This window comes from Sus scrofa, chromosome 15 (genome assembly GCF_054392235.1).
Source record: "Sus scrofa isolate SSC_HxYL_T2T_F1_AM1 chromosome 15, Sscrofa_HxYL_maternal_Yorkshire_Landrace_v2.0, whole genome shotgun sequence".
In the NCBI taxonomy this organism is placed as follows: Eukaryota; Metazoa; Chordata; class Mammalia; order Artiodactyla; family Suidae; genus Sus; species Sus scrofa.
This window is the reverse complement of record NC_139397.1, coordinates 145,823,556-145,967,734: the sequence shown is the minus strand read 5'-3', so window position 1 is coordinate 145,967,734 and position 144,179 is coordinate 145,823,556. Positions and strand designations below refer to the sequence as shown.

The following is a 144,179-nucleotide window of genomic DNA, read 5'->3' as shown; positions in this document are numbered from 1 at the left end:
ACCTCAACAGAACGTTTCATATAACTTGAGGAGTTCCCACTGCAGCACAGTGGGTTAAAGAACTGACTTCAGTGGCTCGGGTTGCTGCTGTGGTGTGGGTTTGATCCCCCGCCTGAGAATTTCCATATGCAATGGATGCAGCCCAAAAAATGAAAAAAAAAAAAAAAGTTCATATGAAAGCAAAGGGCCAAAAATAGTCAGGATACTGCTGGAGAAAATTAAGGTAGGAGACTTGCACTAACATATGTGCAAGACTCATTTTAAGTGTGGTTATGGCTAATAGAATAGACCCAATAGAACAGAATAGTGAGCCCAGAAGGAGGCCTGATACATATGGAAACTCAATCACTGCAGGCACACACTATAGCTCAGGGGGGAAAAAATTAAAAAAACCTCACACCATACTAGGGAATAAATTCCAGAGGATTTTTAAATAGAATATACAAAACTTTAGAGGAAATAGAAGAAAATATATAATCTCTCTTCATTCTTGGAACAACAAGGGTTTCTGAAACAAGGTGCAAAAAACCCTATAACCATAAAGAAAAAGATGGATACATCTGATTACATTAAATCAATAATTTCTGGAGTTCCCGTACTGGCGCAGCAGAAACGAATCCGACTAGGAACCATGAGGGTGCAGGTTCGATCCTGGCCTTGCTCAGTGTGTTAAGGATCCGGTGTTGCCGTGAGCTGTGGTGTAGGTTGCAGACACGGCTTGGATCTGGTGTTGCTGTGGCCGTGGTGTAGGCCAGTGGCAACAGCTCCGATTGGATCCCTAGCTTGGGAACCTCCATGTGCCGAGGGTGCGGCCCTGAAAAGACCCCAAAAAAAAAAAAAAAAAAAAGTTCTGGGTTGCTTGGTTAGGAATTAGCAAGGGAAGAGGTACAGGCAAAGAATTCAGTGGTACTGACAATTTTCTGTTTCATAAGTTGGTTGTTGGGTTTCCAGATATACATTCATCATTATGCTTCATTATTTGCAGGCTCATGATTTATATGCAGTGTTCTGTACATAGTATATGCTTCACAATATAAACTATGAAAAACTCCTAAATGATGCAAATTGTATCTCTCTAGTTTTGATTTATATTTTCTAAGTAGCTGTGATTAAACATCTTTTCGTGTTTAAGCACTGATCCACTTATATTTTTCTGTGAACTGCCTGCTAATATTCTTTGCTACTTTATCTATTGGGTTTTTGTTTGTTTGTTTGTTTTTTCCTGTGGGTTTTTTTTGTTGTTGTTGTCTTTTTAGGGCTGCCCCTGCAGCATATGGATGTTCCCAAACGAGGGATCGAATCAGAGCTGTAGCTGCTGGCCTACACCAAGGCCACATCAACACCAGATCTGAGCCGCATCTGTGGTTTACACCACAGCTCACAGCAATGTCAGATCCTTAACCCACTGAGCAGGGCCAGGGATTGAAACCTGAGTCCTCATGGATACTAGTTGGATTTGTTACCACTGAGCCATGACAGAAACTCCTGGGTTGGGTTATTTTTTTTCATATCCATTTACAAGAACTTTGCACATTGGGGGAGTTCCCACTGTGGCAGAGCAGAAACGAACCTGACTAGGAACCATGAGGTTGTGGGTTTGATCCCTGGCCTTGCTCATTGGGCTAAGGATTCGGCATTTCGGTGAGCTGTGGTGTAGGTCACAGGCACAGCTTGGATCAGGCGTTGCTGTGGCCATGCCATAGGGCAGCAGCTGTAGCTCCAATTAGACCCCTAGCCTGGGAACCTCCATATGCCTTGGGTGCTGCCCTAAAAAGCAAACAACAACAAAAACAACTTTGCATATGAAGGAAAATAGCCCTTTTAAGTCCTATGTTTCTAAAATAGCTCCCCTAGTTTAACACTTATAAAACTTTTGACTTTGTGGTATGTTCTGCCGAATATAAAATCTATTTTTTCATAGGCCAAGTTATTATTGGTGGGTATCATACTTAAAAACATTATCCTCCTCCAAGATAATCTTTTAAATCCTCTCTTCTCAAGTGCTTTCATGGCTTCATTTCATACTTCAAACCTCTAATCCATGCAGAATTAATTTCTCTACTGGGAAGTTGGACCCCCATTAATTTCTAGTCAGAAGGGCCAGCCAGTTGTTCTATTTTTAAGAACCCACACGTCCCCCACGAACCGGAATATCCTTGTATTTAAGCCATCTCCCTTCCTTCCCTGGATCTTGACCTTTGCTGCACAAGCTCTTTACCTATAGCGTTTTATGTTTACTATATGGAGGCCGTTCAGGATTCACCTGGCTATTCTCCAAGTTTTAGTTTCCCCAAAGAACTGAACATGGCAGTAAAAAATCAATCCTATCAACATTTTAATTGTGATTGCCTTGCATTTAGATTGGCAAATGTAACAAAAGCCAACATCTCTGCAAGATTGCCTTTGGATCTGGGAACAAGCTGTGTCTGCACTAATTTGAATCTTTTCTGTCCCCCCGCAGGATCACTGAGCCTGTGAGCCAAGGATGTAGACACCCATCCTTGTCCCCAGGTCCACCTCTGAGGGCCACTCAGCCAAGGCTCTGGGCAGCTCCCACCTGCTCCTTCTCTGCTGAATGTGACCCTGTGACTCATACCAAACCTCAGCTCGGATCCACCACGATGGTTACAAATGGCCCAGAAATTGTGGAGAACACGGCCCCGTCCTTGTGCTTAAGGACACAGCCATGATGTCATCTTCCGGGTAGGGGCGAACTGAATGGGTGGTTTATAGGCATTTAAAAGCAGCCTGACCTTGGGCGCCCTGCATAAGCTGTGGGCCCTTTCCTCCTCCTTCACTTGTAAAAAGTGAATCTACCTGGTTCGAGAAGTGGCATGAGCACTGAGACACCTATGTGCCTTGGCTGAACTGTGGCCACAGCCACCTCTTTAGGGGCCGAACTCCAAGGCATGTGAGCTCTCTTGCCTGCCACTCCCAGCGCACCCACCTGTCCCTCTGCCCCGAGGGATACCTGCCCAGCCTAGGGGGTGGCAGGGCACCCCCGACTCCCCCCCCCCCAGCCAGCGCACCAGCCCACCATTCCCAAGTCAGAGTCAGAAGTCAAAGATTTTTATTGTTCTACAGACACTCCTGAAAAGAGATCTAATTGAGAAAATATACAAAGCATTTAATTAAGAGTTTCATCTCCAGAGAGCACCTAAGTCTGACTGGAGGCGTCGAAGCCCTCTCTTCAGGGCTCAGAACGGTTAGCATATCGAATGGTCAGTAAAAACATGCAAAAGTGAGAAGGAAAAGGAAAGAAACGCTGCGTTCCCCCAAAGCACAGGGGGATGGAATTTGAAACAAAGAGGAGGCAGGGGGTATACGTACCAGGTGGCCCTCCCTTCCCTTCCCCCAGGTGCCTTCCAAAACAGCCCTAAGCCGGAGAAGGCAGCAGCGAGCCCCACCCACTCAGCAGGACCCGCAGCGCATCCCAGCTCCGTCCAGCAGGGCTGCCCGGCGGGCGGGGTGAAAAGCGACCCCGCCCCCTGCCCGGGTCTGTGGCTGTGGCCGCGGGGACCCTGCTTGTGCTCCTGGGGGGCCAGGAATGGGGTCCCTGGCTCCTCCTTTCTTTGGTTCCACCCGGAGAACAATTGTGCTTGACGGACTCATCCCACTCCCCAAGCTCCAGGCTTCCGCTGGTGGGCTGAAGGCACTGACAGGAGTCCTGGGGAGACCCCCCCTCCACGCCAGGACAGTCACCTTCCCATGTGCTCTGGGTGGGTCTGTCCCTCGGCACGGCCCCTCCATCCTCAGCTCAGGTCCGGGAACTGGGACGGGGGAGGAAGCGTGCTGTGCAAGGCAAAGCCTTTTGGGGGGGCTTTCCCAGCTGTGCAGACATTCCGGAACCCCCTCCCCCGCCCCCGCTCCACACCCAGCTCCCCACCTGATCCCTTGCCGGAACCCCAACCTGCCTGGCCCTTCCGACCAGTCCTTGCCTTTGGGCTGCTGGTGCAGCGGTGGGCCAGGCCCCCATGGACCTGACCTCAAGATGGTGGTGACAGAAACCACCTTGGGGCGCCCCCTCCATCCCCCAGATCGGGAAGGTCAGCAGGGGCGGAGGCCCTGAGAGGTCACAGCTCTGGTACAGGGAAACGGGCAGGGCTGGGGAGACACGGGGAGACACATCACATCTACAGAAAGGCGTCCAAAGTACAAGCTAAGCGCGGGGAAGGAGGGCCAGCCCGTGGCCGGAAGAGCGAAAGAAAGAGGGCGGGGGCGGGGCCTGGGGCGAGGGGCGGGGCTTCACACCACCCCGCAGATGAGCGTCTCCACCACGAAGGTGTTCTCGAAGTGGCGGATGGCGTTGCAGTTCTTGGCCCCTCGTTTGTTGATCCCTGCGAGAGAACAGAGAAATCCCAGTGAGGCCCGTGCCCGGGCCCAGAATGGGTTGGGGCCACAAAGGCCACCAGCCTGAGGGCCTTGGCAGGGCTTCAGGACCCAGGCAGGAGGCGCCCAGGAAAGGACCCCCAGATCCTTTCTGCTGCGCAGAAAAGGGGCGAGACCTCAAGAGCTGGAGTCAGTCCTCCCAGCCCTGCCACCTTCCTGCTGTGTGACCTCAGGGGTGCTTCTTAACCTCTCTATGCCTGTGTGGTCGTCTTTACAAGGAGCAGCAAGAATAATGGTGACCTTGACTGACGATGACTTAAGCTCTCTTAGGAGGAAAGGACAGAGGGCAAAGCAGGGCCTGGCACGCGGTCAGTGCTCAACTAACATTAGCTGTTATGGGAGTTCCCACTGTAGCTCAGCGAGTTCCGAATCTGATTAGCATCCATGAGGATGTGGGTTCGATCCCTGGCCTTGCTCAGGGAGTTAAGGATCTGGTGTTGCCAGGAGCTGAGGTGCAGGTCAGCTGAGAGAGAGAGATGGCGAAACCAAATTCTCTAGGTGTTCAGAAATGCCCAGTCCATGGGGGGCAGGGCAGGCCTGGACAGTGGCGACTGGGGGGGCCTCACAACGCGGGGCTGGAGGGAGAGGGCTCTCTTGGCTTCTGGCAGCTGGGCTCCAGCAGCTACGGAGCCGGGCCCGGCCAGATGGCCAGGGTGTGGAGCTCGGGGCAGGGGCCGAAGTGGGTGGAGCTGGCCACTCACGTCTCCGGGTGGCCCTGCGCCGCAGCCGGTAGGTGTCCTTCCCGTTGCACAGGTGGTAGATGAAGGAGCCCAGGGCCTCCTTGTCGCTGACGTGCTCCGTGACCACCATCTCCTCCTGGATGATGTAGGTCTGCGGGAGGTAGGTCCCCCTCTGCAAAGCACGCGGCCACAGCGCCCGGTCAGCTCCAGGGGCTCCTCCCGAGGTCCCCACGTGCCCACTGCCTGCTCTCCTCAGAATCATCCTCAAACACCCATCCAATAACCAGCCCCCAAATCCAGAGGCTGCAGAGCTGGCCCTTCTGACATCCTTAGGCACCTCCGGCACCTGCCCTGCTGGGAGTCACCAGTGTGTGCAAGTCTGGTCCCCACCCTAGAGGGCGGGGGGGCCCCCATCTCCTCCCTGCCCTGCTGACACGGGGGCAACACAGGGCATGGCCATAAATGCTCAGGAAGCTGGTGTTGGGGTTCTTCCCAAGTGAAGGAGGCAGAAGCTGGGGGTTAAGAGAGAAGGTGTTGCCTCTGAATGAGGCAGAAGGGAGATGGAAAGGGGGACCAACCTGGATTGCTGGGCCAGGTGCAGCCGTGCCCATGACCCCCCCCCCATCCCCACCCTTCTCCTTGCCCTGGGCTGGCCGCATGCCGGAGGGGCGCAGGGCAGGGACAAGGTGCTGCTGGGACCCCGCTCACCTTCACGTTCATAAGGAGCTCCCAGAAGTTGCGAGGGGGCAGCACGATGGTGGTGTTAAGCTCGATGACATAGCACTTGTCCAAGGAGATGTCATGATAGGCGGTGAGACCCTGAGCAGGAAGAGGGGGCGGCGTCAGCCTCTGCAGGCGATTTCTGAACTCCTGGGCGGGGGCTTCCCTTCCCCGCCTCCTCTCCTAAGTTTCTAGAAGGTTCCACTAGCTAGATGAAACTACTAGCGGTTAAATGCTTCGGTCGTCACAAGGACTCTTCCGCGAGGATCACACAGCCCAGGTTGGAGGATGACACAGCCCACGCTGCAGAAACATGATAACGTCCCAACTGCGCATCTCGTTAGAGCTTCGAGGTCCAGCCACCCCTGTGGACAGACCCTCAGCCCCCGTGTGCTGCATCCCTGTAAGATGTCAACACGGAAATAGCTTGGTAAAAAGGAACACTGGCCTCGCCCATGACAGCCAGCGTCTGCAGGAGAAAATCAGCCGTGGCTCGTTCACATTCAGTGATAAGCGCTTTGCCTACAGGATGACACCGGTGTCTCCACATCCCTGGTGGACCTAAACCGACCTCCGCCACCTGGTTTACGGTCCACGGTGTGTGTTCCGAGTCTGGACAAGGGACGCGGGCATCCTGCTTTCACCCCGGTTCCTCCCCGGGACGCCCCCTCGCCGCCCCCGCCTCACCCGCTGGAAGTCGTGGATGATGTCGGCAGGGTCGCCGCCGCCGAACTGGGGCACGGGCACGTTGATGCGCTCGTAGTTCTCCTCCAGGTAGATCTTCACGTCCTCCTCCAGCTCCATGCGCGTGCGGGCCTGGGAGGACAGGGAGTCCTCGTAGAGGACGCCGCAGTGGAAGAAGTTGTCGCGGGCCAGCTGAGCCAGGGGTGGGGGAGAGAGAGAGAGAGACAGCCTGGTCACGCAGGGCCCACCGGCCGAGGGCACCAGACGCCCAAGGCCCGGGGAAGCAGCGAGGGTGGGGCTGTGAGACCCATTTCACAGATGAAGAAACAGACACATGCAGCGTCAGGGAGAGTGAGCCTGTTTCTGGGAGGAGGACCTCTCTGGGCCTCAGTTTCCCCATCCGTTAAGCGAGGTGGCCCCCTCAGGCCCCTCGGACTTCCGAATCCATGAGTTTATGACTGTGCAAGGGGGTGGACCAACAGGGGTACAGACCCGTGAGAAAGAGTCTGAGGTGAGCAGGGGTGTCCTCAGGAGCCAACGCAGGGACTCTGGAGGGGACTGGCTGGGCCCAGTGGGGTGCCACCCTCCGCTGCCACCAGGGGGTGCTCGCCCGCCGTCCCTGCCCCCTGCGGTAGCGGCACCAAGGGAGGGGCTGGGAGGGGGCAAGAGCTGAAAGGCAGCCCTGTTATCAGATTCGTGTGGCACCACCAGGCAAGCTGTATGTCCAGCCTCTTACAAGGCCCGCCACCTTCCCTGGACCCGGGCCTCGTGAGAAACCCTGACAAACGCAATGTCCCGTATCTGAGCGGCCAGTCTAATCACTCCATCACACAGGAAAGGGAGGGAGCCTGGCCTGACCGAGGCCACGTGACAAACGGAGAGGAGGTGACCGCTCCTCCCCATCCGGGCCAGCCCAGCCCGTGATGATTCATCACATGAATCACTCCGTCCTGGGGGCAGACCCCTGAGGCTGCGCAGAGGTGCCCCTGGGAAGCTGAGTGGGGTGAGGAACCCCAGGGGAGCATGAGTGGGGGCTGGGATGGGAGGGGAGGTCCAGGGCAAGGCCCCAGAGAGGGAAAGTGAGAACCAGGGACAAGGGAGGGGGGAGAGCCACCTGGGGGAGGGGGAGGGAGGATGCTGAACAAAAGGGGAAGTGAGTGGGTGTGTGGGAGCTGAGGTTTCAAGGGTAAAGTCACATGGCCTACAAATGCTTCAGTAATTTGCACTGCAGAAATCCTGGGCGACAACAAAGTTTTTTGTTGTTGTTTGTTTGTTTGTTTTGCTTTTTAGGACCGCACCCAGGACATATGGAAGTTCCCAGGCTAGAGGTTGAATTAGAGCTGTAGCCGCCAGCCTACACCACAGCCACAACAATGTCAGATCTGTGCCGTGCCTGCCACCTACACCACAGCTCACAGCAACGCCAGGTCCTTAACCCACTGAGCGAGGCCAGGGATCGAACCTGCGTCCTCATGGATGCTAGTGAGGTTCGTTTCTGCGGAGTCAGGACGGGAACTCCTGACCACAAAGTTAAAGCCCAACGGTTGAGGGTGGGAAGAAGTCCGCTGGGTCATAGACAACTGGCAATTCCCAGCCTTTTTGTCACTGAGATGTCCCCATTTGCTGTGTTTATGGTTATTCTCTCGAGTGACCTTTACGTTAACTACCTTCAGTTCCTTCAGCTCTGCCTCCCTGCCCAGTTCTGGGCTGATCACAAGGTTGCTGTGCCCACAATCAGTTCTCCACCGCCCAGCTCCGTGTCCTGATTGGCTGTGTGAGCAGATAACTAGGGTGTGATGGCAGGCTGAGGTCACCCTTAACAGGAGGCGGAGGTGACTCGGTCTATACTCCACCCTCCACATTCAGGGTTTGGAGCCCCAGTGTCGCCGAAGCACAGAATGGAATTCCTTAAAGCCCGCCCCAGTGGGCACAGGGGCCGGGCCCTGAAAGGATCACCCGAGGTTCCGGTGCTAATGCGGGGGCAGGGGTGGGGTGACACTGCCGTAAGGGGCTGCGAGCCTCACAGCCCAGATTCCAGCGCCGACTCCCCCATCGCTGACTGTGCTCCTGGGAGAGCTCCCTGTCGGGCTCCGTTGTGTCCCAAGAACTAGGTTCGAACACTCCTGCAGTGACCGTGGGAGCCAGAGGACAGGGCCCCAGGCCTGTCCCCTGGACCAATGCCAGCGGGGAGGAGGATGCGGGTCCTTTGGGCATGCCCGGGCGCTCCTCCCACCTGGGGGGCACGTCCAGGGCTTCTGGCTGCCCTGTCCTCACCACCCCAAGCACCTCGCTCTCAACCGCTCTCACCAGCGCCCACCCCCACCGCGCAGGCGCACACGTCTCCCTCGGGCCCCGGCTCACCTGAGCGAGGAAGAAGTATCTGTAGATGTAGACGGAGGCGAACACGAGGCCCATAAGCAGCACGACCATGCCCATCGACAGGTAGCACACGCCGCCCACAGAGCTCCCCTTCTTGTAGCGGTGGTGGGGGGGCCGCTCCTCCTGTGGACAGCAGCGCAGGGTCAGCCAGGGGGTGGTCCCGCCGCCCTGGGACCCCCCAGCCCCCCACCCCTTTCCTGAGACATCAGTTTGCTGGCTGGGAGGGAGCCCTGGGGCAAAGCGAGAGGAAGACGCTGCTCAGGACTCACAGGGCATCATCTGGAAGGAACAGAAAGCATTGCCAGCGTGTCTCCCCCGCCCCCCACCTCTTTCCATCGAAAGAGAAACTGAGCCGCACTTTGGAGCCTCCTAAAATGACCAAGGGGGACTAAGCAGGGGAATTTTGAATTACCCATGCCATTAGTCCCCTTCTTCATGCCAGTTGTGACACAGCAGATTCTTGCAAAACAGCAAAGGGGGAAGCCCAGACATGGCCTTGGTGACTGCACCAGACCTAGGAACCTATAGGAACTGGGGTGCCCTGGGCAGGCTGGGAGCCACTGCTCTAGGCAATGGGGGACCAAGGATGGCTTTTGAGATAGGAAGTGACAAGATCCACCACAAGGCTCGAGGGCCCGGGAGGGCTGGGATGGGGACAGCAGGAGCGGCTGCTGACTGATGGGGACAGTGCTTCGGGAGGCCCTCGGGGCCTGGCATGGGTGCTCGTCCCCTCTGGCCACGCGGGGCAGAGGCCATCACAGAGACACTGGTGCCAAGCAGGCCATCTGGAGCAGAACCTGGGGGATGACATCTGGAAGCTTCCAGAAGCCAGGGCGCCTCTGCCAGGAAGGAACTGTGGCTGTGGCTGCCGGCAGGGAGGCCAGGGCAGGAGGTTCCTGGAAAAAACTTGCTGAGGAGCCAGGCTCAGGTTTGGGACAGTAGCCGCCAGGCAGCCAAGAAGAAGCGAGCCGACCTGATTCCACTCCAGCCCACACGCGCTTTGGCCAGTGGATGGAGGTGTGTGTGTAAAACTCAGTCACCCTGCTGGCCCCAGAGCACTGGACCAAGAGCGCCGTGACCCTGGCCATCTCTTGTCTTTATGCCCAAGCTCCCTGCCACCCAGGTCTCATTCACCCTGGAGATGTCACAAAGGTCCCAGGCCTGGCCCTGCCTCCAGAGTCCACCATTCAGTATCTCCTCCATGGTGTATGGATGCAGCCGGGGGAGGTTAGAGGCCAGTCCCAGCCCACCCCCCCCGCCCCCCCATGCCTCCATCCCACCCCCAACCTCAAGGAGCTGAGATGGTGGGGGGGGGGCTCGAGCCCTGAGCCTGGACCTTCTCCCTCTAGCTCCGCCATCAACTGTCTGCTTAGCCCTCTTTGTGCCTGTATCCACTCTCCCTTTCACCCTGGAGCTGGCGACACAGTTCAGGTCCAAGTTACCCAGGACAGGCCCTTATTCTCAGTGCAGCACAGGGTACTCAGCCTACTAGGGGAGGGGTGCAGAGCCTGCTGTGCTCCTCAGGGCCCCCCGGGCTTAGGGTACATGGGGTGGGGGGCCTGGGTCTCAGGGAGCAGAGGGATATCCCATCAGAGAGGATGATGCCTCCCCACTTGGGGCTCTCACCACCCCTTTCCTCCAGGAAAAGGGCAGAAGATGCCCAAGGGACACTTCCCCCTCACACCTGCCACCAGGCCCATAGCCTCCAGCATCATGGGGTGGAAACACAGGATGGAGAGGTACCCCAGCACATCCTGGGCCCCCACCCCCTCGGGCTGGGCCATCTGCCTGCCCCAGGCCTCTGCTGGCCCCAGGCCTCTTCCGATCCTGGCCCTGCTGCAAGGTCCCATGAGCCAAACCTGAGAAGCAAGCTGGTGAGACCACCCACCTTGCAGGCATCTCCTCAGCACCTTGGGGCTCCCTGGGGGCACGAACCAAGATGACTAGCACAGGTGGCCTCTGCCCACAAGGCCCCCAGGGACAGCTGCCAGCAGGAGTGGGTAGGGGCGGGGTGCAAGGGCTCTGACTTTCCAATGGGCTCCCAGGAGCAGCCCAGGGTGGGGTGACCTGATGGCTGAGCTCTGCCAGCATCTCACAGGAACAAGCCACCCAGTGCTCCAGCCATGGTGAGTGGGTCCTAAGGAAAGATGGGTGGGTGACCCAGAAGAAAGGCCAGGTGCCGCACCTGCTGTGAACCCTGCCCTGAGAGCATGACTCTTCTCTTCAATGAGACAGTAGTGCTGCAGAGACCCAGAGGCCCCCCCGAAGGGGCTGCATCTGTGCCTGCAGAGCAGCCCAGCCCCCCGACCCACCGCTCATTCTCCAGGAAAATGGGAACAGACTCTTCCTGACCGGGTTTTGCAGGATTAAAGGAGACAGAGATCCTGAAAGCCCTTTGCAAAGGATAAAGAGTTAGATAAAAATAGCAAATCTTTATCAGCTAAGGCTTTCATTTTTAGGGCCATCGCAGGTGGCCAGCTGTTGAGGCTGCACTGTGGCTTTGCTTTGCTCCTGCATGTGCTCAGTAAAAGTCAGAGAAGCAAAAGCAAGCTTGTAAAAATTGCCTTAAAAAAAAAAAAAAAAAAAAAAAAAAAAAAAAACCAGAAAGCAAAAAAGTCAATGCGCTATAAAACGAGAGCCCAACGCCTGCCCAGTTGAAGTTCACGGACAAGGTGAGGCCTAAGGGTTTTAAAGCAGCCTTTGGGCTAAGAGCTGGGCCAGGGGTTTCCTAAGGCTTGGGGGAGGGGCCAGCAGGACCTCCTCTCTCCTAAGGTGGGGGAGAGAGGAGGTCCTGAGGGCAGGGGAGGGAGGCCCAGCCCCAGCTGGAAGTGAGGTGAGGCCGATGTAGCAGATGGACCATCTACAGCCAGGACCCCTGGATGCCAGCAGATGTCCTCACGCATCTCTGTGAACAACCCTTTGGAGGCTGGGGACCGCCTACTTTTCCTAGACAGCAGCACATGGCTTCCTCACCAGCCCTGAACCGCACCCCCAGGGCTCATGCCCTGGTCTCCACCCTATCTGACACCCCTCTGGCAGGGCAGGTGGCAACCAAACCCCCAGAAGCATCACGGCCGAGCAGCAAGGGTGGAAGGGAAAGCAGGCCCCAAGGCAACTGGAAACCACGGCGTCCTGAGACCAAAGCCCTGAGTCATAAAGTCCCATCTGGGAGGGAAGCCCCTGAACACGGGCCCGCACCTTCAGGGCTCTGGCTTTCAGGCCCTTGCTGCAGCTCTGGGGAGGAAGCTGAAGCTTCTGGGGAGCAGGCAGGAAGCCTGGGCAGGAACCTGGGGCCTCATCCTTGGGATCCCTGGCTGCGCAGCTCACCCAGGATGACAGCCGAGGGGGTGCTGGAGCCCCAGGAGAATGCCGCCCCCCATGTGGAACAGCTACCCACAGCCAGGCATCTGGGGCGGGGGGCGCTTCCATTTGGAAGGTAGGAAACTACTGTTTCCAGGGCAACTGGGCTTCCAGAGCAAGAGACCTCGCTGTGCTCTCTCGTGGGGCACGTGGGCCACTGTCGGGGAAGCCTAGAGGGGCCCGGGCCTCGGCCTGCCTGTTTCACGGAGCCCCCGCAACGGTGCTCACTCCGTGTTTTGGCAAAGTCAGGGCCAAAAGAGTCAAGGGGAACCCAGCCACCTGAAGCCTTAACTCAGAAGACCCCTCGGCTCCTGGAGAGAGTGCCCCAGTTACCTGCCTTCAGTACCAGTGTCCAAATGAACTGCCAGCAGATTAAACTACAGATGCTGGCTGCTTGGAGGATGCTGGCCGGGGAGCCAGAAAGGCACTCGCAGCAGGCCCAGGCTGACGGCTGCGGGGGCGCTCCCCTCAGCTCCCAGCACCATTCCCCCTCCTCGGCATCTCTCCCAGGCTGTGGACCACAGAGGCAAGGACACCAGTGAGGGAGAAAGAGAGAAAGAGAGAGAGAGAGAGAGAGAGAGAGAGAGAGAGAGAGTGTGTGTGTGTGTGTGTGTGTGTGTGTGTGTAGCAGAAGCCTAGCAAGGGTGGGGAGACTGGGCCAACACCCTCTGTATGCCCCCCATGCAGAGCTGTGCTCAGATGTCCATGAATTGGGCCTCAGGGACACCTGTTCGCCTGTGACCCACGGGTGCCCGCAGTGCAGGTGGGGCGAGGAAGAAGGGCATGGGCCTGAGAACACCAGGCAGGTCCTCTGCTGGGCAGGCCAGGCAGAGTCCCTCTTCTGTTCTTCCTGACAGTCCAGACGGGACCCCAGACAGCTGCTTACAGTGGCCCAAGCCCAAAGCCCCCCAAGCAGGCAGACCCAGGGTGGGACCGCCCCTCACGCAGATCCTCGTGGCCCTGCCCGCAGGGCTGCCGGCGGGTAGTGGGCACTGGGACCGGAGCCTGGCCACATCCACGCTCCCGGCTGGCAGGGGATCCTCCCCCAACCACTCCAGGAGACCCAGCTCCCTCCAGCCAAGGGCCCGAGGCCAGGACTCTCCGAAAGTGAAATCTGATCCCCAGGTATGTGGGCTGGGGGAGGGGGTGACACAGGGGCCACTCATCAAAGGCAAAAGCCACGGAGAAAATTACAGCGCAGAGAAGATAACTCGCATTGACTGTGTTCCTCTCCTCTTGCAGGCCCCCAGCCGGATGGGGTGAGTCTGTACATGTCCACAGCTGGCTGTGTATGAGAGTGCATGTGTGTGTGCACGCGCGCGTGAGTGTGTGTGAGCAAAGACACAGGCAGAGGTGGGGAGAGGGGAACGGGGCTGCGGGGCGCAGGCCGGGCCAGTGGGTGCGAAGAGGGGGTGCTTCCCGTCCAGCCCACTTTCCAGGCTGGCTCCTTGCCAGCTGCCCATCAGCGCAGGCTTCTTATCATCTCAGAGGCGGGCACCACCGCGTGTGGAGGGTGGGCAGCTGGAGGCCCAGCTGGGCCCCCACCCCCATCCCCTCCCAGCCCACCGCGGCACTTCCTTCCAGCAGCAGGTCTGGGGACAAAATGGTCCTTGTTTCAGTTTTCACTCAGAAGCAGGGGGAGGCCCGCTGTGAGGGTGCTGCCACCGCCTTGCCTTGCCCTGCCCCCCTGCCCCGGGCCTGCACACAGGTCGACATTTTATTAGGATGCTAGCGGGTGGCTCACTGCTGAAGGGCATTTGCAAGCTCACCTGTTCATCTAGTGGTCCTTCCAGGGCTTTAAATCTTATTTCTAAATCCAGTTCGGATTCTAGGATCACCCCCAGCCAGAGGAGCCTTTTTTTTTTTTTCGGCTGCCTTGCGGCAGGCATATGGCATTCCTGGGGGGGCCATGGGTCAGATGTGAGCTGCAGTTGCAACCTAAGCCACAACCGTGGCAAGGATGGATCCTTAATACTCTGTTCTGGGCCGGGGATCCAACCTGCGTCCCGGTGCTCCCAAGACACCGCTGATCCCCTTGCACCACAGCGGGAACTCCAGAAGAGACCTAATAAGCTTTCCTCTCACGTGCCCATCAGCTCGGGACAAACCCAGATGCCTCCTCTGGATGAAGCAGCTCCCAGGGCCTCCCATCCTAGTCTGCATCCCCCCACCCCTACCCGCCCCTTGCTGTCTGGACTACTGTGAATGCTGGGCCCCTGCAGGAGGCAAGCGGCTGGTGTAGACGGCTTGCTCCACCAGCACACGCGGGAAATGTGCCCACCGGCCAGGTGAGGCCACCAGAGGCTCACAGATGTGAACTCCCTTCCCAAGGCTCCCTTTCTAGCAGGCGATTGGCAGAGCCTACAGGATACACCCCAAAGCCTCCTCTGATCACCTGGGGGCCAGGTTCCTGTGAAAGTTGACAACTAAGCACATCTGTGCTAAAGGTGCTGGGATTTCAATTCTCCCCTTGGGCCCCCATCACTCCCCCTTGTCAGTTAAGGGAGTGAGGGGATTCCTCCCAGCGAACCGGGTTTGGGGGAGGAGGCGTGCTCAGCAGGCTCCAGGCCACTGCCAACAGCACCAGGAAGATGTTGATATTTCCATTTCATGCTGGGTGAGGGGGAAAGAGAGGACGCTCAGTTTTGGAGCCAGAAGCTGGATGTCAGTTACTGCCAAGGCGATGCTGGCATCTGCCATCCCACCCGACACCATCAGCAGGCTGCTGCTGGAGAATGTGCCACTCCTGCGAAATTCGGCAGACCTTCTGATGGAGTTTGAATTGCTTTCTTCCAATGTCTGGCTGGTCCTCCCTCCTGCCCAAATCCTAGAGCTCTCCAGACGCAGGGTCCAGTTTTCCAGGCCTTAGCTGGGTACCTGGCCCCGGGAGAAGAAAGGGGTAAGAGTGCCGCCCTGGGCCCCCAGCCCTGTGCCCTCCAGGGCCCTTCGTGGAGGGAGGAAGGAGGCTTAAAGAGCCCCTGGCAAACTTTTAAAGCTGCAGGCCAGGCCTTCAAATATGGAGTATCCCCTCCCCATGTGGGCTTCAGAAGAAGATGGAGCTGCTCTGGTGGAGGTTGCATGGCAACCCCCCCAACCCAGGCCAGGTGGTCCCTGATGCAGCAGTGACCGCACCAGGGCAGGGGAACTTGCCCAGGCTCTTCCTGGCATTCTGCACTCAGGGATCTTTGCTCTGGCTGGGACACCCACGTCCGAGGACCCTCTCCTGTGTCCCCTGTTCCAGGGCCGGACGTCCTGCAGCCGCCGCGCCCCGCCCCCTCCCCGCAAGCTTTAGTCTGAGCCATCAACTTCGGGAGGGGCCTTGACGCTGAGGAAGACTCCTCAAAAGCCAGCCCGGGAGTGCAGGGGACGGGAGCTGGGCCCCAAGACCTCCAGGGGCGACGTACACACCTTTGCCCGGGCACTCTAAAGGCTGGCTGGACCAGCTCGCCCTCCCCTCCTTGCCGCCACGCGTCCAGCCCCCTTCGGGCCCTCCCCCGGTCAGACTCCACGCAGCTCAGACAGTTTTCCACGGCGGAAATGCCTCCTCTCCCCCAGGCCGGAGGGAAAGGGGAGGAGGGGGAGGACGATGGAGGGGGCGGGGTGCACCGAGGCCCGCCCCCACAAAGCGCGGCCGGGATGCGGGGAAGGCACCGGGGCTGCCTGCAGAGGAGCCTCCCAACCGGGTGGAAGGGGTAGCCCCGAGCTAGAGACAGCCGAGGGAGGAAAGAAGAAGAGAGCAAGAAGGCCGGCAGGGGCTGGGATGGGATCGGAGCGCCCAGTCTCCTAAGAATCTCGAATCTCGAATCCCAGACGAGCGGCCAGGCCGGTTCTGGTTTATTTCCATTTCATGTTTCATCACTTTCTGATCCACCAAATTCAGGTGAGGCTGGCAGCACATCCTTCTCCCCCACCAGTCCCCCCGGAGGGACGAAATCAAGAGTCCCTCCTCCTTCGTCGGCAGCAGACGCGCCCCCCCCCCCCAATTCCCCACCAATCACAACCCACCGCCCTACTTTGGGGAAACAATGTCCAACCCTCCTCCCATCCCCCACCTGGGGACTCGACTCTCGGCCCCTCCTTGATTGGAACCAGATTCCTACACCCCCACCAACATTTCTCCAACTTCTTGGGACCAGCCCCCTCCCCCTATTTGAGGCCAGGCACCTGGGGCCCCCTCCACTTTTGGCAAAAACCCCGAGCACTTCCCCACCTGGGACCAGCGACTCGGAACCCCCCCACCCCCACTCTTCGGAATGACGCTTTCGGCTGCCACTTAAGAACAGGACCCAAGCCCCCTCCCCACTTTAGGATGGATGACCCATTCCGGACTCCCACCCCCGCGCCGGGGTCCCGACGCGCCTCAGGCAGTCGCCAGAATCGGCAAGACGCGCTTGGGTCCCCTGCCCCCCGCCTGAGACCCCGGGGCCCCTCTCACCCGAGCCGGCGTCAGCAGGATCTCAGCGGCCGGGGCGGGCGCCGGGGCGGAGGCCGAGGCCGAAGCCTTGTCGGCCTTGTCGCCCTTGATGCCGGCCACCGCCGGCTGGAAGCTGATCTTCACCATGGCTGCGCCCGGCCGTGCGTCCGCCCTGCAGCCTCTGCCCGTGCAGCCACCACCGGCGCAGCCTGGATCTGTAGCACCGCCGCTCCCGGCTCCGCAGGCACCGGAAGTTTGGATCCCGTTCGCGTCCTTTTCTCTAACCCCACCCCCAGCCCTCCCCGCCCCCGCCCCCAAGGGAGGGCCTTGGCACCCGCCGCGCCTGCGCCCCCTTCCCGTCCGCGGGCCTCGCAGTGACCCCTGCCCGGCGCGGGGCTCCGCCCTGGGGAAGTCTGAGGTTCCGTCTACTGCTCGCTCGCTGCCTCGCTCGCTGCCTCGCTCGCTCGCTCACTCACTCACTCACTCACTCCGTCCATCCATCCAGACGTCCATCCATCCATCCATCCATCCAACCATCCAATCAGGAATGGACTGTGCCCCCTTCGCAGCCTTATCCCTTTCAGCTGCCTCTCCAAGACCAGCATCCCCAGAACACAGTTGTGTTTGCCAGGCAAACGCATCTTCTAGACAAGTTCCCCATCGCTCCACCCACCTCATACCCTCCTCTTTGGAAATGGTGACGCCCCCACTGTACCTGCTCCCACGGCTCCCTGCTCCCGCTTTCTCTTCTCATCTGTGATCTGTCTTGGGCCCTGGGAGGACACTTCAGGGCCAGGTACCTAACGGTTTGCCTTGGTTCCGCGTCTTGCATCCATCCACACCTCCTTCATTCTTTATCATCCTTTACCCTTCATCCTTCATTCCTGCAGACCCTCCGTGAGGGCCCCTGGGGGTCCTTGCGAGAACACTGGGAGTAGAGAAATGAAGGCAGCCCCAGCTCTTTGGCTGTCTTTGTGTTAGCTAAGGCTCAGTTACTGAGTGAAGGGTCCTGTTGCCCATTTCTCATCCATCCAGAGGATTGTGGCCAAGTGTGCTGGGAAAATCCTCAGGGTAGGGTGTCTGGAGGCCCAGTCCTTATCTTACCAGGGATGCCTTTGGGCTGCTTGGCCACACCCTCTCCCGTGACTCCTCCCACTCCCCCTCAACCCAGTTGAGATGCCAGGATTGGCCCCAGTGAGAAGATCGCCTATAATCAATCCCTGGGACAGTTCATTTTCAAACTAAAGCCCCAGGAGTTCCCCGTCGTGGCGCAGTGGAAATGAATCCGACTAGGAAACATGAGGTTTCAGGTTCCATCCCTGGGCTCGCTCAGTGGGTTAAGGATCCTGCATTGCCGTGAGCTGTGGTGTAGGTCGCAGATGCGGCTAGGATCTGGCCTTTGCTGTGGCTCTGGTGTAAGCCGGTAGCAACAGCTCCGATTAAACCCCTAGCCTGGGAACCTCCATATGCCCCGTGTGACCCTAAAAGGACAAAAGACAAATAAAAATAAAACTAAAGCTTCAGGGAGTTCCCATCATGGCTCAGCGGAACAAATCTGACTAAGCATCCATGAGGACGTGGGTTCCATCCCTGGCCTCACTCAGTGGGTTAAGGATCCGTCAGTGTTGCCTTGAGCTGTGGTGTAGGTCACAGACACAGCTGGGCTCTGTCCTTGCTGTGGCTCTGGCGTAGACTGGCAGCTACAGCTCCTACTAGACCCCTAGCCTGGGAACTTCCATATGCAGCGGGTGCAGCCCTAAAAAGACAAAATAAATAAATAAAACTAAAGCCCCAAATGGGAACTTCTGCCTGTGTTTACCTCTTTTTCCAAACTGAGTAGTAGAGTGCTCCTCTTGAAAGAGATTGGCTCATTACAATTTAAATCACTGGTTATTTCAGGAGTTTTTTGGTGGCACAGCAGGTTAAGAATCCAGCGTTGTCTCCTCAGTGGCCCAGGTGGCTGCTGTGGCATGGATTCAATGCCTGGCCTGAGAACTTCCACAAGCCTGGGGGCACGGCCAAAGATACATAAAAAATAAAGCACTGGTTATTTACGACTTTATGATTATACAAAGTTCCCACTGTGGCTCAGTGGGTTAGGATTCCGAATAGTATCCATGAGGATGCAGCTTCCATCCCTGGCCTTGCTCAGTGGGTTAAAGGATCCAGCATTGCTGTGAGCTGTGCTGTAGGTCGCAGATGCAGCTTGGATCCAGCGTTGCCATGGCTGTGGTGTAGGCCAGTGGCTACAGCTTTGACTGGACCCCTAGCCTGGGAACCTCCATTTGCTGTGGGTTTGGTCCTAAAAAGACCAAAAAGAAAACAAAGAAAGACAGAAAGAAAGAAAAAAGGTAGAAAATCATAATGCCCTACCAAGGAAACTACTTGGAAGAAGTTCTCAAACCATTATCCCAAAAAATGGTTCTGAGCATCCAGACCACTTAACTGGATAATTTTTTCAAACTAAAGTAACGCTTACTTCTACTGCTGCTCTGATTAGTTTTAGGTATAGATTATAGATTTGGATACAAAAATCTGACAAATGAAAGAGAAACACATTAATGTAGTTATGAATATAGATACAAAGCTTCAACAGGACATCACAAGAACAGTGAAGTGCCATCAAATAGAACTTCTCCTAAGAAAAAAGACACAGATTTTGTGTTTGGAAATCTATTTGGTGAGAAATTGCTTTGTGAAATAATGCTTAAATGTAATAGTTACTCAAGCTGGAACAATATAGAAAAGCACAAAGAAAAAAAAACTGTTATGACAAAACCCACGATAACCACTGTTCATGGTCTGCTATTTTTTTCTCCAATTTTTTTACCCTCTCTGTGTCTGAGTATGTTTGAGTATACTGTTTTCTTACAAAACTGGAACCACATTTTGTGTATATGTGTGTGGGTTCTCAGCTGAAGGCAATTCGAACCCTCGGGGAACTCTTAGTAATGTTTGGTGACATTTTCTTTTGTCACAACGGGGGAGGGTGGTGGGAGGGCAGCATAGGTGCTACCAGCTTCTGCTGAGAAGAGGCCAGAGATGCAGCTGGACATCCTATAATGCACAAGACAAAGAAATATCCAGCCTAGGAGTTCTCGGGGGAAATGAATCTGACTAATATCCATAAGGATGCAGGTTTGATCCCTGGTCTTGTTCAGTGGGTTAAGGATCCAGCACTGCTGTGAGCTATGGTGTAGGTCACAGACACGGCTCGGATCTGGCATTGCTGTGGCTGTGGTGTAGGCTGGCAGCTACATCTCAAATTCAACCCCTAGCCTGGGAACCTCCATATGTCATGGGTGGGGTCTCCCAAAAAAAGGAGAAAAAAAAAAGAGAAAAAAAAATCCAGCCTAAAATGTCAATAGTACCAAGGTTGAGAAACCCCAATTAATATCCTGCTTTTTTTCTCCTTAACATAATTTCAGGAGTTCCCACTGTGGTGCAGTGGGTTAAGGATTCAAAGTTGCCCCAGCTGTGGGTTGGGTTTGGCCCCGGACCCGGAACCTCCATATGCCTTGGGTGTGGTTAAAAAAAAAAAAAAGATAATTTCAGCCTTTTCTCCTGCAGTCGGCAGATACCACCACCATCACCCCTGCTTCTTCCTCCCCACATCCTCATTTCTAGATCCTGTGAACCTGTTACCTTGCATGGCGAAAGGAACTTTGCTGACGTAATTAAGGTTATGAACTTTAAGATGGGGAGATTGTCATCGATTTTCTGTGCGAGCCCCATCTAATCACACAGGCCCTTACATGCAGAGGAATTTCTCTGGCTGGACTCAGAGACACGTGACAGAAGGAGACTCAAGAGAGAATTGAACTCTGAGAAGGACTGGATGTGGCTGGTCTGAAGATGGTGGCGGGAGGGTGTGGGGGGGGAAGTGTTGTCAAGAAAGCAGGAGCTCGGAGTTCCCGTCGTGGCACAGTGGTTGAGGAATCCAACTAGGAACCATGAGGTTGCAGGTTCAATCCCTGACCTTGCTCAGTGGGTTACGGATCCAGCGTTGCCAGGAGCTGTGGTGTAGGTTGCAGACGTGGCTCAGATCCAGCGTTGCTGTGGCTGTGGTGTAGGCCGGCAGCTACAGCTCTGAATAGACCCCTAGCCTGGGAACCTCCATATGCTGAGGGAGCAGCCCTAGAAAAGGCAAAAAGACAAAAAAAAAAAAAAAAAAAAAAAGACAGAAAGAAAGCAGAAGCCCTTAAAGCGAGGAGAGAGGCTCCCAGCCACAAGCAAGAAAACAGACACCTCAGTCCGACAACCATGCAGAACAGAATTCTGCCAACCACCAAAGGGAGCCTGGAGGACTTTCCCCTCCTAAGCCTCCAGATGAGGAGCCCAGGCTGGCTGGCACCTTGCTTTTGACCTTGTGAGACCAGGCGCAGGGGAAGCAGCAGAAGCCACTTATACTGCTGACCCATAGAACCCTGAGATAAGGAGTCTGTGATGCACTAAATTTATGAGAGTATGTTGCAGCAGCAATGTAAAACAAACATCTGGCATGATTAAAAACTGTTTCATATTCATGAACTCTTTGTGTGTAAATCTTTCTCTCACAGGCTTTTCTCCAGGCATGTTCCTCTCCAGGCATTTTTTTCAATTTATCATCAGCCATATTTGCGAGCAGTGGCCGTACTACCTTCTTCAAACTGTGTCCTTTAATTTGATAAGTAAAAACACATATCTCCATCTTATCATTTTTATTGACTTTAAAAAACACCATTATTTTTTATTTTGGCCATGTGGACGTTCCCAGGCCAGGGATCGAACCCATGTCGCAGCAGCAACCCAAGCAGCTGCAGTGACAGATCCTTAACCTGCCACGCCACAAGAGAAATCCTCAATATTATAATTTTTAAAAATTAGGGTATAGTTGATTTACAATATCGTGTTAGTTTCAGTGATTCAAACTTTTTCTGATTGTCTTCCATTAAAGGTGATGACCAGACATTGAATATGACTCCCTGTGGTATACAGTACATTCTTGTTGCTTATTTGTTTTATGTATAGTAGTTTGTAGCTGTTAAAGCCATACTTCTAATTTGTCTCTCCCCCACCCCCACTTGGGTCACTATAAGTTTGTTTTCTACACACAGTTGTGAGTCTGTTTCTGTTTTGTGTATAAATTCCTATCATTTTTTTCAGATTCCACATATGTGATATCATATAGTATTTTACCTTTCTCCGACTTACTTCACTAAGTGTAATATTCTCTAGGTCCATCCATGTTGCTGCAAAAGGCAATCTTTCATTCTTTTTTATGGCTGAGTAATATTCCATTGTACATATACACCACATCTTAAACCAGTTGTCTACTGATAGGCACGTGGGTTGTTTCCATGTCTTGACTACTTTAAATAGTGCTGCTATGAACATTAAGGTGCATGTGTATTTTCAAATTAGAATTTTCATTTTTTTTCTGCCTGCTATATGATCCAGGAGTGGGATTGCTGGATCATATAGCAGCTCTATTCAATATTATAACATTTTGTCAATTTTTTTACTCAAAAAATTTAAAGTGCCAGATAGTTTCTAATTACGTATTTTTTCAAATAACTGCCTCTTTGATTTATCAATTCTGTTTTTCGTCTTGTTTTCTAGTTACTTTATTTCTGCCTTTTTGTTTTTGTTTTTGTTTTTGGCTGTGCCCACAACATACAGATGTTCCCAAGCTAAAGATCAAACCGGTGCCACAACAGTGACCTGAGCTACCGTAAGGACAATGCCAGATCCTTAACCCACTGAGCCACCAGGGAACTCCTATTTCTGCCTTTTAAAAAAAGCAAATATCCTTCTCTTCAGATTTGTTCTGTACTTCTCTTCCTACCTTTTTTTGTGTGGGTGTCTTTTTTGGGCCTATGGAAGTTCCCAGGCTAGGGGTGGAATCAGAGCTGCAGCTGCCAGCCTACACCACAACCATGGCAACACCAGATCAGAGCCGAATCTGTGACCTACACCACAGCTCACAGCAACGCCAGATCCTTCACCCACTTAGCGGGGCCAGGGATTGAACCCACATCCTCATGGATACCAGTCGGGTTTGTTACCGCTGAGCCACAACAAGAACTCCCTAATCTGCTTTTTTCCCCCTTCAGTTAACAGAATGATCTGAGCACCTTTCTATGTCATTAAATACACATTCTCTTTCAGTGAGTGTATAGAATTCTATTCTTTGACACACCTTTTTTTTTTTTTTTCTTTTTGCCATTTTCTTGGGCCGCGCCCTTGGCATATGGAGGTTCCCAGGCTAAGGGTCAAATCGGAGCTGTAGTCGCCAGCCTATGCCAGAGCCACAGCAACTCGGGATCCAAGCTGCGTCTGCAACCTACACCACAGCTCACAGCAACGCCGGATCCTTAACCCACTGAGCAAGGCCAGGGATCAAACCTGCAACCTCATGGTTCCTAGTCGGATTCGTTAACCACTGAGCCACGACAGAAACTCCCCACACCGTAGTTTATCGATCGGAGAATAATCCAAATTTTTGCTCTTTCAAGCAAAGCAGCCATGAAGATACTTGTATGCTGTGTGCTGTATGCTTTCTTGCTTCCTAGCTAGCTATTTTCCTAAGATAAATTGCTACAAGTGGGTCTGCTGCTCTAAATGGCCTATGGCTTGCAAAATATTTGCACACATATTTACAACCCGCGCTTCTGAAAAGCTGTGATTCTTTACACTCCTTCCATCAAAGCACTTTCTCTTCCACACCGGCTTCTCCCGAGCCTTCCACGCCTGAGTGAGGACAGCTCCGGCGAAGCAGCTGAAGTCAAATCTTCCTCACCCTGTTGCCCCTTTTGGCCTCACACCCCCGCAATGAATCTCCCAGTAAGTCCCCTGGGCCCTGCTTCCAAATTCTATCCGTATCGACCGCTTCTTCCACCTTGACCGACGCCACCATCTCACCTGGTCTCTCAGCCTGGAGACCCCAGGGTGGCCTCCCTTACCCGGCCCCCATAAAGTCTGTTCTTCCTACAGCCACCAGAGGGCGCACTTTAAAAAGTAAAAGGGACCCTGTCTTGCCTCTGCCCCAAACCTTGCTCTGACTTCCCAGTTCAGTCAGGATAAAACCCACAGTCCGGGTCAGGGGGCTCCCGACCCCTACCCTACCCGGCTCCCTCCCCAGCTTTTCTATTCATGTGTTCGTCTTCACAAAAAAAAAAAAAAAAAAAAAATAGAGAAGCCCTCTTTGTATATTAAGAATATTAGCTCTGTGCATCAGAAGTCTCCGGTATTTTTCCACTTCGACCCCTGCCTTTTTCTTGCACTCACGGACTGTTTTGGTATAGAAATTTTTCACATTTTCCGTAATGATTTCTTCCTTGCCTGTACACTTAGAAAGACTCTCTCCTCTTTACGCTTTTATATTCACTGTCTTCTAGCATTTTAATGTAGAGAATATCGAAATCGTTTGTCATTCCGTTCTCTTTTTTCTCAAGTTCCTGACGATTGTAATGCGTTGGACTTTCAAGACCCATTTTAGAATGATTTTTCCACCTGCCTGCAAAAACCTATTGGGATTTTTATTGAATTTGCTTTGATTGGAGGGAGAGCCTACATTCCTCTCCAGGAATATGGTTTGTCTCTCCACTTAAGCTTTATGATCCCCAGGAAAGTTTTGTGCCTTTCTTTACATAGGTCATAAAATTGATTCCTAGGAATTCTGTTTTTGTAGTTGTTATTGCAAGAAAATGTATTTGCAGCCAGCTTTCTTCTTGGGGATACCATCACAGGCCTGGCTCCTTTTCCTGCCGTCGGGGTACCTGGAGAGGAGGAGAGGCACGTTTCGGGACAGAGAACTTGGAGCCGGGGGCCGGCACTAGGCCCCTGCAGCCTCTCCGAGACGCACGTTGACCACGCCCGGGGTCCGTCCGCCCTGCGGAAGTCGGCGCCTCCCCAGCCTGTTCGGGGCGATTCCGTGGCGCCCCCTGGTGGCCACCTCCAGCGCGGCGCTTCTGCTAATTTTCCATTTCCTCTTCACATCACCTTCTGGCTACACCTTTGAAACACCTCTGATCAAGAAGGCAAACGATTTTCAACATTTTCTTTTTCTTTCTTTTTTTCTTTTTTTGTCTTTTGTCTTTTCTAGGGCCGCACCTACGGCATATGGAGGTTCCCAGGCTAGGGGGCGAATCGGAGCTACAGCTGCTGGCCTACACCACAGCCACAGCAATGCCAGATCCGAGCAGCGTCTACGACCTACACTGCAGCTCACGGCAAGCTGGATCCTTAACCCACTGAGCGAGGCCAGGGATTGAACCCACAACCTCATGGTTCCTAGTCAGATTCGTTTCCGCTGCAGCATGATGGGAACTCCAATTTTCAACATTTTCGATTTAGCAAAATACAATTTGGAAGATAAACGTGAAAAAGTCACTCTAAAGCCAAATCGACTCTTAAAAATGTAGCAGCAATTTATTCTTTCACTCAACACCTGCTGATGGAGGCTGTCTTATGGGCTGGGCTCTAGGGATTGAGACATGGACCAAGACGGAGGACCCTACCGTTTGCTTGCATCCTATGTTCTAGCGAAAAGAGACCAAAGACAATCAGGTGAACAAATGTCATTATTCCCAAAGGTTACATGCCTTGAAGAAAATAAAACAGTGATGTGCCAAGAAAGGAGGGGGGGCCAGGGCAGCCTTCTCTGAGGAGGTGTCATTGGCAGGGGGAGCTGGGTGGGGAGGTGTCAGCGTGGGAGGTCTGCTCAACTCGAAATCACCCCCTCTTGTCCAATCCCAGTGCCTACATTTTTAATAGAAGTGGAAATTCAATTAGGAAGAAAGAAGAATATATGCATCCTTGTTGCCTTGTCTGTTCGTTCTCATTCATATTTTATGAGGCAACTGTGTCTCACTTACAAGGTAAGAGTGAAGTTCCTGTTTGTCTGCAGGCCCAGCAATTTGTACTTGTTCGGGGAAGGGGGATGTTGGCAGCTTTGGCCTCTGCTGGGACGCATCTCGCTTTAGACCTTGAGCTGTCTTTGAGGTTGTGCTTAAGGATTTTTTTTTTTTCTGTAATTGTTGCTGTCAATACAAAAAAGAAAATCTAGGAATTAACACGACAACATATTTTGTGAGCGCAATTGTCTCCTGCCCCCAGTTCCTGTGTTGAAGCTCTCCCCCCGCCCCACCGCCCCAGTACCTCAGTAGTTGGATACTGGGCCTTTAAAGAGGTGATTAAGTTACAATGAGGCCATTAGGCTGGGCCCTCATCACGGGTTACCCATGTCTTTAAAAAAGAGGCGATCCGGACACAGACCTGTGCAGAAGGAAGACGGCATGAAGACACGGGGAGAAGACAGCCGTCTACAACCTACCAAGAGAGGCCTCAGAAGAAACCAGCCCTGCTGACTTGATCTTGGACTTAAACCTCCAGCCTTGTAAGAAAGCAAATTTCTGGAGTTCCTGTCGTGGCGCAGTGGTTAACGAACCTGACTAGGAACCATGAGGTTGCAGGTTCGATCCCTGGCCTTGCTCAATGGGTTAAGGATCCGGCCATGAGCTGTGGTGTAGGTTGCAGACGCAGCTTGGATCCCGAGTTGCTGTGGCTGTGGCGTCAGCCGGCAGCTACAGCTCCGATTAGACCCCTAGCCTGGGAACCTCCATATGCCATGGGAGCGGCCCTTTAAAAGGCAAAAAGACAAAAAAAAAAAAAAAAAAAAAAAAGAAAAAAAAGGAAACAAGTTTCTGTTGTTTCAGCAAGCCAGTTTCTTGTTACTTGTTATGGCAGCCCTAGCAAACTAGTACACTTCGATGGATGCTGTCTTTTGTATGAAATTTAAAAGACTCAAAGGATAATGGTTGAAATAAACAATCTACTGCTAAGAAATATTTGTAAATATGAGCTTAGAAGGTTGAGAAGCATCCTAGTAGGGTTGACACCATGAGATTGTAATGTGTTGAAATCCAAGAGGGTTGAGATCCAATTAACCATGCGGTGCCCGGGAGGACAGGAAGGTGGCAGAACAGGGAGGTCACGGGCAGGGCCCAGGCAGCTTTCAGAAACTCAATCATTCAGCCAACTTAAGTGTCACCTACTTGCTAAAGAGGTTGGAAGTGAATTAAGTTCAAGGGAAGATGGCAGGAAGTTAGGAGCAAACTAGACCACAGGGAGAAGCTCCCAGGGTTTCCCATGCTCTGCTGAAAAGAGGCCCCCAAGCCATGGCCCTACTCCCCTCCTCCCTCCTGCTGGGCATTCACTAAGGGAACTTCTGGTTTCTAAATTAGCGTTCCAAGGCCCTGATCCTGGAAAGAGGGGTCCACCCGCCACCTCCAATTTTGTTTATCAGCCATCTCGTTTGTGCCAGGCCCCGAGACACACAGTGAAGAGGCTCAATATTCTGGGATATGGAGAGAGGTGGGTGGACGTGAGTCTGCTTGGAAGGAGCGGAAGAAGTTGGAGGAGTTCCCACTGTGGCTCAGCGGGTTAAGAACCCAGTGCAGTCTCCATGACGATATGGGTTCGATCCCTGGCCTCGCTCAGTGGGTTAAGTATCCAGCTTTGCCGGAAGCTTCAGCGTAGGTCACAGACGTGGCTCAGATCCCGCGTTGCTGTGGCTGTGGCATAGACTGGCGGCTGCAGCTCTGATTCCATCCCTAGCCTGGGAACTTCCATATGCTGTAGGTACGGCTATAAAAAGAAAAAAAATTAAAATGAACTTGGAAAGGGATAGGTGGGGAGGTGGGAAGAAGAGAGATGACTCTTAGGTTCGGGGCAGGAACAGGATGGACGGTGGTGAAATTTCTCATTTCCCGGAGGAGAAGCCAGGGCCCTCCTAGCCACATTGGGTTTGAGATGCCCCTCAAGCGTCTAGGAGACATCAAATAATTCGATATGTGAGTTCTGGGCGGAGGCTGGGCCGGAGATAGAGACTTGGGATTCAGCAGCTTACAGGTGGAATCTGAAGCCATGGGAAGAGGTCACTCGGGAATAAACTGTAAATGGAGAAAGCGAAGGCCAGGGTAGATTTTGACGTGTTCGGCTTTAATTTTCGCTGAGATCAAAATATGTTATTTCCCTTGTCATTTCTTTGACACGTAGAAGATGGCGAAGAACGGTTCTTTCATTTCCAAATGTTTGGAGACGTGAGCAAGATCTTTATGCAGCTGATTCCTCATTTCTTTCTGTTGTGTTCAAAGAACATACGTCTCACATACTCTATAAAATTTCAATCCTTTTCCTTTCAGATCTGTTGAGACTCACTTTCTGGCCCAGCGTATACAGCAGATTTTGACAGCCATTCCCTGTGCCCTTGAAAAAAAGAATGTGTCATTTGCAGTTTGGGATTTAAAGTTCTCTAAATGTCAGTTACAGCAAATTGGTTGATCATGCTGTTCCAAGCTCCTATATCCTGACTTTGTTTTTTTAAATTAACTTTATTTTTTAGAACGGTTTTACTGCAAAGTTGCAGATGTAGTACAGAGAGTTCCCAATGCCTGGCACCTCATTTCTTTTATTGTATTTTTGTAGCATTTCTCTTTGGTATGGTACTTTTATTACAATTAATGAATCAATATCAATACATTCTTTTTTATGTTCTTTTTTTCTCTGTAAATGATTTTTTATTGAGGTACAGCTGATTTATAATGTTGTGCTAATTTTAGGTGCACAGCAAAGTGGCTCAATTATACATACACTCTTTTTCAGATTCTTTTCCATTATAGGTTATTTTATGAGGTTGAATATAGTTCAGTAGGTCCTTGTTGTTTATCTTTTGATACATTATTACTATTAACTAAACTCTATACTCTATCCAGATTTCCTTAGTGGGTTTTGTTTGTTTGTTTGTTTGCTTGCTTTTTTAGAGCTGCACTTGCGGTATATGGACGTTCCCAGGCTAGGGGTCGAAATGGAGCTGCAGTTGCCAGCCTACACCACAGCCCCAGCAATGCAGGATCTGAGCCAAATCTGTGACCTACACCACAGCTCATGGCAATACCAGATCCCTGACTCACTGAGTGAGGCCAGGGCTCAAACCCGCCTCTTCATGGATACTAGATACGAGTCAGGTTGGTTACTGCTGCGCCACAAAGGGAACTCCCCAGATTTCCTGAGTTTCAGCGTGTTTTTTCCTCTTCCAGGCGCTCACCCTAAATCCAACAGGACATTTAGGCACCACCTCTCCTTAGGCTCCTCTTGGCGGAGGCAGTTTCTCAGATTCTCCTTGTTTTGGATGACACTTGACACTTGGAGACATTTTATAGACTGTTCCTCTATGGGGATTTGTCTGATGCTTTTCTCGTGTTAGACAGGGATCTGGGCTTGGGGGAGGAAGCTCACAGAGGCAAATCGCCATTTTCATCACATGACATCAAAGATACACATTATCAGCATTGCCTAGTGCTGAGATGTTGAGCTGGATCTCCTGGCTGAGGGCATATTTGTCAGGGTAACCGGGCGTCCTGTGCTTTATCCGGCAGCCTCTTCCAGCCGTCTTCTCGGACTCCGCCAAAAGTCCGTTTGGAACATCAGGGACATAGGATGTTCTTCAAAAGATTTAAATGCTTCCTCAATCCTTTTTGTCTGATGTATGGCGTTCTTTTCTTATGTAATCAAGGTTTCTTTCAGGCAAGAGAGCTCTCAGCCCCATTAGCACAAGCTTTTCCTCTCGTGGGTAATAAGCTGGCTGCAGCCGTAGCCCATGAGTCTTTTGAATTTTTCTGATGGAGTTTTGGCTCGTCCTCTGTAGGGATCCAGCACGGCTGATCTTGCCATCTGCTTTGGAAAGATCCTCCTATAACGTTAAAGGGCAAATTCTCTCTAGATTGGATATTTGGCGAACATTCATTTATTTTTCTTGCTGTTATTCAGGAAGGACTTGAAATTGCGGCTGGTGCTGTTGCCTCTCCCTTTTTGTGCTTTTCTAGCTTTGGTGAAGCTTTCTCCTTCTGAAGGCTTTAAATATGAGGGCATGGGCTAGTTCACCTTCTTCAGCGAATGAGTGCACATTGTATTTCTTTTAAGGGGTTTTAAATTAGGAGTTCCCATCATGGTTCCGCAGCAACCAATCTGATTAGCCTTGCTCAGTGGGTTAAGGACCAGGCATTGCCATGAGCTGTGGTATAGATCTCGGATGTGGCTTGGATCGAGTGTGGCCGTGGCTGTGGCTGTGGTGTAGGCCGGCAGCTACAGCTCCGTTTCGACCCCTAGCCTGGGAACCTCCATATGCCTCGGGTGCAGCCCTAAAAAGCCAACAAAAAAAAAGTGTTGTAAAATCGCCCTTTAGTGGATGGCATCAATTAGTTTCTTCAAAAGTCCTTTTGATTCATCTTCTAGGGCATCTTCGTTATCTGGTGCGTTCATTTTGCCCAATGCAGGCATCCCACCATTGACTGTGTCATCTCCCGAGGCCAGCCAATCAATGACCCCTCTGTAGCGGAGGGGCGTTTTGAGGCTTGATCTGATTTTTTTCAGAATGTTCCAGCATTCGTTTTGTGGAACACGTTTGTTCGTGCTCCCTGTTCCTTCTTGGGCTCCTGGTGGACACGGCGTCATGCAGCCTGGGATCATTTTCCTCCAGAGCATCTTTCAACATTGCCTAACGCCGTTCTCTTTTCCTCTGATGTATTTTGAAGGCTGCTTTAGCAGCAGGTGCTTGATACTGGATGCGTTTTGATGACCCTCCGAGCGATGGGCTGTCACCTGTAATGCTACCCATCACCCAACTTGTTCTGAATGTTTCGATTTCTCTTGATATGTCCTTTTCTAAAAGCCTCTATTTTAAGCCCAAGCAAAGAGCTGGCTGTTTCCAGTTCTCCATTCTCGTCCTCCACTTTCTTTTCTTGGTCTTTTTAGGGCCGCACCTGCGACCTATGTAAGCTCCCGGGCTGAGGGTTGAATGGGAGCTTCGGCTGTTGGCCGTCACCACAGCCATAGCCCCAAGCCAGCTCCAAGCTGCATCTGTGACCCAGGCTACAGCTTGCAGCAAGGCGGACTCTTTCACCCACGGAGGGAGGCCAGGGATCGAATCCGAATCCTCAGGGATACTAAGCTGGGTTCTTCACCGGCTGAGCCACAACAGGAACTCCCAGTTTCTTTTTGAAGAGTTAGTTTTCTAGAGCAGACTGGATTCACGGCAAAATTGAGCAAAAGATGCAGAGATGTCCGACATGGCCCCTTGACCCCATACGAGCAGAGCCGCCCCGTTATCAACGCCCCTCTGCAGAATAATACATTTGTTTATTGTTACTCTTGCCCAAAGCCCATAGTTTACAGTAGGGTTCATTTTTGGTGTTGTCCAGTCTATGGGTTTGGACAAATGTATAATAACCCGTATCTATCACTACAGTATCACATAGAGTATTTTTTTTTTTTTTTTTTGTCTTTTGTCTTTTGAGGGCCGTACCTATGGCATATAGAGGTTCCCAGGCTAGGGGTCCAATCGAAGCTGTTGCTGCCTGCCTACACCACAGCCACAGCAACGCCAGATCTGAGCTGCCTCTGCGACCTACACCACAGCTCATGACAACGCCAGATCCTTAACCCACTGAGGGAGTCCAGGTCTTGAACCCGCAACCTCATGGTTCCTAGCCGGATTTGTTTCCACTGCGCCACAACAGGAACTCCACCATATACAGTATTTCCACTGCCCTAAAAATCCTGGCCATCCTCATGAGTGGGTGATGTACCACACTGTCTTAATTTGCATTTCTCTGAGGGCGTGTGACATGGAGCATCTTTTCATATGCTTATTTTCTATCTGCATATCTTCTTTGATGAGGTGTCTTTTCAGGTCTTTGGCCCATTTTTTAAATCATGTTGTTTGCTTTTTTATTGTTGAGTTTTAAGAGTTCTTTGCATGTTTTGGATAGAAATACTTTTGTCAGACGTGTCTTTTGCAATTATTTTCTCCCAGCCTCTGGGCTTGTCGTCTCATTCTCTTGATCCTGTCTTTCACAGAGCAGATGTTTTTAATTTTAATGAAATCCAGTTTATCAATCATTATTTTTTTCATGGGTTATGTCTTCGATGGTGTATCTAGAAGGTCATTACTACACCCAAATTCATCTGGGTTTTTCCCTGTGTTATCTTCTACGAGCTTTATAATTTTGCATCTTACATTTCAGCCTATGATCCATTTTCAGTTAATTTTTGCGGAGGGTGAAAGGTCTGTGTTTAGATTTCTCTCTCTCTCCCTCCTTCCTTCTCTTCCTTCCTTTCTTTCACATGTGGATGTCCAGTCCTTTGGGCACCATTTGTTGAAAAACTACCTTTGCTCCAGTGTAGTGCAAGGGGGCCCCAGGCCTTGTCCAGCTTGATAAGCAGCTTGACATGGTTGATAATGAGCCTGCAGGTCGGCTGGGGGCTGACTAACTTGGGCTGAACAGTTCTGCCGACCTCGGCTGGGTTCACTCCTGCATCCCAGGGTCAGCTGGAGGTTGGCTGATTCTGAGATGGGCTGGCCGGCCCTGCTGATCTTGGCTCAGTGTGCGGGTGTGTCCCGGGGTTGGCTGGGTGTCTGCTGAGGTGGGCAGGGCTGAGCTGGGTGCGTGGCTCTTCAGGGCTGCCATGGCCCAGGGACCAGCCTCCACATTGAAGGGAACTCAGGTGGCCCAAACCTCCTGGCACCGAGCGCCACCCAGCACCGAATTACAGCCCCTTGGGGCTTCTTCCACCTCAAACTTCTCACTCCTGCCGGAAAAGCTGAACATCATGGCTTCTTTGCTCGGGTGGGTCTGCTCATTCTCAAGAACCACGGGTCTTTCATGCACCTCTGAGATGTCAGCTACTGTTTTAATGGCTTTCTCTTGGCTCCTCCTGAAGGCATCAGCCTCAGGAAGATGATGGTAGGTTTCCGAAACCAGGGTGTAGAGCAGGGGCAGAGGAAGTTACCCCATTTCTTCTTCTCCTTCCTTTCTTCCTGCCCCCCCTCCTTCAGAGCTTTATTGCAGCATATTTGATAACAAAAAGCTATGCACACTTACTGTATGCACTTGGATGAGTCTGGACCCATTTCCTCTCCGGTTTCTATGGCTCACTTCACCTCACCAGCCACTGAATAACAGGAAACACTCCTTTAAAAAAGCCCCAGCCAAGGGGACCTGCAGTAAGTTTGGGCCCTTCCTCCTTGGCAGGACGGAAGCCCTTATTTTCTGAGAGCTTGTTTCTTTTTTTGGCCACGTCTACAGCATAAGGAAGTTCCTGGGCCAGGGATCGAATCCGAACCGCAGCTGCTGCCTATGCCACAGCTGCAGCAATGAGGGATGCTTAGCCTGCTGTGCTGTGGCAGGAACTCCCTGATAGAGCTTTTTTGGGACCATCACGGATTCTTCACGAAGGAGTGAGTCAGCCTCCTATGGCCACATTCCTCCTACACCTTGTCCGAAGTGTCCATGGCTTTCGTTCTTGCCCTAGAAGAGCAGCTGCACCAAGAGCCCCAGAATCTCAGCCACCTGGACACCTGGGGCTCCAGCTGCTCTTGTTTCCACCTTTCAGAGTCACCGATCCTTCCTGGGGACGTCCCCCTCCCGCTCCGTGGGCAGCAAAGCACAGGGCACCTACAGAGGATGCTGTTTTCATGCGGCAAAGGTGCGGCGGTCTTCACTGGCTTTTGTCTGTGGGTGCCACCTGTTACTGAGAATGGTTCGATTGCTGCCTAACAAACCACCCCAAAACTCCATGGCTTAAAACAACCCAGCATCCATCATGATTCTGTGTGTCCCCTGGGCAGTTCTTGTTGCGGTGTCAGCTGCTGTCCCCTGTTCAGCTGCAGCCACCCAGAAGTTCAGCCAGGGCTGGCCTCCTGTGTCTGGAGCCTCGGGACTGGTTGTTGGCTGGACGCAACAGCTCTCCCCCATGTGGTCTCCCCGTCCGTGTGGTCTCTCTGTCCCATGGCCCTGGAGGGCGGGGCCGGGAACCGGCGCACGGTCACATCTGCTCAATTCTGTTGATGGCAGCAAGTCACCAGGGCAGTCCAGATGTGAGGAGGGGGAAAAGGGCTCCATCACATGTTGGAAGGCGGGGCAGGTGGTTGGAGGATGGGAGCATTGCTGGGGCCGGTTTTGGAGGCAATCTTACCAGAAGGAAGCTGCCTGTACAACTATGATTCTGGATTTATCTGTTTCTGATTTAGCTCTGTCCATTTTCACTTCACGTGTTTTGAAACTCTGTTATGAGGCACAGACACATTTGGGATTTGTATGTCCTCTTGGTGAATGGACCTGTTTTTTTTATTATTATTATTGTCTTTTTCTCCTTTTTTTTTTTTTTTTTTTTTGTCTTTTTGCCTTTTCTAGGGCCGCTCCTGTGGCACATGGAGGTTCCCAGGCTAGGGGTCAAGTCAGAGCTACAGCTGCGAGCCTACACCAGAGCCACAGCAATGCCAGATCTGAGCCGTGTCTGTGACCTACACCACAGCTCATAGCAACACCAGATCCTTAACCCACTGAGCGAGTCCAGGGATGGAACCTGAAACCTCTGGTTCCTAGTCAGATTCATTTCCGCTGCACCACAACGGGAAACTCCAAGACTTATTTATTATTAAGAAATATCCTTTTTTACGTCTGGTAATACTTCTTGCCCCAGTCCACTGTATCAATAGGAATATGGTTACATCGGCTTTCTCATAATTAGTGTTTGCATCGTACTTTTTCCATCCTTTGGCTTCTAACGTATCTATTATAAACAGCATGTAGCTGGTCTTGCTTTTTTATGCAGTCTGACAATTCATTATTAATTTATGCAGTAGGTGATGAATCCATTTAATGTAAGTATTGATATGGTGGAGTTTCAGTCCATTATCTTGCTGCTTGTTTTCTTTCTTCTTCTTCTTTTTTTTTGCTATTTCTTGGGCCGCTCCCGCAGCATATGGAGGTTCCCAGGCTAGGGGTCGAATTGGAGCTGTAGCCACCGGCCTACGCCAGAGCCACAGCAACGCGGGATCCGAGCCGCTTCTGCAACCTACAGCACAGCTCACGGCAACGCTGGATCGTTAACCCACTGAGCAAGTCCAGGGATCGAACCCGCAACCTCATGGTTCCTAGTCGGATTCGTTAACCACTGAGCCACGACGGGAACTCCCCCCCTTTTTTTTTTGCTTTTTAGGGCCACTCCTGCAGCATATGTAAGTTCCAGAGCTAGGGGTGAATTGGAGCTGCAGCTGTCACCCTCTGTTACAGCCACAGCAATCCTGGATCTGAGCAGCATCTGCAACCTACACCACAGCTCGTGGCAACACCAGATCCTTAGCTCACTGAGCGAGGCCAGGGATCGAACCCACATCCTCATATCCTCATGGATATGAGTCCAGGTCGTACCTGGATGAGCCACATCGGGAACTCCTTGCTGTTTGTTTTCTATAAGATCTTTTTTTCCTGGTTTCTCTTGTTCTGTTGTCCTTCTTCTGAATTCCTCAGGTATGTTGTAGTATTCTATCTCTTCTCTTGGTGTTGCAGCTTTAGTTTCTTCATTTGCTTATATTTGAATTGTTATTTTGCTTTAGGGGTCGCTTCAGAGATTAAATAAAGCATGTATTCCTAACAACACAGGGTTTGTTTAATATCAAGCCACTTGTGTATTAACACAAGAAACTGACAGCTATACAATTACTCCTCTCTTGTCTTTCACGTGGGGCGTATGTCATGCTTCTGTACATGTAATAAACCCCAGAATGTATTATTATTTTTGCTTTACAAAGTTAACTGCAAAAGAAATTAGGAAAGAGAGAAAGTCGTCTTCTGTGTTTACCCGTCTATTTGCATTTCTGGCACTCTTCACTCCTTCCTATTAGATCTGAGTTTCCATCTGGTATCATTTCTCTTCCGCCTAATGAGTTCCCTTTAGCATCTCTTGCAGAGCAAGTCTGTAGGTTCTGAGTCCTCTCAGCTGTAATTTATCTGGAAATGTCTTTATTTCACCTTAATTGCCTTTTTTTGATTGAATAGAAATTAATCTTCTTTGTTTACAGATTACAATGATATTTTACCAGGACTTTGTCCTAGAAATAGTGCATGATCAATTATTAGTTCATTCCTCCATGGATTATATTTAGGCAAGAGAAGAAAAATACAAACAATTTTTATTTTTATTTTAAAGTGTTTCCAAATGTTAAGGCAGATGGATAGAAGCAAAATATTCTGTCAAATATCTTTTTTTGGCTGTTAAATGTACACCTTTTTCAATTCAGTGATTTTTTTTTTTTGGCAAATCTGTAGGACGGAACAACCATCTTCACAGTCCAGGGTTCGAATATTTTAGTCACCTTAAAATGTTCCTTCATGCCACTTGCAATTCATCCTTGCTTCCATCTGTACCTCTCAGCAATCACTGATCTGCTTTCTGCCTCATGCATTTTAAATTTGGGACATTTCATATCAACGATATACAATGTGTAGTCCTCTGTCTGGATTCTTTCAACTAGCCTGTTTTCCAGGTTCATCCATGTAGCAGCTTATATCAGCATTTTTCTTTTGAACTACTGAGCAATATCTCAATGTATGAGTCTGCCAAGTTTTGCTTATATGTTCACTGGTTGTTGGACATTTGGATTCTTTCAAGATTTTCATTGTTATGAATAATGAACACTCAGGCCCATGGTTTGGGGCATATGGTTTCATTTTTATTGGGTGGAAACATCTTTTCATGTTTATGGGGAAGATTCTTTGGGGTGCAGTTGCTAGGTGACATGGTAGGTTTATAATTGCATGGTTTATCTTTCTCCATCTTTTTACTTCCAACCTATTTGTGTCTTTAAGTCTAAGGTGAGTCTCCCGTAGAATCTGGCTGGATCTGGCTTCTTCACCCAGATAATATCTGCCTTTTGATTGAGGTGTTTAGACCATTCACATTTAATGTAATCATTAACATGTTTGGATTTATATTTGCAATTTTGTTATTTGTTTTCTGTATGTCTTTTTGTTCCTGTTTCTCAAATTACTCCTTCCTTTTGTGTTAAAGAAATATTTTTAGTATACCTTTTTAATTTTAATTTTTTTCTTTTTAGGGCTGCTCCTGCGGCATATGGAAGTTCCCAGGCTAGGGATCGAATCAGAGCTGTGGTCCAGCCTACACCACAGCCACAGCAATGCCAGATCCGAGCAACACCTGTGGCCTACACCGTGGCTCATAGCAACGTTAGATCCTTAACCCATTGATCGAGGCCAGGGATCAAATCTGTGTCCTCATGGATACCATGAGTTGGGTTCGTTACCACTGAGCCACAATGGAAACTCCAGTTTCAGATATTTTTGGTACATCTTTGGCTTCAGCTCTGGCAGAGCCTCAGAATCCAATCATGACAAGAATGTTTGGGATTATGCTGTTTTCTTTGACTTACCATCCTCTACCCTATTGCTGTTTTCTTGGCAAAACCCACAGGAGGAAACTTCTGGGCCAAGTGATATGTCCTTGTGTTTGGGGCTCTTCCAAGTGCATCACAGCCCACTCTGTTTCCCAAGATCTGGCTGATTTCCCCTTATCTTTGCAAGGAGCAAATCTTTGCAGGATTGCTCTCACTCAGACCAGGCTTCACCTCAAGGTTATGGAAGCTGCCTCAGTTTCCCTTTCGCTTATGAAAGCCTCAGTCCTCTTGGAAAGTCCATCAAGACGTCCTTGTGTCTATCATCTTTTTTGCTAGCTTCATGGAAACCTATTTTCATGATTTTGTTTTCCTTCTTCTTACCACAGGAATAAAGTCTTTTGTGACCTTCCAAACCGTGGCTGGAAGCAGAGGTCAAATCTGGACTTTCCACCGGGTGTGTTGAACTGTAGAATAAATAGGGTCGACCACTCTGTTTTACTGCTCTTTCAGTCCTGACCTCGTAGGGCTGTTGTGAGGATTAAATGAGCTGATGCACAGAGGCCCTCAGCCCCATGCCTGGCAGGCAGGCAGTGTTCAACAACCAGTAGTTAGAGTGGCGATGACAAAGCATGGTGGCCTTTGGAGGGGCAGGTGCTGGGATGTTCCTAGCACAGCAAATGTCAAGGAAGTGAATTTGCTTTTATCCATCAAACACTGGTGATGCCTCAAGACAAGGCAGAATTATTCTGAAGGACATTGTTAAAAATGTGACAGCTAATGGTTTTTCTGAGCAAATATTTATTGAGGGCCTACTATGTGCTGGGCATGCTCCTAGGTCCTCATCCACATTGGCATGTTTCATCCTCATAGAAAGTCTAAGGAGGGGGGGAGGGGGTCTTACGTCCCCCCCCCCAACATAGATAAGGAGATGAAGGAGAGAGGAAATGCATGTTCCTGCATTTTCACTTAAACTCCCATATGAACTTGACTTTGTGTTTTACACATTTTCAACATAGAGTAATATTTAAATTGACAGATCTTTTCACTGAGCGTTATTAAACCTCTGACCTTCACAAGTGCAGGTCTGGTGTTATGGATTATACCTGTGTGTCGCCCCCAAATTCATATGTTGAAGTCCTAGCCCCCAGTGTGACGGTGTTAGGAGGTGGGGGGGGTCCTTGGGGGGTGACTAGGTCATGAGGTGGAGTGTTCCCCAGTGGGATCAGTGCCCTTATAAAGGAGACCCAGAGAGCTCCTTCCCTGGCTTTCTGCGCGTCCGGATCCAGGGAGGGAGGGGACTTTCAGTAGTAAGAGGGCGCTCACCAGAACTCACCTGCTGGCATCCTGAGCTCAGACTTCCAGCCTCCAGAACTGTGAGAAATGCTATCTGTGAGCCACCCCGTCTCTAGAATTTTGTTATAACAGCCTGAACGGACCAAGACATCTGGGTCAAAGTCCAACATCCTACATGAGGGAAAAAGGATTTTCAGCCATACTGGCCCCAGTGGGCTTCCCCTCCACGTCAGGAAGCAGTCACTTTGGGGGGGTGTCCCTTGAACAGCCCACTCCCCTGTCCCACTGCCTGCTCCTGCTGTGCCTTGAACGCCTCCTGCAGCGGCTGGCAGGCTTCCTTTCCTAGAGTGGCGTTTGGACACATGGGACAGGAACCCCGGGGTGTGGCTGGATCGAACAAGGGTGAGTTCTTCTCACATCCGGGGTGGGATGTCCCGGCCTGGTCCGTGTCAGGAAGACACCAAGGATTCCGGATCTTTATCTCCTGCTCACCAATCTTCGAGCTGGGTGCTGTGCTCATGGGCCGAGGGGCTGACACGCGGGGAGCGGACGGATCCCATTCCCAGCTGCTTCCGGCTGCGTCTTGTGAGCGGCCCAGTGAACCTGGGACAGCAGGAGCAGCGGCCGGCGCTCGCGTGCTTCCCCGGGCCCAGCCCTGGTCCCCTCTGTGGTGCACCCACGCGGGCTGGTGCGGGAACCGTGCTCCCTCTCAGGCCTGTCTGCCTGCATCTCAGCAGGAAGGAGATTGCTGCCCCCGTGGCAGCGCGGAAGCTGCTACCAGTCAGACTCAAAACCACCAGCCGTGCCAGCTGGGGAATGTCCTCCAAGTGGTGGGGGCACGTGGCCCTCGCGGACGGCAGGGAGGGCTGTCCCCATCGCCAGAGCCTGGGTCATCTTTAAGGCCGGTTCGTAGTTGCTCCAGCACAAGCTGTCAGCTTCGAGACCCAGGAGACCTCAAGTTCCCAGGGTGGGTGGGCAGCTGTCTCCCTCTTCAGCACGTCTGGGCACCCAGGCCCCACCGGCGGGGGCGGCAGCGGGGTTCTGTTTATTCCTCGGGTCAGAGAGAGGCGGCCGCAGGGTGTTTGCGGGGCGTCCAACAAAAGCGCTCCTTCCCCGGGGCGCTTGGCTGCCATCTGCTGGAGAACCGTTGCCATAACTCGATTAACCTGGCGAGCATCCGGATGGGAACGGCGCCCCCTAGAAATGTGCGGGTCCTGCCGCCCGGGGCGGGGGATGTAGCTCTCGCTGAGCCTCGAGGGAGGGCTGAGGACATAAAGGTGAGTGACAGCCTCCACTCGATTCCTGATCCGGAGAAGCTTCTGATTGGAGGGGATGCAGATGAGCTGTCACGGCGAGGGGCTGGCAACACACTGTGGCGCCCAGGATGGCTCTTCCGCTGAGCCCGGACCCGCGCCCTCTCTGGCTGGCCGTGCTGATGCCCCTCTGGGAGCTGGGTCCAGGCCTAACTCAGTCCTCTGGCCCCTGAGGCTGGTCCATTCCGCCGCCCAAGGCCCCAGGCCTCTCTAGTGGCCACAGCCTCCAGGGGTGGCCTCAATGAGCTTTCAGAGACCCCAGCCCCAGCCCCAGCCAGGCCCGGGCCCCTGCCTTCCCTTATCCTCAAACCCGAACACCTGCTGGTGCTTCTCTTCTTTACTCACTTGCCCGGCTAGGCCTCCCTGCAGCCCTTTCTGCCGCCAGCCCCAGGAGCTGGGTAACCTACACTTGGTTCTCAGCACCTGCAGCTGTCACCTGCCCTCTCTTGCTCCTCCAGGTGTGGTCCTGGGGCCCCAAGACCCTGGGAGCTTCTTAAAAGCAGAATCTCAGGCGCCACTCCAGACACTCTGGATCAGAATGAGCTTTTTATCTAGAACTGCACCTCCCCACCCCCAACCCCCTTCCCCACAAGCCAGGGTGGCACATTCATGGCAGGTTGGCAAGCTTCTCTGAGCCCTGCCTCAGAGTTCCTGTGACCTGTGAGGAAGGCGGCAGACAAACTGCCTCTTCTGCTGGGGGTTTAGTATAAACCGTAGGTTGGTCAAAGTGGGTGAGAGTCTGAGACCCCTTTTGCCATTGCTGCCTTCTCCCATCTGCTGCGGACAATTTTGGAGGAAGGCAGGCACGTAGAAGAGGATGCAGAGTAAGACTGAAGAAAAGAGATGCTGCCTGCCGGGTACACTTTTGGCTCTGCTTCTGACTGCTCTGTGGCCTTGGCTGAGTGGCTTAACCTCTCTGTGCCTCCATGGCCTCATCTATAAAATCAGGATACCAGAGGGCCTATATCCATGTGAGTGTTGTAAGGATTAAGTCAGCCCTTGTAAAACCCTTGATAATCACTCAGTCAATATTAATGAGGATTTTTGACAGTTAACAAAGAACCTTGAATGAATCTCTTGACACGGGTGCTTTACGAAGACTTAGATGGAGACAAGAAATATTTATCTGCCAGTTACCACAAAAATAAATTAAATCGATACTTACTCTGTGCTGCATCAGCATACACTTGAATTTCTATTTCCTAAGAAGGGCAACAAGCTTTCTCATAATTTTACAAGGCTTGTTATAATCATTCCAAGGATTTTGGACGCGAAACCTTGAGACTAAAGCATTGAAGCAGAACCAACAGGCTTCACTGTCGGCTGGATGGGTGGAGGAGGTGAGAGACAAGGTAAAGAATCAGGGTAGTTCCCATCGTGGCGCAACTGAAATGAATCCCACTAGGAATCATAAGGTTGCGGGTTCGATCCCTGGCCTCGCTCAGAGGGTTAAGGATCCGGCGTTGCTGTGAGCTGTGGTGTAGGTCACAGACATGGCTCGGATCCTGTGTGGCTGTGGTGTAGGCCAGCAGCTAAAGCTCCGATTTGACCCCAGCCTTGGAACTTCCATATGCTGTGGGTGCAGCTCTGAAAAGCAAAATAAGTAAAATAAAAAAAAAATAAAATAAAAAATCATTGCAATTCTCACTTAAAAAAAGAAAAAAAAAAAAAAAAAAAGGTAAGGAATCAGGGATGACTGGGGCTATTTTTTGGCTGTGTCCATGGCATGTGGAAGTTCCTGGGCCAGGGATCGAATGTGAGCCACAGCAGTGACCCAAGCCTTGGCAGCAACAACATCAGATCCTTAAACCACTGCACCACAAGAGAACTCCTGATTAGGACGATTGTTGAGCAACCAGAGCCCAGAGTCAGGGGGTTAGGGGTGGGGAGTGGGCCTGCGTGAGTTTAGGTTTGGACTTGGGGCATCTGGGGTTGCTGTTGGACAACCTCGTGCAGCAGCAAAGATGCTATGTGTCTCCTCGAATCCTGAGAACTTGAGTGGCCCCTGCAGTCAGCCACACCTCCCGGTGTATCCCCCACCCCCACCCCAGCCTTTTTTTTTTTTTTTTTTTTTTTGCTTTTTTTTTAGGGCCACACCCTCAGCATATGGAAGTTTCCAGGCTAGGGGTTGAATCAGAGCTATAGCTGCCAGCCTACACCACAGCCACAGCAATCCAGGATTCCAGACCTGATGATGGAGGCCAGGGATTGAACCTACATCCTCATGGATACTAGTCGGGTTCCTTACCGCTGCGCCACAAAGGGAACTCCCCCTACCATTTTTTAAAGTCAGTTATTTTGCTTCCACCATTTTATTATGAAATGTTGTGAGCACACAGGAAATTGAAAGGATTTGCCAGGGGAAAATGGGAGAGGAGAGACAAAGCTCCCATGCAGAAAAATTCCAAGTTATACATGTAGATACTTGCTCTTTTTTTTTTTCTTTTTTTTTTTTTTTGGTCTTTTTGCCATTTTCTTGGGCCGCACCCTCGGCATATGGGAGGTTCCCAGGCTAGCGGTCTAATCGGAGCTGTAGCCGCTGGCCTACGCCACAGCCACAGCAACGCCGGATCCTTAACCCACTGAGCGAGGCCAGGGATCGAACCCGCAACCTCATGGTTCCCGGTCGGATTCGTTAACCACTGAGCCACAACGGGAACTCCAGATTCCTGCTCTTAAGGAGACGAAGCCTAAGCCCCATGAGTGGTTTGCGCTACTCACAGGGACTCCTTCCTAAGAGGACAGAACCGAAAGAGGGAAGATGAAAGAGCGGCTTTACAGTGGGGAAACCTGACAACACTACCTCAGCCAGGTGATCAAGGTCAAGGTTGACAGGGCTGTGTCCTGTGGTGGCGTATGTCCCTGATGTGGTGTGAGGATGGTGGCTGGCAATCGTGTGGTCTTCCTCCTCTAAGCCCATCCTCTCGTTAGAATCACGAGGAAAACATGAGACAAATCTCACTATGGGAGATTCTACAAAATGCCTGACCAGTACTCCTCAAAACTGTCATCAAAAACAAAGAAAGGGAGTTCCCGTCGTGGCGCAGTGGTTAACGAATCCGACTAGGAACCATGAGGTCGCGGGTTCGGTCCCTGCCCTTGCTCAGTGGGTTAAGGATCCGGCGTTGCCGTGAGCTGTGGTGTAGGTTGCAGACGCGGCTCGGATCCCGTGTTGCTGTGGCTCTGGTGTAGGCCGGTGGCTACAGCTCCGATTCGACCCCTAGCCTGGGAACCTCCATATGCCGTGGAAGCGGCCCAAGAGATAGCAACAACAACAACAAAAAGACAAAAAGATAAAAAAAAAACAAAAAACAAAAAAAAAAACAAAAAAAAAAAACCAAAGAAAGTCTGAGGAGTTCCTGTCGTGGTGCAGTGGTTAATGAGTCCCACTAGGAACCATGAGTTTGCGGGTTCGATCCCTGGCCTCGCTCAGTGGGTTAAGGATCCGGCGTTGCTGTGGATGTGGTGTAGGCCGGTGGCTACGGCTCCGATTAGACCCCTAGCCTGGGAATCTCCATATGCCGCGGAAGCGGCCCTAGAAAAGGCAAAAAGACCAAAAAAACCCAAAAAACCAAAAAACCAAAAAAAAAAAAAAAAAAAAACGAGGGAAGTCTGAGAGCTCGCACAGCCCAGAGGAGCCTGTGGAGACATGAGGCCTAAGTGCCATGTGGGATCCTGGGTGGGATCCTGGCAATAGAAAGAGGACATCTACATAAACTATGGACTTGAGTTAATAATAACACATATTTGGGAGTTCCTGTTGTGGCTCAGTGGAAATGACTCTGACTAGTATCTGTGAGGATGTACTTCGATCCCTGGCCTCACTCAGTGGGTGGGGGATCTGGTGTTGCTGAGAGCTGTGGTGTAGGTCCCAGACAAGGCTCGGATCTGGCATGGCTGTGGCTGTGGCTGTGGTGTAGGCCAGAAGCTGTAGCTCCAATTCGACCCCTAGCCTGGGAACCTCCATGTGCAGCGGGTGCGGCCCTACAAAGACAAAACAACAACAAAAACACCCCCAAACATATTAATAGTCATTGGGACAGATATCCCTACACCCCATACTAACTTAAGATGGCAGAGAAGCCTGGTGTGGATATAGAGAAACTCTTTGTACTATCGTTACAATTTTTTTCCTGTAAAACTAAAACGTAAAGTTTCTTTAAAAATGAAACCGGTATACCCACCATGTAAATTCTACCCTTAACACGTCACTGTATTTATCACATACCTGTCCCTCCCTCTTTTTTTTTTTTAACAGCCTCTCTTGACTACCTCTTCCATTTTGCTCAAAACGGCGCTCAGGAAGCCTGGGGCAGCCGGGCACACAACAGCGCTAGGGCTCTGGGTCCCTTCCCATGGGGTCAGCCTGGATTTACTGTGGATGCCCCCATGACTCAGGCTCGGGAGCTGCTAAAAAGAGAGAACTCTACTGCCACCCAGTGGCTTTTTAAGTGAGAGCATTGAGTGCCGGAAAAGCTGAAGGAGGACTTGCAAGCAGAGGGCCCCTCATGACTCCGCCCTACCTCGCCCCTACCCCACGGATCCCTATCCCAGTTCTAATTAGTCCTCGACAATTCTTAACTCTGCTCCCGATTCCCAATCGTGCAATCCATTTGTAGGGTTAGACTATACTTTTGCAAAAAAAGGACCCTTTTGGAAGAGGGCAGAGCAGGAGGGAAATGGGAGGTTTCCAGCTATGCTGGCAGTTTGCACCACCATGATGAGCAATCCTGGGGTAGGGGGGTGTGCCTCGCCCAGCTGCTTTTGAAAGATGAGAGTGTGGAGGCCTCAGCTCTCTGGACCTCAGGGCCTGGTCTGGGGTCTCAGGACAGCCTCCAGAGGCAGCAGCGGCTGTGGTCATGAGCCGCCTTGCTGTGCCAGGCCAGTCTGTCCTAAATCTCAAGGCCAGCGGGACAGAAAGAGTGGTTCCCGAGGGCGGGCCTCCTCCAGCACCTCCTCCTCCGAGGGAGGCCCCTCGCCTGGCTGCACACGCCTGGCAGCTCAGGCCTCTGGGTTAGCAGGAGCAAAGCAAGCACGTCTTGACTGGCGTTTCGCTGGAAGCAAAGGCTGGGACCAGGGTTCAGGTGCTAGTCATTTACTTGGGACTCAATCCCAGGAAACCCCTGTACAGAGTGGGACAGGAGCCCGGGGAGGGAAATCCAGTGGAAGGAGTGTCAGCAAACCTTCGATGCGGTGGCTCCCAGCCGAGAGTCTTGCTAGGGAGCACCTACCCGGGCCGAGTGGCCAGGATGCTGGGTGAGGGCAGCCTCTGGGGACGTTAACTGCCGTACTTCGGTGCCCCAGGCTGCAAGCAGCTTCCGGAAAGCAAAAGGAGGTGCCAAGGGGCTGGGGTGAGGCCCTGCCAGGTCCCCATAGTGCGTCCGTGTGATGGGGGCCGGCACCACCCCACCTACTCAGTGGCCCTGGGAGGAAGAGGCCCCGGGCGGCCTCAGCCCAGCAGAACTGGCGCCGTCGGGTTAGGAGTGTCCGCCTACTCCTCACGGGAGAGACTCCGTAAGGTGGGGAGCTGTGCGGGTGGCCGGGCAGGGAGGAAGCAGAGGGGGCCGGCTGGTGTGCAGCCTCTTCTGGAAGCTTCCCCCTGGGCCCTGCCCGCCGCCTCTGCTCGTGCTTCAATCTCCAACCAGTGGAGGATTCAGCTACTGAAAGGCAGGGCAGAATCATGTTGTTCGAACGGACACCACGTATGCGAGTGACACAAATGTATCACCAGGAACAGGAGCGCTCATGAGCTAAAGCCTATCTAGTGGAGGATGGTGAAAAAGAGGAATCTTTCCTCAAATTTCTGGTGTCTGAGTCCTGAAGGGTTAACAAAAAGCCTCAAATTTCAGAGCACACGACTTCCTGTGCGCACTAGGCTGGGAACTGAGGGAGGGTCCCCGGGCTGGCGTGCAGACACTCGATCTCTGCACGCGCGCTCCACCTCGCCCACCCGCCGTGGTGGGGACAGGAGCCAAGGTCCCCACCACGCAGGTGTCAGCACCCGCGAGGATCACTGTGGGACCTCATGCAAGCGTGAGGTCCTGCGGCCAGTGCAGTGATGGCCCGCGCCCCAGTCGGTGTGAAGCCCCTGCAAACAGCTGGAGGCTCGGGCCTATCCGTCTCTGGCTGCGCGATCAGCCGCGGCTTTTGCAGAACCGGAAGTGCGCCCTGGCGCCGGAAGTGACGTCGCGTGTGGCAGGAGGCGGTGTGCTGCGCATGCGGGCAGTTCGCCCCTGTCTTCGTGAGGGTTGGTTTCAGAAACAGCCCAGTGGGCTTTGAGACTGTCACCGGGGGAGTCTCGCTTGGTCCTTCGTGCCTCCTGGAAGCCGTGGTCGGACAGCGGGTCGTGAGGTGGGGGACACAGGAGTGGCCGGCGGGTCAGAGCCTTTGGGCGCGCTGTGCGAAGGCACACGTGGATGGCTCCTTGCCGCCGGCAGGGCGACTTCCAGACGGAGCACGTGTGAGCCTCACAAATGGGAAGAGGCTGGGTCAGAGCTGCCCGGCGGGATTCCACTGCGGGCTGTGGGGCGGGGAGGGCACTGTGGGGGGAGAACTCCGGGCGTGGGCCCTCCTGTGTGACGCACGGCTCCCGAGCTCACCCTCGGGAGCAGGGGCAGTATTATCAGGTCCCACTGTCACCTTTCGAGAAGTACGAGAAACACGTGGTTTGAGCTACGTTAGAACAAGTGAAACGTTGGTATTCAGATTTCAGAGAAGCGCTTTTGGCCGGATGAGGACGGAGATCCTTTGCCGACAGAGGTTACGGTGGTGTGCCACCTGTCAGCAGGGGGCCGGGAGGAGAGACCTCCTTTCAGGAGCCATTTAACACTGTGCTTCCGTAGTTCTCTCACCTCCATAGTCATTTCACTCCAGTAATTTAGAACCAGCCCTGTCAAGTGTTTAGCTTTACCAGAGTGTTAATAATAAAGGGTCACAGAACCAGAGAAAGGATCTACTCGCCAAGTGCTATGGCCCAAAAGGTGATGCTAGTAAAAGGCTCTTAATAATACTTAACCATGAAAGGAAGGGCCAGGGAGCGCAGAACCTTGTAACATAAGTGAAAACTGCGTTTGTGACATCAAAAATAAAACCTTGAATGGGGAAAAGGAGAGGAGGAATGTGTAATAACTCTTTCTGGCTACAGGTGATGACCGTTTGTGCTAGTGTGTTTCCTGATGGGGCTGTTCAGAGTGATATCAATGCAGTTATCTGTAAGACATCATAAAAGCAAAAAACTGACAGTGCCGTTTCTCCAAAATTTTATTTTAATTTAAATTACAGGGCCAGCCAGATATTCTGATAAGAAATTTACTTTTCCTCAGGAGAAAGGAAATGCTTCCATGGCATTGTTAACAACTGTATACATCTTCACTTTTTTAAAGGGTTAAAAAATCACCTCGAGTAACTCTGACTTATGTAAAATTAAACCTTTATAACATAAAAGGAAACCACTTCCAGTATAACAGTTTTGGTAATATGAATATATTAAATGATCCTAACTTCAAATGCAACTTTTTAACTTTGAATGTTTTCACATTTTTGTTTAAAAACAGCAAAAAACCCCAAAGTTAACTATCCCTAGATTCCAATTCCATAGTAACACATCAGGGTTTTCTTGGACACGCTGCACCCCTCCCTGTCTTCCATACCAAGGCTCTAGTGCGACAACGGCACTGCCAGAGTGGAAGCTGTTTTGCTGTTTCGAGTTCTAAGATCCAGCTTGGCAAGGAAAGCGTTCTTCCACTTGGTGCAGTGTTTTCTAAAACCAGATAACCCGGCACTGGACCACAAGAACCAGAACGATGCCTCACGGCCAAGTCTGCCTTCCTAAACATCTTGCATGGTTGCATTTCAAGGAACTTGGACTGCTTTCTCTACTTCCAGCAGAAAAACATGAATTATTTTACACAGATTTTGGTAAAGACAGCCTTATGAAAACCAATTTTAATGTAGGCTGCCATTTCAATTAAATAGAATAAAATACATCTGTATTCTCTGGAGCTATTTTCCTAACTGGTGCTTCTAGAAAGAGATCTTAAAACCTGCTGAAACATCCTTTGGGAGTTTCACTTTACTGGCTGATAACTAATTCAATTAGTAAGAGAGGCTAGCAAAGAGTAATTATATAAATTTCTTAATCAGCTACAGCCATGCTGAATTCAAACTGGCAAACTCTTGATTTGTAAGTTGTTAGTTGTGACCTTCATTATCGCTAAGATGGACAGATACCATTCTAATAACTTTACACAGATAGATTCTAGCAGACACTGTTCTGTTGTGGTCACAGTAACAAAAAAGTGGTGCAAAATCAGTTACTTTGTAAATACTGATAATTTGCAGCATTAAGGAACAGGACATTAAAAAAAAAAAATAAATTTCCCCATAGGACACCTAGGACTAGGAACTCTTCTTTTCCTAAGAGAAGCCAAAGTTTTAATGATTCAGTTTCACAAATATTGTACTGGATTACTTACTCTAAGAAAGAAAAGGTGCTCTACAGAGGTCCCCCCCCACACAAAGAATCAGCGTTAATTTAGCATAATCGGTATCATTCATAGATCTGGCAAACTCATGACTCATTTTAAATGAATAAGGCCAATATTATGCAGGAAAGTGTTGCTGACTGAGTTCCTGGTCTGTACCAAAGCCTATTGATGGCACCCCATTAGATAACTGAATACAAAGGATTGGTTTACTTCTTTTAATGCTGTGATACTTAAATGTTAAATCAGCATTTTCATGTGATCTGAAGTATTTCAATTACTTATGAGCATTCATTTTTTTTTGCAAAAACTCAATATTAGGTAATAGTTACATACTAATACAATAACATTCCTCTGCTGTACAAATTAAATCATTTAAAAGAAATGAGCATTCTAAGAATTATATACAAAAGAAACCTGTAAGCATCGTTGAAATGAAATGCGAGGTGTCGTTGCTAGCTCTACTGTTTTAAAATACCTTCAAAAAGTAAGATGAACAAATACCCTTCAACATATTCCAGGTTTACGAGTCTCAAGAAAAATCAAATGTCAAAAAATTCTAGAAAGCTGTGAAAAGCATATATACATTTTCCTTATGACCTTGTGAAGCTTCACACTTTTAAGAAGTTGCTAAGTTTCAGTATCAATTTATTCATGTGTCAACTTTATCCGCCCAAGAGGCTCACATCTTGGATACAGTTCCCCTATGATTTCAAATAAAGCTCTGCACGGTCTTCCATTAGTGAAGGCATACAATCTTATCAAGAATCCATGCTCAGACCTTTAACAAAGATAAATGCAAACAGGCAGGTTTACTCTGATAATATCAATGCCTTCCTTCCCTAAAACACACTATCATCCATGCATTTGCCTTCACGAACCTAGCCATGTTCAGAACTTCTACAGCAAACGGAGTCTTTGAAATCTGAAATGACACAAAGATCAAGAAAAAGTCCACGTGTGCTCTAGTGTGCAAGAAAGCAGCAGCTACGTTCTCCAACTTGGACTGAAAAAAAAAAACAAAAAAAGGGAAAATGAAAACCGTTCACTTAACAGCAGATTAGCAGTAATGTTCCTCATGAATCGATAACAGTGCCTGATGCTGAATAGCTAACAGCGAATGCTGAATTTGGGTTTAATATTTTAGATGTTTATTGGAAATTAGGCTTCTTGCTGCGCTGGTCTCTTCAAATCCCTGATCTGTTTGACTAAATAGGTCTTCTCATCATTAAACTGTTCGTCCTCGGTCCTGTCATTCTGGAACTTGCTGAGGAACTCTATAAGTTTGGTCTGGTTCTTGAGGAGGATGTCTAGGATGGGCTGCGTCTTGTTAGGATTGGCTACAAACACCTGCACAGAGAGAAAGCAGTGTCAGCCACAGGGAATCGAACAAGGAACGGGGACATCTTTGCCACGGTTGGCAGAGCACCGGCAGGACACATCCCGTGCTTCCCGGGGCACGTGCGGAGGTCATGATTACTGGTTCAGGGGTGTTTGCTTTGGAAGACCTCACTTTACAATTAAAAAGCAGAATTACATGTTTTGGCACAAGAAGGACTGACATGCTCATTCACACTCAAAACTCTGGGTAGCTGATATTAAATACAGACTTTGATTTTAGAAGAAAATGAGCAGAAATCATTGCTGGGCCCAGGCGGTCAGAAAGGATTTTAAGACCCAAACCTCCTGGGAAAGCATTAAGAAATGGATTACCCTTTATGACTGATACTCTTCCATGCCAAAGATAAATGACATTCCTCTACAAATAAACTTTTCTTATTCCCCAATCCAAATGGTATTATACCGATCTGGGTCTATTTTGTTTAAATGCTGTACCACATAAATGTGAAGACGAACTGAACTGCATTGTATCACTTAAGATTGTCAAAATGAAGCTAATAAAATTTCAGTAATTTATGAACAATACGAGATCTACAACTCCAGAGGAAAAACGGTGTTTAGTACTCTACCTTAAAAACGTGAAAGGCCTCAAACTGGATGTTACGGCTTTTGTCTCGTAGAAGGTTCATCATTAATTTGAGGTTCTCAGGTTTACTGATGTATTTTGTCATAATTGTGAAGTTGTGTCTGTCTAATAGTAGTTCACCGAGAAGCTGGGAAGACATTTAAACAATTACTCTTCCATTATCAAGATCTGAAGTGAAACCAACGTTTTAAAAACAGTTCACTTAATAAACATCGTTACCAAGCACAGACTATGAGTAGGCACTCATCAGACTGATGAACCCAACCATGGCCTAACAGCTACTGAGTGCCTATGATATGCTACTTGAACACCCACCTTTTCTTTTGGGGTTTAAACCCAGGTGAGTCTGACACTGCTCTATGAAGAGGACACATAAGGCACATTTGGCCCTGTCAGAACGTATTCTTTAAATAGGCATTTGTGTTATCTCATTACAAAGAAAATATCAAGAAAATGGTCAGAAGATAAGTTCCTCAGTAACTATAAACCGTAGCTTAATTTAGAAATTTTACTATTTTTGGAGTTTCTGTCGTGGCACAGTGGTTAACGAATCCGACTAGGAACCATGAGATTGTGGGTTCGATCCCTGGTCTTGCTCAGTGGGTTAAGGATCTGGCGTTGCCATGAGCTGTGGTGTAGGTAACGGACGCGGCTTGGATCCCGCATTGCTATGGCTCTGGTGTAGGCCGGTGGCTACAGCTCCGATTCGACCCCTAGCCTGGGAACCTCCATATGCCGCGGGAGCGGCCCAAGAAATGGCAAAAAGACAAAAAAAAAAAAAAAAAAAAAAAAAAAGAATTTTACTATTTTTAATTTTACTTATCTGAGCTCCAAAGGACAAAAGGCTTCATGTCCAAAGTCTTTCATATATTACTCCTAACCACACCAAACTTAACATTTTATCTGATTCAGAAAGGTTTATAAAAACAAATACTTTGCTGTTCCTTCTAAAAGCAAGGTACCCTGAAGATACTCTAAGCTTTTCTTGGTGACTCTTCAACATTGCTAATGACATTCAATTCAACTAAAAAAGTCTGTGCCTTTAGCTAAGTCTGTGCTTACTGAGTTCTATGGAGTTGATTAATACCGTAATCAGTCCTTAATTTTAAAACTGTCTCTGCTTGTTCTAGATCTCTCTTTTTCTGGAAGCAGCAGTTACCTCTCCATGTTGTCAGCGTGCCAGCTTCTAGTCAAGGTCTAGTGTGCAGATGGTATAACTTGCATGGAGACAGGGCCAGGCTGCAGCCTTGTGGACACAGGCAGAGGCAGAGTGGTAGAGAGCCTGGCCCCTGGCACCAGCCTGCCTGGGTCAAATCCCAGCTCCCTACACCTTGGGAGCTCTGTAACCCTGGCATGTTATTTCACTTCTCTGTGCCTCAGTTTCATCATCCGTACGATGGGAATGGATAGTGTACCTGTATCTCATGAGCGTGTAGTGAAAAATAAAAATGTGAACATGTGCAGGACACACCGAACCTGAGTCTAAGAAGAGACACGGAGTGAGGTCTAAGGGACAGACAGAGTGACTGTGCCATGGTTGACGTGCTTTAGTTAACTCCTTTCTGGGTTCATGGATGTGTTCTAGATACTTAAAATTTCCAGAAACTGATCTCTAGATAAACAAATAACATGTCATTATAGTAAATATAAAACAACCTGTCTACTTAGGATCTATAAAGAATTTATAGGAAGAATTTAAAAGCTCATACAGGCGTCACATTGGTTCGAATCACATCCACAACTTTCAAAGTAAGAAGCCCAGTATTTATTCTTAAGGAGGCTCAAAAGTTAATATTAGGTAGGCAAAGGTTTATAGATTTATTGGTGTTTATTTTCAATCACAGAAACCAAAGAAATACTGAAAATGGCTCATTTCAGTTTGATTTTCTAGAGGAAGATGACTGGTAATTTTAAATATTTTTTTTGGACACAAAAATAAAAAATCTGAAGTTTGGTACAGGGGATACAAATTTGCTAGTAAAAGCTCTTTTTTTTTTTTTTTTTTTTTTCTGCTTGTTAGGGCTGCACTCATGGCATATGGAGGTTCCCAGGCCTACGGGTCAAATTGGAGCTGTAGCCGCTGGCCTACACCACAGCCACAGCAACGCAGGACTGGAGCCGAGTCTGCGACCCCACACCACAGCTCATGGCAATGCCAGGTCCTTAACCCACTCAGCAAGGCCAGGGGTCAGACCCACAACCTCATGGTTCCTAGTTGGATTGTTTTCCGCTGCTCGACGGGAACTCTGGTACAAACCCTTCTATCTAAGCAGCGCAAGAACTGAGAATTTAGTCAAAGTCTATTGATTTGACAACTGACCCCCCCAACCCCCACCACTGTGAAGGGGTATTAGCTCTGGAACCTAGTATCCCTGGCCGTTAGCTCTAGCCCCCTTAGCCTCTGAAAACACTGCCTCCATCCAGCAGGGAAAGCAGGACATCTTGACCTTCAGATATAAACTGGTTCCTGGAATAGGTCACTTCCCTTTGAAGATCACAGGAGGACCCGTCCTACATACGCTGATACACAGGGAGGAACAATTTCTTATTAAACAGCTGCCGGATGTACCGCATCCACCAGGAAATGAAAGGACGGTTCCTATCAGCTCTGAGAATTACTGGCCGTCACCCAGCCAGTATTCCTGGAGATGGAGCACAGGTTATGGACCCCTAACACTGGGCCAAAGGATGTGCAGGAGGCCAGGCCCCAGCCTGACTGGATGCTTCAGTGGTGACACATGTCCAGGCTGTGGCCATTACTGGTCCCTGATTACAGGAGTTACAGCCTTATGGAAAATGGAGGAAAGGAATCTTGAGGACATGTGGCTGGTAGAGTGTTTTTATCCAAGGACACAATGTACAATGGATGCTGCTCATGTCTTTTAGTCAATTTCCCCAGAAAGATAAAGTTTTCAAGAGTAAAATCCCCATGGCAGGAGAAGCTGGAAGGGAGTATTTGACGAAAATGAATTCTGACATCTCTGAGGGGAAGATCACCTGGCAGAATAGAATTTAAAGTGGATCTGGCAAGTAATATAAATGGAATTACAATTTTCCCCCCAAATCCTTTGTGAGTCCATCCATAGCTTCCATCAGGACTACTTACAGAATGAGGGGTATGCATTTATTAACTGCACTAAGAATTTTCTAGAGCAACAAACTTTCTGTAAAGAGCCAGGCAGTAAGTAATTTAGATTTTGCAAGCCACATGGTCTCTGAGGCAACCATTCAAATCTGCTCTTGTAGCTGAAAGAGCCACAGATAACATGTAAAGAAATGAATGCAACTGTGTTCCAATAAAACATTATTTACAAAGACTTGGCAGAGGCTGGATGTGGCCCATGGGCTGCCATTTGCCTACCCCTGCTCTCAAGTTTTAAATCTTACATTTAGGTTCCAATGGAATTGTCCGTATCCTAGTTTGGCACAAAGCAGCCAAACTTACCTATGGTTCACAGTAACTTGGCCCTCCACAGGGCCACCCTGTGCCACCTGGCAGCGTCGGGGAGCATAACACCTACAGGCCTTCGAGTCACTGAGATGATTTTACTTTTTAAAAGTGGCTTCAACATCTGAAGTACTTCACTGCCAAGAGATGAAGTCCTCTTCATGATTCTGTATATTCTATTTTGGTGTCTCTGACACACAAGGAGGGGGGCAGGGGCAGGTACCCTGCGTGGACCACTACTGAACCCCGCTCCCTTGCACAGAAATCTTGTTCATGGACAAATGGATCTTCCCTGCAAAGAAAGGTCCGGGACCCATACCAGCGTAACCCCCTTTCCCCACACCAACACTTCAAACGTGCGGCGGACAGAAATAAACTACTTAAGATAAACAACCTGTCATACCTTGAGTGACTGCCTTTTTGTCACATAATTTTCTGAATGAAGTAACTTCTCATACTCACTGAAGAACTAAAAGACAAGAAAACACATAACAGAGTTTTTTTGTTTGTTCGTTTTTTGAGGACCAGTAGATCACATTAAAAAGCGTGAGTACAGACGTCTAAGACCACAATTTCTGCCCAAGCTCCCAGCTTCCTGTTCCAGTCCATCCTCGGGGTGATAGCGCGGCTGAATCCTCTACGAAGAGGGGCTCCTGGGACTGACCCGCTCCCGGCTCTAGTGAGGCACCCACGTACTTTAAACCCAGTCCTCTCTGTCACCCAAACTCCCCATGCACACAACATAACTCCCCTTCCCCCACTGTCTTCTCACTGTCGCGGCAGCTCTCATTTCTTGGTGTTAAGATTAGAAAATAGTATTTTTTTTACAACTCAGCTAGTCTAAAGCACAATGACAAAGAGGTCCACAAAGAACCACTGTTCTTTCAAGGCAAGAAGAGGAAATAATTAAAATAGAAGAGAAAAGAAGTGCGGCACTGTTTTGTGTGGGTTTTTTTTAGGGCTGCACCTGTGGCATATGGAAGTTCCTAAGCTAGGGGTCGAATCAGAGTTATAGCTGCTGGCCTACGCCACAGCCACAGCCACACTGGATCTGAGCCACATCAGTGACCTACACCACGGCTTGTAGCATTGCCAGATCCTTAACCCAGTGAGCGAGGCCAGGGATCAAACCCGCATCCTCATGGACTATGGACACCACGTCCAGTTCTTCACCCACTGAGCCACACTGGGAACAACCAGCACTGTTCAACAGGTAGGTGTCCCACAGAAGACAGGACTTGAAGAACGGGAGAGATTTCATTCAGAAATGGTGAGAAGAGATACTCTTAGGGGAGAAAGGGGAAGGACACAGCATGAGTGAAGGAAGACAGGAAAATGCAGAATGACACAGGTTTGAGAACTGACAAGTGTCACTAGATGTATAAAATGGTGCTTGCTAACAAGAGCTGTGCCCTGGGAGCGGTAAGAAGCAGGAGCAGAGGAGGCAGGAAGGCAGGAGACAGAAGTGAGGGACACGCAGGGGCCAGGGCCCCGCTCTCTGCAAGTTCGGACAGAAGGCCAGTTGGCTTTAAGGTATGTATGTGTATTTTGTTTGTTTTAACTATGGACAGGTTTTCAAAGCTCCAAAACCCTGCAGTTCTGACTCTGTTGGGTGTTGGTGCTTTACGGAGCCCTTTCTTCAGTTGTGGCGCGTGCTAAGACGCCTGCTCTGTGGTTCGGTCCAAGCTGAAACGAGCTGTGCCTTTACTTTAGGATGGGCCCTCGCAGGCCTTCATCCGTGGTCTAGGGCAGGGGTTGGCAAACTAGAGCTCAGGGGCTGAATCCAGCCCACTGTCTGGTTTTATAAACATTTTCCTGGAACACGGCCATGCCCATTCATGCATTGTAAATAAATTCAGTCTACGTACTGCTTCTGGCTGCACTAGTGGTAGAACAGACAGAGGAGCTGACAGAGACTGCAAGGCCACAACGCCTCAAATACTTGCTATCTGGCTGGCCCTTTACAGGAAGGGTTTTTTCCAACCCTTGGTTTAGGGCTAAGCCAGGCCTGCGGGTGCATGCACGCTTTTGCTTTTCTCCAGGCCGAGGGAGGATGGCCATCTCTTGAGCATGTTCGCAGGGAAGCCTACCTCCTCCTCAAATGATTACCACGCTGATGATCAAAACAATTTGATCTGCCTTTAATCAGTAACAGAATAGGTACACCTTAAGTTCTGACAGAAAATACAAGTTAAGATTCTCTGCCGCATACGCTTTAGGGTACGCTCGGTGGTAAGAACTTATTCTTGAAAACTGCCAGGGTAGATCGGACCCCTGGTCAGGAATAAAGGACTAGGAATGGACAGAGGACAGGCTCCGTTTGGGCTCCTCCAGGATTTGCTCTCCGGGAGCGGCACTTCAGGCCGGCAGTTCACACTTTATTTGCTGCACGCCACCCTCGGGACTGCGTCCACTACCCGCCTCGCTGCTTCACCCCCATCGAAGAATGAGGACGGGAGGAACGGTTTCAGGTCCCGGGGCTAGAAAAGCCTGTTTCTTTCGAACAGGCATATGCACTGCTTTACAGATACTGATTTCTTTTCATCAGTTTTGTTTCCCTCTGTGTTTTGTTTATTAGAAAGCTCAGAGCCAAAGTGTAGAGATTTCTAGTTTTTGCATAATAGCTCCACTTGAGGTGAATTTAAATTGCCCGTATTTCCCCACTTTCCTTCCCTCCCCTCAGATGGGACTGTATTGTATATTCATTTCTGTCAGCTACTGCCCATAAATTTTCTAAAATCCTGTCGACCGCTGTTAACTGTAATAACATACAGGAAAACACGTTATTGTGAAATTAAACCGATGTCATTGCCTACAGTAAATTTCTTGGAAATTAGTTTTTATCTTTGATAGGCTTTAAATTAAGATTCATATGTTTAAATAAAAAAACCTTTGAGGCCATGTGGTCATAAAGATAACACAGCCCATGATTATTAAATGCTTATTTACTCTGTTCCAGGCACTGTGCCCTGCAGCTGACACACACGTCCTTATCTCATTCTCACAACCACCCAGTAGTAGGAAGGTGCTAATGTGAGCCTCTTTTAGACAGAGGACCCTAAAGGCACAGAGGATGAATGAAGGTGCCGGCCCGAGGGCTGGTGGCACACGGTGGAGCTGGGGCTCGAAGCCAAACTCCACGCAGTCTGGTGCCAAAGCCCACGCTTCTAACTCCTGTAAAAGGCACCAACAAAGTGACTGTGCTGCCGATTTAAACCAACAAACGCAGAGAAAGAAACACGCCCACATCTCAATGCACGGGGCAGAAAGAAAACTAAATGACCAGCAATGTTTACACCATTTGAGGCTGTTTATGAGGGAATTACTATGTACTGAGCACTGTGCTGTATTACTGGGAGTGGGAGGGAAAGACAGCGGGAAAGGAACACAGGAGACTCAGAAAGCACACGTTTTGCCTCCAAGAACCTTCTAATTTAGTTGAACAGCACAGTGAAGTACTAACAACACCCAGGATTTTAAAAATAAAAACAACTAGTGGAAGAATGCAACTCTAAGCCAAATTTCGGGGAAGAGGTAGACATTTTAAGTGGACTGTTCTCACTGTAACTTCGCCAGGAGCGGCTATGAGGTCTTGGACGTGGACGTTAAAGCAGAAGTGCTCGCGGGTACCGTGGAAAGCACAGTGCGTGGGCACAGGACAGAAGGCGCATCCAGAACTGCCACCCCACCCCGGGCTGCTACCACTGGGAAGTCTGACAGCAACTTAAGCTGCAGGGGCCTTACGGCTGGGCTAATCCAAAGTCCTCATGCTACGAATAAGGATGGCCTTCTGAGTGCCTCAGTGGTAATGGCTGTGGTCTTGGCCCCAAGCAGTGGGCAGCAGAGCAGGGGCAGAACCGGCTGCTGCCTCCTCTAGGCTAGTGCTCTTCTCGCCTGTCAGCCGCTGCCTCCCTTCCTCTCCATTTGTAAGCAGCAGGAATGGGAGTGACTAATGGAAAGGAAGAGTAAGTTAAGAAGAATAACAATTTTTCTGCAGCAAAGTGCTTTATTTTCCTCTTCCAAAGTAAGAAAAGATGCAAAGGGCAAGTGTGTCATCAAACAGATAAAATCAGCTTCTGACCAGGGAATGCTCTATACCTCGTTTTAGTAGAGAAATGATTACGGCACCAATTAAAAACACCGCATTCCCAAAATTAATATTCTGGTACAAGGTCTAACGAAAATCTTTCATTTCTGGTAACAAAACTTACGATTCGCTGTTTTAAAATTAGTATGTCATATACTTACTCTATCATAATGTTGTTCCAAAAATTCTGCACTGAGCAATTTATGTCTTGTAAGTAAATCCTAGAAAAAGAAAATACACTTTTTACAGTTGTTTGGCATTCAAGTTCTTTTAGAAAAGAGAATCCTAAACATTCCACGCCATTTTACCTGATAAAAACTGCTGTTAAAAATTACTATACTTAGAAATATTTAAGCATGAATTACACTGAAAATGTTGATTCTACGTAAGAGCAAATAAACTCATTAATAATTTAAAATTGTGACTGTAATGATTATGATTGCCACAGGTCTATAGCTCTTAGAAGGAAAAATTAAGAAAACAAACATAAGATAAAAACTCAAAGAAAGGGAATCAAGAATTGAAGTGAAATAAAGTGAATGGTTGTGATAAAATGTCAAATAGCATACTGCTCCTGGTGGAGAAAGAAGAAATTTCTTTTATTAGAAAAAGTACTGGAGGTTCCATTTTCTTCCTCCTAAATTCAGTTACATTCAGTTTCATATTGAATGCAATCTTCTTTCAGAGGTAGAATGTTTTTTAAAAGTCTCATCATATTATAAACATTAGCTCCTAAGTAAGCAGACTAATGCTGCAAACATGTAGAACCAAGTTTATATGACCCTGAGTCCAATTCTGCATCCCTATGAAACAGCTTCTGCCTCACCCCATGGCTCTCCCTGGAAACAACTCAAGGATCATTCACTCAGAAACCATCCACCACATGCCAGGTAATGCTCTAGGTGCTGGGGCTACAAAGACAAAAAGATGTGGTCTCCCTGCCTTCAAGGACCTGGAAGTCGGCCTTGGTCTCACCAGGTGGAAGTGAGAATGGGGACAGGTGATAGCAGGTACAGCCAGTCAACATTTGGTGAATTAATGGAAAAAAATTCCTTTAGCGCTGCCTGCTGGAGAGTGCAGTGCCAAAAAGCCCTCTTTTCCTAACCACCTTCCCAACTTGTTTTCTTTGCTGTTTATGCTCAAGTTACCCAGGCTACAGTGAACTCGTGTCTCCTGCAGTACGTCCCCGTGTCGCTGGTCCTGAGAAACGCTCTGAGGGACGATCCACAGTCGAAGCGTGTGGAAAGCGCTGCAGCTCCGGTTCCCTCGATGGGGATCCGTCAGGTCTCAGGATTCTGCAGGGAGCTCTTTCACTGCCTACTTTGTGAACGTCCTTCCCTGAAGGGCCTTCTTTGCAAAGGCTTTCCCCTCAGCCTGGCTCCTACCTTCGGACCTTGACTCCAGCGTCCCTTCCACAGGGAACCCTTCCTGACTGGTCACGGGCACCAAAGCACGGTCAACAGTTAGGACTTGACATCTGTGGATTATATTAATGTCTCTCTCGTGCTAGACTGTTCACTCTATAAATACGAGGGTCATGTCTATTTTTACTACTCTCTGAATCCCCAGCACCTATGCAGAACCCAGCACATAGTAGGAGCTTAATATTTAATAAATGAATGAACCAACAGAACTGGGGAACATGTGGGAAGACACCACATTAAACAATCTTCCAAGTATGCTTCTGAGAAGGCTTCTCACTCTACCCCAAAGATTTACAGGTGTTCAAACTGCTGGATAGGGTATGTCCTATGCGCATGGAAGATCTACCCAATTTTTCCCCAACCCCTTCTGGGGATCAAACAGGCAAAATGAGAAAGGCTGGAGTTTGAATAACTTCGAGAATCCGGGAAGAAATGCTACGAGGCTTCCCCACATGGGGAAGGAGGAGGTGGTGGTGGGGGGCAGAGGACTGAGGGCATCTTGGCACACTGGTCCACGGGGTGAGACGTGAGTGAAGGAGAGAGGAACACAAGGACTTTAAGGGGACATACCGGCCATGCTTGCTAAGGACGGTCCCTCCTCTGGAGAGCTCCTGTCTACGACAGGCTCCCTGTGCACAAGTCTCAAGGTCAGGGCTCTGTCTGGACGACTCGCTGCTGAGCCCCAGCACCTAAACAACAGCACCCAACAGGGCAGCAACTCAAGAGACTTGTGAACGAACTGAATGAGCAGTGAACAAGAGAATTTAAGGACTGCTGTGTCTGGACCCGCGCGCCCCTGAGCACCGTGTCTACGTCTCTGTGGCGAAACCTCTCTGGAGGAAGTAACTGCAGGAAGCGCAGCGACAGGAACCAGGCGCTCACTGCTCTGTCCCCATCTGCCCAAAGAGAAGGCCAAAGGAGGGGGTCTCAGAGACAACAGCTCTCGGCTGGGGTTGGGTTCTTAGGAACGGGAAGGTAGAAACTACTCCTCCAAAAAGCAAAGATCCAAAATCTGCTGGGTAAGAGCTTTTTCTCTAGGTCTGAGTAAGGTGACTATTTACACCCTAAAGGCTATACCGCCAGCAGGAGCAAGAGGCTGACGGGTGGGTTACACATGGTAAGCGGGCACCTCAACCATCTCGCCATGGAGACTGTACTTGCTATCATGTGGTTTAAAGAGACCAGGAAGCTCTCAGGAAACCACATGGCCTTGGGGTAGGAGCGAGTGGAAAGGGGCCAGAGGCTGCTGAAGCAGCCGCTGGACCCCAATGCACAGCAGGAGGAAAGCCCGTCTTCATTAAGAAGGACCCTGGAGGGGACAGTAAAACATGAGCAGGGAAGGGACAACTGCTGGGAGCCAGCCCAGAAAAAAGGCTAGTCCTAAGCTGGGAAAAGAGGAGGTGGGGCCTTGGTCAGGGCCATTCTCTCCTGAGAGACGGGAGGGAACCCTGCCCTCAGGACTAGGGCCGAGAGCTCCGGCGAGTTCCAACCAGGCTGGGGGGCACAGAAGCCAAGAGACGAGAAGACGAGGGAAAGTGGTCACACAGGGTCAGTATCTGGTAAGTGACCTGCAAAGCTGACAGGGTGCACGCGGTCGCAGACTGCAGAGCTGCTGGATCAGCCAGCAGGGGCAGACAGAACAGGCTTTCCAACTTCCCAACCTATCTAATTCCAGAAGAGCCAAGGCCCCAGTATTACCCGGAGAAAGGTCAGGGACCATCTCCCAAGTCCAGCAGATTGAGCAGCCAACTTTTAGGGTGGGCTCGAAGTTACAAGATTCCTACAAGTTATGTGAGTCTGGATCCCAAACATCATGTGACAAAGACAGCCCCGGAATCCCTGAAGAAATGCTGCTAACCCAGGGGGCTTGTTTCCATAGAGCCCTGGCACGTCCTTGGACCCGATTTTGTACTTGATGATGGTCAATGTCCAAGGACAAAAGAATCAATTGTCCCAACTGTGTGGGTCGCCTTTAGAGCTCTGGAAGTTAGAGAGAACTTCCTGTGCTAGCGTCAAAACCTATCCCCAGGTTATTTCCAGAAACTGTTAGAGTCGACAGAAATAGGTTTAATCCATTTTCTCTAGGACCCCACTTTAAACACAAGTAGCGCTCTCATGGCAAGTCCCTACCGAGTCTTCTCGTCTCCAGGCTAAATACGTCCAGTTCCTTTAACCACTCCTCGAATGACAGGTTCTGAGTCCCCCTCACCATCTACTGTCTTCTGAAAGTCATCTATTTGTCTATGTGCCTCTTAAAGTGTAGCGCCTGGAATGGAACACATTTATGTGTTGTTACCTTACAAGCTTACAGTGGGCTGAGACCATCAACAGCTCCTCAGGTCACACACTATGTGGTCACAGGTAGCTCTGGGGCAGCAGCATCATGCTGTTTAATTTTACTGGACGTTCAGAATTTTGTTTACTCAGGGTGGGCTCTCTAGTCAGACTGCCTGGGTTCACATTCTGGCTTCCCCATTTATGGTCTGACTTCACCCAACATTTCTAGGCTTCAGTTTCCTTATCTGTAAAGGAGATAATAACATCACCTCCTTCACAGGGTTGTTTGCGTATGAAAGGAAATTACCTACACATCAGTAATCATTACACTTCGTAATTACTGCCTTTGGTATTACCTATTATTATTTTTGTGCCTTATTCCGACATTTCATAGCTACAGAGCTGGGTCCTCAAGCGGAAGACAGTTATCTGTACTTCATTTCAACCTGTTATATTCCGGCCTCTCCGGGTCTTTATGAAGCCTTACTTTAAGGTTCTGTTACCTGCTTTCTGGCCCTTCATGGCACACATTTGCGGTCGTCCTTTATCTAAGTCTTTAATAAAAATGTTCAACTGTGTTGAGTAGAGAATTAAAAAAAAGGACAAATTTCTCCCCAGGATGGTGGCAATCCATTTTCTGGTACCTTACGGATGTGGAGTTTAATTAATTATGAACTGCTACACTGAAACTCCGTCTAGCTCCTGACTTTCCATTGTCTCCATGAAGACAGACCTGTACAATCACTCAGTGTTGAACATACCCTCACTGCCATAAAAGAATACTTCTATCAGCTACCGCTTACTGTGCACACACCGTGTGAGCGCACAACAACCCCGACACGCTAGTATTATTTCCTACAATCTGACAAATGAAAAGACTGAGGTCAAACCAGCAGCACAGCTGGGAAGCGAACCCAGGCAGCCACGCCTCAGCCCTCTGGTCCAGGGGCATCTATGAGATTAGTATGGCTGGACTACTCTTAGTGAATCCATGCTGGCTGTGGGTACACGGTTTCCTTTCCAAAATGCTCAGAAAGCATTTCTTTAGCAATACTTTCTAGCACCTTACACAGGTATAACATCAAGCTCCAAGCTCCACCAGCCTCTCTGGGGAATCTACCTTCTCTTACTCTGGAAAATTGGAAATATATTTGTTGGCCTTCCGATGCCCCCTCCTCATCGCCTTAATTCTTCAAAACAAACAAAAAATCGTGAACAAGTGTTTGGCCACTGATTTACTCTCAGTAAATAGTATTCACTCAAGCTCTGAGTCCCGGATGTATTTTGAGCAGGCAGTTTTAACCTCCTTTTAGGATTCAGCATCTGTTCCTTGGACATTAAATCCAGGGTTATGGACGAGCCGCATTTGTCTGAAGGTGCAGAGTGCATTTTATCGGAAGGCAGCTCTGGTCACATTCTCAAAGGAGAGCATGAACCAAGGATCTGTTCTTTCGCATTATACACAGATTCTCTTCAAAAAGGACCCCGCACCCCAGAGGAGGAGTGGACCTCCTCCCCTCCCTGTCAGCACCTCTGGTCCTTCTTTCTCCCCACGCTGCCCAGACTTTGAAGGGAGGGCTGGGAGGCAGCGTCTTCAGTCTGTTTGATAGGCCTGTGCCTCTGCTATGCTGTCTTAGTTTGGGGATCTACCTAATTGTGCTGCTTGGAGAGCTCTCTGTTCAGGGGCCTCTTTAACTGGCTCGCTCCTTCCCAGTCATCAGGAGCGGCTGAGATACAGAAGCCAAGACCGCTCCTCGCTGCTCTTTCTAGAGCTCATCCTCAGCATCCTACGGTTTTCAACATTTCCCTTTCTTGGGCAGAGAATACCGCCTGGCTGTGCCCAGTCTTCCCCTCTCTGGCTCCCGTGACCTGACAGGGTTGCTTCGCCCACAGTGATCCTGCCACCATCATTTTCTTCTTGGTGAGACTTTCATTCAAAGAAGCAGCTTAACTGAGATGAAATGATCGGCAAGGCCAGTGAGGGCTGTCAGACACCTCGAATCACACTTCCGGCATGTAATTTGCACATCCCCCTCGCCTCTTGGCCAGTTTTGCCATCTGTGCCAGGAGCTTGTCATCTGCGCCCTTCACCTGGTCAGGCGGCCTGGCTGCATTCTCTCAACACCACTGCCACTCCTCTGCCCTCGGCCTCCTGCTCCCGGTGTCCCACGCTCAGGCTTCTGGCTTTCCTGCCACCCGGGAGTATCCCTTCCCAACGTGTGCTGCTGCTCCACCTCCCTCCAGAACGAGTCTGCTGCTTTTGAATGGGGCACACCCCCCGTCAATAGATCCCGGTCACAAGTCCCACCAAGAGCAGTGACACCTAAGACGTCATATTTACCACTGCGTTATGATCCCCAATTCATTTCATTCTGCTTCATAATTAACATTCAAAGCTCTGAGGTCTTCCTGAGGCCTTCTGACATCCTCTCTAATAACCCCGAGGCACCTCTCGTGTTATCATCTCATTCCCATTCAATGGGAGACCCCAACAGCCAGGTCCCCAGGCTTTTGTTCTATTTTAAGGGTGTTCATTTGCCCTAAGGGATAAATTTTATTCAGAGACCAAGGCGTGTACTCATTATCTCAGTGACTCTTTATACAAAACTGGACCCTCACAAGAAAACTGGCCACTTCTTACTCTAACAGTGTTTGTGGTTTCTGAGCACAGTGGTCTGCAGGTTAGTGTATTATATTCTGATTATATAAAAAGTGCAGTTCAAAGTATTTGCTTGTGAGGTCAGATATTTTAAATAAGGGAATGTAACATGTAAAGGCTTGCTTTCATTGTGAAAAACACTAATAAAGATTACTGATTTACATACCTTAAACAGCACAGACCCCTGGCATTCAAAACCACAAATGTGTAGCTTGTACAGTGCTATCATATCATAGGTGTATTTAATTGATACAAACATACAACAGGGAGATCAGGTAGGCAGGGCAGGGAGGAACAGTGCCAGTGACTCTGCACCCCCCGCCCCTCCATGTGTAATAGATAAGCTCTGGCCTGAGCTTGACATGGGGGAGGTAAGGCCACTGGGCCCTGGGGCCTGGCCACAATACGGAAGTCTCTGTCCTGAATGTGGTTCTAGTATTTAAACATGTATACTCCAAAGTAACCCGGCCCTGAACAGAAAGGCCAACTACTCTGTCTGGCGTTTAACCAAAGAAACTGCCACAGCATATTCCAACACAGAAGAAAAATCTGATTTTTATATATACTGCATATCTGTATATTGTCCTTGATAAGAAATTTAACAGAACAGTGTACTTTTGACCATAGAGGACTTCTGTCTTTTAGACAGACTTTAGAATCTTAACTTTTCCAACCTTTTAAGCTGTGACTCTACTGCAAATACCCGAGTCACACGAACACATGTAAAATATATCTGCTCTCTCCCACTAGAGGGCAGCCGTGTACAGACTTGGAGGACAGAGGAGGTTTAGGAATAAAGTCTATAGTTAGAATTCTAGTTTCTGTTACCTTGAATGTGGCAAATGCATCTGAAGCTATGTCAAATGTTGACATTTCAACATATCTGAAGAAATCATAAAACTGTTCTGACCACAAAATGATTTTTGCAAGTGGTTCATGTCTGATGCACTCTCTTAACATTATCCCACAATTTAGAGCTATTTCTGGAGATTCATACCTGCAAAAAGAAAAGACAAACATAATTGCTTTTTCATTTTTAAAAAAGAAACTCTAACACGGAACGGTTCTGATTTTCAGAAAAGGAAGTTTCAGACGTGTCCTAAGTGGCCAGAGCAGGTGACAAAATGCATCTCTCTCAGAGCAGAATAGGTGCTCGGAGGGCTTTAATCAGAGGGCACACACAGGGCAGTTGGTGGTGGCTGCTTCAACCCAAGGAAAAGGAACAGTCGAGAGGGATCGTGTGAATAAAAGCTCCGGATTTAAGCTAAGAGAACTATTCAGGGTCAGACGTCCAAATCGGGTTTAGTTTTACACATGGTGCTCTCAACACTGCAGAAAAACTAACAGCTGAATCAAAATCAATAGGAAACAAAATAGTTTCCTAAACTCATAGTAGCTAAACAGGTCTATCTGATAGACCTATACATAAACAGCATTCATACTTTAAATATACAGCACTGCATACCTCATTGTTTCAATTCAAGGCTCAAAATAGTACTTTCAAGATTCCTGGCAACACGCAAGCGCCGCGAAGCTGAAAGCCCAAGGCGAGGGCCCTCCCCACGCAGCCCTCCTCTGCGCCCACCTCTACGCTCTCGCCTCCTCCTCCCCTGGGATCACACCGAAAATCCTGTACTTCTTTCGGCCCAGAAACCCTCTCCGTCCGGATGCCCAAACCTCTTGGGCCGGACCCTGCCATTCTGCTCCAACGCGTCGCCCGGTGCCTCCACTTCCCTTCAAGCGCACGCACAGGTTTCGTCTCTCACCGTGTCGCCTCGTTTCCCGTCATCAGACTCCTTCCTACCATTCTACCAGTGAAGGAAGACCTCCTCGTGGCTAAAACAGTCGTGTCTCAGGACGGGAATCCTGCCACTCGGCCTCCGGACAATGCAGATCGCTGCCTCGCCCTCTTTAAAGAAAGAACCACTCTCCCCCGGCCCCACTTTCCCACTTGCTGGGTTCCCACGTCTTGCCTGGCTGAGGTCTCTCCTCTGCGGCCTCCACACGCCCTCGGGGTTCCCACCACAGCCCCCAGATGGCCCCTGCGCAGATCTCCCCTCAGCTGGAGCCGAGCATTTTCTGTTGCCGCTTCCGGGCACCTTCAGTTAAAGGCCTCCCGTAAACCTGCCGTGTCTAATTTGGCATCACTGTTTTGTTTCAGGTGCCTGGGTCTAAACAGGTCTAAGAGAACTTTCCTTGATAATGGAAATGTTCTGAATCTGTGCTGCCTACTAAGCACTTGGGACTTGGCTCGTGTGACTGAGGGACTGAATTTCAGAAGCTACTTAATCGAGTTTAAGATTAAATAACTGCGTGTTATTAGCAGGGTCTGGATTGGACAGCGCAGTTCTAACCCTTCGCCTCTTTATCCTCCATCTACTCCCCTCTTCCCACCTTCGGTGTCACCACTCCTTCTTAATACCGCTTTGAAATACCTCAGTTTCATTTCCTTTTATCTGTTCTCACTGCTGCATGAAGTCACATCTGGTCAAGCAAGTGCCCCCCAACCCGCCTCTTTGTTCTGTCTTAACACATTTACTTGAAGCACAAGTACAGCAATAACCTCTCCAGCTTAGGAGCTTCAAACAATTTCTTCTTGCTAATCAGACAGACAAACGTCTGGGCTTTAATGCCCAGGCCTCTGCGCATCCTACCTCCTCCTCTGGGTGGGCACCATCTCCCACTAGCCCGCAAAACACCCCGATTACCCCCTTATTGTTGCCAGTCACCGTGTCCATTCCTGCCTTGTACTTACTCTTTTTTTTTTTTGGCCTAAGCCACTTCTAACTATCTGGAGCCTCAATCCTAAATCCAACCATCGCTGTAACCAACCCTTGCCTTATTGGTTAAACCCACATTTTATCGCCTGAAATCCTACAGGAGTGTTACTTAGCATTACTCTTTGGTTGCACACATGGTCGTCACAGAGCCTCGCAAGACCAGAGCGGCGTTCCTCATGTCACTACGGCATGGCAGCTGCCATGCTGGCCGGCTCTTAGGTGATGAAGTGTCCGCTCACAAAAGGGCTGATGAGACAATTCATCTTTGCTGATCTGAAACAGGCTAGGAGACTAGAAGGACAAGAGTAAGGCACCTTGGTACAACAAGCTGGGCAGGTTTTGATGGCAGTTTGTCAAGTTTGTCTTAAATGATTAAACCGTAAACCAACGAGTACAAGGCAAACAGTGACGCTGTGAAACCTGTTAGCAGAGTGGAGAGCACACTAACATTTAAGTCGCCAGTGGAACAACGGCTGCCTCCAAATGCAGACTAACACTGGCAACGAGACTACTTCCAAATGCACACTAACACTGGCAGCATAACGCCCCCAAATGTCTCATATCAAAGCACTTACAGACTGAGAGGATAATACAGTGCATGAAAGTAGTCCAAACTAATTAACCAACAAGGGTAGAGAAATCTTAAAAAGACAGTTCACAGGGCTCCTGGAAGAAATGGCTCTTTCCTAGTCTGAGGCAGGAACCGGTACAAAATGAGCAAGGGACATCTCGTGCCAGACAGCAAGGAAGCTACTATCACAGACGAATGGGTTCTTGCCAAAAGCACACAGAACCAATGGGAAGGAGCTCCCAACAGCCCAAGGATGGGGAAATCTGGATATGACTGCAATGGATTGAGACACATCAAACATATTTCAAAACCCCCTAAAATGTGAATTCAAATAATGCTTAAAACAATAACATACTCATTGCTCATCTAAGGCAAGAGCATCAACTGATCATACTAAAAAATGATATTTAAAGCAAACAAAAAAATCAAGCATCTATTCTGTGTTTCCCACAGAGGTCACTGACGAGGAACAAAACACACGTAATAGATGGAGAAGGAGCAAGAGAGTTAGGAGATCGCCGCTCTGAATCCAGACGACGACCATCAGCGGATGCTAAGACTGTGCGGTGGGGGCTTGACGGAGAAGTTCAAGGTGGGCAGTTTGGACTGACAGCACCGACATCCACTCATCCACTGAAACATCACCACAGCAGGACGGCCAGAGTTGCCCAAGAGGAAGTATACTGCCCCACCCACGAAGAATTCTTGCTCCCCAAACCGAAGAACTTAAAAGAAGACAGAGGAACTTGATTACGGGTGAAACCGCAGGGCGCCAGGCCAAAACAGGTGATTTTTCTCCAAAATCAATGACCCAGTTGCTTCAGCAAATAAATGGTATTAAAAGAAGAGGGTAGAAACTACTATAGATTAAAAGAGAGTTAAGTCACATCAACCAAATTCAGGGTGTGGACCTTGCTGGAAAACTGATTTAAACTAACTGAAAACGACATTTGGGGGGGAAAATCACGGAACTCTGAACACTGACAGGGTATTAGATAATGTTGGGCTTCTCAACGATATTGCGACTACAGTAAAAACATCCTTTCTGTGTTATGTGCTACGGATGCACACTGAAGTGACGTCGCATGTGAGGAGGAAGCAAGGAGACAAAGAACAGATGAAACAAGAATGACAAAAAGTTGGTAACTGTTGAAGCCTGGTGATGGGTAGAAAGGGTTTGTTATGCGATGCCCTCGAGTTTTACGCATACTTTGCACAATAAAAACTAAAAAGGGCGGGAGGCGGGTTCTGTGGGGTTGGCTTCTGCAGGCTCCTTGCCTTCCTAAGCGGAGGTTTCTGCTCTGGCCAGCTCAGCCGAGCGCGTCAAACCTTTCTTTAATTACCTCTAGAGTCTTCCTTTACATCCTATGTAACAACGTTCACATCACAGCCCTGGCTACTCCGAGGTGAAAAACAGAGGCAGAGTTAACGAATGCTCAGATTTTAATCATCATGGCTTTCTACGGGAAAAGGAGAAATTGGCTTTCAAGATACATAAAGGCATCTGGAAGCTGCTCTAAGAACATCAAATTTCAGATTACTCACTACATGTTCACACACGCAGCTCTGGACTGATACAACAACAAAAATCAGATGCCAAAAATTCTGTATGGCAACATCTGAAGAAGCAACTCACAACTAGAAAGAAGGAAACAGAACGCTGGCATCCAACACATGCACTGACTCATGCTTTGTCTAAACAAGTTTGAACTTGGGGGAAGTGTTAAACCACAGAGATATGAATCAGAGTGAGGCAAGCTATAAAACCAGGGGTAGGACAGCAGGCTGATTCACGCCAACAGTCATGCCAGTAAAATGCCTGCCCGCCAATCTAACAGAACCCCAGCAAATGTACCCCATACCCAGAGCTGGCAAACAACTCTGCTGTGAAACAACAGGAGGCTGCCTTGCCAATCAGTGATGAGGGAGAAGGGTTTTTGTTTTTTTTTTTAAAGCTTCAATTTTAAGGCTCTTTTGGGTTTTGATTTTTTTTTCGAAACTGGCAGGCTACCCAAAGAAAAATGCCTATGTAGTCCAACAATAATTCTAGGAAGATGCACTGCAAATTACCAAATTAAGCGGTGGGTTAGTGAGGGGACACACACAGGTGAAAAGCAAAGGGAAGCACGTCATAAACATGTGCTTTGCTGACTGAGCAACGTCAAGGTACACAGCAGCCATGTCCACGAACCAGGCGGGCTCGTTCACCGCCGCAGAGTGCACATGCACCTCCAAAGAGGTCTTTAGATACACAACTTAACTGACGTGTCACGCCATTAAGGTTTTTTAACATCTTAGGGAACAGAAGTAAGATGACAGAGGATTTTTTTTTTCTCTTCAGTCACATATGATTTGAGAGTTCGAAGGCCCACAATTCTCCTGACTTTAAAATCCCACGGGCATTTTCGAAGTCAGTTTAGTGCACAGGTTGAATTGAAGGAGGGAAATACGTTCAAGAACTGTGGAAAAGTGAGCTGATCAAACGACGGAGAAAACACTTGCCCACATTCACCATCCTGCTTTTGTCCAAGGCCATCTTTGCTTTTCATTTTTCAAGCCAAAAACATACATTTTAGTACATTATACATACCCTTTCAATAACATGAACAAAATATTCTGTTGGGTGCAGATGTATTCAACAGTAGGAGTTCTTGTACCAATTTGTCTTCTGAGAATGTTGTTGAAAATTTGAGCCACATCTTTTTTGCCCTATTAGGGAGACAAATATATTTACCTGACTCAATACCAAAGTGCCCATTCATTCTCCCAAACAAACTCAAATCAAGGCACTGCACATTCATAATTATGATTGAATTCTCATTTAAAATGTTCATAGACATAGTCAATTTTCTTATTTCTTCCATTATAATTCTAAATTCTAAGTTTAAGAGTAAAATTATTTTTGACATGAATAATGTGTTGACAAAGTGAAATCTTATTGCATATAATTTCAACCATTTCTAACTCTCAGCATCATGCTGACTCGGATACAAAAAACAAAACCTTGCTATATCCTTACATTGTTCAGCAATCTGACACCTACCCAAATGGAACTAGCAGCTTCAAATGAGATGCTTGTATTGTAAACTATATATACATATAAACTATACACATACACACACACACACATATCCCCAATATATCCAGTCACTCAGGATGATAAACACTGGGGCTTAAAACAAAGCACACCCCTGACAATGAGGCAAAGAGCAGACTGCTCATGACCACTGCCAGAGCCCTTCATTCTAAACATCTCAGGTTAGTTGATTCAGACTGTTCTATTAAATTGACTAAATATCTAACATGGCACCATCTGGCTGAATAAGCTTGGCAACAATCTTCAATGCCTACCAGGGCTGAGCAGGTAACGCAAAGGAGTGCAGTAGGCCCTGCGGGAGAAAAGCCACACCGTCCGCAGCACACCCGAGTGCACACGCACGTGCACACGCAAATGTGGATGCCAACGTCGTGGGCTGAGGGGCCACGCAGGATTACCGGCTCACTGCTGCCAACCACATTTTTCAAGGGAGGCCAGAAATTCAAAATTGCGTCTCAAATCTCCTGCCATTTTAATGTTATCCTGAGCGAAATATTTAAAAGCAATGCCAAGCAAACAAAACACCTAGAATCCCTGCTGTAATGAGGGCTCAGCAGATTAAAAAAAAAACCCAAGCATAAAAAAAAAAAAAACCAACTAGGTGTTCTCTAGAGCTCATCTACCTCAAAAATTCGAACATTCTACGGTCTTCTTTAGATTGTTTATTCCTTGAGAGCCAAGGACCAGTGAATTATGTAAAACAGCGGCTGTTTATTAAATACAACGTATATGGAAGGGCATAATGAATACCTAAAAAACTTCATATATGATGTAGTGAAAGAGAGAGAAAAATCTGGCCTCAGCCAGAGACACCCTTGAGTTCCTGACCCACTAACTAGGCAGGCAGCTGGGGCATGCTAAAAAGGTCAGCATCCTCGAGCCAAGAGCCTGACAGGAATCTTAAGATGTTTCAAAGGTAAGAACACACGGACAAGGACCATGAACAATCACTGTTTTTTTGAAAAATAAAAAATTGATTTCTTACCTCAAAGTCAATGAGCTGTAGATCAGCTACCAGGGTGCTAAGGAGCCCACTATTATACAGTTCTTGAGCGAGTTGTGCCACTGCTTCTGTCTGCGGCTCTTTTTCGTTTGTGCCATACAGAATTTCTTTCATGGCAACCAGGTTTTTGGAAACTTCTTCTGTAGCCTGATTTTGGGAGAGGAGAAAAACAAAACAAAAACAAAAAAAAACCAGAACTCATTTTAACAACCATATAAAACTTACTACATTTGCTAAATATCTTCCTTATGTATTACCTACCCATGGACCTTCATACAAGACTCAAAGGTGGACAAGCCCCATCCTCGCCCTCAGGAGTCAAACACCGCGTGTACGTGCCCATGTGGGGACTGACATTTGTCCCCATACGTGCTCAGCAGGGAAGGCCAGTGGGTTCAGCACCTGTACACCGGGGTGCTGAAAACAATGTTGCTACAGGAGAAAGACAACAGCGAGAAAAGGTTCAATTCTGGGAGGGAAACAACAGGGAGGAAGCAGCCGAGCTGAGCCAAGAACAGAGACTGACGAGGAGGACCTGGCTGGGAGCGGGGCTGAGGGGAAAGGAATGGCTTGAAGAGGGGCTGAGGGAGAGGAAGCAGCCAGGGCCTGTCAGGGAAAAGGCCCGGAGGGAATAAGGGAGTGACAGCAGGAATGACGCCGAGACAGGCTTTGCAGGCAAGGTAAAACGTTGGCAATAAATGAATAGGCACTAAAAAGCTTCCACTTCTGGCCAAGATGAGGAACAAGGGTCAGATTTACCTTCCCTCATGAAAAAAGACCAAAACTGAAGAAAATATGTGAAGTGATGAATTTTAACATGGAACTTCAGGCAGCACAAGCTAAGGATCCCTGAAAGAAGGGAAAGAGATGAAGTGAACCTCACAACTTAATGCCTGGAGAGAATTTCCAGCCACATCACAGGGAGGAGGAAGCCAGGCAGAACAGGCAATCTCCACGTGAGGAGACAGAACTGGGAATCTGCGGGGGCCAACAGGACGGGGTCCTTTTCGGGGCAAAGTATCGGGAAGGAGACGGCCACACCGAAGAGAGTATTAGAGGTTTGCAGAGGCTCACCTGCTTCGGCAGCTGAGTGCTGCTAAGGAAAGTACCCGAGGCCAGGGAACGGAGCCATGGAGCTCACGCAAAGCTCCCATCAACGGGATGGAAAACCCTCATATCCACAAGCCTCAAGCAGAGCTCGCGAAGGCTTTTGTCCCTGCTCTTATAAAAAATTAGCCCTGGACTAAATCCTGCCCAACGAAGCAAGTCTGGCAAGAATAAAAACTGGACAACATGAAAAGACAATCCGCAGCATGGGAGAAAATATTTGCACAGATGTGACTGGCAAAGCATTATCTCCCAAACATACAAACAACTCATGCAAGTCAACATCACAAAAACAAACAACCCAATCTAAAAATGGGCAGAAGACCTAAATAGACGTTTCTCCAAAGACATACAGATGGCCAAAAAACGCATGAAAAAATGCTCAACATCACTAATTATCAGAGAAATGTAAATCAAATGTACTATGAGGCATAACCTTACACCAGCCAGAATGGCCATCATCAAAAAGTCTACAAACAATGAATGCTGGAGAGGGTGCAGAGAAAAGGGAACCCTATTACACTGTTGGTGGGAATGCAAACTGGTACAACCACTATGGAGAACACTATGAAGGTTCCTCAGAAAACTAAAAATAGAGCCACCATATGACCCAGCAATCCCATTCCTGGCATCTATCCAGAGAAGACCATCATTCCAAAAGATACATGTATCTCAATGTTCATCAAAGCACTATTTGTAATAACCAACCCAGGTAAAACACCTAAATGTCTAATGACAGAGGAATGGACAAAGATGATTTGGTATGTATATACAATGGATTATTACTCAGCTGTGAAAAAGAATGAAATAATGCTATTTGCAACAACATGGATGGACCTAGAGGTTATCATACTAAATGAAGTCAGACAGTGAAAAACAAACATCATATGATATCACTTATATGTAGAATCTAAAAAAAAGGATACAAATGAACTTAGCAGCAGCAAAGAAACAGACTCACAGACTTTGGAAACAAACTTAAAAGGGGACAGCTGGTGGGGGTAGGGATGGACTGGAGGTTTGGGATTGGCATATGCACACTGTGGTATATGGAATGAATGGCCAATGGGGACCTGCTGTATAGCACAGAGAACTACCCAATATTTTGAGATGATCTATGTAGGAAAAGAGTCTGAAAAAGAATAATGTGTATACATGCATAAATGAATAAAAAAAAGAAAAAACAAAAACAAAAGACAGACCAAAAAAAAAAAATTATCAAAACTGGAAAACACAACTAATAATGAGGAAAAAAAAAATCAGTCAACAGAAACAGCCCTGCAAAGTGACACAGATGGTAGAAATTAAAAAGGGCATTAAAAGATACTGTAAATATAGCCAGTATTTTCAAGAAAAAAATGAGCATGTTAATTAAGTAAAGGTTTGGAAGACATTAAAAAAAAAAAAACCAAAATCAAACACTTTAAAATAAAAACTACAATGTCTGAAATAAAAATTAACACTGGATGGGATTAACAGCAGATTAGCTACTGAAGAAGTAAATATGAAGACAGAGCAATAAAAGCTATCCAAAATAAAATACACAGGGGAGGGAGAAAAAAGACCAGCACATCAGTGAGCTGCAGGATGACTATAAGCAGTCTAATAAATGTGCTCCTGCAGACCCCAAAAGGAGGGGAAGGAGAGACAAAATATGTGAAGACACGATGGCTAAAAAGTTTCCAAGTCTGATGTAAACTATAATCCCATGGAGCCAAGAAATTCAAAAAACCTAAGCACAAGAAACAGGGAGAAAACCCCACTAAAGCATGGAATAGTCAAGTTAGCTTAAATTCAGTCCAGAGAAGATCTTAAAAGTAAATCAGAGGGTGGAGTTCCCTGGCGGCCCGGTGGTTAAGGATCTGCATTGTCACTGCTGTGGCTTGGGTTCAATCCCTGATCCCTGGCCTGGGAACTTCCATATGCCATGGCAGGGGAGGTGGGGGGGGAGCAACCAGAGGGATAAAACATTACAAAGAATAAAAAAATGACAATGGACTTCTTAACAGAAGTGATGCAAGTCAAAAGATAGTAGAGGAATATCACTAAAGTTCTGGGGGGAAAAAAAAAACCTGCCATCATGGTGTTCTATACTTAGGAAAAATATCACTTAAAAACAAAGGTGAGGGAGTTCCTGCTGTGGCACATAGGGTTAAGGATCAGGTGTTGTCTCTACAGTGGCCCAGGTTGCTGCTGAGGCAGGTTCAATCCCTGGCTTGGTGCAGTGGGTTAAGGATCTGTGGTTGTGGCACAGGTCACAACACCCTAAAACAAAAAACAAAACCCCAAAGGCGAAATAAGATTTTGTCACCAGCAGACTTGCTTTATAGGAAATGTTTAAGGAAGTCCTACAGGCATAATGAGATTATAGATGAAAATCTATGTATACAAAAAGGAATGAAGGGCACTGGAGAAAGTAATGTGGACAATTATAAAAGATTTTCCCATTATTAAGAAAAGTCTTTAGGAGTTCCTGTCGTGGTGCAGTGGAAACGAATTCAACTAGGAACCATGAGGTTGTAGGTTCGATCCCTGGTCTCGTTCAGCGAGTTAAGGATCTGGTGTTGCTGTGAGCTGTGGTGTAGACTGCAGACACAGCTCGGATCTGGCGTTGCTGTGGCTCAGGCGTGGGCTGGCGGCTACAGCTCCTATTCGACCCTTAGCCTGGGAACCTCCATATGCTACGGGTACAGCCCTAAAATGACAAAAGACAAAAAAATAAATAAAAAGTAAAAAAAGTTAAAAAGTCTTTAAAAGATAATTGGCTGTTTAAAGCATAAACAACTGTATTCTGGCGTTATGACATGTAGAACAAGAACATGTGGCAACAACAGCTAAGAGGGAGGGCAGTGTCATAAGGTTTTTATATGTGAAGCAGTATAATATTTCTTAAAGATGAACTACAAGTTAAAGGCATATACTGTGAGTCCTAAAGGAACCACTAAAAAACCCAGAAGAGTTAAAGCCAATAAACCCACAAAGTAAAGATAGATGAAAAACATAAAGGCTATAAAAAGCTAAATAAACTGAAGTATTTATGACCAGAAATATATTTCAGGGAGATGACTTAGATTCAGAGAATATCAGCATTTAATGGTACCCAAAGAATCATCTAGGTCCACGGTATTTTCTTCTACAACCTACTAATCTTCTTATCAAATGATCGCATTGCTTCCCCTTAAAAAATTCCAGTGTCCAGTAACACAGTACCAGCAGATTTTAGAATCAGACCGCAGAAAATTTTACAGTGAGACAAACACTGCCTCACTATACAGCATCTGCTGGTTCTGGGTCTGCACTGCAGATAAGGCTGAATTCTAACTTCTCTCCCACATAAAGGCCTCTCATTGAAAACAGCTTGCCTGTCTCCCTTAAATAGTCTCCAGAATACCTCCTCTCAGCTTCTTTAACTCTCCTAAGAAAGGTAGGACTAATGTTTCAACTCTGTCCAGACGGAATGGTGCAGAAGACGCCGGGCCACCACTTCGCTGCAAATGTTGCAAATTTAATGTAGCTCAGGGCTACCTCGAAGAATTTTTGCAATTATATATAATCCATTCAAAATCAGATCTTTGAATAACATTGCAATAATGGCTTTAACTCTTCTTACTATTTAATCTCATTAACAGCCCATCATTCAACACTATGGAGGTATTTTGGAATCTTGAAGGACATCCAATATGCCAGCTACTGCTGTCATATTTGTATCATCTGAAAATCTGATAGATAGGTATGCTTTCCAGGGCCTCGATCATTACCCAAAATGCTGAAAAGGAAGTAATTATGAATGGAGCCTAACATTATGCCTTTGAATCATGCTTTTTTTGTTAATGATCTACTAATAATCTTTGGGCATGGTTGCTCAGCCACTTACATTTATTTCCAAATCTTTTGCAAAAGGTGTTTTGTTAAATACTTTGATAAAATAAGACTATGCTACTACCTTTTTACTCATTATGACCTTTTTTACTAAGTTTATGCTGATTTCTACTGACTCCTGCTTTCTTTACCAAAGGCTTTAGAAGAGTAACCTCCTAACAATCCCATTATGAAACCTTATTCACGGGAAGTTCCCTTATTCAGGAGAGCTCTCAGCGGAAACAAATCTGACTGGCATCCATGAGAACGCAGGTTCTATCCCTGGCTTCGCTCAGTGGGTTAAGGATCTGGCGTTGCCATGAGCTGTGCTGTAGGTCACAGATGTGGCTCGGATCCTCAGTTGCTGTGGCTGTGATGCAGGCCGGCAGCTACAGCTCTGACTTGACCCCGACCCCTAGGCTGGGAACCTCTATATGCCACGGGTGCAGCCCTAAAAAGCAAAAAAAAAAAAAAGACAAGACAGAAATCTTCTTCAGCATCAGTGTTAAGCAGAATCTTTAGTTTTTCCGGCTGCCATTACTACTCTATCCTGTTAACGCCTTAGCTTCCGGACAGCAGGTCACTCTCATGCCATATATACATTTTAAGTATCCCAGGAATGTACTTTTTCTGGGCCAGGAGATAAAAATCATTAGTCTACAGTAAACATTTGTTTGTTTTTTTCCAATCTAATTACATGTGTTGCCTTTTCAACTTCATTTTATTAATCTTTATTTATAAGATGATTTTCTTTGGCAGGGATGAATGTGACTTTAGTAGGTGTCTAAGTATACGATCTGCTGATTTTATTCAGTGACCCTCAGTAAGAGGCCTCAGCCCCCTTTGCTCCTCTGAACGGATCAGACTTGTGAGGCTCTTAACAACCTTTCATGAGCCTCAGGCTTCTGAGAGCAAAAGATGAAGCATATTCACCGTGAACAAAAGAGGAAGATCAAAGTGTTCACTATGTCGGGAGGAGGAGCTCACAGCTAACGGTGTGGGATTTCTCTTCGAGGTGATGAAATTTCTAAAACTGACTGTGGTTGTGGCTGCGCATTACCTGTGAATAAACTAAGAACTGCTGAATTGTACACTTGAGATGGGTGAACTGTATGATGTGAGTTTCATCTCAACAAAGCTGTTTTTAAGAAATGGAGAGAATTGAGAAAAGAGAAAGCTACTTATAGTACTTCTAAGATGAAAGGCATCCTGGATTCACATCAAGCCCTCTTCCTCCCTTTCAGAAGAGGACACTGCCACCTACATCCTGAGTGGAGAGGAAAACGCCAGTGGAGTTCCCGCATCTGCCAACCACCGTACTCATCTCTCGTTATTAGTCCTCCCTGCTTCGGGATTCTCCGTCTCCCGCCTTCTCAGGGTCTCATCCTGTCTGTTATCTCCTCACATAATCAACTCCCCTCTTACCTGACTGCCCAGAACGCAATTTTAAATATGATCTAGATTCCCATTAACAAACATAAATTCTCCTTTGACTCCATGACCCCCTCCCAGCTACGGCCCCCTCATAATTAAACCTCTCAAGATACCTACCCATGTTTGCTAGAGCCCACATGTCTTTCCTAGCTACTCTTCAGCTTAATCCCATGTGGCTTCTACATTTAGTACTTACAGTTTTTAGACAGTGCCCAATGACCTGCCTGCCATGAAATACAATTTTTAGTTGTCACTGCAAGTGAAGCTCTTGGCAGCATCTGAAGTTGTTGATTACACCCTCCTTTTGAAACCGCTCCTCCCTGTCCTCTGTGACTTACCAACGCTCTTTTTTTTCTGTCTGTCTCCCCGCTTGCTCCTTTTATCTCCTTTTTGGCTCATCCTTCTTGACTGAGCCATTTAAATATTGGGAATTCCTCCAGGCAGAGTACAAGGCCCTCTTTTTCTCATTCTATTATCTCTACCGAAGTGACCTCATCCACACCCACAACTTTAATTAACACCCAGATGCAGCTGCCTCAGAGATTCCTATCTCTAATCCAGTTCTCTTACTAGTATACTAAGCAGCCTACCTGCAGTGTCTCTACTTGGATGTCTCAAGGTACCTCAAACCGAATGCATCTAGGACAGAACTCATGGTCCTGCCCCAATGCCTGGCGTTCTTCCTTTGGTCCCTATTTCTGGGAATGATATCACTCTATTGATGCTCTCATAACACATAGAAACTTAGGATTCATCCTCAACTTTTCCCTCCTCCTCACCCTGCCCCAATATCTAATTTATCACCAAATCTCCCAAATCCATCCATTTATGCCCCGCCATCACCACCCAAGTCAGAGTCCCCATAAACTCTTGCCTGGACCACTAAGTAGCCTACTGATTGGTTTCTTTGAATTCCCTACAGTCCATTCTCCATATTAAAACTAGAACGGTCTTTTCATAACACAAATATGATGAAGATTTATGGAGTTCTCACTGTGGCTCAGTGGGTAAGAACCTGACATAGTGTCTGTGAAGATGCACATTTGACCCCTGGCCTCCTTCAGTGGGTTAAGGATCCAGCATTGCCACAAGCTGTGGTGGAGGTTGCAGATGCAGCTCAGATATGGTGTTGCTGTGACTGTGGCGTAGGCCACAGCTGCAATTCTGATTCGACCCCTGGCCCAGGAACTTTCATATGCCACAGGTGTAGCTGTAAAAAGAAAAAAAAAAAAGTCATTAAATCTTAAAATGGTTAAATCTTTGTGTTTAAAATGCTTCAATTATCTACCTCTCTTAGGATGGAGAAAATTCCCTTGTAACATGGCTTGTAAAACCCTGCATGGCCTGACCCTACCTCTCTGGCCTTACCGTGCACTACAATTCCTTCCCCCACTATCTACAGACCAATGCTCTGGTCACACTGGTCCCTTTCAGGGTCGCTACACGTGTGGTTCCCTAAGCCCACAATGTTCTTGGTGCTCACACTCGGCCCCACCTCCCAGCCGCCTCCCACTCTGCCTTCACTGCTCAACTTAACCATCACTCCCACCAAGAAGTCTCTCTAAGTAAATTCTATCATAATTCTTCCACCACCTGGTTCTTCTCCAGGGTTTCTCAAAGTTGTATATAATTCTGCTTTTCCTTGTGATTTCTGATGAATGTCTGTTTCCTTCTGCTCCTTTAGGAGCCCCGTGCTTGCAGTGCTCTGTATATGGCTGGTATCCGTATATCTGATCACGGGGATATAAAGTCCAGGTGAACACTGGAGGTAGGGAAATGTGATGTTATTACACCACAAGGTGAAAGAACTCCTTTTAAAAAGGAGTACAGATAGAGGGTCCTGAAGAAGGACATCCTGCAACATCTCCCAAGGAAAAGTTAAAAGAATCTACCTGGCAGAGTGGCAGTGGAGAGCAAGGGACCTAACTTCCTGTTTTCTTGGAGAAAACAGTCTGGAAGGACACACACCAAAGTGAGTATGGCCTGCCTACACGGAGGGGTGAGAAGAATCCTTCCACTTTTCTCCTGATGTATTTCAGATGTGTGAATGTTTTACCATTCATATTTTAAAATTTTTAGAGCAAAGTAATCAAGGGAATGAGCTAAATGGATCAGACTGTCCTCTATATTGGTATCAATTGGTTTATCTTATTTCTGCTTCTGTTTCCCTCTTTTCTATATAGGTCTACACATGTTAGTAGGTCTACCAACCACACCTTAAAAAACAGTGCCATAAACAATGCCTAATAAAAAACTAAAGACTAGAATAGGGCCTAACAGATAAAGGGCTAACTCAAACTACTCAGAAGTAGAGAATGGTACTGGGGACAAGACACTTCCAAACCTAGTGATTTCCATGGTTAGTTACCATTTACAGAAAATAATCAGTAGCATGGCATAAAAACAAATACCCCCCCCCAAATTCTAAAATTCATCAACTTTATTACTTATTAACATCCTAATAAATGGGAGCAATCAAGTTCATATTTCAATTGATGACTTTAATTTTTCAACTATTTGTGTAATTTTGTTCCCCATTACATGGACAATTACAAGTTGATTTTTAAAAAGCTTAAAAAAGAAATAAACATGACCAAATATTACTGAGAGATAATCAGAAAAGCTTAAGAAGTTAAGTGTTTCACCAGCAAAGCTGACACAGCAAGTATTTACTGAATGAAGACCCACATTTGGAGCAAATAAACCTGGCTGGTCCTGTTTAGATTTCACTTGGCTCCCTTCATTGGTATTCACATTAGTGACCCTGCCCAGTCCCCCATCTCTGGCCAGCCTTGCACTATGTTCATATGCTCTCTGCCTCCTGACCACATCCTCCTTATCTGCCACCTCCCCACTTGTCCCCTCACACCTACTTCTAGCTCCTCACACACTGTACCCTTGTCAAAGCCGCTGAGATATCCTGACACCTAATCCACCGGGCCCCTTCATGCCCACGTTACCTGTCCTGCTAAGACTGCAGGTTTCAGGGCTGCCCATGCTCACAGCTTTGGGTCTCTTGCTCCTCTAAACAATGTTGGATGTCCTTGACGGAAAACTTTCAGTCCTCAGGGTTCTGGGCACCGCAGAAAAAGTGCTGGAACGTGTGCACCCTTGGTTCGCTACAATTCATGCTGCTCAACTGCCTTTGCTCCAGCCAGAACGCTCCTTCAAACTGGATTGATTTTTCAACCAGTTCCTCACAGAGGCAAACACCTGAAAACTGCTCCACTCTCCTCAAGAGACCTTAACTCTTTCTCTGCTCCACAGCTGAACCTCTAGCTTCACCTCTCCCATACTGAGATCAGACTTTCAAATGAAAACACCTTGGAGTTCCTCCAAGCACCTTGATGTATTTCTGCCATCCTCTGTCTCAACCCTGGAGACACACCAGACTCACTTGGGAGGACTTTTAAAAACAAAGATGCTCACTCCTCTGAGGCTTACTAATGACCGAAAGAAAAATCGTCCTTTTACATGGAGACACCCCTTAACCATATAAATCAACGGGAACAGTACAGAGACTACTGGCCTCACGTGCCTCCTGAAAGGATACACTGCAAAGGGCACAGCAGCACTTTTGTAGTTTCTTGCCAAAAAGGCCTCACCTGCACTGACTCATGAGGAATCGTCAGCCAAAGCCAAATTAGGGGACATTCTATAAAACAACTGGTGCAGTACTTTTCAGAAGTGTCATGGTAATGAAAGTCAAAGACAGACCGGGAAACTGCTCCTGATTAAAGGAGACTAAAGAGATGCTACAGCTAAATGCAACGTGTGGTCCTGAATTGGATCCTGGTCCAGAAAAAGGCCATCAGCAGGACAACCGCGCAAATCTGAAAAAGGTCTGTGGGATTAGTTAATAGCATTATATCAACATAAGTTTCCTGATCTGATCATGGCACCGTGGCTACATACACTGTTAACAGCTGGGGAAGCTGGGTGAAGAGTACGCCTTCTGTAATCATTCCCTCAGTTCACAAAGTCATCAGTCCTCTTATGTTGCTTTACCTCTCGGGTAAGAGGCACCCCCCCTTAGGTCCTGGGCTGAGGGCTCTATGTTCGTGTGCCGGAGAGAGGGCCCCTTGTACAAGGAGGGGGCTGGCCTTGCCTCAAGTCCCCCCTTGCAATTCTGCCAGTTGTGCGGCCTCTCGGAAGGTTGCTGGGCCTGATGCCTGCTGGGATCCATTCCATTTAAGATCTCAAATTCCAAAAAAAGTTCTCCCAATTCTTTTCTGCCCCGTCATCCACTCTCACACTGTTGCCCTGGAAGCTTTGTTTCTGTTCAAGTGACCTCGCAGGCTCGCTACTCCCCACCCTGCCTCTCCTGAGGCCACGTGGCTTTGACCCTGGCCCTGCGGTGCGCTATCTTCTCATCCAGCCTCTCATTTCCCCACCACGTATTCAAGGGCTTTAGAAAGGGCTTGCTTACATCTTTATGCCCCCGTCCCTCCAATGTCCGAGATGGTGATTTACACACCATCTGACTTCATAATTGTGTTAACTGACTCAATTGTCTGGGACATTTCATCAACAGAACACGGTGTTCTGAGACACAGATGCTATATACTCATGTGGCCAGTGAGCCTCACATTCTCTCTCGTGGGTACAGACTACTAAGAGTAGCCAACTGTGCTGTAGATACATGGTCATGAAGAGAAACATGGGAGAGAAGAGCCCCCTCAGGACGAGCCCCCTCGCTTGGCTGGAAAATGAGGTGGATCATGCTTCACTAACTCACTCACTGCTGACTTGTCCAGGTGAGGGGCACAAACTCTTAGAGCTTTAGAGAAGTGGTTTACCCTGTGTGATTCTACTAAGCACCCGCAGGATGGAAGTTTGGGGACACCCAGTCGAGCAGTCACAGAGGAAGGAGTCTGAGGCTTGGCAGAGCTTCTCAGGGTCAACGCTCTGAGTGGAGAAGTGCCATCCCTAACTGCTGGGGGTGGGCTTGGGAAGGCATATTAATCCTACACCATGAAGCCTCACTGACTTCCACAAATAACCAACTGGTACCAACTTTCTTTCTTTCCTTCTTTGTTTTTTGTTTGTTTGTTTGTTTTTGGCTGTGCCCACAGCATATGGAAGTTCAGGGATTGAACTTATACCACAGCAGTGATGACGACGGGCCCTTAACCCACTGAGCCACCAGGGAACTCCACAACTTTATACTTCTTTCCCTCCCAGAGTGAGGAGACAAGTAACTACTTTGAATTTTTAATGCAGTGTTCCTACTAACTTCCTCAATTAGAACTAAGGCTATGAGACTCGCCACTGTCTGCTTTCTCATTAAAAAAATACAACATGGCAGGAAAAAAGCAAATAGTAAGCCAAACTAGGTACAAATGGCCTATTTCAAGACTTTCAAAAATTCAGGTTTCCTACTAACTCTATTACCTTACACATGAACATATGCTCAACATCACTAATTATTAGAGAAATGCAAATCAAAACTACAATGAGGTACCACTTCACACCAGTCAGAATGGCCATCACCAATAAGCCTATAAATAACAAATGCTGGAGAGGGTGTGGAGACAATGGAATCTTCCTACACTGTTGCTGGGAATGTAGATTGGTACAATGACTATGGGAAACAGTAATAGAGGTTCTTCGAAAAGCTAAATATAGAACTACCATATGATCCAGCAATCCCACTCCTGGGCATATATCTGGACAAAACTATAATTCAAAAAGATACACGCACTATTCATAGCAGCACAGTTCACAACAGCCAAGACATGCAAGCAACCTAAATGTCCAACGACAAATGACTGGATTAAGAAGATGTGGTACATATACACAATGTCATACTACTCAGCCAGGAAAAGAATTAAATAATGTCATCTGCAGCAACACGATGCATCTAGAGATTCTCATACTAAGTGAAGTAAGTCAGAAAGAGAAAGACAAATACCATATGATATCATTTATATGTGGAATCTAGAATATGGCACAAATGAACCCATCTACAAAACAGAAACAGACTTACGGACATAGAGAACAGACTTCGGGTTGCCGAGGACGGAGGGAGTGGGATGGATGGGGAGTTGGGGGTTAGCAGAGGCAAACTATGACATTTAGAATGGATCAACAACCAAGTCCTACTGTAGAGCACAGGGAACTATATATCCAGTCTCTTGGGACAGACCGTGAGAGATAATATAAGAAAGGGAATATATATGTATATATATATATATATATGACCAGGTCACTTTCCTATACAACAGAAATTGGCACAATATTGTAAATCTACTATGCTTTGATAAGAAATTTAAAAAAAAAACTTGCATTAAACCCAGTCTACCCACAGTACCTGTCCCTCTACTCTTTTACCATCATCAATAGCAACCACTCAGATACAAAATATTACAATTTTGGAAGACCAGAGGAGCTACTCACTCACCCATGAGGTCACGTCACTCAAGTGCTCACAGCCCTTATCACCCGACTCCTCTTCTGGACCCATCCAGGCCCAACTACTCGGTAGACCCCAAGGTGGCCTCATGATAGGAGGTAAAAAGTGACAAGGCATCTCCTCACAGATGGAGGTGCAGAGTCTATCTGGAGAAGTACAAGACTGGGTCTGCCTCCCATTTAGCCCCCAATTTTTAAAGATTAAGTTACTTGTTAAGCCTAATTTATTAATACATAAAGCACACTTAAATGGAGCAAGACTAAAATGATTAAAGTGCAGACATGGCTGCTTTAGAAACTAAAAGGCTAATAACCTTAGAAGATATTCTACTTTATAACAATATTAACAAAATGATAAGGTATCGTTCCCCACCTATCGGCAGCAAAGACTTCTAGAAAATATACTGGTAGTGGAAAAATAAATTGATACAACTTTGTTGGAGGGTGATTTAGTAAAACATTATCAAAAAGCTTTAAAAGGGGCAATCCTTCTGAATCACCCATTATACTTCTAGGGAATTTACCCTGGGGAAATAAGACAATTACACAAAGACCTAAATACCAGCAGTGTCATTTACAATAGAAAAGGATTAGAAGCACGTAATCTCACTGAACTGGTTAAATCACGGTGTCCCCATAAAATGGGAGATCACGGCAAGCTTTAAAAACAAGTAGATCTACACTGACGTGCAGAGATGTTTACACTAAAATTAAAAAACAAACACTAAAACCAAAACTGGGTTCTAGAGTAGCATACTCCTGTGTTCAGGACCTTAACTGCCGCAGGAAGAGGGAGAGAGCTGGAGTATGAAAGAGGGTCTGTGGGGACCCCCACTATCTTAACAGTAGTCATTTCTTGTGGTAGTGGAGTTAGGATGAGCTTTAGTTTTCCAGTTACAGCACTCGGTTGAATTTTCTGAATTTCTGGAATGAACACATACTAGAACGTATTGCTTCATAGAGATATAAATATAGAAATCAATGAAAACTATTAGGCTTAGTAAAGGAAGCACCGATCTCTCGTCTACACAAATGAACCTACACACCCACATTCCCAAGAGTGCTTACACAAAGAGAAGGAAGGAGCTTGGCAAATTTCAGCCCCTTCTCCCCTCACCAAAGGAATTCAAATGAACAGGACTTTGGCAAATAGATACTGAAGAAAAAGAATGTCATGACTCTAAGGTTTTTTGCCAGAAAGGCGACATTTCTTAAAACAGTCAGTCAGAAGAGAAAGGCCAATTCTGGGGCAGAGAAAATGAATTTTGAATCGAATACGTTAAGTCTGAGGTGATGCCTCAGTATGAAATCAAAGTATCTTAAGAGCTGCAAGAGATGGCAGAGGACAGCGAACTCAGTGGTTTTTAAATGCTTTGGGGGCCACTGACGTCATACCCCCTAATCCTGCTGCCACCGTTTTTCAAAATAAAGATCCTGTGTAGAATCCCATTGTACAAACAAGGAGAAGGAAAAGCTGAAAAAATGGATGAAGGGAAAAAGAGCACCTGAAACCATGGCCTACCAGCTTCTCCAGAGCACCCTTTGCACGCATGCGGAACATTAAGTTTAAAAAAGCAAAACAATGGAGTTCCCGTGGTGGCGCAGTGGTTAACGAATCCGACTAGGAACCATGAGGTTGCGGGTTCGGTCCCTGCCCTTGCTCAGTGGGTTAAAGATCCGGCGTTGCCGTGAGCTGTGGTGTAGGTCGCAGACGCGGCTCGGATCCCGCATTGCTGTGGCTCTGGCGTAGGCCAGTGGCTACAGCTCCGATTAGACCCCTAGCCTGGGAACCTCCATATGCCGTGAGAGCGGCCCAAGAAATGGCAAAAAGACAAAAAAAAAAAGAAAAAAAAAAGAAAATAAAAAAGCAAAACAAGGAGCTCCCTTGTGGCACAGTGAGTTAAGGACCCAGCATTGCCACCACAGTGGCTCAGATCACTGCTATGGCATGGGTTCAATGCTTGGCCTGGGAACATCCACATGCTGCGGGCATGGGAAAAAAAAAAAAAAAGGCAAAACAAGAATACTAATCATCTATGAAAAAGAATGAAATAATGCCATTTGCAGCAACATGGATGGACGCAGAGATTACCATAGTAAGTAACGTACGTTAGACAAAGACAAATGTCATATATCCCTCATATGTGGACTCTACAAAAATGATCAAATGAATCTATTTACAAAACAGAAACAAAACTTTATTTGTAACTTTATTTACAAAACCTCGGTCAGTTTACTGACTCGTGCTCTGGAAAATATCTGATGGGTAGAAGTGTAGGCCAAAGGATACAGGAACCTGGAGTTAACTGTGGATACTCACCAAATTCTCTCAATCCTCCCTTAAAATCTAGTCTCATATCTTGCTTCTTTCTCCTCCTGACTCTTAAGCTTTCATTGTCATCAGTGTCCTCTTACTAAGTTAATTTTCTTCTGTCACAGCCATCTTTCCAACACTTCGAATCTCACCCCACCTCTGACTTTGAAACATTGCTGGTGGGAATGTAAAATGGTACAGCAACTGGGGAAAGAGGTTGGTGGCTTCTTATAAAACAAAATATGTGCTTACCATATGACCCAAGAATTGCATTCTTGGGCATCTGTCCCAGAGAGAGGAAAACTTATGTTCACCCAAAACCTGTATGAAAATGTTAACAGCAGCTTTATCTGTAATAGCCCAAACCAGAAACTGTCTAGATGTCCTTCAGTAGGTCAATGATTAAACATTCACCCCCTTCACTTACTATGGGACACTCACAGACAATCAAAAGGAATAACTGATACAACTACTGGCATGGATTTCATGGGAATTAAGTGGAGTGGGGAAAAAAAAACCAAACCATCTGAAAAGGTTACATACTACATGATTCTATTTATAAAACATTCTTGAAATAACAAAATTAAGGACTGGGAAGACAGATTAGTGGCTGGCAGCAAGGGTTAGGGATGGGGAGAGGAGATGGGTGTGGCCATAAAGGAATAGCAAGGGGAGGGCCTTGTGGTTATGGGAACAGTTATGTATCTTGATTGAGGCAGTGGCTATGCATGTGATAAAACTGCACAGAGCTACACACAAATATTCACAAAACTGTAAAATTGGTGAAATGTGAATAAGGCCTGTGGACTATACCAACATCAATTTCCTGGTGTTGCTAGTGTATATGGTTAAGTGAGAAGTTACCACTGGGGGAAGCTGGAGAAGGGGTACACCGCATCCCTCTATACAACTTCCTATGAATTAAAGTTGTTTCAAAATAAAGATGTAAAACAAAGCAGACCAACAACAAAAACAACAGATTTCTTCAGCTCCCTCAGTCTATCTTTAGCAAGGCCCTTTTCAACCTACCACAATCCACATCTCTAGCTTCACCTCCGCCCATTTTCCTCTGGTCACCCTAAACCTGTCACTGTTTTCTAGACACGCCATCCTTTAAGCTGTTTCACATTCTGTTCCCCTCTCTTGCTCTCTGCCTGCCAAACACCTTTAAACCAGTTCAAATGTCACCTAATGCTATCTCGTACCTGCCTCTGACAGAGGTGATAACTGCTTTATCTTCTCGTTTCCCACAGGATCCACTCAGAGCCGCAAGTATCTCTACACTATGTTCTATTATCCCGCACAATCCATTTCCTCTACTAGCTTATAAACGCCTCAGAAAAAGGGGCAAAATTTGATCCATGTGCCCATCTATGTGCTCACACGTGAGGGCACTAAAATGTCTGTGGATTCAATCCAGTTGGGAATCTTTTGCAAAACAGGACAATGGAAGTGATGACAGTAATTACTTGCGCTGTCATCTTTTACAAAATCTGTCCTGTAACCACAGTGAGTATGGAACTCGGCATAAGGAAACATAACTCAGATGGGGATCACTGTTTAAAAAGTCATCTTTTTAGAAACAAATTTGAAATGATCTATTGAGCAGGTCAAGTTTATTATAATTTACATTTAACTAGTTACTACTATTAAGAAAGGCCTCAAAGAACCCCAGATTTTTTTTGAGGGGGAGGGGCTTAAATCATTTCTTATCCTGTCTTATATTTTTTCTTTTTTTGAGTTTCTTTATACCGACTCTTTAGCAATCATTTAAAAAATCATTTTAAACACGTGTCCTCTAAATATATACCAATCTATATTTACTGCCTTAAGTACCCACTCATTCTCAGAAAGGGATTTACTGGATCACCTCTGCAAAAAGGAAGTTCTTAAAGTAAATTCAGATAAAGGATGTGAGATGGAATCTAAAAGTAAAAAGAAATATTGCTAGTGTCAAACACTTAATGAGACCAATTCTATTATCATATGAATTTCTAAATTAAAAAAAATCCTACACACATATGTGCCTCTTTACTAAAAGAAAATGTCTGAGTTTACGAAGCTGAGAGATCATGGACTAAGAAAAACCTATTAATAACCCTCTGGTGTCAAAGATTACTCGAAACAACTTTAGTAACCATGAGTCACTGTTAAATGGCTATGCTATGAAAAGGCTACTCCCTTCCCCCCTCTTAAACATGCCAGCAAACTTATTCCTCTCCTGAAATGAGTGAATATAGCTATTCAAGACTGTGAACACATGTATTCACAGTGATGAAGGGACCAAGTATAAGCTGAGCAAGGCAGCTATACCGTCTTTATATAGCACGGAGTGGGCAGCGAGTGTGTAAACAATCATTATGCATGCCAGATCTGTGTGGCTGTTAGCAATGAAAGAACAAATTCCACTCCACCCCCCTCCCATGCCCCAGGTACCTAAAAATAAGGATGGTAAGATAAGCCATTTCTTGCAAAAGGTGTAAGGAAAGTAGTTCTCAAATCCTCTTTAAAAGGTATGGCATAGTTCCTAAGGGGGTAATTCATTCGTATTACAGACGATTCTCAATACCTATAGAATTGCCACAGACAATTCTTAATATGGCAACTGTGTAACATACAGAACAAGCAAAAACACCAACACACCACAAAGACGGAAATAAACATTCAAATGCTGTATTTATCATTTTGTCTCTTAGATCACAAGAAATGAATGAGAAAATAGCCATGTACATATGAATAAAGCAGAAACTGACAAAATTCTACCATGGGTTTGGAATTGTTAGGAGTGAATACCATCTGACTTTACTGTAACGGGTGTCCTAGGAAACAACAGCTTTCTTCATGTGAATCATGAGGACAAGAAACTATTCTACCTCAGTGAGATGGTGGCCTCTTCTCTACAAAGGTACCTTGCAAAACACAGTGTTGTATTACTCTAACGATGGGTTGGTCACACAAAGCTGGAATTCCTTCTATAAGATCTAAGTGGGAGCTCCCATGTGGCTGAGCAGGTTAAAGATCTGGTGTTGTCACTGCAGTGGCTCAAGTCACTATGGTGGCTTGGGTTCAACCCCTGGCCTGGGACCTTCTGCATGCTGCAGGTGTGGCCAAAGAAATAAAGAGAAAGAGACTTCAGTGGTCCCTTGGCCTGCACCAATACATATCCAGAGACAGGCAATGTCTAAGGAAGCCAACTTCCACTTATCATTTTTCCTAATATCAAGATGAAATTGGACTCCCTGTTTTAGCTCCTCTCACAGGTCTTCATTCCATCTGCTGTCACTCTCTGGACCATGCCCTTCTCTAATATGAGATGATCCCCTAAAAACATTTTACTAAGCGCTCTAGGCTTCAAATTTTCTTTCACTACTTTACACCCCCAGTTCATTCAACTATTTCTCACGGCAGAGCTTTGAATTTCTGTGTCAACCTGGTCACTCTCCTCTCAACATCCTCAAGTATGGACCTCTCTACACAGAGCAGAAGATAACCACTTTGAATTGAAGCAGTGTTTTTCTATTATTGCAAGGTAGGCTTTCAGTAGTCTTTTGGGGGTCTTCATTACATGACCTATTTATTCTCAGGGCAAATAGCTGTGGTTTCTAAGCCTCCTATATCTCGGTTGGCAGGTAGATAGTCTTCTAACTCTCTTCATTGAGTTATAATTAACATACAGCAAAGCACACATATTTAAAATGTACAAGCTGGTAACTCTGTGGACTTATGACAGAGCTCTGAAACCCTCAAGACAGTGAACACATCCACCACCACACCACCACGACTCCTCGGTAGAGCCCTGACACCCCAAGCCCAGTCTAACCCTCCACAAACAAGCCTGTCAAGCCCAAAGCAACCCCTGATCTGCATTCTGTCCTGATGGCAATTCAGAGTTTTGTATTAACAGAATCATGCATTACGTATTCTTTACAGTCTGGCTTCTTTCACTCAACACAATTATTGTGAGATTCTTTCATGCTGTGTATAGCAATAGTTCATTCCTTTTTATTGCTGAGTAAGTATTCCATTCTATGGATGTATCACAACTGTTTTATTCACACACCTGGGCTATTTCCTGTTTGGGATATTACCAATAAAGTTGCTATGAACACTTACGTACAAGTCTTTGTATGGACATAGATTCCTTGTTCTCTCGGGTAAATACCCAGGAGTGAAATAGCTAGATGTTAAGTTTAGCTTGTTAAGGCAACAGCCCAACTGTTTTCCAAAGTGGTTGTATTATTTTATATTTCCACCAGCAGTTCCAGTTGCTCTGCATCGTCATCAACATTCGGTATAGCCAGTATTTTCAATTTTAGGGATTCTGACAGGTGTGCAGCAGTATCTCACCATAGCTTTATTTTGTAATTTCCTAAGACTATCATCTTTTCAAGTGCTTTTCTGAAATTTGTGTATCTTCTTGTCTAAGTGTATATATATATTTATCCATTTTTTACTGGATTGTTTGTTTTCTTATTACATTTTGAGAGTTCTTTATGTATTCTGGATGAAATCTTTATCAAATATAGGCTTTGGAAATACGTTTTGCAAAGATGCTTTGGCTTACCTTTTCATTCTTTCAACAGTGTCTTTTGAAGAGCTGAAGGTCTTAATGTTGATAAATTCCAATTTATTATTTTCTTTTATAGAATATGTTTTCGGTGTCATATCTAAGAAATCTTTGACTAGCTCAAGGTCACAAAGATTTTCTCTTGCTTTCCTCTAAAACTTTATAGTTTTAGGTTTTACATTTAGTTGTGTGATCCATTTGGGATTAAATTTTTGTATATTTTGCACATGGTATGGATAGCACATGGGGCTATCCAACTGTTTCAGCACCATTGTTGAAACTATCATTCTTTCTCCACTGAACTGCATTTGCACCTTCAGCAAAAATTTTCCATACGTGTATAAGTTTATTTCTCAAGTCTCTACTCTGTTTCATTAATCTATTTGTCTGTCTTTATGTTGATATCACACTGGTTTGATTACTGCGGCTTTATAACTCTTGAAGACAGATGATGTGAACCCTCCAACTTTTTGTTCCACATTGTTTTATTCTAGGTCTTTTGCATTTCCACACAAATTTTCGAACTAGCTTTACAATTTCTACTAAACTGCCTACCGGATTGTAATGAAGCTATAAATCATTTGGGGAGAACTGACATTTAACAATATTGAGTCTCCAACTCATGAACAAGGTGTATCTTCTCTCACTTAGGTCTTTCATTTGACAGTGTTTCTAAGTATTTCATATTTTTAAATGCAATTCCAAACGATATTTTTAAATTTCAAATTTGTTTTTTTATTGATACTATACAGAAATACAATTGCTCTTTGTATCTGATGTAACCTACAACCTCGCTAAACTCATATATTAGCTCTATTAACACCTCTCCCCCGCTTTATTTTTGGTCTTTTTAGGGCAGCACCCATGGCATACGGAAGTTCCCAGGCTAGGGGTCGAATCAGAGCTGCAGCAGCTGGCCAATGCCACATCTGAGCTGTGTCTGTGACCTATGTCACAGCTCACAGCAACACTGGATCCTTAACCCACTGAGTGAGGCCAGGGATCGAACCCACATCCTCATGGATACTAGTCAGATTCTTAACCCACTGAGTGATGACGGGAACTCCCTCTATTCGCTTTTATGTAGATTTCTTCAGCTTTTCCAAGTAGATGATCAGGTCATCCACAAATAAAGACAGTTGATTCTTTTCTCCATGCCTTTTATTCCTTTTTCTTGCCTGACTGCACAAGCTACAATGTCCAAGTACAAAGCTGAACAGAAGAAGTAAAAGTGGACATCCTTGCCTTATTCTTGATCTTGGAGATATGAGTCAGTCTTTCACCATCATGTATAATGCTACCTGCCCTTCACTAAGGTATCTTCTATTCTACTTTGCAGAATTTTTATCAGGAATGCTAAAATTTGGTTTAGAATTCTTATATCCATGCTTATGAGGGATTAGTCTACAGCTTTCGTCTATGTTTTTGATTTGGGTATCAGAATAGCCCTGGACTCACAGAATGAGTTAAGAACTACTCCTTCCAACTGACAGAAAACTGCAAATCAACTATAATAAATTTTTTTAAAAAAGAACTACCCCTTCCTCTTTAATTTTCTGGAAAAATTTGTGTAGAAATTGTGTTATGTACTGTCCTTAAATGTTAGAAATCTCTAGGTGAAGCCATCTATGCCTAGATTTTTCTTTTGGGGAAGATTAAGTTTTTAATTACTCTAATAGATACAGGGCTATTAAGATTATCTATTTTTTTCTCGTGCACTTCGGCAATTTGTGTATTTTAAGGAATTTACCAATTTCATCTGTTGTCAAATTTACTAGCATAAAGTTGTTCACAAAATTCCCTTACTACTCTTTTAATATCTATCTGTAGAATCTGTAGTGATGTCAACCCTCTCATTCCAGATACTGATAATGTTTTTTATCTTCATCGGTTTTAGCTAGAATTTATCAATTTTACTCATCTTATCAAAGAACCAGTTTTGACTTTGCAGTCCCTGGTTTTTATTTAACTAATTTCTGTTTTCATTTTTATTTATTTCCTTTCCCCTTACTTTGTGTTTAATTTGCTCTTCTTTTTCTACTTTCTTAAGGTAGAAGCTGAGACACTCCTTTTTTTCTAACACATGCATTTAGTTGTATAAACGACATCTCATGAGTTATTTAGAAGTATGATATTTAGTTTCCAAATATTTTGGAATTTTCCCAAGGCTGTTTCTGTTACTGATGTCTAATTTAATTCCACTGCAGTCACAGGTGTATGTTACATACATTTAGCCTTTCCCTTGCTGAATTTCTGCTACTTCTTCTATCAATCATGGAGATTGGGATACTGAAATCTGCAATTATAAATGTTGATTTTACTGTTTCATCTTTAGTTTTATCAGTTTTTGTTTCATTTTGCTCTATTTTAAAGCTGTTACTAGGTGCATTAATATTTAGGATTGCTATGTCCCCTGGATTAACTGAGCCCTATTTTATCGTGAAATAACTTTCTCCCTGATAATATTCTTTGCTCTGAAATCTGTTTTTGTCTGATACTAATAAAGCCACTCCAGCTTTCTTTACACAAGTGTTAACACAGTATATCTTTCTCCATTCTTTTACTTGTAATCTAATTGTGTCATTGCCTTTAAAGTGCATTTCTCATAGGCACATATAGTTAGGACTTTTTTTCTTCCACTTTTTTTTCCCATCATTTAAAAAAAATTGAAGTATAATTAATTTACAATGCTGTGTTAGTTTCAGGTGTACAGAAAGTGATAGTGTTTTTTATATATATATGTTTACAGTGTATATATATATATATATGTTTTCTATGTGAGTCTATTTGTTTCGTAAATAAATTCATTTAAAATATTTTTTAGATTACGCATATAAGTGATATCATATATTTGTCTTTGCCTTACTTCACTTAATATGATAATCCCTAATTCCATCCAGTTAAGACTTTGTCATCCAACCTGAAAGTCTCTGCCTTTTAATTACAGTGTTCAGACATTTATATTTAATGTGATTACTGATCCTATCCTTCTCTAATTTTTGTCACTCACGAATTCTGCTAATTAAAGCCCTTTGAGACTCCTTATTTAAATAAAGGACAAAAAATGTTATTAAAAGTTCACAGTTGCAACGGATCACTAAAACCCTGCCAAAGGGCTCAGAGTGATCCACCAATCAGATCTGTGGGGTATAACTATTCACCCGATCATGAAAAATGTCCACTGAGCATCCTGAAATCCAGGGTAACATCATTATGAACACAAAACTATACGGAAGATACTAGGACTAGCAGGGTAGATCGCTTGGGAAGGGTCATTTGTCTCACTATTTTTGTGGGTGGGAGCACCACAAGGGAATGTGCTACCTGACCACCATCATAAAATTCAGAAGATACCTGCGGTGATACCTTCTGAGTTGTCATAAACTCAACATACCAATTGTTACAACATTTAGTAATACACGTTTTATCCTATTCAGCAGAAATTAAGAGTTTAGAAGAGTTATAAGGTGACAATGTTTCATGTTAACTTTGTATTCCATTTTCAATAACAAATAATTATTGAGCTGTCTTTGGAAGGAACAGTTAACTAAACATGACTAAAGATATGAAAGATGTTAAGTTATACACAGGAAACAGAGGGAGATCAAGGGGAACAAGAATGCCAGGGGGAGGGCTGCATTTTAAGTAAGGGGTTGGGCAAAAAGCGGTTTTTGAGCAAAGACTTGAAGGTGGTGATAAGGAGTAAGCCAAGCAGAGTTGGGGGAAGAACTTACCAGGCAAAGGGAACAAATGCAAAGGCCTTAAGGCAGGAGTGTTACTCCTCAAGGCATGAGGAAAGGAAGCCAATATGAGGGGAGTACTGGAAGGGACCACTGAGGTCATGGGCCTGAATGACCAGCGCAAGGGTGGGCATTTATTTTTCTGTAAAAGCACCAGACAGTAAATATTTTAAGCTTTATAAGCCACATAAAGTCTTGATTGCATATTCTTTGCTTTTTAAACCAACCCTTTAGAAATGTAAAAACCATCCTCAGCTCATGAGCCTTCCAGAAACAGGTCTAGGCAGGATCTGACCTGTAAAACTTAGTTCAGCCCTTGTAAGGACTTTGACTTTTACTCTAAAGGAAATATTATTTGACTTATGTTTTGAAAGAATCACTATGGCTGTGGGGAGGCAACGGAGACCAGTCAGAAGAACACTGCAATAATCCAGAGGATGCATAATGGTAGCTCAAACCAGGGTGGTAACCAGGAAAATGGGGAGAAGTGGTGATTAGATTCTGGTTATTAGATTTTTTAACATCCCCACCCCAATCAAGGAGACGGATTTGCTCATGAATTGGATTTGGGAAGTATGAAAGGAGTCAGAGATGACTCAAGATTTTTGGCCTGAACAACTAGATGAATGGAGTTTCATTAACTGCAACTGAAGACTGTGAGTGGATATATGAAATACGTGTTTAGCTTCAAAACAAAGCAGAATTCATATTCCTTAAATACCAGCACAACTTTGTAGCTATTTTATTTATTCTTCCAGAACTTCAGAATTGTTTTTTGTCAAGATACAAAAAGATCTTGCTGTGATTTGAAGGGAACAGCTTTAAGCTTAAAAATTAACTTGATAAGAAATGTCACCTTAAGTATACTCCATCCAGTAACATGGACCAAGTATTCTTTCGTACCTCTGAGTAAGGTTTTACGGTTTTCTTCATTTAAGTTCTGCATACTTCCTGATGAAAGTATTCCCAGACACCTTATTTTTTGTTGTTGCCACTGCAAATAAATATTAAAAAAAAATACAATTTCTAGGAAGTTCTTTTGTGGTAGTGCAGTGGGTTAAGAATCTGGTGTTGTCATAGAGGCAGTGCAGGCTTCAACTGTGGCATGGGTCTGATCCTTGGCCTAGGAACTTCCACATGCCGTGTGTGTGTGTATGTGTGTGTGTCGAAAAAAATATTTACGATTTCTAGATAGTTTTGACTGGTATTTAGGGAAGCTATGAATTTTGTATTTAGCTGCCCTAGTGACTCATTTTCACGTTGATTCTCTTGGGTTTTGTAAGGTATATGAGTATTTCAACACTGTAAATTTCACCTCTTTATCTGAAATAGCTGTATTTTCTATTTCTAAATCATTTCTTTATGCACTGCATAAAATTTCCAGAACAATGCCAAATAAGAAGTCATGGCAAGCAGCCTGGTTTTAATGGGACTACCTACCTTCAAATTTTCAGTCTAAAGTATGATGTCAAAGCTGTTTTTGTTTTAATTTAGTGTTAGATTTTCCATCTTTCCATTGTTTTCAAGTCTCAGTTCCCTCTTCATACGTGGATTAGTGCTATTTCTTTCTGAGTCTTGATAAGAGAAATCAGAAAGTCCAGGGTCTCCTCCCTGATCTATTTCAGAATAAGTAATTTGCATGGATTGCGCTTCCAAGTTGTCTCCTTCCTTTGAAATAAAATTTATTTTTCATAAATTCAACTATTTCTCTTTGCTTTGTTTACCTTCATAGCATACCTTCTCGTCTTACTTAGGTTTATAGCAGGAATTCTCAACCTCTATGTTACTGAAAAAAAGTCTCTTGTGACCCTTTCAAGGGGTCTAAACCATTTTCACATCAATGTCAACACACAATTTGCCCCTTTTCCACTGTTGCCATTTGCACTGATGGTACTGACCAGTAGCTAGAGTGACAACAAATTGTACTATCACTGTAGTCTCCATCAACATGCATTCAGTTTTTTAAAAAAAAGAAAAGAAAAGAAAAAAGTAGAAGCAAGCCAAGAGTTCCCTGATAGCCTAGTGGTTAAGGATTTGTTGTCACTGCTGTGGTTCAAGTTCGACCCCTGGCCCAGGAACTTTTTCATGCCATGGGTGCAAACAAAAAAAGAAAAAAAAGAAAAGAAAGCCAGTTTGTTTCACTTAAAAATATCATGAGGAGTTCCCGACATGGGGAATCAGACTAGGAACCGTGAGGTTTCGGGTTCGATCCCTGGCTTTGCTCAGTGGGTTAAGGATCTGGCATTGCCGTGAGCTGTGGTGTAGGTTGTAGATGTAGCTCGGATCCCACATCGCTGTGGCTCTGGCAAAGGCCAGTGGCTACAGCTCCGATTAGACCTCTAGCCTGAATCTCCACATGCTGCAGGAGCAGCCCTAGAAAAGGCAAAAAGACAAAAAAAAAAAAAAAAAAAAAAGAATGTCATGAGGAAGCAGGAAAAAAATTTCATTTTATTAAATTTTGATCTTTGAGTATATACACATCTTCTTAACGTTTGGTATAATAAATGCAAAGCACACATAAAGTCCTTTCTGCCCTTTACTGAAGTCGTAAGTTAAAACACTTGTATGATAATGTCTGAGCCGTGAGCTGAACAAGCTGTTTGTTTGTTTGTTTTTTAATGGAACATCACTTTTCTTTGAAAGAAAAACTGACAAATTATTCAGGCTTGTATATTTGACAGGCATTTTCACAAAAATAAAGTAAACCTGTCATCTTAAGGAAAACAACCAAGAGTATTTGTCGCCAAATTTGAATTTTGAATACAACATGAATAAAAGTTTGATTACTTTCCAGAACTTATGTTCTTCTGATGAGATCACAGGGGTAGTATTTTCAAATGTGAATTTTTGATATTAAATAATGTGTTAACATTTGGAAGTTATGTATAAGTCAGTGATCCAATACTTTCCAAATGATCAGTGCATGTTAACAGTCATGCTTAGATAAAGGATCTTTACCAAGTGCAGAGTATGAAAGGATCATTTATATGGCTTGAGTCTATTACAACCAAAAAACTATCAACTGTTGAACTTTGGTGTGGCATCAAAAAATATTCGAAATTATCTGAAAGGCAATTAAAATACTCTTCCCTTTTCCAACTATACATCTGCATAAGGCCAGATTTTCTTTATATACTCTGACCAAAATAACACAACAGCAGACTGAATGCAAAGAGAGATATGAAAATCCAGCTATCATCTGTCAAGTCAGACACTTTTAAAAGAAGTTAGTTTTATCATCCTATTATGAACATTTATCTACATCACTCACTATAGATATGAAAGAATTTCCATGGAAGATCTAAAGTAAAGTCCGATACAGAAAATTTTACTAATTGTAGATTTCTTTCAGAGACAGAAAGGTACACTAATAGCCTGTACTGACAAATCTCAATCCCACGAGTGTGAGCTTTTCCTTTAATACAGGTAAACCAGAATATTAGACTTAAAAAAAGATGGTAGATGGAATTTAATTAATTAAACTGTCAACTCAAAATAGAAAACAACCTCCTAAAATAAAAGATAAGGTGGAAAATGTTGTTCTAGTCAAACACTGAGCCAATGAATCATCAGGCATCCAGCACATGGAAGTCAGGCACTGTGGAGGGCACAGGTGGGCCAGAAATGACACATGGGTCAAAAAGCTCAGGTCTAGTAAGGAAGACAAAGACACACCACAAATAAAATCACGTTGAAGATGGCAGCAGTCCTAGTATTTGCAAAGGAGGTGGCCAACAAACGGTACAGATGTGTTTCAGGACGTGAGCGTAAAGCCGAGAGCGGGAGTACCCTGGAGAGCCACGTGGGAAAAGGAAATGAACAGGGTGGTTCTGAAAGATGAATGGGGACTGAGGGGAAAACGGAACAGGGGGAAAATGAGACAAAGACAGTAAAGCTGATTATTTGCTTTAATTGCATTCAACAAACAAAGGCAAGCTGAGATGGTTGGGGCATGAAGAACTAGGAAGAAAGGGGTTGAAATTCATCTAGAGAAGCACAGACCAGGTCACAAAGCGTCTCATGTGCCAATTAAAAAGGCTGCACTGAAGGTTTAAAGCAGGGTAGGTGGCTCAGAAAGAGCACCAAAGAGGCTACTAAGGCCAGAGGTAAGCTCAGGAGGATTTTCGGCAAATAGGAATAGAAGTCAAGATCAATTCATAAACCCCTTAGGAAGTAGGGGTTCATACTATTTACTAAAGGATGATGTTTTAGAGGTGAGGGGGGCAGACTGGGATGAAAGTCAGGGTTGGACGACGGTGACTGGGTAGCAGAAGATACTTGACATGGACACAGGAACACAAAAAAGAAAATCAGGAGAGGTATTCCCCCAGGAGGACTGGCGGGGCAAACACTGATTTCAGGAAATCAGAGAAGCCACTTCAACAATGAAAAAAAAAAAAAAAAAAAAAAACCCCAACAAAATTTAAAAACAGTCCAAAACCTCCAATGAAAAACTGAGAAAAAAGTTAAAAACATACTAGATGGAGGCGTGGTGTTTCAGCAGCGGCGAATGCGGCTCCGGGACTCTATTTTAAGCCCCAAGTAAACCCAAATTGGGACTTGATGGTTTTTAGAAACCACCGCATAATGTGTCTTACATTTGCTCCTAAGCGCAAAGTGAAACACACAGGCTAAAGCCGAATGCCTACCTTTTCGGCTTTTTTGTCGGAGATGTCTTGCTTCTCCAGCACGGCCATGCTCTCCTTCAGGTTCCTCACGATGTCGGCGGGAGACTTGTGAGACTTGCCGAATGGGAAGGGCATGGCGGCGGCGGCGGCGACAGGCGCTCACTGCGCGCTGCCTGCTTGACCTGCGGACACAGCACAAGGCGCAGGTGAGACCACGGGAAGGCGACAGAAGACACCCTCTGAAAACCCTCATCCGAGCCGCACACCAGTCTTGGAGAAAGTTATTGTACAGGATTTTCAACATCGGTGCCAGGAAACCCACAAGCACATGGGCAATGGAACGAGAGATTCATCCTAGAATCTTAGAATCCTTTGTATTTTTCAAAACACCTTTTTAATCCTCTGCTCGCCTCACCACCCATCTGAGGAGGACATGAGGGTGCGGATGATGGAGAGCATTTAGCACTGCCAGGCCCCCTGCTAAGCCACTGAAACCCATCGCCTAAGCCGATCTTTTCAAACAATTCCCCAGTGCCCCACGAGACCCCTCCCATTCACAGGAGGTGAAGCAACGGGTTCAAGGTTCCAAGGGCTAAAACCAGCTCAGGTCTGCCTTGATCCAGTCTCCTTCATCACCACACTTCATCTCCAGTAAGCAGATAGCTCTACTCCACAGGTGAGGAAACTGAAGCAAAAAGCTGGACAAAGAGCTTATCAGCCTTTTTTCATTTTATCCTTTTGAGGAAGGGTACGGGGCACTGCAGACTGTGTCTCCATAAATACAGTGTATTCGCACTCACAATAAATTCCACGTGACAACCTTCCCTATTTGTAGTCCATAAATAAGAGCAGTGATGCTACAAGTCAGTGCTGGGTGGAGAGAGGGAAAGTTTAGTGGTATTTTGCAGGAAGTGTTGGGTGCTATGCAACAGAGATATTTTCAGCTCTGGCTCAATGGTGGAAGAAGTGACTTTCCAGGGCAAAGGGGCTTTTAAAAAGACCTACCACACACCAAATACTGGTGATAGCAGAAAGAGCACAGTTGCCAAAGGGAACACGTATGTAAATGCTTTCTTGGGGGAAAGGGGAAGCATGACACAATCGTTCCTCTTAATTAATACTCTAGGCAGGCAAGATTCTGCAGGACGTATAAACTAGTAAGACTGTACTTTGAGGAAACAGCAACAAGTACCCAAAACAAGAACTGGACACTCCTCAGCAGGCTCCATTCTAACCCCAGTGCCGAAGCTGTTCCCAACACACTTATATTTTCTCTTGGCCCTCCCTCCCTATGGCTCTCATAGAGATACTTTAAATTTTCTTTTGATCTATTGTTTTAAAAATACAGTGAAGTATGATTATTAAGGAAAAGAACAAAAAAGAATTAAATAACTTCATTATAAAACACATAAATAAAAACTATATCACGTTAATTCTTAAAGTCTAAGGGCAGGAGTTCCCACTGTGGTGCAACAGGATCGGCAGTGCCCTCTGGAGCACTGGGATGCAGGTTCAATTCTTGGCCCAGCACAGGGGGTTAAGGATCCAGCATTGCCACAGCTGTGGTGTAGGTCTCAACTATGGCTTGGATCTGATCTCTGGTCTGGGAACTCCATATGCCATGGGGCTGCCAAAAGAAAGAAAGAAAAAGTCTCAGTGCAGTCATTAAACAAATCCTTTCATTTCTTTCATTTATGTCATCAATTCTTATTTAACACAACTGTCTAGGATTTGGGAGGGGGTATGAAAAACAAGAAAATAATACCGCCTAAAACTTCTGAATTAGAATTTGTTTTTTATGTCTAAGTTTGCTTTGTATTAAGCTTAAATATCTTATACTAATGTCACTCAGTGATCCAACTTTTTAAACAATTAATTGAAAACACAGAAAAGTTTAAAATTCATGAATGGCTCCTAAGTAATGACCAAGGTAGAAAATACACGTGCCAAGAACAGTACAGTGCTAAAAGGCTAAGAAGAGGAATGCTTGAAGAAATAAAAGCAGTTTTTTTTTTTTTTTTTTCCCTAAGGCTGCACCTGCGGCATATGGAAGTTCCCAGACTAGAAGTCTAATCTGGAGCTGCAGCTTCTGGGCCTACACCACAGCCACAGCAAAGCGGGCTCTGACCCATGCCACAACTTGCGGCAATGCCAGATCTTTAAACCGCTGAGTAAGACCATGGATCAAACCTGCATCCTCACAGATACTATGTGAGGTTCTTAACCTGCTGAGCCACAATGGGAACTCAAGAAATAAAGGTTTTAATAAATATCTTCGATTAATATGCACAGAGCTACTAAGTATTTATTGTGTTACTGACTTTCCGATGAGAATAATAACGAATCAGTGGCAGCTATTGAGCAAATGTTACAAGCAATATGGTGAAGTCATGGATGTGCCATATAAGTTTGTTCATTAAAGATGGGGGGAAAGATTCCAAACAACTGATCAAAAGAGGTGGTACCTCTGGGGAGCAAGCAAAGTGTAGGGGACTGGTATTTTTTTCTTACAAGCCCTTTTTGTAACTATTTGCCTCCTTCAATTTCGCATGCATAACTTTGATAAACATAACAACTAAGTTTAGAGAAATCGATGGATAATATAGAGCCAACAGAATAGCAGTGTTTTTCAAACACATGTGTGCACATACACATACAGCTAAAACTGATGTTTTTTCTTTTTTTGCCTTTTTAGAGCCACACCTGCAGCATATGGAGGTTCCCAGGCTAGGGATCCATTTGGAGCTGTAGCCGCCGGCCTACACCAGAGCCACAGCAACACGGGATCTGAGCCGTGTCTGCGACCTACACCACAGCTCATGGCAACGCCGGATCCTTAACCCACTGAGCAAGGCCAGAGATAGAACCCATGTCCTCATGGATAGTAGTCAGATTTGTTTCCACTGAGCCATGATGGGAACTCATTTTTTTTCTTAAACTATGTTTGGCCTAAACTATGCTTTAGATTTCAAATACTAATTTCCCCTGTCCCTTCAAAGAAAAATCAGTTCATAAAAAACTTTAGTAGTAGGATTCCTTGGGCTGCATCTAATGCCACTGGGAGAAAACCAGCCACTGTTAGCATCAAAAAGAGGCCTGTGCAAACTCATACCTACATTTCTCAAACAAGGGTAAGCTTGCTCCTGATAGTTATCAGTTTTGTCTGCTTAAATCCCAAGGATAAAGAAGACTTAGGGGGGAAATTTAACCTGAAAACTCGGGGTGGGGGAGGAACAGGAGTGGAGAATAATTTAGCATACTTTTATATCAAAATTAATATTTATGATGCTAATTCTACATGAAAGGAATTTGCATGAACATTCAGCATTGTACATCCTTTAGCTTTCAAGCATTTGTTTTTCTGTCTCTCCAAATACCCTTTCTTTGTACCTTTAATTCAATGACATCTTTATTTCAGTGTTGACGACCTTAAAGCTTCTATCTTGGCTGTCTTCTTACCCTATGTTCTCTGAGTGATCTCATCTATTCATGTTTTCAACAACCTGAAATCTGTCTCCAGCCCCAACCAATCAGCCTACATTTCCAACTGCTGGACCTTATAAATGTCCTCGGGCAACTCAACCTCCTCCCCTAGTTCTGCTTATCTTTCTAAGTTCCCCTTCACAGGGAATGGATCCACAGTTCCCAATCACAAAACCTGGTTGTCATGGCAGACTCTTTCCACTGGTTAACTCTTCCATATAACCAATTCACAATTTTAGCAAATGCTATTTTCTAAATCTCTCTTCTCCTGCAGATACCAAATGTAGACCCTCACTATTCTCCATAGGACAGTGGCTGTCAATGGAGCCAGTATCAACCCTAGGAGATGTTCTGGAAATGCTCGTTGTCACAATGATTGGGACATTTACCAACCCAGTGAAATGACTTTAAAAGGAGACGTGTGTGTGTGTGTGTGTGTGTGTGTGTGTGTGTGTGTGTGTGCGTGCGTGCGTGCAAACATGTGCCATTGTTCACAAAAGTAGAGCTCTCAGCTAGCTTCTATATCCTTGGGGTAGGTGGTCAGAATAATTAAGTCTTTCTATCTATTCCTGCATCTATATCCATCACTGAGAATTAAACTTTTAGCTCTTTAAAAAAAAAAAAAAGTTATACTTTTGCTTATGATGCAAAATTCAAACATTAACAGACTACTCAAGGTAAAATGTGAAAATCATCTGCAAAGCTTATAGGGACAGTTTGATACATATTTTTCTTGTTATTACTTGCTCCATATTTGTGGTCTTTTGCACTGGGAGTCTACTCTTTTCTCCAAAACAGATGGAGACTCAGTAATAGCAAACATGGTCACTTTCATCTTATAAGGCAGAAAAACTTCAAATCACTGCTGTTCGGTGAAACTCCTAAGAGTACGAAGCTCCATACCAAGAAACTGCTGGAGAACAGACAGAACATCCATCGAGAAACCAGGAGGGGAAAATTATTAGAGAGGACTGCTAGAAGCTGCCCTTCTTGGGCAATCTGATTGCTTTTGGCCTGTGCAACACAGCCCTAAGCTGTAATTAACTCTAGCCATCTATGTACTGCCAAATACTGAAAAGTAATCAAGTCGGCCATAAGCCATTAATTAGGACATTCATTCAAACTTAAGGCACCAGGAGAGTCGGCTCTCAAAAAGACAATATTCTGGCGTGTATGGATGTGGGTGTTTGTGTTTAGAGACAATAATGAAAAACTGCTGAATGACAACACATTCCTAGACAGTTGAGTTCATAGGACTCTATGCTAACATATCTGTTGTTAGATCTGACTCATAAACTTGATGGTCAAGTGCAAAAACGGCAAACAAAAAAATCCCACGTACAATAGTAAGACTGCTGCATGCAAGGACTATTAAAGTACTTAATTAAGCAGTCATGGAAAGTGTGAAATGCAGTACACATCTGAATACATCTTTGAGACAGCTGGCTCTGAGACCTAATTCCCTGCTTCAGTGTTAATGATACTTGATTCAGATAAATACTAAGTAGCTTTAGCATACCGGATATTTTTTAAGTAAGTACTTAAAGACTTTATTATGTTTGCAGCTCTAACCGAAACCACGTAAACATAGTTCCACTGAACACATTCTATAGACACTATACTTGAAAAATATACAAAACCAATTTAAAGTACTTCTCATATCAAATCATTCCCCCCCCCCTTTTTTTTTTTAAAAAAAGAATGCTTTGACACCATTAAAAAAAAAAAAAAGGAACAGAAAGAGTATACAAAAAGAAAACCATTAGGTAGAATGGTTTAGGTAGAATTAGGCAGAATTTTTTTAAACTTTTAGTTTATCCATCATACTTAATACTTCCAAGACCATTTGGCTGTGAGAGTCATGCCAGATATTGTGTTGAGTGCTAGACGAGCCATACAGTAAGGCAATTATATAAGGCACAATAGTTAATTACATGGGCTTTAGAGATAACTTGGGTTCAAATCCTGACTTTACCATGCTTAGCTAATTCAGACTTTTCTAAGCTCTTTTTCCTCATCTCTAAAATGGGAGAAACAATAGCTACCTCACAACTTGGAACATGAACTGCATGTGTTTCAAGTGCTTAGCACAGCACCTACATACGGTAAAACTGGAATAAACAGTAGTAGAGGATAGTTATGCGGGGTTTTTTCCCCTTCTAAAATCTGATTCATGACTACAATTTCCAGAGCCAAAAAGGTTTTTTTTAAAAAAAAATCCACACAGATTGTACAAAATGAGTGATCTTATTCTTTTAAAATCTGCATCTAAAAGTTTTAGTTCAATTTTTGGAAGAAGGGGATATTGGCCCTTCTAAGCTGCAAATAAGATGCAAGTGACTTAGCTCCATTAAAACAATGAGTAGCTTTAAGAAGCAGCTGAACCTTTGGTTAATTACCAAAGCTACCAAATATATAACTCATCATTGACTGTCAAAACCAAAAGTAAGTGTTCAAGAGTTTCTAAGACTCTGAAGTGTGCTTTGCAATTTAATATATTTTGACTGGACTTTCAGGGACCAATGAATGTTCAACCCTGGATACTCTGCAGGAGTCAAACTGATGATTTTCTATAGTCTAGATGGTAAATCATATGGTTGCATGGTGGTAATAGTAGCAGTACTTTATTTATTTATTTATTTATTTTGCTTTTTAGGGCCACACCCGCGGCATATGGAAGTTCCTAGGCTAGGGGTCCAATCGGAGCTACAGCTGCCAGCCTACACCACAGCCATAGCAATGCAGGATCTGAGCTGTGTCTGCAACCTACACCACAGCTCATGGCTCAGCTCCTTAAACCCCTAAGCGAGGCCAGGGATTGAAGCCACAACCTCATGGTTACTAGTCAGATTTGCTTCCTCTGCGCCACAACGGGAACTCCAGCAGCAGGACTTTAAATGATGTAAGGCGTCTCCTCTAATACCACACTTCAGGATTTACAAAAGCCCCATCACTTCTCTGTTTAATCCCTCCTCCGCAGACCTCTCATTTTGCTTGAAATAAAATCCACACTCCTAACAAACTCCTACAAGAGTCTTTGTGATTTACTTGTCTCTGTCCCCATCTCTTACACTCTAGGCTTCAGCCACACTGTCTGGCTCCACCTTGCTGGGCCAGGTCTAAGCATTCCCCACACTGTTCCTGGAGAGCTCTTAGCTCACCTCGGCTCTCTCCCTCACTTTACTCACAGAACCGTCCCTGACCAGTATTTCCCAAACAGCAGCTTTCCCCCAATCTCTTCGCCTTACCCTGCTGCACCGCTCTTCCGGTACTTATCACCATTAATAGAGGGGAGAAGATAAACATCAACGTCCCAGGAGAAGGGCTGTGAGGGTTACACTCATTCATTGTTGTATATGTAGAAACTAGAATAGTGTCTGGTCTGGAACATCCTTGTAGAATATTTGTATAATGGACAAAACTCTTTCTTTTACTCAAGCAAAGAGTAGACTCTTCTGATGTTCATTCCTAAGTTGTTGTGCCTTGTTTTCCTGCTCTATAGATGAGTATACTAAGACTCAAAAATAGTGACTAATTCATTCAAATACCATAAAGCTGGTTGGTAAAATGGAAGAGCAAGGACTTTCAAGTGTTTGACATGACAGGTTGATGGGGAACTTCACAGTGCCCTGGAGCTGACAACTTGGAACCCTGATCTATCACTAAAAATAGGAAAATTGGGCATCAGCGTGTCTCATGATAGGATGCAGCAGGAAGTAGAAAGCTCTATCTATAAAAAATATTTGACCTCCTATCTCCCACTTAAAAAAACCTGAATTTAATCAAGTTTCTAGATCTATCGCTCTACAGGAAACAGAGGATGGAAGAACAAGTTAAACAATATCACAAGGAAGCACCAGGTCAAACCCAGAACAAGGGACACAAGACAAATATTGGGTTTCTGCAACAAATCAAGTAGCAATAAGCAGAGGGGGCAGGAAAGGCAATGGTGAGTGTTAAATAATAAAAGAGGCTCACTAGACACAGTCAAATGTACATATCTCCTCTGGAACCTGACTTAAATAAATAAACCAACTATACAAACGATACAGGCAAGTCAGGAAAACCATACACTGGGCATGACGATTAAGAAATTACCACTAATTTTATTAGGTATTATAATCTAGAAGACACATAAAAAATATCCTTATCAATGAGACATATATTCTGAAGTATGGGTGATTTGGAATTTGCTTCAAAATTCTCCAGTACCGCTCCTCCCTAAGAGTAAGGTGTGTGTGGAGGCGGGGGGCAGATGAAAGAAGGCTAGCGAAATATTAATAAGTGCTGAAGCTAGAACTTCATTATACTAGAGTATCTATACCTGAACACATACGTACTTTTTAAAACTTAGTAATAAGTTTTTATTCTAAAGAATTGGTATATTTCTTACAATTAGCATGTCCATTGTGCTCTTTTTTCCCCCTTTCCTTGCCTAAATGTTGCAAGTTAAATTTGTGTAAATGGAGTTCCCGTCGTGGCGCAGTGGTTAACGAATCCGACTAGGAACCATGAGGTTGCGGGTTCGGTCCCTGCCCTTGCTCAGTGGGTTAACAATCCGGCGCTGCCGTGAGCTGTGGTGTAGGTTGCAGACGCGGCTCGGATCCCGCGTTGCTGTGGCTCCGGTGTAGGCCGGTGGCTACAGCTCCGATTCAACCCCTAGCCTGGGAACCTCCATATGCCGCGGGAGCGGCCCAAGAAATAGCAACAACAACAACAAAAGAAAAAGACAAAAAAAATAAATAAATAAATAAATTTGTGTAAATGCAAAGAAGTCCAGTTTTTCTTGAACTGTATTCAACTAAATTGATTCTCTCTACCTTAAATAAAATCTTATCCTTTCTTTCTCAGTGTCCTAGACATTTACATAGATTGTTTTATAATGCTGATTAAATTCAATGCTTGCTAAATACTGTGGGAATTAAAAGTCCATGAAATCTTAAAAATAAATAAATAAATAAATAATTTGTGTAAACGCAAAATGATCACCTTAATCCATGTTTCTAACATAAAAACACTTTCTCCTCTTTAGTCTCACAGCTCTCTTACTTAACTGTTCCAATCTATGCATGTTGTCATTTTGTCTATTACAATCCAACGAATATACATTACCTGTTGATAGCACATAAGAAGAAAAAGAGCATCTCTTGAGGAAACAGGCACATGGGAAATGCCTTCAAGAGCTTACTTACAGTGCCCCTCCCTCAAGAAATTCTTGGAAAACTACAGCAATGCAAGTTGAATATCCCTCCCCTCCTTGGGAATGCCCTTACTTCTCTGTTTGTTCAAAATCCTGCCATCTCTAACTCCACTTTTCTTTTTTAAATGGCCGCACCTGTGGCATATGGAAGTTCCTTGGCCAGGGGTCAAAGGGGAGCTGCAGTTGCAGCCTACACCACAGCCACGACAACACCGGATTCAAGCTACCTCTGCAATCTATGCCACAGCTTGCAGCAATGCTGGATCCTTAACCCACTGAGCGAGGCCAGGGGTCGAACCTGCATCCTCACAGAGACAATGTCGGGTCATTAACCCACTGAGCCACAAGAGGCTCTAACTCTGTTTAAAAAGTAGAGCTCCTTCATGAAGACTCCCACAGTAAAAGTAATTTCCATCCTCACACTTTCCAAGCTTTCAGAATCTTGATTATAGTGTGCTATCATTGTTTACATTTATATCTCACCCTCAACGAGTTGGGAAGCCCCAACACTGAATGTGACAAAACTCAACGCTCCTAACACGGGTTAATACTGCTCTGCCTAAGACTCCAGATACGTGTATTGACTGGAAGTGAAAAACAGGTCTCAAAACGAAAAACGGCCACAGAAATGATACATAAATAACCAAGAGTTACCTAGAAAATTTTAATCTGAAACCTAGGCAGAACAGGGTTGGGGCCACCACCTAGATGGTCCTGGAGGGTAAATGAGCGGGAAACCTAGAAAAGTGTCTATAATCTAGCTATTGCCATGTACAAAGGTAGACCCTCGCTTGCTTAGCAACTCCACTTGTACGTCGTTTGTACCGTGAATATAAACATGGCAAAATTCTGACTCGAGGGTAATAGGTTCATATATTAACCATGACGGAATACTGAAAAGGGTGGATCCGGGTTGCCAGACTGCGGCACGGTTTGTAGAACCATCCTGTTTTGGATCCTCACTACTTTTGTGCACTGACATTTTATTAAAGTTAAATTAGAAAGAACTCAATAGACTGATCACTTGGGCATTATATTGTGATGCATATTCTCTAATCCAAGGTCTATGAACACTTTCTATCCATGAAACCACCCCTTTCCCATTTCCCCAACTCCCATACATCTTTAGATTCATATAAAAGGTCGGCTCTGGAGTTCCCGTTGTGGCTCAGTGGTTAACGAATCTGACTAGGAACCATGAGGTTGCGGGTTCGATCCCTGGCCTTGCTCAGCAGGCTAAGGATCCGGCGTTGCCGTGAGCTGTGCTGTAGGCTGCAGACGCGGCTCAGATCCTGTGTTGCTGTCGCTCTGGTGTAGGCCGGCAGCTACAGCTCCGATTAGACCCCTAGCCTGGGAACCTCCATATGCAGCGGGAGTGGCCCAAGAAATGGCGAAAAGACAAAAATAAATAAATAAATAAAATAAAAGATCGGCCTTGCAATTCCAGGTACAGCGTGTACGTCAGAATTCAAGGCGAGGCTCCTGACTCCAAATTCTCTTTGTATTTATTTGTCCCGTCATCTTATATACAGAGCAATTGCTACAAAAATTACAATGTAGAAGTGTGACTTATCAACATAGTAACCAGAAAGTAATTCAGTGACTTTTTGAAAGTATTTTAAAATTCTGATCAAATAGACAAAAGGCAATTTCTAAGATTATTATGAGTTAGCTACGAAAAGAATACCCCTGAATGTCCCCTGTACCACCCTCAATATCAAAAAACAAAAACTGGGCCAAACCCCTGTTCCATATACTTTTAGAGAGGATTTTTATTGCTCATCATTGACTCAAGTTCCTTTTCTACTAACTATCCGAAATGCATGAGAGGGAACTAGGAATTACCTCCCAGTTCCAACCAAGTCTCCCAAACATATGTTTAGGTCTGAGTGACCAGGAGCTTATCCAGCCACTCATCTTTTGGGAACATGCCATATTAACTAAAACAAAGCTCCTCTAGGCATAATATTATATGCTTAGAATATGCTTAATATTTTTTTCCAGAACACTTTTAAAAAGAGATTGTTAGACTTCAAAATTTTTCTTAATATTTTCAGAATTTAGAGGGTGTAGGTTAAGGTAGACTACTATTGGTGTAACATTCATCATGACCTTAAAGCCTAATGTACCAATTTCATACATCATATGGACTGTTAATTCCAGTTTTTGTAATCAAAAGTAATAAATAATTATGAGGTAAACCAATCTTTAATAGTATTTCCACAAGTTTAAATTTCTAGAAAAAAATTCTACTTTAAATTAATAGCTTTTGTTCTGAATGAATTACAGATCAAGAAACTTAATGAAATGGGCTTAGCAAATGTAATGTTTAGAAATGTTACTTTTATGTTCTTCTAAAATAGGCTTTCTGGGAGTTCCCTTGTGGTACAGTAAGTTAAGGATCTGGTGCTGTCACTGCAGTGGCTTGGGCTGCTGCTGTGGCATTGGTTTGATCCATGGCCTGGGACCTTCCACATGCCACAGACATGGCCACACAAAAAAAGAAAAGAGAAGAAAAGAAAAGAAAAAATAAAAAGGGCTTTCTGCTAACCCTTGAAAGATGTCAAATTATAAATGTTTATGAGATACATTCTAATGATTAAAATTCATTCATTATTTGAGCAACAAAGCAAAAGACATCTACTTACAAGAGGAGAGGGCTTTGCTTTAGTAGCTGATTTTTAGACAAAAGTAGTTTTACATGGATTTTTTTTTTAAAGCACTAGTACTTGTTTAAAAAAAAAAAAAACCTAAGTATTAATTTTACAATTAGGAATCTCATGTGAAACCTCAAACACTTTTTGAGAGAACCATACTACCAGTGTCAAGTTTTACTGTGGTAACACCCGTGTACCATGCAGTCATTATGGATTTCCCAGACTAATATTATGATAGTTACATACAATAGAGTATTTCAAGCTGCCTTAAATCCTTTCTGGAACAAGATGAGGCCCATATAAACAATCCCTTACAGAGTTCTAGAATTCACTTAAAGATATGGTTGGAAGTATCTTAACCAAACTGAAATTAGCTAAGTCATTCTTAGGAGTTAAGAATGTACGTTTCAGAGCTCTTAAGACTTTTTTCATTTATAACCTTAAAAATAAACACACACACACACACACACACACACATACACACACACACACACACACACACACTAACCTGAATCTGATTTCTCAACAAAAAAGTTTGCTCTTTATATATTTGCTTTTTGTTCCAGCTGAGTATTGGTCTGATAATATTTTCAAATATCTTTTGTTGTTTAAAAGAAAGGTAGTTTGCTCAGGACTAAAATAAGTGCCTGGAATGGGAGTACACCTCTAAATGTTTTTCTTTTAGCTGACTAAATGAATACCAAGTTTCAAATTCCCTTAATCTTATAAATAAAATTGATTTTTACAACGAGGTCTATGTCCTTATATTTCAATCTTTTGTATGAACATAGCTTGGCGAAATTTTTAATATTTTATATAAAGAATTCCACACAAAATATACCTTTAACAATGTCTTTTAAATTCATTATAAAAGCAAACACACGTTCTTCATAGCTGGAATTGTTGGATCAACACAGCTTTTTTTTGAGTCAGCAGGGGGTCGCTGCAGCATTTCTCCAGAGGACAGACTGTTTTGTAATGATTCCAGCAAAAATACTCGGGTCATAGGCTTTGGGCCTTACTTCTAATGCATTGCTGTATTTCTCTTTCATGCCCAACTTGAACGCCCAGCTTTACTTTTTCCTGGGAGTCATATAAAATGAGCGAGGGTAAAGAAACTCCTTGTCTTTCTACTAGCCAGATCTCTGTGACTTGGGACAGTCACTAAGCATGTGTCAGTTCTTCATCTTTATAAGAACCAAAGAAATGATCCCTGACCTGTCCACCTCATTGGGAAGCGATCTTTTATAGAGACTGACGAAGCAGGGAGTGCCTGTTGTGTCAGCTGAAACGAATCCGACTAGTATTCAAGAGGACGCGGGTTCAGTCCCTGGCCTTGCCCAGTGTGGGTCAGGGGTCTGGTGTTACCATGAGCTGTGGTATAGGTAGCAGACTCCACTTGGATCCCGTGTTGCTGTGGCTGTAGCTGTGGCCTGGCAGCTGCAGCTCCGATTAGACCCCTAGCCTGGGAACTTCCATATGCCTCAGGTGCAGCCCTAAAAAAAAGCGGGATTAAAACAAACAAATTAAAAAAAAAAAAAAGAAAAACAACACACTAAGTAAAGAGCTGTTCTGGCTATAAGAAGACCCTACACAATGTTCTCTAACAGGTTTAGCCAGATAGCAGGATAAAAGAAGCCAAGGAGACTTGAGTGCCTGGGGAAAGGTAGCAGCCTGAAAGTCAAAACATGAGGATTTGTAACTTGTACCAAAAGCTCAGGCCAGTTTACACTGCCATCAGCAGTGTACGAGGGCAGCCCTTTCTTCTCTAGCCAGCCAACACCAGCCCTATTCTTCCTTTCCATTTCTGCTAATCTGTCAAAAATAACATTAAAAAGCTATTTTCTAGAACTCCTCCTCTTCCCACGCACTCATCAGTTTGATTCTTTTGATTTGAATTGCTGGTTCAATGAACACATTTTCATAGTTACCCATTTTTATCTTCTTAGCAAAACTGTTTTTACATCTCTATTGTGCATCATTCTACTGAGTTTGGAGTCTTTTTCTTATTGATTTAGAGGATGTTTATAATTATGAATATTATCCCTTCGGCTGTAATTTTTTTGCAAATATGTTTTAGACTGTCATTTGCATTTCAACTTTGTTGTAATGCACAAAGTTTTCATTTTCTTATAGCTTTACCTATGTTCATTTTCTTCAGGCATTCTAGATGTTCCATCAGGCTTATAATTACATATTGAATATGACGCAAGATTTCATGTTATAGATATCAGACATTATTTACAATTAAGCAATAGTACCCTTTTATGAAATTAGTTCTAGTAGGATCTAATTTAACGAACCTCACTATGTCATCCAGTTTGACAGTGAGGCAATTTTCACACTGGCACTTCCTATTTATGGGAAAAATCAATCAAGAATCCACTATAATGAATTCATAACCTTTCTCCAATAGCCACCTAGTTAAATTATTAAGGGGGATATGCCAAATGTATTATATGGTAACTATACTAAAATAAGTGTTAAATAAGGATTTTGTTAAATAATTTTTTTTGTGTGTGTGTCTTTTTGCCTTTTTCTAGGGCCGCACCCGCAGCATATGGAGGTTCCCAGGCTAGGGGTCTAATCGGAGAGTAGTCGCCGGCCTACACCAGAGCCACAGCAACGCCAGATCCGAGCCTCGTCTGCGACCTGCACCACAGTTCACAACAACGCTGGATCCTTAACCCACTGAGCAAAGCCAGGGATGAAATCCGAAACCTCGTGGCTCCTAGCCGGATTCGTTAACCACTGCGCCACGATGGGAACTCCTTGTTAAATAAAATTTTAAATATGGAGTTCCTGCTGTGGTGCAACAGGATCAATGACATCTCTGTAGCTCTAGGACGCAGGTTTGATCCCAGGCCCAGCACAGTGTGTTAAAGGATCTGGCATTGCCACAGCTGTAGGTCTTACCCCTGGCTTGGGGACTCCATATGCTGCAGGGCAGCCAAAAAAGAAAAAGAAAATACATTAAATATGTTTTCAAAAGTACAGGTCTGTGATTTGAGAATATTTTAAGAAAATGAATTCAGAGACATGCATTTTAGAAAAAAATCCATTTTAAAAATGGATTCCAACTGATGATGCGACAGACTTCTCATCCTAGACTCAACCCAGTCTAGGCCAAGCTAGAGACAAATACTAGGACTAGAAGTAAACTGACAGAATCTACCACCAAACATGGCCAGTAACTTCAGTGGGCATCAGGTAGGAATGTTTTGCAAAAGACTTATATCCTTATGTCCTAAGACCCGTATCTGGGGCTGGTATAAACACAAAAGTGAGAGATGTCCTGTAGAAAGAACTCAAAGCACTTTCAGTAGTCTAATCAGACATATTAATATATAAATCATCATCACTATGCTAATCTGCGAGCTCTTTGGGAGCAAGAGCCATAATATTCATATTCAGTCTGCAATACATCTAGCATTGTTGGCAACCAAATTCCCACACGTATTCTGCTGTGATTTTTGTCACAGAAAAAGAAGATAAAACTTGGGGGAAGATGACTCAGAGGACTCCCCCCTTAGTTATTCCCAGGGTTCCAGGGTTCCAGCTTGTCACCAGTCCTCTTAAGAGTACGGTGTTCCAAACTAGACCCTATGCTCTATACAATGATCTAACCAGCCAAGACTACCTATCCATAGACGGCATAAATGTGGTCTTAAACTCCATTACTAGTTGTGATGCATTACATGGCAGCTCTCTACCGAGCAATTTAATTGACCTACATGCTCTGTAGGGAACCCATCTTCACCCACTGTTTACAACTGCCTTTTGGGACATACCTGCAGGACTGAATAATTATTCCTATTAAATTGCTTGTGACCTAGTTTCAACATACATTTGACATTTCAAAATTTTTCTTGGCTCTTGAGTCTGTTGTCCAGAGTATTATCAGCTTTCCTTACCAGATTCCTGTCAACCATAAATCTGATCAGACGTCAGAGGTCTTCCTTTATTCCCCATTAAAAGTACAAATACTGGAACCTTTCAGCTAAAGCCTGCTGTCAGCCTGCATTGTGTGTACAATCATTTAAACAACCACAAGACCACCAGGCCACCTAACGAACGGCATTACTACTAGCAGTGATAGCTCATAGATTTCTCTGATTTCATGATGCACATATATTCATACATCAAAAAAGAAATATCACAGACGCCCATATGCCAAGTATCACCAAACAGCACTTATCTTAATGTAAAATTACACATTCTATTTTATTCTACCCTAGTCCCCTACTCCCTTTCCTCCCTTTTAAAATGCTAGTCATAGCCCACTAAACTGATTTCACAACCAAGTGATGAGACCTGCAGTTTGTAAAACATTTATAATCAACCTGAGTGGCTCATTTACTGATAGCTATCTTATTCACAATGCTCAACTTCTCAAATTAGCACAAGGCAAAAAGATTCCATCACTTGTTGTAGGACTTGAAATCATAGTTGCATATTACAAAGCAACTTAGAAACACGTGTAATACATGACTAATTAACAGATTTTCATGAATATGTTAAAGACCTTTTATCAATATGGATCTGCCATCTTTAATTTTATCTACACTGATTCGTTCACAGATATTCTAAGGACTCAAAAGAGTTACATTATCATAGCTTTAGAATTAGTTTCAGAAAATGTGAATTTCAACTGTTTTATAAATTAGCACTTAATTTAATACAAAAGGTTAATCAATGTCCACATTTTAAAATGTGAAACCAGGAGTTCCTGCTGTGGCGCAGTGGTAACAAACTGACTGGCATCCACGAGGATGTCAGTTTGATCCCTGACCCTGCTCAGGGGGTTAAGGAGCTGTGGCATAGGTCTCAGATGTGGCTCAGATCTGGTGTGGCTCTGGCTGTGGCGTAGGCCAGCAGCTGCAGCTCTGATCTGACCCCTAACCAGGGAACTTCCATATACCATGGGTGTAGCCCTAAAAAGACAAAAAGATAAAAAAATTTTAAAAATATGAAACCAAAATTTTGAAGGAGAAAATTATAAATCCATTTTTCTTCTGACTAAATTTACTACTCACTTTGCCACAAGGTTGTGGAAGAGCAGCCCACATGATCATGAGCAAACAACATAGCCTCACCCACGATTTGGTCAATAAGAAAAGCAAACAGCCAATCCTGCTCTCTTTTTAAAAAAAAAAAAAAGGTTTAATTCCTTAAAAAGAATGTGTAATTCAAAACTTGAACAGTAAACAAGTGAGAAAATTTGAAACAAAATTCAAACATGAAAAACAAAAGCTTTTTGGAAAATTATTTTTAAGAAAAATTAAGACAGATTGAAAAAGTAAGAAAACACTATGGTTCTAAAAAGTTACACCTGAGAGAGGTGAAATGATTTTTATTTTTTTCTTTCAGTCATTCCCAAGAACTGTATTTTTAAAAATTTCTTTTAAAATTTATAACCTTAAAATTTATTTCTAGAGGATCAGATATAAACCTGGAAAATCACTCTCTTTCAAGGCCCAGCACTGGCTATTTCTGTTCTGGCTAAATGCCCACGAAAGCACAAACATGCCACAAAACCAGCCAGAGCTAAAGCACCATAGTTGGAGATTCGAAGGTTTGTTTTCTTTTTAAACTGCTCAAAGGCCACTGTATGGTGGTGTTCTGTGTAGATAGACTTTTCCCAGCAGAAAGTATTTGGAGTCACAGAGTACACAACTGCATGGCTCTTCAGAAGAACTGTAGAACATTTTACCCAAGGATGATTTCTCTGAGAATTCTTCGAACGGATCAACATTCCTTCGCTACCCCCAGCCCACCCCAGCCCACCCCATCCAACAGCAGCACAGTGACTGGCATATGGAGGCTTGAACCCAAGTTGGGAGAAAAATTCTAGATGAAATAACGAGGCTGAAAATATTTTATTTCAGAGGAAGTAGCCGAATTCATTATTACGATCATATATAAAAACTCTTGCTTGTGTTTTTGGAGGATAGAAGTTCCCAGTCCTACAGCCGAAACTCAGCTCATGGACCAAAAGATGTGGTCATGTCTCATCTTGTGGCACACCTTCACCAGTTGTTGTTCTAGGACTCAGAACACAACTAGGGCGATGAGGCACACACAGGAAGACTGAAATCTATGAAAGATGAATAGCTGCCACCAGACCCTGCATGAAAACCCAAATAAGAGACGAGGAACAGGCTCGGAGGACAGACGGTGCACTGTGTGCTGAAGGTCTCAGATGTCAATGCAGGAGATGCTTCTTGCGCTGTATTTTGTAGACAGGATAAATTTGGATAAAAGTCAGAAAATGTATTACAATTGATTAGAGAGCTTTATACATAATCTGAACTCAGATAAGGAAACAAAAATTATTTTATAATTTCATCAAATTCTGGTGGGTAATAAAGTATCAAGTGAAAAGGAAGGCAGAAGGCAATGAGTTTACAAAACTCATTGTAAACTCAAGTGCTGTTTACAGAATAACCACATGGCTTCTTTTATTGCCCAAAGAACATTCCACACTTTATGGTGTGGTGCTTTCCAGGTGAGTGTTGACATCACAATACAGTCACAATGGAAAACTTGCTCTGTAACCCGAGAGGTATACTGAAAAATGCACAACAGAAACATCTTCTATTCAAGCAAGTATAAAAAGTTAAGTTTTAGATAGAGGCCCCAAACACTCAGGAAAAGCTACAATGGATACATTTACCTGAATTAAAAACTTATGTCCTTCTACAAAAATTTGAAAGATGGATTTCCATTTTCCCTTTACTATTTCGGTACAAAAATGCTACCAACTCAAGCGAATATGATTACTAAAATAATTGTGAAGGTGATCTATAATCTGGGGGGAAAAAAAAACCAACAAAAAGAGGTTATCATTTCTGTACAGGCCTCAAAAACCCACCTCTGGTTTTTAACTTGACCTACCAAATGTTTGGGTTATTCCGATCACCAACCTATCAGAATCATAGTGGTTTAAACAGGAAGGTAATGAGTTAAAAGTTAAAATTAGACTTTCTATGGGTCTTCTCGGGGGTAGTAGGCACAAGAGGGTGAGTTTGTTCCAAAGAATTGGGAATCTGGTGATCCAGGCTTTGAAGTTTTTCCAAACTAAAATGGTGTTAGCCATGAGGGTGACAGTGGCTTTTAAACCTTGCCCTACAGTCTGGAGTAGATGAGGGGCCTCTCCTGTCTAGCCCAAAGATCTTACTCCTATCAGTTTTTTGTTTGTTCGTTTTTTAATGTTGGGCTCCTTGTCACAAATTGAACAATTTTTAAAAAACTACCATCTTATGACATAAAACACTGTCCATTAAACATGTACTGCATGTTGGACACAGAACTATTTTCTGAGGAAAACAACAAACTCCATGTCAATGTGTACAACTAGATTTGACTTTTTTTTTTTTTTTTTTCTTGCTATTTCTTGGGCTGCTCCCGCGGCATATGGAGGTTCCCAGGCTAGGGGTCGAATGGGAGCTGTAGCCACCGGCCTACGCCAGAGCCACAGCAATGCGGGATCCGAGCCATGTCTGCAACCTACACCACAGCTCACGGCAACGCCAGATTGTTAACCCACTGAGCAAGGGCAGGGACCGAACCCGCAACCTCATGGTTCCTAGTCGGATTCATTAACCACTGTGCCACGACGGGAACTCCTACAACTAGATTTGAAATCAAGTCCTGGTTAAGCTCTTCAATTTTAAGCTAATTGTTTAAGCAGAGTAGTTTCTAGAAAACTGTAACCTTGGACCTCTCTGGCACTCAATTTTAATAAAAAGTTCGGTGGCATGAATAATTATAGGGGGCCATTTCCATAGCTACAGAGCATCAGAAAAGCAGTGACTTAATTAAACTGTACTCCAGGCTAACATTAATACCATGTTTTGTACCAAGATGTTTTAAACTTGAAATGAGTACTTTTGCAGGCACTGCAGAGAATAGAGAGAAGTATCCTAAGGACCCAGAGTCTGCGTTAATAAAGGATCCACAAGGTCTCAATTCCTGGAAAAATCATGCTTCTCCTAAGTGGCTGGTTTATTTATCTCAGGAACAAAAGTCTTAGAACCGATCATGTTCTCTTCTTTGTCCTGGCTCCTAAAACTCAAAGCCAAACGTGTGGTCCCCAATTAGGCAGAGCGCAAGGCAGGCATTTATTTGTGCACTAACCCTGCCCCAGGAATCATTTTATTTGTCTTTCCTTATTCTTCCTTTGTTCCTTATCTAATTCTCTGTGTTAAGGGACAGAATGGGGAAAAGGGAAGCATACCCTTATTTTTTTCCATTTCCCTAAAATGGAAGGGAAAAAACAGCTAATTTTAACATAAGGCTGTGGCTTTTAACCTTACCACTGTGCTAAATTTGCTAAATACTGCAGCTCTAGTGTCAATTTCTTGCTCGGGTGGAAACAGGCAGCACTACTAAGGGGACATGCTGTCTGGGGAGAGATTACTAAATTAAGTCGTAAAGGGAAAGTGTATCATGACGACCAACATGCATGGTGTACAGCAAAATAAAAAGTTCTTCCATCAATTTTCTTCAGAATCAAATAATTCCTATGAATAACAATGGCTCAGGCCACCTTCGCAATCTGAGAGATGGTTATCACAGCTCCTTCATCTGGCAAAGAGCTCCAACCCCAGCATGCAATACCCAATCAGTCCCTTCCATTAAAAGGATGTATTCGAAATACAAAATGAGGCTCAACGGGTTAAGGATCTGGTGTTGCTACCACTGTGGCTCAGGTTGCTGCTATGATGTGGGTTCAATCCCGGACCCTGGAACTTCCACAAGCCATAGGTGTGCCCCCCCCCCAAAGTATTCTATTCAACTACAATAGTGTAAAGAAGTACTATTCGTAAATCAAAAGTATGGCTGAGTTGTACTTCTAAACCTTTATTCTATATTCTATTCCAATGTCTTCTAGCAAATTAGGAAAAACAACAAGAATACAACTGGGGGTGATGGTAGTGGGGTGGTGACAGGCAAAGGGCATTTCATTATAACTGAAAAAACTGAGAATGATGAGATAAACCAAAATGCTACCCACCCAACCAGCACTGATGGTTTAGCCTAAAGGGAGATTAACAACTGTTTACCCAGCCCCTCCCTTTGTATTTCCAGGCCTGTTGACAGAAGTGCAGTGGCTTTTTGGTCAGAGGTGGAATCCCTTTAGGATACTATCACCCAATCCCGTACAGACTCCTACAGACTCTTCTGGACCCTGAGGATATCTACAGCCGAGGAGCAAAAGCGGAGTCTGCTTTTAGGCTAAAAAGAGATAAAGAACAAAATAAGGACAGCAAGAAATTCGCGGCCTCAGGGCAAATGACCAAGAAGTCCTTTTGAATTTACATCTTGGATACCTAAACAAATCAGACAGGAGGATGAGAATCCCAACAATCCTCACAGTTGGGAAGCTCACAGGGTCACTCTCTACCGTCCCCAGCACCATATCCTCCTGGCAACTGTCCCCCTTACACAAACACACCATTAACATGGCTCCAAGGAGAGGTGCTATAGTCCTGTAAAAACTGGACAAATGCTGTCCCCAAAAGAGTAAGCTGGGGGGTGGGGGCAGGTAGACCTCTGGTTAAAGTGTCTATGGAGGCAATGAAGCTCCATGAAACAAGTGCGGCCAGGCTTCCTATCAGGTGGAGAAAGCTGGTCTGCGCTGAGAGGATAGGGGTGAGCAAGCAGAGAAATGCAGTGGCAAACGGACACTTACAGAGTTTGTGCTTCTGCTGAGAACTCTTGGGAGACCCCGATGCATCTCTGCCCTTTCCCACAGCTTGAGGATCTGACTTTCCCTGAGATGAACTTCCAGTAAATCCCTGCCTTATTGGAAGAAACAGTTCCAAGTAACAAAAGGGATAGTCCCAGGAATCATTCTCCAGCCCTGTGCCTCAGAAAGGCTCCTCTAATAAGGGCAGGGCTTAGACAGAGTCCTCTCAACTTTTAGAGGTCAAAACTGGCCTAGTGAAGACTGAGAGTGGCCCTGTCTTTTACCCTTCCATGTACTCTGTACACCTACTTTTGGGGCTAGAGATACGTAATGTGTCATTAAATGACAGAGGAAGAAGACATTAAAAAAATGAAAATGTGACAACAGATATGTCTGTTCATTCTCCCAAAGAGAATAAAGCTCAAGATTACATAAGCAAATGCAAATTAAGTACAATATTTCTTTTCCTGGCCATTCTAAACTGAACTCTCAAGATGATTTTGTGAAACTTCTGATCTTTCGCTTGAAAACAGTTGCTCTAAAGTGTAGAAGAAATATGCAAAAAATTAAAGATTATATAAATATACATAAAAATATAAGTGTGTGAATATATAAGTATATGAATACTGGCACATCATCTCTTGAAACAGTCCTTTTGAGAAACTATAGGAAGTTCCTTTATGGAGCAACAGGTTAAGGATCTGTCATTGTCACGGCTGTGGCACAGGCTGCAACTGTGGCATGGGTTCAAGCCCTGGCCCAGGAACTGCCACATACAGCAGATGCAAAATAAATAAGTAAATAAATAAATGATAAACAAAATGGAAAGACAACCTATGGACTGGGAGAAAATATCTGCAAACAATGTGAGTGACAAGGGCTTAATTTCCAAAATATACAAACAGCTCACACAACTCAATTTTTAAAAAAAACTCAATAAAAAAATGGGCCAAAGGGGAGTTCCCATTGTGATGCAGCAGAAATGAATCCGACCAGCACCCCTAAGGATTCAGGTTCGATCCCTGGCCACGCTCAGTGGGTTAAGGATCCGGCACTACCGTGAGCTATAGTGTAGGTCACAGATGTGGCTTGGATCCTGCATTGCTGTGGCTGTGGCACAGGCTGACAGCTGTAGCTCCGATTCTACTTCTAGCCTGGGAACTTCCATATGCCACAGGTGCAGCCCTAAAAAGCAAAAAAAAAAAAAAAAAGTGGGGGTGGGCAGAAGATCTAAATGGACATTTTCCAAAGAAGACATACAGAGGGCCAAGAGGCACATGAAAATATGTTCAACATTGCTATAATTACTAGAGAAATGCAAATCAAAACTACAATGGGGTACCACCTCATACCAGTCAGAATGGCCATCATTAATAAGTCTACGAATAACCAATGCTGGAGAGGGTGTGGAGAAAAGGGAACCCTCCTGCATTGTTGGTAGGAATGTATACTGGTTCAACCCCTATGGAAAACAGTGGTGGTTCCTCAAAAAACTAAATATAGAACTACCATATGGAGTTCCTGGCTCAGTGGTTAACAAATCCAACTAAGAACCATGAGGTTGCGGGTTTGATCCCTGGTCTTACTCAGTGGGTTAAGGATCCAGTGCTGCCAGTGAGCTGTGCTGTAGGTTGCAGACGTGGCTCAGATCCCACATTGCTGTGGCTGTGGCGTAGGCCAGCAGCTACGTCTCCGACTGGACCCCTAGCCTGGGAACCTCCATATGCCGCGGGTGCGGCCCTAGAAAAGGCAAAAAGACAAAAAAACCCAAAAAAACAAACAAACAAACAAAAAAAAACCTACCGTATGATCCAGCAATCTCACTCCTGGGTACGTATCTGGAGAAGACTCTAATTTGAAAAGATACTTGCTCCCAAATGTTCACAGCAACACTATTTACATTAGCCAAGACATGGAAGCAACCTAAACGTCCACTAACAGTTGAATGGATAAAGATGTGGTAATGTATATGCAATGGACTATTAGTCATAAGAAAGAACGAGATAATGCCATTTGCAGCACCAGGGGTAGACGTAGAGGTTATCATACTAAGCGAAGTAAGTCGGATAAAGACAAACACTACATATTATATGTAGAATCTAAAATGTGACACAAATGAACTTACAAAACAGAAACAGACTCACAGACGTAGGATAACAAACTTATGGTCACCAAAAGGGGAAAGGAAGAAGAGGAGGGGTAAAATAGGAAGAGAGGAATTAGCAGATACGACTACAACACATAAAACAGATAAACAACAAAGTCGTTCTGCACAGCACAGGGAACTATATTCGTTATCCTGTAATAAACTATGATGGGAAAGAACATGGAAAGGCGTATGTGTATACATATGTGCACAACTGAATTGTGTCACTGTGTGTCACAAACACACACAACACTGCAAATCAACTATACTTCAATTTAAAAAAAAATCTTTTTAAGAGTTAACAAGGAATTCAAATATAACTATTTGAAAACTAGAACTCCCCAACTTCTCTTTCTTCAACAGTTCCTGAGAAGCTACATATGAGAGTGGAGGAAACGTGAAAGAGGAAGCTTGGGCAAACAAGGTCTTTACATTTATAATCCCTTCTTTCAAGTGTCTGACTTCGGGTAAAGCAGAACACTTTAGAATTAGAACGTCATAGTTCTCACTCAGGGAAAAAGGCTTTTGGTTCCAACAAAGGATCAGAGAGCTGCCTTGGCTCCAGAATTAATGGCTCAAAAGTCAATCTACTGTAGGGGGAAGACACCTGGGGATCTGAGAGACAGCCATGCTCCTTAAGCATCAAAAAAATGAAGGGGGGCGGTGAAAAGAAAAAAAGCTAGTTACGCAACTGCTGTATGTTAGAGGACATAATTTATCATCCAAACCAGGACAATTCAGGGAATAAAGGGTGAAATGATAAATAATTATGTGAGGACAACAGCACAAACCTGGACTTTTCCTGGGAAACCAGGACTTTTGGTCCCTCTTACTAAAATGTGGCTCTCTTGCCCTCCCCTATGACCAGACAATTTTTCTATTTCATTTATCCTGATCTAGAAAGGGCAAAGTACCCTCCACGTAGAGCAAGGCCTAGCAGGGTCACCTGCATATAAATATTTGTCAGTGACGATGAAAATAATACAATTCAATCATTTTTCGTATAGTCACAGAGTTGTGCAGCCATCACCTCAACCAATAAAATGACTGTTTTTTTGTTTTTTTGGGTTTTTTTGGAAACACTAGAGATCACTTACAGTAGGGATAAAAAAATATATACAAGTTATTTTCTTTTTTTCCTGGCTTACATGAAATTCTCAAGAATTGGGATCTATTTTGGACCAATTTCCCAGAAAGGCCAAATGAGCATTATAGTCAGCCTTCAACATCCACAGGTTCTACCAACCACGGATGGAAAATATTCAGAAAAAAAAAATTCTAAAAAGACTTGAACTTGCCATATGTTGGCAACTAGCTACACAGCATGTACATCAGCTGATCCTTGAATAACTCGGTTTGAACTCTGAGGGGCCACACTGGTGCATTTTTTTTTTTTTTTTTTCCCCACAAAACAAGTACTGCAAGATCCAAGGTTGGCTGAATTCATGGCTACAGAGAGCTGACTGTAAAAGCTATCCAGGGATTTTCAACAGGGCAAGGGTCAGCGCCCCTAACACCTACGTTGTTCAAGGGTCAACCGTACACTGTATTTACAACAGTTACATAGCACGCACATTGTCTTAGGTATTATAAGTAATCTAGAGATGATTTAAAACATACAGGAGGATGTACAAAGGTTATATACAAATATTATGCCATCTTATATATAAGGGACTCGAGCATCTGCATATTTTGGTATCCGTGGGAGTCCTGGAACCAACCTCCCTCAATCCCCGCCTGCGGACAGAGAGTCAGGCTGTATACGAAAATGCCTTATCTCATGTCTCAATGCATCCTTACTAGCAAAGTAACAGTTTTTAATATCTCTACAGCTCCCCTCCCTCATTATTTATTTGCATTTCTTTTATTTAGCCACTATCTGAATTGACTCCTCATTTATCTAGCACTTTAAATTTTACAATTTGTTCAAAAAACACCTTTTAAGGGTTAAGGACATAAGCGCTTATCAGACCTAAATTCGAAACTAAGTTCCACCATTTAGTAATGTGCACAAAAACCCTTGGGCAAAGCATTTACCTTCTGAATCTGGATTATTTATAAAATGATAGGATTTGACTATTAAATTTTCAACATGAATACAATACCCAGGGCAGCATTTAAAACATAGGGAAAACTTATTAATTAACAACAGTTATCAGTCCATATGAGCTTTTACTATACTGAAGTTAACTTCTGTCTGTCATCATGCAAAATTTTTTCACATATTAACCGTAGGGTTTTGTTTTTGTTTTTTTTTCTTTTTAGGGCCGCCGGTGTGGCATATGGAGGTTCCCAGGCCTGGAGTTGAATCTGAGCTGCAGCTGACGGCTTATACCACAGCTGCAGCAATGCCGGATTTGAGCCACACCTGCAACCTACGCCACAGCTCACAGCAACGCTGGATCCTTAATTCACCGAGGCCTCACAGATACTAGTCAGGTTCATAGCCTGCTAAGCCACAACGGAAATTCCTTTTTCTTTTCAATGACTTGACAGCAATGGAAATAAGACTGCTTCTCATCCAAAGATCTGATGAATATTAACATAAATGTTCTAATTTATGTTTTTAAACTCATTCTCTCATCAGGTTTATTTTAATAAAGGCTAGCTGCATTATCAAAATTGATTTTACCCAAAGAAGAGATAACCAATTCTCTAAAAATCTTTCGCTAAAGAATTTTGGCTCCTTCCCCACTGATGTGTGATTTCACTTACTGAACTCCCTAAAGTTGACTTTTTTAAAAAGTATTCTATTTAGACTATTGACTCTCCCGTCAATAGTACACTAATTTATCTCGGGACACTTTGCTTCATAACGTATTCAAATTTAAGAACACGAGGAACATGGTAACTCTCCGTTTTATGTCTTCTGTCACTCAATTAAGTTTATACTAGTTTTCATCAGATTCCAAACATTTCATACCAATCCCCCTAACACAGGAATTTCATTTTTTGTGGCTATGAGATTTTTTTTTCAGTATTTTTATAACTGGATATTGTAGCAAGAAAAATGCTACGGACTTTTAAATATCTTTATGTGGTATACGCTATCTTACTGAACTCTTATTTTTAGTTTTTCAGTTAATTCTGTTGGTTTCCTTAGGTTTAAGAGGACAACATCTGCAAATATTGCTATTTTCCACTATTTTTTTCAAAGGTTATATACCTTTTATTTGATATATTCTTACACTGGCCAGGATAATATCAAGCATCATTCACTTTCTGATTTCAAGGTGAATTCCACCAGTGTTTTCCCATCAGTAGGCTGTTTGCTGTTGGTTTAAGACAGATATTTTTTTATCTCCTACCAGCTTTTAAAGAGTTCATAATCAGGAAGAACTGCTGAATTAACGTTATCTTGGCACGCACTGGTAAGACATACCATGTTCAACGCACACTGTATCCAAGGGCTCAAACTAGGCTCTGGGACTCGCTGCAATTTATCCTTGGGCAGAGGATTTAACCTCTTGACTTAAATTTCTTCACCCGTTAAATGAAGGTAATAATAACCTCCTTCTTAGGGGTGATGTGAGGATTGCTAACTGAGAGGACATATTTGAACAATGTCTGGCACACAGTAAATACCAAGCATTGGCTGTCATTTGTCCTCTCTAATTAAGAGAATTTTCTATTAAATTAAATTTGCTGGTGTTTACTGAGAATTTTCATGGCTATTTCCATAAGTGAAATTGAAACATAGTATTTCTTCTTTGTAATGTCTTACCAGGTTGTCTTTCTTATGTTTCTGAGAGTTTATGCTGTTTTTAAAACATTAATTTTTATCTCTTCTGGTATTTTCCTAGGATCTAGAATAAACGAGATAGTTTACTGACAAGGTTTTCAAAATTTTTAAAAGAACTTCGAATTTCTATACTATTGAGGTCTGAAGCTCTCCATTGTTTGGTTGGGAGGCCATGGCTTTTAATATACATTTAATATATTCCATGATTTAATAATCTATTCAAGGGCTCCAGCTCTTAAGACAATTCCTAAAAGGAACCAGTTCCACTTTCAAAGTCGCGCATGACACACACATTTAGACCCAGCGTCTCTCTCTCTCTCTGCTCACTTCCTTCTGGATGTACTGTCGTCTTGTTCCTCTTCTCTAATCCTTATTCCTTCCTCTTCTTAACGACAAAAGCCTCTGTGAAAGATAGTTGTGTCCTTTCCAAACCTCTGATATTCTATGCTAATCATATTCATTCCTCATTGCATTTAATTGTAAGAGTGGGGGAGCTTTCATAAGATAAAAAAGAAAAAGCTAACATTCCCCCCCCCATAAGTTTTTAGCTTTCGTGAGGAAGCAGCACAGCTCTCCTAGTCTCTAGCCCTCTTCCCATCAACTGACTTCCAGTCACTATGCAGTTTTCAGGAACTAGAACAAGACTAGTTCTTGAGTAAACAAATGGGTTATGACCAATCTTTTTTGTTGTTGTTGTTGTTGCTGCTGCTGCTGCTATTTCTTGGGCCGCTCCCGCGGCATATGGAGGTTCCCAGGCTAGGGGTTGAATTGGAGCTGTAGCCACCGGCCTACACCAGAGCCACAGCAAGGCGGGATCCGAGCCGCGTCTGCAACCTACACCACAGCTCACGGCAACGCCGGATCGTTAACCCACTGAGCAAGGGCAGGGACCGAACCCGCAACCTCATGGTTCCTAGTCGGATTCGTTAACCACTGCGCCACGATGGGAACTCCGGTTATGACCAATCTTAAAGAAAAGGGATGAATGATTTTAACAATATAAAACTAGGAACTGGAGTTCCCATTGTGGTACAGGGGAAATGAATCCGACTAGGGACCATGAGGTCGTGGGTTTGATTCTTGACCTTGCTTAGTGGGTTAAAGATCCGGCATTGCCATGAGCCTGTGGTGTAGGCCGGCAGCTGTAACTCCAATTTGACCCTAGCCTGGGACCTCCATATGCCATGGGTGCAGCCTTAAAAAGCCAACCCCCTGTCCCCCAAAAACCCTAAGAACTATTTACCTTGCTGCGTGCACATATAAGATGGTCCCAGTTCTAGTTCCTTCTCACCTACTTGAGGAGGCAAGGCACAGGGATGCGGGCCATTGAAATCTGGGATGAATTTGCCATATACAGTAAAGAAAAGAGTATTATAAAGCTATACTCTAATGCAATGAACATATAAGTAAAATGATCTTGTAAAGACATCAGAATGACTTCTAAGTCCTAAAATATATTCCAACTTAAATTACACTATGTAACATTTTTCAGTTAATCTCAAAAGTGAATGAAACCATGAATCCTTACAGATCCGTATCTTGCCTACATCCTTATCAAGACACTTAACGAAATCCCATTAGGAAAAGAAATAGTTAATAGACGGACAGTAGCTACTAGAAATCAACACTTTGTCAAGGACTCACCCCTTTCTGGAATCTGTGCAACAGTCAACATTAAGTTCAGTGTCTATGATTTATGGATCCCGTCTGCTCCTTTTTTGGAAGAACAGTACCTCAGTTTCTCTAATCTTCCTGCACTGCTCCCTCTCCTCACAGCTCCTCAAAGACCACTGAGAGCTACTCAGTAACGCGAAAGTTCTCAGTGTCCTAGGTAGGATATCACACATTCTGACCAAAAAACTTGATCTCATCTGTTTGTGTAACAGAAATTTCCTATGTTCCAAGATGAGCCTACATTTCATTACCACGTGGTGGAGGCGACAGAGTATGTTGGGATGTAAGCATATCCTCTGAGACAGGACTTCAAATCTAGGGCCCTTTTCTAGCTGTGTAACTCAAGACCATTTACGTAGCTTCTTTTCCTGTTTACTCGCCTGAAAACATGGGAATGAAGAGGGTTATTACAGGGTTCAATGAGGTAAATATACAGAGATATCTTAAACTTTATGTGCAATGTTAGAAATTATTACACTTTTTACCTCATTCCTTTGGCTTACACAAGTACAGATTTTAGGCTACTTTAATACTGAATTGGTATGCCTCAGTGATGCTGGTTAGACCTCTCATTTCAGCAACTTTAACTGGCAGCGAGGACAAATGGTCAACAACAGAAACAAAGAGAAACATTTAATCAGGGACAGACCATGGAAATGCCTCCATCAGTGACAAAGGTGTCCGAGGCAGTCAGCTAAGCTCAGGACAACAGAGAATAGGCCACAAATTGGATTTGGCCCCCACCATTGTTAACACCCTCTAAATGTTCCTTTCTTTAGTTCAGGGAATAAAATTAAACCCCCAACAGCAATATAAAAATACTGAGGATGAGGGAACTAAAAAAACTGCAGAAATGGGAAATAAAACAGGAAATAGCAACTTTTAGTCAACTACAACAAGACTGCTAAATCACTGATGTAGGCATGTACTTGTCTGTATTTAACTACAGGCTATAAAGAAAGATTGTTATAAATTTAAGATGTAAAAAAAAAAAATAGTTTAAACAGTACAATAAGGGAGTTCCCTGATGGCCTAGTGGTTAAAGACTTGGCATTATAACTGCTGTGGCTCAGGTTACTGCTGTGGCAGGAGGTTCAATCCTTGGCCCAGGAACTTCTGTATGCTGCAGGCACAACCAAAAAACCCAAAAAAACAAAATCAAACAACAACAACATAAAACCCCAATAGGAGTTCCTGTCATGGCTCAGTGGTTTACGAAACCGACCAGGAACCATGAGATTGTGGGTTCGATCCCTGGCCTTGCTCAGTGGGTTAAGATTCGGCACTGCCGTGAGCTGTGGTGTAGGTTGCAGACCTCGGCTCAGATCCTGTGTTGCTGTGGCTCTGGCGTAGGCCGGCGGCTGCAGCTCCGATTCGACCCCTAGCCTGGGAACCTCCATATGCTGCAGGAGCAGCCCTAAAAAAGACAAAAAAAAAAACCCAAAAACCCAATAACATAGCACAAAACAACTATGAGTCCATTTACAACTATGAGGGAAATCAACTTTAGGTGGGTCCTTCGGGCCATTTTAAAGCTTTTTATTCCAAAGGGGTGATATCACAATAAACGATACGTTCATCTTCAGATCAGAAAGAGTCCAGGTTCGCTTGAAGACCACTTTAACATTTTAAAAGCCTTAAAATATTCTGAAAGTGTGTATGGTACAGCAGGAGTTTTAAGAACTTCCGTTGTCATAAAAGCTAAAAGGTGTTGGGCAGTTAGAGCGTATCAGACATATTATGCACAGCATTTCTTAGCAAACCCTTGAATTCTCACAACTACTTTATGCGTAAGTTCTACTCTTTGCTATTTTATAGATAAGAAAGTTGAGGCAGAATGGGCATTAAACACCCTACCCAGGAAAACACAACCAGAATCTAAATCCAGATTTCTAAATCCAGAAAGGCTAGAGCCCGTTCTCTTCTAGGCTGAGCTTTAGTTTTCTCACTCATCAAACAACTTTGACAGTATCTTCTCACTCTAACATCTTAAGAGTTTGTAAGTTCACGTAACCTCATAGTGTTTCTCAAATTGAATGAATTATTTTAGCAACTAATAGCATACACTGAAAAACAGAACAGAATAAGAGGCATCAAAGTGAATGCTCTGTACATAGGAAGGCCTAAGTATTGTTTCATGACACTTTGTCAATTTTGACAGTGTGTTCCGTATATATGCGCTGGGTAACTCATCGTAAATTTAGTTTCTCACCACAGGTTGAAGTTTTTTTTTTTTTTTTTTTTTTTTTTTTTAAAGGCTTGAAGAGTGTTCGTTCTTTAACTTAACAAAACTGAAAATAAATTATTCCAACCCCAACTGAATTCCAAACTTGGCTGTAGTAATCATCCCAATGAAAAAGTAAATACTCTGGGAGTTCCCGTTGTGGCTCAATGGCTAACGAATCCGACTAGGAACCATGAGGTTGCGGGTTCGATCCCTGGCCTTGTTCAGTGGGTTAAGGATCCGGCATTGCCGTGAGCTGTGATGTAGGTCACAGATGAGGCTCGGATCTCATGTTGCTGTGGCTATGGTATAGGCCGGTGGCTACAGCTCCAATTGGACCCCTAGCCTGGGAACCTCCATATGCTGTGGAAGCGGCCCAAGAAATGGCAAAAAGACAAAAAAAAAAAGTAAACACTCTGATTTCCATACTACTAAGTATGACAATAAGAGGGTTTCCCAAGTTATGCTCCAATGGAATCCTCCTTCAAGTTGTTTGTGGGTATTTCCTGGGGGAAAGGGTGTTCTTATGACCAAACAGACCTGACAAATTGGGCAATCCTGTACATTCTATTTCCTTCCTGGACAGTCACAATGCATATTATGTGATCTTATCAGGAAAAGGGAGAGCCTAATAAGCTTTAGCTTTATAGCATGTAAACCTCCTTCAAATAAGCTCAAATACAGCAGAGATCAAAAAAATACACAGAAAATTATATTCTGGTATTTCATCTCTGCTGCATAGTTTTGTCAGAATATTATACAGCTGCATCATTTAATAAATATTTACAGAAACAATGAATTATACTCTGAAAACACCATGGAGGGGAAGAGAAAAGATATGAAAAAAGGTTAAAAAAAATCTGCAACTCAAATAAATTACAATCTAGTGTACCAAATTTACATAGGAAATCTATTGAGACAGAAACTTACATACACAGGAAAAACTTGTTACACACACACAGAAACGTGAATCAGAGAATAAAACCATATTGTAAATAGCCAAACCATCTGCAAGGATCATTTTAGTGACCCGAGTTTCTGTCTCCTTGCTGGACAATCTAGAATAACAGGCCATCAAGGAGGGGAAGAGTTGTTTACCTGGACTAGGAAGCCTCTGAGACTGGCATGTGGAAGTACAGGCAATAAAAACTGCCTGAGGAACAAACAGATGTCTGCCAAGCTATACATGTTCAAGGGTGGGCAAAAATCACTCTCGTCTCTCATCAGACAGAACCCTGGGCTGGAAATGATCCTATGATCTAAACCAGCGTACCACCCTTCTGTAGGCAGGGGCTTAGTTCAAATTATAGCCAAAGAACACTATCTTAAGTATGTTCTTCACACATTCAAATGTGTGTCTACGTTTTTGATCCTTTCTTTTCCACTCCCATTGCTTTTAGTTAATTTTTTTCCTTTTCCCCAAAACAAACAGCTCATAGCACTTTACAACATATAGTACTTAAAAGCTGACAATGAAACTAGGCTTGAGGATCTATTAACCATTAACCTAACTTACTAAGCTTGTACTTTACAAGCATGTAACATTAGTTGGTAACCATTTATTCATAAATACAAAAGCAGAGAATTAGAAAAAAAAATTCTGATGTAACATGACTTGAAGCAGAGAACTAATGTATTGTGAAATAAGATGAAGGCACCTGACCAGCCAGGAGAAAAAAAATGTTAAAGCATGGTGACATGCCACGAGCTCACGTAAAGAAACTGCCTTCAAGACCACAGGCAAGAGAGGTACCCAGGAGAGGGAAAAAAGCCTACGGAAAGCCTATACACAGAATCACTGAAAACGAGAGCAAAAGAGACCGAGGGGTGTTTTCAGTCTGGTCCCCTTAGTATAATAATGGGATGACTGAATCCTAGAGGCAGAATGACTTGCCCAGAGTGACGTGATTAGTCCAACAAGTCAGGAACCAGCCTACATCTTCTACTTCCCAGGCTTCTGCACTGCCCACTCTAACATAAAGCCTCCCATCTTCTCTCCAAGACTAACATGAAAAATAAACACTACCAACTGGCCTAACAAAACTATAAACCACTAGTTAAAATGTGACTCTATACAACTAGCACATTTAGAATACAGTATCTCATGTTGTATTATAACATGTGGCTGGTTACTGCCTACAAACCTATTAATCTCCTCATTAGGCTATATTTGCAAACCTTCATCCTAAAGTAAATTTAAAAAAAGGCCAGCAGGAGTTCCCTTCGTGGTGCAGCAGAAACGAATCCTACTAGGAACCATGAGGTTGCGGGTTTGATCCCTGGCCTCGCTCAGTGGGTTAAGGATCTGGCATTGCTGTGAGCTGTGGTGCAGGTTGCAGACACCACTCGAATCTGGCACTGCTATGGCTCTGGTATAGGCCAAAGGCTACGGCTCCAATCAGACCCCTAGCCTGGGAATCTCCGCATGCCACGGGTGTGGCCCTATAAAGACAAAAAAAAAAAAAAAAGACAAAAAAAGGCCAGCAAGAAAACAAGACCCTATGGAGGAAAGTAAAACTATTCCATATCAAAGAGTTGCGCTCGGTTTCAGGGAGCACACATTCTGAAATGGGACAGATCTGGGTTCAAATCCTAGCTCAACTGGGCAATGTCTGTGTGACCTTGGACAAGCCCTCCCACTTGGCTTTCCTGTCTGTAGTGATGCTAGGGGTAATACCACTTAATTCCTTATCTATTTCAACTTCATATTCATACAAGAACCCCCCCCCAAATTTGCCAGCTACGTCGTGATTATAAACATTAGAATTTTAAACACCTTACAAAAGAGAGGATTATGTGCCATAAGGCCTTTAGCATGTGAATACAATCTCTATACATGTTCATGAAAAAGTTCAAAGAAGACCTTACTACATAAGTAGAAAACTAACTCTGTTTCAAACAAACTGGATAAGAACAGAGAACCAGGCTCTAGATCAGTCCTGTTAAGCAACACAACCCTAAGCAAGGGGCTCCACTTCACAGAAAATTCCACCAGGTACAGCTCAGAGGCAGCCACACACCCGCCCCAGCTATAGTGGGCCTCGCTGTATCCATGTGCAGAAGGACCGTTCTGACTAGAGGGTGCCTAAAGTTCTCACATTTCTTTTACTCCAAACAGTCTAGCATCAGCATCATCACAAAATGGTATGTGGCAGGCCCTGTTCTAAGCGCTCTAGGCAAAGGAACCCGTTTTATCCCCTACAGTCTTCTCAGATGGTCTACATCCCATCCAAGAAATCTAAGCTACAGAGAAGTGAAGGAATTTGCCTAAAGTTACAGCACCCAGAGGAGAGGTGAGGGTTCAGCAATCCATGAGTTTGGCTGCATCTGGGCTTTTAACCACTAGTAATACTGGCTCTCAGAATGCTACAAATCCCACAGTGGGCCTTAAACTATAGACATGTAAACAGAAATCCTTTCATGCTGTTTCTTTCTTCTGCCTAAATACAGCTGATACATAATCTACTGTGGAAGGAGAGAACAGGGACCAGCACCTTAACAGTACCTTGTAAAAGAACAGGCCATACTTCATTAGACAAAGTTATAAAGCAGCAATTTAATTAGGATCAAGTTACAAAATGCATATTTTGTTTCCAAGACATTTTATCAAAATAAAGCGCTGTGATGTTTTCACATGATCATACCTCTGTGCATCAAGTTATCCACTGGACAATGCCCCCAAGGAACAATTATCACTGAAAACCAGACTACCACTACTACTGGTTAACTAGGTTTTCTGTCTTTGTAACCATGCATATAAAAATGCATATATATACACAAATAAAGAAGCAAATACAAACCTACAACTTAAACACTGTATTTTGAGTATCAAAATTTCAAATTAGCTGCAATGTATTACGGGTTATGCAAATAGGTGTGTGCCGCACAATGCCAACATAAATGGCCAGGGCAGACTGTACCTCCCTCCTTTGGAGCTACTTCACACCTGACTGATTCCCTGCAATTCTCTGCATGCCATTCTTCCTTCCTCTGTCAACACAGTTGCTAAAAACCCACAATTCTGCCATCTCCTCACCCCTTCTATCTCAAGAGAAAAAGTTACAAGTTCAGTGAAGTCAGAAGGCTCAGCTGGGCAGAAATGGAACATCACAGAACAACACACACACACGCACACATGGAACATCAGAGAACAACACACACACACACACACTCACAGACACCCAAAACACAGCACTGACTGCAGTAAGCTGTTAATCTTAATTTCATCACCACAGTCTATCATCTGCCACCCAGCCTTGCAATAACTCCTCTCGGAATCCTTGGAAGGCCTAAGAGACAGAAGCAGAATAAATATTTATCATTTCTTCCCAGACTGATATACTCCAGAAATGCTGGTGGTAGAAATATTTGCCTCACTTTGCTCGGCTTCCATACTCTGCACTGATAAAGGTAGTGATTATGATCCAGTTGGAGTCATTTGAGTGATGAGATACAAAAAGTAAGACCTTATATAGCTCAATTCCTTCTATTTTTTTTTTCCTTTTTTTTCTTTTTGGGGTCATACCTGAGGCATATGGAAGTTCCCAGGCTAGGGGATGAAGTAGACTTGCAGCTGCTGGCCTATGCCACAGCCACAGCCATGCCAGATCCGAGACGTGTTTGCAACCTACACCATAGTTCATGGCAACACAGATCCTTAACCCACTGAGAGGCCAGGGATCAAACCCACATCCTCAGGTTGGTAACCCGCTGAGCCACAAAAGGAACTCCTTCAATTCCTTCTTTAATTAAGGATGGCTCTGATACAGGTCTTCTCTCCAATAAAAAACAAAATATAGACTGATGACTAAATTGTTATGCAATTTTTAGGCTACTTGACTTGATCTGCATTCACGTAAAACAAGATCATTATACCTCAATAATTAAATAACAAAACAAATCACAAGCAGTCTAACCTGGAGGCTCAAATATTTAATCTTCTTTCCCACAATTTTATCATAAAGCAATGTTTTACCAACGTTTTATCATTACCCATATTAATTCACCTATCAGAGTCCAATTTCTATAACATCAGGAGACACCCATAAAATCAAATTCCTAATTAAAAGGAGCCATGGAAAAGAGGAAAACTGATTTCTAAAAAAGAGATACCACCAGAAAGGTAACCAGAAGACACTACCTAAAATAAAATTCTGCCCTTTATTGGATTTTACTTTAGCTTGCGGAGGTAGGATGGGGGGGGGGCATTTGAGTTTGTGTCAGTATTTTTATGACAGATGGCACAACTGTGAATGATCAACCCCTCCTGAAAAAAAAGGCTCTGGTAAAATATGGCAGTAATAATAGAAATCTACAACCTACAAAAGTTGATCAAAAGAAAAACTTTACTAAATATTCATAAGTAATAAAGGATGCCTTGTGGAATATCTATTTGCAATATACGAATAAAAAATCGGAGTTCCCGTCGTGGCGCAGTGGTTAACGAATCCGACTAGGAACCATGAGGTTGCAGGTTCGGTCCCTGCCCTTGCTCAGTGGGTTAATGATCCGGCGTTGCCGTGAGCTGTGGTGTAGGTTGCAGACGCGGCTCGGATCCTGCGTTGCTGTGGCTCTGGTGTAGGCCGGTGGCTACAGCTCCGATTCGTCCCCTAGCCTGGGAACCTCCATATGCCGCAAGAGCGACCCAAGAAATAGCAAAAAAAAAAAAAAAAAATCAAATAATAACATTATAAAACCAAGCTCCATACTTAAACTGGGCTTTCTTAGCTATTCTTTTATATTAACCTTATGAAAATTTATACAGTCTAACTCAACATCTCATTTTTTATATACATATACATATATATATATATATATGATGCCATGAGAAACAGAAACATAGACCTCATTAATACATTTCAGATTATAAAGCACAAAGAAAAAAATGGTTTAAATAAGACCCCGCTAAAGTGATCTGCATTGATTGAAAGAAAAAAGCCCCTTTTGTTACAGCAGCACATTACTTCATGACAAATTCTCTATTTTACTAAAGAAAGACCAATACAAAAACTAAATACATCTATCCTGAATCTCTGTGATGTCATGATCACAGTAGTTAACCTATATGGACAGCCCCAGTATAAAGACTATTTTTAGGGGTGGGGTGCAAAGAGGAGGTACGCCAGGCATGGGAGATACAGCAGCTATGAAAGCAACCTTTCTATAGTGCCTTTTAAAAAATACATCCCCTCATACAGCACACATATGTGACCTCTTCCATATCTGATGACAACACCTCCAAGTAATAAAATCTTTCTTTATTCAATAAGCAACAGGATCCAAATCTTGATCCTGTCAATAAATATACTTCAAACAAGAAAAAGCTTGGAGAAAGCCGTCTACAGCAGTAGATATTAAACATGACTACATTTTGTCTGAGGTAAATAATGCAAACATGTCAGAAAAAAATACACTTAAGAAGCTTCCCTTACACTTGGTTAAAAAAATTTTTATTTATTCATTAAAATTTTTTAGATTTATGTATTCATTTCTGGCCATGGTCCGCAGTGCCATGGTGAGGGATCTCAGTTCCCAGACCAGGGACTGAACCTGGGCTGCAGTGGTGAAAGTGCCCAATCCTAATCACTAGACCACCAGGGAACTCCCCTAAAAACCTTTTATATGGAGATATTTAATGACAAAAAAAGGAAAGCCTAATAGAAGATATATACTTTATAGATGACTTCATTAAGAGAAAAATAACATAAGAAGACTGAAAAGGAAATACGAAAAAATGTTAACAGTAACAAAATCTAAGTGGTAAGATTACAGCTAAGATAATTTTTTAAAATTCTATGTACTTCCTGCATTCTACAAGCCTTTTCACCTGAGAGAAGTTGACATTCACTTGTCATATGAGCAAACAACAAAGTTCTTACAAAACCAAAAAGGTTCTAAGCTGCTTCCATAGATCATATTTCTAAACTTCAAATACAGCTGCTAATTATTTGCTAGTGATATGGGTGAAAAAAAAGAAACAAAGTAAAGCCTCAGATTTTCACCTCTGGCTCGCCTATAAGAATTTTCACAACTAAAAACTAATAAAGAAATTTTTACCTAAAAAAAGTTCTATGTTACTAATCTTCTGGGATACAAAGTTGGACAGTCTGATTTTTTAAACCATCAACGTAGATGGCCTTACCCAAAAGCCAACTCAAAGAAGTGATGTTCAGCTCAGTAATTCCAAAATGCAGACACCTAATACAGAGCGCTGGAAGTTCTGATGCATTTTAGTGAAGAGCACCAAGAGAAACACCTTACGTGCAGATGAGCTTATTTTATATACATCTTTCCCTCACTTCTTAAGAGCCTAACATCGAATGAAGCTTTGCACAAAAGGTATTTTGCTTAGCCTGGACGTGGATTTATTTGAATATCCGGAAAGCTGTCAAAATCGATCTCAAACTGCATGACGTTCAAGGCACAGAACGTCAGTTCTGTACTGGGCCTCCTTCTCTCCTTTCTTTCATAAGAGCGCCTTTAACATCTCCTAGCTTACATTTCCGGGCCCATGAGTCACTGAGAAATGAGCTCTAAGTTACCCTTAGAATGCCACTCAAATAGCTCCTCTACGGCATTCAAGGATCTGCCCCCCAACTCTTTGGCCTACCCCCCACTGCCCCCCACGACAAACTGCATTATCTACTATTTCCGACTATGCCTTTTTACCTTTGTCCTCTAGCGTTGCTGCTCCTCCAACACACTGCTCCTCTTCTGCAACCCTCCTCTCTCCCAAATCCCATCTGGCCTTCAAGACCCCACTTTGCACAGCCTCGCCCAGGAAGCCTTCAGATTTCTGCTAGGCGGAAGTGATCGATCGGGCCGGTCTTCTCCGGGTACCCTTCTAGCATTTTGTAGTTCTTTCATAGGACTTATCATCTCCTTCCTGGTATCGTAGTCATTTGTGTACTCGCCTTATCACCCACGCCAGAATGTAAGCTCCTCGGGGGAGGGGACCGCGAGCCGGGGTTCACCTTCGAATCCCTCCGGCGCGGACCGACCAGAGCGCCTGCAGGCAGTCAGCGAGCAGGCTGGTTCAACCGACCTCGGGAACGCTCTGGCCGCACAATTCCTAACCAGAAAACAGTTAGGCATCTTCCCGAAATGCAGACCACAGAGATGCTATCTGCCTCCCGATAACAGGAAGTTTACCAGGGGCCAGGAGCAAGGTGGCCGGATCCCTTGCGCGGCGGGAGTGACAGTTGGCCCGGCCCGCACTCGCCTGCCCTCGGGGCTCCGGCCGCGAACGCCCCCATGCCGCCAGCCCCGCCAAAGAACTGCGGAGGGCTTGCAGGAGAGCGTGGCGCCCCGCAGCCCCGGCTGCAGGCCCCTGGGCGCCGAGCCGGCGAGGACGACGAGGGGGGTAGGCTCCGCGAGGGGCCCGGGCCGGGCGGAGAGGGCAGACCGGGCCGCTCCCGCCGATACCGGGCCGGGGCCGCCTCCACCACCCGAGAAAATGGAGGCAGCCCCGGGCCGGTGACGGGCCGGGCAGGGCAGGCGGAAGCCGGGCGGGCGTCCACGCCGCGAGCTGGGTCGGGCCGGGGGTCACTCACGGAGCTGGGCCGGGCGGCTCCCTCTCAGCCTCCGCGTCGTCGCCGTCCCCGTCCTCGGCCGCCGACGCCTCGGGCTGCTCGCTCGGTCCCCGCGGCGCGGCTCGGCCGCTCGGCCCCTCCGTTGTCTTCCGCCCGCTCCTGCTCCCAGCGACAGGATCCCGCGGCGGCGGCGGCGGCTGCGCGGGCGGACGGCGGCCCAGGGGCTCCCGCGGCGGCCGCCGCACTGCTGCGCTCGCTCGCTCTCTTGGGCTGCGGCTACGGCTCTGCTGCGGGGCCCCGCGCCGCCTTCACCCTCGCTTTCGCCCGGCTCCCGGAGGCTCAGTCTCTCCCAGGCCGCGCCGCTCCCCGCTCCCGGCCCGAGCCCGGCTTTGACGTGCGCACTGCGCAGCCGCCGAGGGCGCGACGTCGGGCGGCGCCGCAACGCCCCCTTCAGCCTCGGGCGCCCCCAGGCGGCTGGGCGGACTCGGGCGTAGGAGTCCGCGCTGAGGCCTGAGGCGGAGGCGGCTGGGGGAAAGCGGAAGCAGAGGGGAAGAGTTCCTCTCCTTTCACCTGCCACTGAAGTGTTGGTGCCCAGCCGCTTCTCTGCCTCAGCGCTCTTGCCAGAGGGATCCTAAATCCACTTTGTGCGACCACTTCCTGAACTCTTAACAAAGCTTCGTTTCGGCTAAAGGCCAGGGACCAAGTTGTGCAGATTGATTCCTTCATACTTGCCAGAGACGGATCACTCTCATTTTAACATCCTCCAAGAGAGCGTAGAAAGTGATAGAATGATCACTCTTAATAGGATTCAAAGCCTGGATTTAAACCTCAACTCCACCATTCAGTCACCATAGGCTATTGCCTGACTCCATTCCTATGTTCTTCCACTCTCTCTCTCTCTCTCACACACACACACACACATGCACAAATATAAGAGTACATACAGTACCATAAGTTTATGAGGATGAACGAGACAATGCATTGCAAAGCTCTGACAACAGACTCTGGTACATGAACATGCCACACGTGTACATTTTTGTTTCTTTAATTTGCAATCGAACAGGTGTTCTTGAGTATCTGCTGTGTGCCAGGCACTCTTCTAGATAGTGGAGCAGTGAACAAAAGAGACCCTGCTCCTGAGACAATAAATAAATAAACAGACATATGTATGACATTAGATGCTTTTCAGTGTTATGGAAATTGGGCTAAGGAGGGGAGAGAGTGCAGGCTATTGCTGTTTACAGCGCTCCTGCTGTGAGATATGTGTATGGAAAGGCAGAGGGAACAGCCAGGACAAAGCCCCTCAGGTGGGATACCTTGCAGCAAAACATGACCCCTGGGAAAGGGGAGTGGATGGAGATGAGGGAAGAGGGGAGACCCTATAGGCTAAAGTGAGGACTTTGGCTTTTACTCTGAATGAGATGGGGAGCTGTTTGGAGGGGTTTGAGCAGAGAAAGGATGTGGTCTAATATTTCAAAAGGATAACTCTGATTGCGGTGTGAAGACCAGCCTGAGCGGCCTGAGGGCTTCAGCCAGGACATCAGTTAGAAGTCTTCTGAAATAATCTGGTGATAAGAAGACTGGCAAGACCCAGGATGAAAGCAGTGGAAGCCTAAAGAAGTGGTCAGGTTCTAGACACATTTAAAAGGTAGAGCTGACCTGATGTTGCTGGTCTCTGAGGGGTTTTTTGGTTTGTTTGTTTTCTCAAGCAACTGGAAGATAAAAATTTGGTGAAATGAAGAAGACTCATACAGAAACAGATACAGGAGTTGCTCAGAAATACACTTGGAGGCATATTAAGCTTAAGCTGCCTGTTAGACACCCAAGTAGGAAGCTCACTGTGGAAGTCTGGGGTTTGGGGGAGAGGTCTGGGCTGGAGATAGAGTTGGGGGAGTCTTCAGAGTAAGTAAGATCTCAGGACTCAATGAGATCATTTAGGGAGAGAGTGTTGATAAAAGACAAGGCAAGGATGAGCCAGGGCCCCCAACATTGAAAAGTCAGGTTGATGACAAGGGACCAGCAAAGGATCCTGAGAGGAGCCAGGGTGGCTGGAGGATCTTTATGTGCTGGAAGACGAGTGATAGAAGATGGATCCATGCCTCCAACAGCAGCTCATAGTTCAAGGAAGGTAAGTACTGGTGATTGGTCATTGGTGTCAGTGCCATAGAGGCAACTAGTGGCCTTGGTAAGAGCTATTTCAGCAGAGGTGAGTGGGAAAGCTTGACCAGAGTAGCCTCTAGGAAGAATGAGGCTGTAGAAAGAGGGACCATGAGTGTAAACAACTTTTCTTGACGCTTTGCTGTAAAGGGGAGCAGAGAAATGGGGTGGTAGCTGGAGGGAAATGTGGAGTCAAAACAGATTTTTTTTTTTTTTTTTGCTTTATTTCAGTTTTTGAGAATGAAGCTGTTAGAGCCACCTTAGTTTGCTGATGGGAGTATTCAGTAGTGAGGGAAAATTTGAGGATGACTAGAGCGGGGGTGGGGGCATGTTCTGAAGAGTTATCTTTGAGGGAGCAAGAAGAGAAGGTTGCAGCGCACAGTGGAGGAGTCTGACCTTGGAGACCAGCAAGGTCAAGTTCACTCACCCTAACAGAAGGCCAGCAGCTGCATGGATGAGGGGCTAGAACAGGTGCAGTTCCCTTTGAGGGCTTCTCTTTGCGCAGGGAAACAGGAAGTGAGGTCATCAGCTCAGAGTGTGGAGGGCGAGGAGAAGGGGTAAGGGCCAGTCAGCAGGGTTAGTCTGTGTTTCTCAGAGGCCACATTCTGCTGGGAAGGTGCAAGCCCAGGACAGTGAGGGCTTGGATTCATCCAGGCTTATTTTTGTTTGATAATCCATGAAGAGAAAAAAGGGAAAGAAAGGAGGATATATACAAGGAAGTAGTAATAACAATGGCCGCCCGTGGCCTCCAAGCCAGATGGGAGAGCGTGAGGGATGGGGGGAGCAGTGGGAGGGCAGAGACCCCGCGAAAGTGGTAGTGGGATCTACGGAATGACACGTGAAAGGACCGTAAAATCAGGACAGTGGGCAGAGTGAGCCGGAAAGGAGGCGATGCTGGTGGGAGAGCCAGATTGCCTCCCCAGAGATCATGCAAGGGGCAGTTTCCAGCAAATGACAAGGCCTGGAGTTTCCATCATGGCGCAGTGGTTAACGAATCCCACTAGGAACCATGGGGTTGCAGGTTCGATCCCTGGCCATGCTCAGTGGGTTGATGATCCGGCGTTGCCGTGAGCTGCGGTGTAGGTCGCAGACGCGGCTCGGATCCCGAGTTGCTGTGGCTCTGGCGTAGGCTGCAGCTACAGCTCCGATTCAGCCCCTAGCCTGGGAACCTCCATATGCCGTGGGAAGCGGCCCTAGAAAAGGCAAAAAGACCAAAAAAAAAAAAAAAAAAAAAAAAGAATGACAAGGCCCATCCCCGTACATAGCCTGAGGGTCGTGTTGAAATGGAGATATTGAGTCTATCGGTCTAAGCCTATGATTCTGCATTTCTAACAGGTGGGCAGGAGGATGCCGATTATTCTGGTTATGACCTTGATATAGCAAACCTCAGTAAATGCGACACACACACGAAAACTAGACTAATCTTGCTAGTGAATAGGTATGTATATGAAAAATCTAAGTTAAAAGTATGAGATGTGAGTGAAATAATAGCATGTTAAAAGTCAAGTTCATTCCATCCAAGGACCATTGATCTCAAACATATTAGAAGCTATTAGAAAAACCATAGCTCTCTAGGCTCAGGGAGAAATCAGCTGATGAAAAGTCCTGAACAAAAACAACAACAAGAAAAGTCCTGAACTAGCTGATTCCTGGAGCTATCTTGCTTCTCTCTAGTAACCCGGGAAGGGAAGCACCCCGCCCTCTTGAGTGAGTAGATTGTGAGTTTTATCTTATTTTGACACTTTGTTCAGTAAGAACTTTACCCCCACAGCTGCCTTTTTTTTTTTTTTTTTTCCTTTTTTCTTTTTAGGGCCACACCCGCAGCATATGGAAGTTTCAGACTAGGGGTTGAATCTGCGCTATAGCCTCAGGTCTACACCACAGTTCACAGCAATGCCAAATCCTTAACCCCCAGAGCAGGGCCAGGGAATCCAACCCTTGTCCTCATGGATACTAGTAGGATCCGTTACGGCTGAGCCACAATGGGAAATCCCTTTGGAAAAAAATTAAAAAAGAGTTCCCACTGTGGCGCAGCAGACATGAATCTGACTAGGAACCATGAGGTTGCAGGTTCGATCCTTGTTCTTGCTCAGTGGGTTAAGGATCTGGCGTTGCCGTGAGCTGAGGTGTGGGTTGCACACGTGGCTCGGATCCTGTGGTGCTTTGGCTGTGGTGTAAGCCAGCAACTGTAACTCCGATTAGACCTCCTAGCCTGCGAACCTCCATGTGCCATGGGTGCAGCCCTAAAAATTAAAAAATAAATAAATAAATAATAAAAAATTAAAAATTAAAAAAAAGGAGAGTTCTTTTTAAATTGTAGTCCCCCAAAGGGCGACTTTATTGTGCTGACCTTCCACAAAAACCAGGCAGGACCCAATTTCTCATAGAATAAAAGACTGCATGGGGGTGGATAATCCCACCTGTAAGGTTTTGATTCCTTTGCTTCAAGGATCAGAACAGGATTGCAGAGTAATCTCTTAACTAGGGTAAATCCACTGTGGCTGAGAATTGTGGCAGTGAGATGGCAGAATTTTCTGGAGAAAGGGTTTGTAACAAATTTTGAAGCCAAAGTAGAAGGAGCAGGGCCCTCTGACACTTGAATTTATACTTGAGAAGACATCTTCTCAATCCTTCCACTGGACTGCAAGCCCTTTCTATTAATACATTTTCTGCATGTTATATGATATATTCTATAATTTACAGTATATGAGGCATGACCTCTTTCTGGGAAATTCCTCGCCCTCTTCATCTGGAAGCCTTCTTGACAGAGGCCCCTTGCTCTCCTGTGCTGTGTCCACAGACCTCAGGGTCATCCAGCAGGGTCATCATTCTCCTGGAGCCCATGCTGAGCCTATGTCAGTCTTTCCTCACTTTCATTTCCCTTCCTCTCCTCTGCTGAAGCCGAGCCATCAGATGGAGGCACCACCCTTGCCTGAATCACACCACTCGTGAAAGGACTTTGAAGCCTGACTCACAGCTTCCCTCCCCACCCCACCCCATGCCTGCCTTCTCCTGGGCAACATAAGTGCCACTCATCCCATACATTAGGTCATGGTTCCCTTGCATTCTCTGCTCTGGTGACCTTCACTTCCACTGCGCTCAACAGCCACTTAGCTAGCCCCACCCTGGTCTCTGCAGCCACCACGACTCTTCCTTTGAAGCTTGAACTCTGTAACTCTCCTGTTTAACTGCTCCTCCCACCATCCAACCCTGCCCACACCCTCCTACCCACCAGACCTGCTCGGAATCTCATTGAGACGTTGTTTATACAACAAATACATATTGAGAGCCTGTAATTACTGAGCACAAGCAGTGGGAATGAGAC

At 45.4% G+C, this 144,179-nt stretch overlaps 2 protein-coding genes across 2 annotated transcripts; both read right to left on the bottom strand.

The window, feature by feature from the left end:
• Positions 1 to 4,245: 4,245 nt before the first annotated feature.
• Positions 4,246 to 16,773, bottom strand: ITM2C (integral membrane protein 2C). The gene is made up of 6 exons (NM_001123131.1): positions 16,648 to 16,773; positions 8,835 to 8,975; positions 6,477 to 6,665; positions 5,778 to 5,888; positions 5,091 to 5,241; positions 4,246 to 4,337 (listed from the first exon to the last, which is right to left on the bottom strand). The coding sequence occupies exons 1-6, from the start codon at positions 16,771 to 16,773 to the stop codon at positions 4,246 to 4,248; spliced, it is 810 nt and encodes a 269-aa protein (NP_001116603.1).
• Positions 16,774 to 46,710: 29,937 nt separating this feature from the next.
• Positions 46,711 to 138,878, bottom strand: CAB39 (calcium binding protein 39). The gene is made up of 9 exons (XM_021075733.2): positions 138,719 to 138,878; positions 99,368 to 99,528; positions 71,267 to 71,431; positions 69,775 to 69,893; positions 64,662 to 64,830; positions 57,635 to 57,694; positions 53,790 to 53,855; positions 49,922 to 50,065; positions 46,711 to 49,301 (listed from the first exon to the last, which is right to left on the bottom strand). Exons 2-9 carry the CDS (start codon positions 99,479 to 99,481, stop codon positions 49,113 to 49,115), a joined length of 1,026 nt encoding a protein of 341 aa, XP_020931392.1. The 5' UTR covers positions 99,482 to 99,528; positions 138,719 to 138,878; the 3' UTR covers positions 46,711 to 49,112.
• Positions 138,879 to 144,179: the final 5,301 nt, after the last annotated feature.

What these genes read in the sequence shown, in the direction of transcription:
- ITM2C (NM_001123131.1), bottom strand. Translation starts at nt 16,773, where the DNA reads ATGGTGAAGATCAGCTTCCAGCCGGCGGTGGCCGGCATCAAGGGCGAC. An exon ending in AGCTCCTTATGAACGTGAAG is followed by an intron (nt 5,242 to 5,777) that starts GTGAGCGGGGTC and finishes CGTGCTTTGCAG; the next exon opens with AGGGGGACCTACCTCCCGCA. An exon ending in GCGCAGGGCCACCCGGAGAC is followed by an intron (nt 4,338 to 5,090) that starts GTGAGTGGCCAG and finishes GTTCTCTCGCAG; the next exon opens with GGATCAACAAACGAGGGGCC.
- CAB39 (XM_021075733.2), bottom strand. Translation starts at nt 99,481, where the DNA reads ATGCCCTTCCCATTCGGCAAGTCTCACAAGTCTCCCGCCGACATCGTG. An exon ending in TTGTTCATGTTATTGAAAGG is followed by an intron (nt 64,831 to 69,774) that starts GTATGTATAATG and finishes TTCTTTTTGCAG; the next exon opens with GTATGAATCTCCAGAAATAG. An exon ending in CAAAAAGGCAGTCACTCAAG is followed by an intron (nt 50,066 to 53,789) that starts GTATGACAGGTT and finishes ATGTCTTCCCAG; the next exon opens with CTTCTCGGTGAACTACTATT.